Source organism: Rattus norvegicus, chromosome 9, assembly GCF_036323735.1.
Source record: "Rattus norvegicus strain BN/NHsdMcwi chromosome 9, GRCr8, whole genome shotgun sequence".
Taxonomy (NCBI): domain Eukaryota; kingdom Metazoa; phylum Chordata; class Mammalia; order Rodentia; family Muridae; genus Rattus; species Rattus norvegicus.
Genome location: NC_086027.1, coordinates 22,758,133 through 22,898,040, shown reverse-complemented (window position 1 = coordinate 22,898,040; position 139,908 = coordinate 22,758,133). Strand labels below are relative to the sequence as shown.

The following is a 139,908-nucleotide window of genomic DNA, read 5'->3' as shown; positions in this document are numbered from 1 at the left end:
AAACTCAGGTCCTCCCTGGGGAAGAGTAAAATCACTCTTAACCACTGAACCAATTCTCCAGTTACCTTACGTTCTGTTTCTTGAGACAGGATCTCACCCTGTCTCTCTGGCTGGCCTGGAATTCTCACACAGATCTGCCTGCCTCTACTTTAGGGGTGCTAAAAATCAAAGGCCTGTGCCACTGGCCTAGCCGGCCTGGTTTTGTAACATAGGAGTTCTAACTCTTTGTCCTCTCCCTTGCCTTGACAGTGCTAGGATTATAAGTGGAATCACAGCTTTGGGGAAAAAATATGTATATACATACATACATACATACATACATACATACATACATACATACATACATACATACACATACATACATACTACATAGGGTCTGAGAGAATTAAACCAACTGAGCAAGTCTTCCCCATGCCCAGTATGAAATTTCCATATAAAGACAGATGTGTACACAGGTGGATACTAGGTCAGGGTTCAAGAAGAACTGACTTTGTTCATTCCGTCTAAGCCTAGGCTTCTAGCCAAATTTCTCAGATGTGTCTCCTAACCCTCTGGTTGGCAGATGTCTCCTCTGATCCAGGAGATAATTTTAAGTGGCCCAGAGCTTAAACAACCATCTAATTGTGGGCCTACAAACTCTCAAAAAAAAAAAAAATCCATCCTCATGAAGTCGAAGATTTGTACTCTGCGAGTCGAGTCAAATCCTCCTTTTCAAAGGACCCGTTAGACACCATCAGAACCGTTCAGTCCCCATCGGCGCCCCACTGCACCAGTTGAGATTGGACCTGGGGTGGGGGTGGGGAGGCTGGACAGGGGAGAATAAAAATTCCCAGGCCTTGGGGACCCCAGCCATCTCCCGACCTCCTCACCTTGGGGTGGGGGCCGCTGCCAAGGCCGGAGCCGACCAGTCTCTGGCACAGGGCGAGCGAGAGTAGCCGCCACCGACGACAGCTCGCTAGCCTCTCGCTCGCAGCCGCTGCCTGCCCTGCCCGGCCCCGCCCCGCGCCGCCCAAAGAGTGGAGATCCGGGTGGCTCGAGGAGGCCCAGTGGGAGGGGCCATAGGGCTGAGAAGGGACGTAGTAGGAAAGGTGGGACTGCTTTTAATCCACCCGTCCACATAGGTCGCTGGACTATGAGGACTCTAGCTGGGTCATGGGAAGGAGGAAAAAGTTCTGCAAGGCCTGAGAGGCAGAGGGGGAGGGGGGAAGGGCAGCTCAGCTCAGATGTCCGGCTTTCCCAGATTCAAGTTTTGTAGGAACCTGCATGGGATCCCCAACTTGACTGGGGATCCCCTGACAGGGGCCTGTATTCCTTACTATGCTCTTCTTAACCTGCAGCCGAAATCACTCCTGAAAGGTTTATTGTGTGGGAATCATAAATTATACAGAGAATCGTAATACTCGATGCCCTCCCCCGCATGTGTACACAAAAGCGCTCCGCTCACTCTGCTGGGAAGTGAGAAATAAATTTAAAAAAAAAATTTTTTTAATGTGTATAGGTGTTTTGCTTGAGTGTGTATCCCTGTACCAGGTCACGCCTGGAGGCCTTGGAGACCAGCCGTGAGTGTGGAACTGGGCTTAGAGAGGGTTGTGAGCGGCCGTGTAGATGCTGGAAATTTAACTCAAGCCCTCTGGAAGAGCAGCTAGTGCTCTTAACTGCTGAGTCATCTCTCCAGCCCCAAGAGGTGAAATGTTGAGGTGATTTCTTATTTCTTCAAGGCTAGTAAGATGTCCCTAAAGGTCATGCATGACCCTACTTCCTGACCCACAGCCCTGCTGGCCAATCTTCTTTTCCCACTACCTCTAGCTGAGATGTCTCCAAAGCATGCCAGGGACCAATTTTCCTGCCCTTTCAGCCAGCTAGCCTTCCTGCAGCACAGATCTAAGCCACTGATCACTGGGCCACAGCAGGACATTCTAAATGAAATCACACAACTCCAAACAACGTAGAGCTTGTGAGGACCGAGGGACAGATGGAACAAGTTATCGGAAGGAAGTGTTGCCAATGTCTCCACCTCTCCTGCTCCTCCAGCTTCCCACAGATAACCCGGAGATAGGACAGAGTGGGGGTGGGGTGGCAAGACTTTCTGAGACACCCCAGTCATTCAACACAGAGCCTGAAATTAGCTCGGCTGGTAGAGAGCTAGCTTAGCGTGCATACAGTTCTGGGTTCAATCCTCAGTGCCACCCAAACAAGGCTTGGATGTGGTATAAACCTGTAACTCCAGCACCTTTGAGATAAAGTCAAAAGGATCAGGAGTTAGTTCAAGATCTTTCTCAGGAGGCTGAGGCCAGACTGGATACAGTAAACAGCTTCCAGAACAAACCGCCACCAGTAACAACAACACACAGTCATTTATTGACTAAGCTTTGAAAGTATTTAAGTCTCTTAAAGGGAGGCAAGGTCTTAGACTGGACAGTTTGGATCTAAATACCACCTCTTAGCTAAATTGTCTTTAGTCTTAAGTGAAACACCATCTCTTAACTGACCTGGATACCTCCTTCATTTGCAGATCCACCCTGGAGGCCAGAGATAAGGCAAAGGGAGCTGCGGGGAGCAAGGGCAACAACACAATCTGTAGACCTCTAGGTGCTAGGGGAGTGGGAGCTGTTCGGGTCAGAACCCTCTGACACTCAGCCCTGACCGTCTTCGCCCACCGGGCATGCTCCAGTTCAAGCGGGTGCCTGAACTAACCCGCTCCAAAAGGTACTTTGATGGACGTGGCTGCTTCAGGGACCCATGGCTTCACTTCCGGGGACCCAATCTCTCCTTCCTCTGGGAGTGGTCCACTCTAGAGGTCTCTCCAGAATCCGGTGGCTGTTGTTGGCTGAGGACAAACAGCAGACAGCTCAGCAAAGCCTCTCTCACGTCTTGGGAGCTCAGTCGGCGGGCCAGACGGCGCAGCAAGGGCAGGAGGTGCTGACGGGCCAGGCGGGCAACAGGCAGCAGCAGGCGTGATAGCAGCGATCGAAGCATCAACGGGAGCAGTGGAACGGGCATGGCAGGACCAGGACCTGCAAAGAGAACCCAGGTTCTCTAGACTGTACCTCTAGCACCCACCTCAGCTGGCAAAACTGGCAAAGTGGGGAGTCCTCCCTTTAGCATATACTTCTATACCCCAGCTTTCAACTTATGGGTTAGTTTGGAGCAGCTCTTTCCTGACATGAAAGCTAGCACAGGGGGGTTCACTCACTGTTAGCATGGATGGGAATGGAGCCCACAGCTGGAGGGTGGTGGGCACTGAGGCTAGGGCCTACCTGGTGCCATTTCCTGTATACCCACTTTCTTTAATCACTCTCTCTCCCTTTGAATACCTGAAGCCTGCACTCCTTGCCCTCCCTCTCACCAGCTCGAACCGGTCAGTAGCAGCTCTCACCAGTCAGAACTGCTCAGAATCAATTTCAGGATGCATTTGCCTGCGGTGGATACAGCATCACAGGACAGCACAAGGGAGCCCCACCCCCTCTGCCTCCACCCAGCTCAGCTCGCTTGGGTGTGGAGGCGACAAGGAGAGAACAGCTGCATTCTGGCACCTGGTATATTCAATAGGTCCAGCTGCTCCCTCTTGCCTTCTTAGGAGGAGAAGAAGGGAGGGGCCATGTGCAGGAATTCCCCATGGGGCGCAGTAGGGGCAGACCTCAGCGTTGGACTGTACTTTCTAGTCGTGTTACCTGAAGCATGTGGACTCTTCTGGGATCCAGGCACCTCAGGTGTTGCCTTTGGAAGTGGAGGAAGAGCTGGAGGAGTCACAGAGAGGATGGCATGTGTTTGATCCCTCAGATGAAGCTAAGCTATGCTCAGACATGTTTCCTAACCCTCACCCTGTACAACTCCCGTGGCCAAGCCAGCCAGGACCTGCGGAGTCTCTGCTGGATCCTTTTTGGGAAGAGGATGGGAGGCACAGTTTCTGTTGCAACTGAGTGCAGTTACATAGAACTGGATGGTATGTCTACTAAAGGATAGGCGGACATACAGTTCAAGACCTTCTCCAGTCATTTCCCTGCCTTAATCTAAAGGAGGTTTATGTATATATGTATATATGTATATATGTTTATAGTTACAACTATATGTGTATATATACATATACATAGTTATATACATGTACATATTTCCAACTGTATCTGGTTGGATATATGGCCTGGGTTTTTTTGTTTGTTTGTTTTTTGGTACAAGGTTGATCTGTGTAGCCCTGGCTGGCTTGAAACTCACAGACATCCTTCTGCCTCTGCCATCCAGTAGGCTTTGTTTTAAAATTTTCACTTCCCCCTCAGAAAGCAATTGTAACTCAAGGCTGGATTCAGTGCAGATGGCGGCTATTAGGGTTGGTTTCAATGTCAGCTTGCCACAAATTAAAATGATCCAAGTAGGGAGCCTTTCCTGCAGAGCTGCCCTGATTGCCTTAATTGATGATGAAGAGATCAAAAGGGCGTGGCCAAAGCAGATGATCCGATCCTTACTGGATTGGCCGTCCCTCCAGCTCCTAATGGATTTAATTAGATTCCTTAATTTTGATATATTCATTCCATCGGTTCTGTTCTTCTAGGGAACGAGTCGGGTATGCATGAGGTGTTTTGCAGACTTCAAAGCTGTGGGAATACGGTCACTTCCCATCTGTCATTAGCTGTCCCTGTCAGTATCAAAGACCCTGAAGGAAGAAAAGATTAAAGATTAAAAACAGAAGCCTGGAGAGAGGCAAGAATGTGGACGACAGGCAGCATGATTCTCTCTCTTACTTGCTTTGATGTGGTTCAGTAGTCACAAGCCTGTCCCACCGACCCTAACTGCCCCCCCGCCCCTCCCCCACACCTGGGCTGCTGCGTGGAGACCTAGGGAAAAACATGTGGGTCTTGAGCTCATGGTCTTGCTCAATTTCTTCCCTCCACCTTGCAGGGAAGCAGCAGTAGCACATCTGGCCTGCACCAGCACTGCACTCACCATCAGACACACACAATCAGTTTGTATAAAGGAAAGAGATCTATGTTAGCTTACAGGTGATGCTCTCGGGGGCCTAACAGCCGCTTACATCATCGTCTGCTCTGACGGGTGTGCAAGGTGGGTGCTACAGATAAAAGGCCCCCAGCCACCCCAGAGCTCCATCTCCGTGCTCTCAGTGTTCTCTGTCTGCCTGTCTGCCTGTCTCTGTGTCCCTGTCTGCGTGGAGATGTCTCTGGCCTCGTTCTCTCATTCTCTGAGACTGAGACAGGTAAACCCACTCGAGAGCTGTCTCCAATAAACCTGCCTTTATAAATTTTAAATTTGGCTCAATTTGGTTTATTACATCAGCCAAGAAACTTATTATCTGAAACAGAAACCTATTACTCTACATAGTCCTAGCTGTTCTGGAATTTACTATGTAGATCAGGTTGGCCCATAGGGATCCACCCCCACTCCTCACCACCCCCCCGACCCTGGCCTCCCAAATGCTGGGATTAAATGTATGTGCCACCATACATTCAGCCTAAAATAAATAAAATTAAAATTAGAAAAATGTAATCTGCTAGGCAGTGGAGGTACACACCTTTGACTCCTAAGGGAGTGGCAGGCAAATCTCTTTGAATTCAAAGCCAGCCTGGTCTACAGATGGAGTTCTAGGACAGCCAAGGCTACACAGAGAAACCCTGTCACACACACACACACACACACACACACACACACACACACACACAATAAATAAATAAATAAATAAATAAATAAATAAATAAATAAATAATAATAATAAAAAAGTTCAAATGTGAGCCAGGCATGGTGGCTTATACATACAATCCCAGCATTTGGGGGGTGGAGACAGGAGGATGAACATTTCCAGATGATTCTTGTCTCCATAGTGCTTGAGGTCAATCTGGACAGTAGGAAATAAAATACTGTCTAAAAAAAAAATCTGGGGCTGAGAGGATAGCTCTGTGGTAAAAAACTTGAGGGGGAATAAAAAGAAATTGTGGGTAACTGAGAAGAAAAGAGAAAGGAACCTCTCAATCTAGTTAAAGGCTCTCCAGCTGGAAAAAAATTGCAGCATAATTAAGAACACTCAGGGGCTGGAAATATTGCTCAGCGGTTAGGAACACTGGCTGCTCTTCCAGAGGTCCTGAGTTCAATTCCCAGCAACTACATGGTGGCTTACAACCATCTGTAATGGGATCTGATAACCTCTTCTGGTGTGTCTGAAGACAAGGACAATGTACTCTTATATAAATAGTAAATAAATAAATAATTCTTTTTTTTTTTTTTTGGTTCTTTTTTTCGGAGCTGGGGACCGAACCCAGGGCCTTGCGCTTCCTAGGTAAGCGCTCTACCACTGAGCTAAATCTTTTAATAATTCTTAAAACAATAAATAATTCTTAAAACAAACAAACAAACAAACGAAAAACCAAAGACTTCTGTAAAGACTGCTGATTCAGGGACAGACTTTCTTTTTTTCTTAAAAAGATTTTTATTTATGTATTATATATAGATACACTGTATCTGTCTTCAGACACAACAGAAGAGGGCATCAGATCCCATTACAGATGGTTGTGAGCCACCATGTGGTTGCTGGGACTTGAACTCAAGACCTCTGGAAGGACAGGTAATGCTCTTAACCCCTAAGCCAGCTCTCCAGCGGGACTTCGAACTTCTTTTCAATGTGTTGGGATTACAGAGGAGCACCAGCATTCCTGGCTTTCGGGTGCTAGGACTGCTGAAGTCAGACAAGCACTCTACCAGCTGAGCTATATCCTCAATCCTGATTACAGTTTATCAAGGGCACTCCTCCCTGCATGTTGTACGAACTGTCCTGTGAGCTCATTTAAGTTCTTGGTAAGGATTTAGCTATAATAGCGTTAAAATCCACTGAGAGAGAGAGAGTGAGAGAGAGAGAGAGAGAGAGAGAGAGAGAGAGAGAGAGAGAGACACTATGCTATCTCACTTTTTCTCTGAGACCTTTCTTTTAACCTCTGGTTTTCTTTTTCTTTTTTTTTTTTCTTTTGTTTTTTCTTTCTTTTTGGAGCTGAGGCCCGAACCCAGGGCCTTGCGCTTGCTAGGCAAGTGCTCCACCACTGAGCTAAATCCCCAACCCCCCAACCTCTGCTTTTCAATGGATAAAAATGTCCTTTAATACAGTTTAACTCTGCTTCATACTGATTTGTCCTGCAACTCTTTTCTACGTCAACGTCAAAGACCTGCCTTTCCCAGAGTGCAAGTCCCAAGATTCTAGGGCCTAGAGCATTAGGAGAACTCCTCTAGTGCCTTCAGACGAGGAAGCCTAGCTGTTGACAGCGTTTCAAGCCTGCCACAGTCCCTGGGCTCCTGTGACTACTCTCTGTAAGGGCTCCTGGAAGCTCTCTGTAGGATTGCTGTGGTAGCCATCAGGCTGATATCCCCATTTATCTTTTAGGAGTAGAGCAGCAGCCTTTATAAAGGCATGAACTGGAATCTGCCCTCCTTCTCTTCCAACTGCCCATGGCTCCCATCTCGTATTTATTTACTTACCTACTGATAGATTGATTTAATATACCTAAGTACACTGTCGCTGTCTTCAGACTCACCACTGAGGGCATCAGATCCCATTACAGATGGTTGTGAGCCACCATGTGGTTGCTGGGAATTAAACTCAAGACCTCTGGAAGAGCAACCGGTGCCCTTAACTGCTGAGCCATTTCTCCCTACTTCTTTCTTTTTCATTTACGTATATGAGCGTCTCCTCTGCGTGTACACTTATGCACCACATGCACGCAGTGCTTGCCAAGGCTAGAAGAAGGCGTCAGGTCCTCCAGAACCGGAGTTGCAGATGGCTGTGAACCACTGTGTGGATGCTGGAAACTAAATCTGCTTCCTCTGTGAGAACAGTTAAATACTCTGAACCACGGAGCCATCTCTCCAGCCCCTGGCCTCCCTTACTCTCTACTCCAGGCACCAATGGCCTCCTTACTGTTCCTCAACTGTGTCTCAGAGAACAGTAAGTTCCGCCCTAAGGCTTTGCATGGAGGAAAAAATATTGCTGTGTGCCCTGTCTTTTCTAGGTTCTTTGACCAGTATATGAATTAAATTGACCCGAAAACGGATTGATGGGTGACACTGATTTTAATTATATGTGGACTAATGTCACTTCTTAAACAAAGAAGTGAGGGTGTACCTGAGGCAAGCCCTGAGGTCTATCTACCACCCTGACGTCATATGATTCTCCAATTTCAGAACAGCAGCACGAGGCTTCCTGGGGTAACAGACAAACTAAGGGAGGCTGAGACAGAAAAAAAAAAAGTCATGGAGAATCGACTGTCTTGTTATGTAGATAAAAGTCTCTGGGATAGGACTGCTGACCTTGCAGTGGACTCCTCTCACTGCAGAAAAAGAAAGAAACCTTTGTGGTAAAGGTTACTTTAGCATCGCTGTCTTCCTGGTACAGAAGATTTTACAAGGGAACATTTCCTTTTCTTCACAAAAGGACAGCTTTACAGAGAGACCTCTGTGTCTACAGTTTCTCAAAATAGCCGGTTGAAGTAATCACCATGGGAAAGAAGTAAGTCTTGTGGTAGCGGAGTTTGGTCTCCTAAGTCGCAACTGAATCTTCCCCTCAAAGTTTCACAGCCCCATTTTTCCTTGCTCGTTAGCTTTCACGGTAACGGAAGACTATGCAGGCTGCTCAGGGAGGAAAGCCGTGTAGTCTTATTCAGAGGCGAACACTGTGAATTAACCCGCCAAAAAGGAGAGGCCCACTGGTGCAATACTGGTACGAGAGTTACAGGAACAACCAACCGCTTTCTCCTTGGACTTGAGGATTGCTTCCCTCCAGAGGTAATTCATGCTCGGTACTGCGAACTTGGTTAAATGCCCACGGTTCTGAAGGCCAAATGGACATGCTGTCAAGCCACCTTATAAATATTTGTGTTTATACCCACTGACAAGCACCCTGTCTTAGACACACCAGAAGAGGGCATCAGGTCCCATTACAGACGGTTGTGAGCCACCGAGTGGCTGCTGGGAATCGAACGCAGGATCTCTGGAAGAGCAGTCAGTGCCCTTAACCGCTGAGCCATCTCTCCAACCCGAAGCTTGCTTTCTTCAGTGGACAACAGTTAATGCAGAGACTCCTAACTCATCAAAAATTTGAGAATAAGTGACAGCTCGGTGTTCAGCCTTAAGTGGGACGTTTATATTTACTCCCTTCGAAACTCAGGGAATAGCACGGGGCAGGAGGTAGAAAGAATGCCAGAGCTGGAGGAGAAGGAGCGCTGCGCAACACTGTCTTCTAGACACAGCGCGGCTTTCTATGAAATTCACAAATTGCACAAGACCCGCACAGTCCAAGCCGATGAGGTCAGTCAACACTGCCGCAGGCAGCACTGTTCAGACTCAAGGGTTACTGAGGAAAAGAAGGGTGATGGGAAAAGCCTTGTTGAGGGGTGTCTGGGGAGGTAGGGGAGAGTTGTTAGAGATATTTATGATTGGGGCTGGAGAGATGGCTCAGCGGTTAAGGGCACTGACTGCTCTTCCAGAGGTCCTGAGTTCAATTCCCAGCAGCCACATGGTGGCTCACAACCATCTGTAATGAGATCTGATGCCCTCTTCTGGTGTGTCTGAAGACAACTACAGTGTGCTTATATAAATAAAATAAATAATTATTTAAAAAGAAGAAAAAGCATATTTACGACTAAGATGCAAGTGTGTACGTGTACGAATTTATAAAATAACAATTTTTTTTAAGTTTCACACTCCTGAAACTGGGTCTGGAGGCGACGCCATAATCCAAGACAAAGCATTTCTGGCTGTGGAAAGAAAAGCTAGAGCCATGTGGAGCAATGCATGCCAGCAATCTCAGCATTCCAGGGGTGAAGGCAAGGGGATCAGAGTTTAGGGCCTGCTGGTGTCATGTGGTGAGTTCGTGAGTTCAAGACCAGCCTGGGTAATAAAAAAAAAAAAAAAAAAAAAAAAAAACTTAAAAGGTCCCCAAACAACACCAATACAACAAACTGGAGTGAGTGTGGTGGTTGTGGGGCGTACCTTTTATCCCAGCAGTCAGGAAACAGAGACAGGAGGGTCCCTGTGAGTTCCAGTTCAGCCTGGTCTACAGAGCGAGTACCAGGACAGCCGGAGCCCCAGAGAGAAACCCTGTGTAGGAAAAAGCAAACCAAACTGGAGCTCGCTCTGAGCTAGTTCCTAAGTCTAGGAGGCACGACTAGCTGAGAGGATTCTCGATGTTGGGCTCAAAGCACGTTTCCCAAATTGTCTCTGGTCGAGCTTTGTGAGACACAAGACATCAAGGTCAATGCTTCGTGGTTTGTTATCTCTCCAGATTTGCACTGGGTCCTCGGCTTGCAGGGCTTCCGGAGAGAAGTTTGGGTGATGCAGGCCAAAAAGGCGGGACGACTGAAAGAGTCAAGTTGGGCATGGCGGCTCACAGACTGCCGGGAAATTTTCCTTTCTTTAGGCTCCATTGCGTTGGTAGTTGGTTAAATTGACAGACACGAGTGTCTCTTTAGAATATCTTCATTTTTCCTGGTCAGTTAATAACCGCAGCAGGACAAAGCTGACGAAAAGCAAGCTGGATGGCTCCCTCTGGGAACTCCCGAACTACAAAGAGCCCCGACGCTTAACGCCTATGGTTGCCGTGACACCGCGCCACCCCCACAACCACCCACACCGACACAGTATGTCTGTCCATCTTTTCCAGCCTCAGCTTCCACAGCTGGCTTCAGATACTTTCCTTCCCAATTCCTGTCTCAATAGATCAGGGAGTAGCTCAAGTCCTTGGGCTGGGGAGACACAGAGAGGAAACGGGTTATTGTGTCTGGTAACAATGAGGAATTCAGTCAAGCAAGGGGGTGGGGTGGGAGACAAGGAATTTGTTTAATCTTCATCCACTGTCTCTCCCTAGCCCATCCTGGCCTCAACTCCTCTGTCCTCCTCCTTCCCATCCTGTCCCGTAATAACCCACCCTACTGGATGCCTTCAGCCTGCCTCTAGCATTTTCATTGCTGATAAGAATGCTGCCTCGAAACCCTCCATGGGCAAGCACCAATCCCTAACACTACTAGTGATGCTGTGTTATGCTTGCCCACTGGACTCTGTTATGCTTGCAGACAGGAGCACGTTGTCCTTTGAGAGGCTCCACCCAGCAGCTGACACAGACAGATGCAGACACCCACAGCCAAACAGTGGATGGAGTTTGGAATGCTTATGGAAGAATAGAAGGAAAGACTGTGGGCGCTGAAGAGGATAGGAACTCCACGGGAAGACCAACAGAGTCAACTAACCTAGACCCTTGGGATTCTCAGGGAGTGAATCAACAACCTAGGCCTAGACCTAGGCCTCCCCGCACATATGTAGCAGATGTGCAGCTTGGTCTTGAGGTGGGTCCCAAACAACTGGAGCAGAGGCTATCCCAAAGCTGTTGCCTGTTTGTGGGACATGTTCTTCTAGCTGGGCTGCCTTGTCTGGGCTCAGTGGGAGAGGAAGCGCCTAGCCTCGAAGAGACTTCAAGTGTCAGGGTGAAGGACTACCCAGGTGCCCCCGCCCACTCAGAGGAGAAGGGGATGGGGGGAAAGGAGGATGGGGAGATGGGGGAAGGATTGTGGGAAGGGTTAGCCAGGAGGGGGGTAGTGAGCAGGATGCAAAGTGAGTAAACAAGAAGAAGTAAATTTTTTAAGAGAACTTTTTGTTGTTTTTATTTTATTTTATTTTATTTTATTTTATTTTATGTATATCAGTACACTGTCGCTGTTTTCAGACACACCAGAAGAGGGCATCGGATCCCATGACAGATGGGTGTGAGCCACCATGTGGTTGCTGGGAATTGAACTCAGGACCTCTGGAAGAGCAGTTGAGAACGGGCATTTGTGTGTTGGTTGCAGACTGGTTGCATGCAAGGTGCTGCAACAAACGGGAAAGAGGTTGCACCCACGAAGGGTCAGGCAGGGTCACGGGCACTGTACAGGCAACGTGAAGATGTCTTGGTGAGAGTTTAATAGAGCTAACGGGTTCTGGCCAGACTTGGGAGCACCGAGCCTCCTCCTCCTATGTCAGTCTGTATTTCTCTACCCAAGGGCTCCAGAGCACTCTATGGCCACTAGGACCCACAATTAAAACTATATCTAGGGACTGGGTTATAGCTCTGTTGATACAGCACATGCTCAAAGCTTTGGGGGTTGATCCCTTAGCACAGAGGTTCTCAACCTGTGGGTCTCGACCCCTTTGAGAGTCAAATGACTTTCATATGGGTCAAATTATCAGATATCATACATATCAGATATTTACATTACGGTTCACAACAGTAGCAAAATTACAGTCTCGTTCAATTATTTTATGCTTGGGGGAGGGGGGGTCACCCCAACATGAAGAGCTGTGTTAAAGGGCTGTTCTCCCAGCACTGGAGACAGAAGAACAAGAAATTCAGGTATTAGTTACTGCTATCACTGCAGTGCTAAAATACCTAGATCAAAGGCTACTTAGGGAAGAAAGTTTATTTTGGCTCATGGTTCAAAGGGGTAAGAGTCCATCCACCAGGGTAGGGATGTGAGGCAACAAGCCTCAGGCAGGCCAACAGGAAAGTGAACCTGAACTCACACCTTGAACTGCAGTAAACTGAAGGCAGGTAAATCTTTTACTCTCAGAGTCGACCCCTGTGTAAATACACTTCCTCCATCAGGGCCACGCCTCCTGAATGTCAGAACCAAGTATTAAAATATCCAAATCTGGGGGCTGGAGAGATGGCTCAGCGGTTAAGAGCACTCGACTACTTCTCCAGAGGTCCTGAGTTCAATTCCCAGCACCTACATGGTGGCTCACAACCATCTGTAATGGGATCCGATGCCCTCTTCTGGTGTGTCTGAAGACAGCGACAGTGTACTTATATATAATAAATGAATAAAAAAAAAATCCAAATCTGTAGGGGACATTCTCAAAGGTGAAAACACAAGGCTTGGCTTGGCTCTCAAAGGCATCCGTCTGCTTTTTCGGTTTTTTTAACTTCCAGAAAGTCCCTACTCCTCAGCTACCTGAATGGACCAGCATACAGAGAAAATTAAGGGCACTCGGGAAGGAAAGGAACCCTGCTGTCTGGAATCTTTTTGTTTAATTTATAGCTATTTTTATGCATATGGGCGTTTTGTCTGAATGCATATCCAGTATGTGGACATTTGGTGACAAAGGACAACTAGGCTACCCTAGAACTGGAGGTACAGGTGAGTCACCATGTGGGTGATGGGAATTGAGCGCAGGTCCTCTGGAAGAGCAACCAGTGCCCTTAACCACTGTTTCGTCACCCTAAACCCTGCCCTCCGGAATCTTGGTTAGGAGCCAGAAACTTAAAACACAACTGGTAAAGCCAAAATGGTCTCTAGAAATAATGGTCCAGCCAGGTGTGGTGGCATATGCCTTTGATCCTAGCACTCTAGAAGCAGGCAGAACTCTGTGAGTTCGAGTCCAGCTTGGTCTGTCTACAGACTGAGTTTCAGGATATTCAGGGCTGCATAGAGAAACCCTGTCAATCAATCAATCAATCAATCAATCAATCAATAACAATGCTCATTGCCCTGAAGATTTCTCAAAACAAGGACGTTTAAAACAACCAATAAGGGCTGGAGAGATGGCTCAGCAGTTAAGAGCACTGACTGCTCTTCCAGAGGTCCTGAGTTCAATTCCCAGCACCCACATGGTGGCTTACAACCATCTGTAATGGAATCTGATGCCCTCTTCTGGTGTGTCTGAAGACAGCTACAGTGTACTCATATATAATAAATAAATATTAAAAAAAAAAAACAACCAATAAGGGTAAGGGCCTGGAGGGAGGTGGCTTAGCTGTTAAGAGCACTGGCTGTTCTTCCAGAGAACTCAAGTTCGATTCCTAGCCCCAACATGGCGGCTCATAGCCATTTGTAACGCTAGGATCCAAAGAATCCAACCCCTTCTTCTGGCCTCCATAGGCGCTAAGTGTACACACACTGCACAGAAATGCAGGCAGGCAAAACACCCAAAACATAATAACAAAACCAAGAACCACGAATAAATTATGCTTACCTAAATTGTTTCTGGTCTTGAGTGTTGCTGTCTTAGCGCTCTCCTCTCATTTTCCAACCTGAACAATATACTCCAGAAAAGCCATCTTGCAGTTTTATGTGCAAAGAAGGAAATGCTCTAAGAGAAGGGAAAGAGGCTGGGGAGGGAGTACAGCTGGGAAAATGCTTGCTTGCATGAAGCTCTGGGTTTGTTCCTTAGCATCATATAAAACTGGTGTGGGACATGACGGCAATCCCAGCATCCCTGGTGCAGAAACAGGATGATCCAGTTGGAAGCCAGTCTGTGTTAGGAAACTTGTCTAAAGAGAGAGGGGGGAGGAAATGTGTTAAACTTAATCTTTAAATATTAATCTTTAAATCTACTTGATCACATCTCTCTCTCTCTCTGCTGCCCTCATATCTCATATTTTGGGTACATTATTTTCCTTTTTCTGCGTCTTTTTCTCTACATGACTGCACTTAAATCTCTACCTCATAAACTCATAGGCTACCGGGTGTGGTGGTATCCAGCATTAATCCTAGCACTTGGGAGGCAGAGGCGGGTGGATCTCTGTGATTTGAGACCAACCTGGTCTATCTAGTAAGTTCCATGACAACCAGGTCTATCAGAGAGAGTTCCTATCTCAAAAAACAAAAATAAAAAACAAGCTCACGGGCTTTGCTTCACTCTGACTTACCCTGAAAATCCTTCCCGCAATGAGATCAAGGGTCTGACTTCGCCTGAGCGGAAGTCCCACACTCAGCTCTGCTTTTCTTTCTGACAGGGTCTCGTGTAGCCTCAAACTCCACGTGTAGCTGACTTTCGATCCTCCTGTCTCTACCTCCTGAGCGCTAGATGACAAGTGTGTGCCACCTCTCTTGATTTATGTGGTACCCTGGGTCTTGTGTGTGGTAGGCAAGGACTCTACCCACTGAGCAATACCTCCATCCCTCACATAAGACATCTGAAAAACAGCCAGGGCTGCCTTACCAAGGGCCGGGTCCCCAAGGTCACTATTGGTGTGGGTTGCTCTGCTGTTGTTTGTATTTTGATGTTAATTCTGCTTCCTCAAGAGGGGCTGCCCTGGGCTGGAGAGATGGCTCAGTAGTTTAGAGCACTGACTGCTCTTCCAGAGGTCCGGAGTTCAATTTCCAGCAACCACATGGTGGCTCACAACCATCTGTAATGGGATCTGATGTCCTCTTCTGGTGTGTCTGAAGACAGCATAAATAAGTAAAAAAATAAAATAAAATAAGAGAATTAACAAAGAGGGGCTGCCCTGAGGAGTGGATCAGGTGATTTCTTGTGGACCGTCTCTTTGGGTTTTTTGTTGTTTTTGTTTTTTTTTCCCAGAGCTGGGGACCGAACCCAGGGCCTTGCGCATGCCTAGCTCTACCACTGAGCTAAATCCCCAACCCAAGCTGTGTGTTTTTTGTGTGGGTTTATTGGAGTTGGAGATTTACTGCCACACACTGTGACCCAGGAGGAGAGATGGAGACTTTTGTGCCAAATCTAGAGAGGCGGGCAGGCATAAGACAGGTAACTAGCCCTCTCCCTTAACATGGGTTAGTAGATAATAGTTTAATAGTTTAATAGTAGATAATAGTAATAATAGTTTAAAAACCATCGATCTGCCTGGAAAAAACCATCTACCTGAATGGAGCCTGTGTCTGAATATGACAGCTGAGCTGACACTCAGTAAACTGCTCCAAGGTGAGAGATGTCTCCCCTCCCACCAGTTAACTTCAGACCAGGACGAGCCCATGAGAGGCAGTCTGACAGGGCGTGCTAGAAGTGTGCTAAGACATGAGTACACCAGACCAGAGTGGGCAGAGATTGCTGGAAGGAATGGTTAGAGCAGACAGGTGGGGCCGGGCCGTCCTTGAAAACAGTTGCTCTGGTCAGGGAAAAGGATGAGGCCCAAGTAAGTCTGAGTACAGAATGTGGTCATTGTGCCCACAGAAACAGCTGTCACTCCCCTCATGCTCAGCTGACGGCCTGAGGATGAGGTGTGAGTCCCCTACATCAGCTGCTAAGTCTAGACAGTTGCTGCTAGGACAGTGGGAGGAAGGAGGTGGGAAGTCAGCCTCTGTAAGAGGAGATGGGGAAGACATACCTAACATATTCCATGAAGGGAGAGAAAACAGCATAAACCACAGGCCTCAGGGGGAAGGAAAAAAAATTTAAGAACGATTGGGCAAGACTGTAATGGGAATACATTTCAGAGACCAAAAAAGGGGGCTTAAATATCTGGATGGGTGTGCCTGGGAACGGTCAGGAAAGCACCAAGTCGCAAATGTTATAAAGATGTTTGTTCTCCATCGGATTCATCTAGACATTCAAGATGGTCTTTCAAATTCAAATCCCAAGAGGGAGAGAGAGAGAGAGAGAAAAAAAAACCACTGGCACATTTAAAAAGTTGGCACAATTCTAACCAAGTCCGGAACAGTGACTTGGAGTTTCTTTTCTTTCCAGACCTGAGTAAGCTGCTCATAAAAATGTGTTATGGAGACCTGGGTATAGTGTCGTAATGCTCGTAAAATCCCAGAATTTGGGAGGTAGAGGCAGGAGCATCCGGAGTTCAAGGTCAACCTCACTTACTCATCTCAGTCACAGGGTACCCTGTTTCCAGAATGCAGAAAACGTTCCTTGTTTGCTCTGTGACTCAGCAGGGCACTGGCCCCCAAGCCTCCTGAGGTGACCTGGCGGGGAGAATAAAGTGTCACAGCTTCTCCTCTGTCTTAGGTTTCTAATGGTGTGATCAATACCACCCAGCTTGGGGAGGGCACGGTTTATTACAGCTTACGGTTCTACAGTATAGCCCACCACTGCAGGATGTCAGGCAAGAATGCAAGGCAGGAACCGAAGGCAGGAGCTGAAGCAGAGGCCATGGGGAAGTGCTGCTTCCTGACTTGCTCCTCGAGGGGTCGTGTTCAGTTTGCTTGCTTTTTCCTTTCCCCCCTTTTTTTTTTGTCTTTGTTGTTGTATTTTGAGATAGTTTTTCTCTGTGTAACAGCCCTGGCTCTCCTGGAATTCACTATGCAGACCAGGCGGGTCTCAAACTCACAGAGACCAGCCTGCCTCTGCCTCTTCAGTGCTGGGATTAAAGGAGTGGTACCTGCTCTCTTACTACCCAGGGGCACCTGCCCAAGGATGGCACTGACCTCACCCTCCATGGGCTGGGCCCTCTCAAGTCAATCATTAATAAAGAATATGCCTCAAAGTCCTGGCTGTAGATGCTTCTGGTCTAGGTGTTTTCTCGATTGAGCTTCCCTTTTCGCAAATGACTGGAGCTTGCGTCCAGTCTGCTTAGAGCTAAACAGAAAACCTCCGCAAACACATACACATGTAGAGATATAAGTGAGTGAAGTGATAATAGTTTAGAAACAGGGAACGGGGTTGTAGCTTGGTTGGTAGAGTAGCTCACTTACTGTGCAGGAAGCCCTAGGTTCAATTCCCAACAGTCATAAACCCTAGCAGTGGGAGGTAGAAGCAGAAGGTCAGAAGTTCAAGGTCATGCCTCGATACCTTGGGAAGTCAATGCCAGACCTGGAGTGTCTAAGCAAACACAACAAAGAAGAAACGAATACAAACAACCAGCAAAACAGGCGTGATTAAGCTGGGGGAATCTAACTAACAGATTGAGCCCAGAATCTTCAGCAGAGCAGTCAGTAGCTCAGTTTACCTTTTTGTGAAATGTAGCTGACTTGTGAGGACAGATTGGCCAGGTCGGAACCTAATGTAGAAAACCTAACAGTGTGAACAGCTGGCAAATAGGACTCAATACAATGGACTCAATACAAGTGGTCAGGTGTGATGGAACATGGCTCCAATCCCAGCTCTTAGGACGTGCAGACAGGAGGATCAGGAGTTCAAGATCCTCTTCTGCTGCTTAGTGAGTTGGAGACCAGCCTGGGCTACATGAGAGCCTTCCTCAAATACAACAAACAGTAGCAACGCAAGAACAACAAAAGAAGACACATCTGGGCGGTCAAGATGCCACAGTAGGTAAAGACGCAAGCCTGCCAGCATGAGTTCACTGGAACCTGAATAAAGGTCCAACTCCACACAAGTTGTCCCACGACCTGCATAGATACACAGCCACGCAAGCACCATAGCACATTTCCAATGCTTTGTAATAATAAAATAAAAATAAGTTTTAAAAAGTACATTGAAGAAAAAGCAGTCCTTTGGTATTGTTTGTCACTTTAGTCTGCAGGTACACAGAGCTCTAGGCCTTTATAATTCTCACCTCAGTGTTGCTGCTGTTTTTTTTTTTTGTTTGTTTGTTTTGTTTTGTTTTGTTTTGTTTTTTGGTCTTCTTTGACAGATGAAGGAATGGAAGTTCACAGAGAACTTTGGTGACAAGAGGAGGTTGGGAGCCAGGCAGATGTGGTGCGGAGATCTGCACATCAACCTGGGTGGATTTGCGTGTGTGTGGGGGTGAGGGTGGCGCATCTGGAGAATTGAGTTGTGCAGAACATTTTAAAGCCATTCGTCCCTCTAGGCCCCAGACTGATTGAGTATTCTCTAGGCGCCGGTTCTGAAAGCCAGTGAGGTACAAATGTCAATGAAAAGCACAGTCAGGATGGGAGACACAACAGGAAACGGGAAGTTTCTGTCCACAGAGAACGGATGTAGTTACTATAAGCACGGGGTCAGAGAAGGGATGGGGAGCACGGAAACTGAGGCGGAAATAGGCGTGGCCAGAGAAGGAAGCGGGCCTTAGACAGGGTCTCAAGGAGGAAGTAGGTCAGGCTATACCTTTCGACCGGCGGCTGGGTGCTTTAGGAGGGGGTTTAAGGAAGAAAGAATCAGAACAAGGATGGGAAGCCAGGCAATGAACAGACCGCATTCAAGAACTGCCTAATGGCCTCAATACCTGGACCACAAGCAAAGCCCGAGGGAGTTTGGACATCCCTCGGATCCTTGGGGAGGTGGCACTGGGACTCAGACACCGGAAGGTGATTCCGAGGCTCCATGAGACCCAGAGTTTGAAGGCCAGACAGGAAGAGGTGTCAAGGAGAGACAATGAAGCTGCTGTGGGGATGAGCAGGCAGGAAACTCCTACGTTGTGGCCTGCCCTGGGAAGCAGAGTAAACACACAGAGAGGAAAGGGAACTATAAGCTCCCCAGAAAGTCTAGAAGTAAATACGACGCGGAGATCCACAGAAGCGCGGGAGGAAGATCGAGCAGGAAGTGGTTTCCGTGGGAGGCAGAATTAAAGGCAGTGTTCTGTGTTTTACTGACTATATGCTAATCGGTTTTTGTTTTGTGTTGGGCGGATGTGGGGGAGACACGCAACTACGAGGGAATCAAAACCCTGGGGAGACTAGATAAGCCTTCCATCCTTTAATTATAATACGCAACTACCAAAATCAGGACACAGGACACCAATAGGCCAAATGTCATGAGGAAGAGACAGGGCTTTGTGGTAGATGCCTGGGAGAAAACAGATCTACCAGAGAAGGAGCAAAGTCTATGTGACAGACATAAACAACCCCAGTGGAAAGACAGTGTCAAAAGAAAAGACATGCAACCCTTGTGGCTAGCACCACGTCTAATCTTCTAAAACGGAAATAATTTTTATGGGCAAGTGGCTCAGCCAGTCAAGCGCTGCACAAGCAAGTGTGTGTGTGTGTGTGTGTGTGTGTGTGTGTGTGTGTGTAGTGTTTGCCTGCAATCCCGGTGCTAAAGAGGTGGAGAGAGGACCCACTTTGTGTTTGTTATATATAAATATATCTCCTAGACAATTTCATACTGGTTTTCTGGGTTAGATGAAATACTACATGAAGTTGAAATTCTAATTTCTCTGGAAAGTTAGTTATGTCAAATGATCTTTTGCTGGGGCACAGAGGTGAAAGGATGTCTTGTTAAAGCAAACGCTTGAAAGATAGTTTTCCTGAAGCAGACACATGGTGAAAGGATGCTTTGATAGAGCAAATGTAGTTCCAAGGAAATGTTAGTGGTTCCCCCAAAAAACACAGGAGCCAATCTGATGGGGCTCACAGCAGGGTCTTTATTCAAGTCAGCTCTCCTCCCTCCCCGGCCCCCAAACGCACCACCATTGGTGGTAGGGGAGCCCAGAATGTCTATGGGGCGGGGGAGTACGTGTGCAAGCATCTAGTTGGAAAGCTATCGTGGCCTTTAACATGACTGGCTGGTGCTGGGAGTCCTATCATAAACTTAATTGCTGCTTCCCTTCCCATTGGTGGTTGTTAGGCAGGGGGTGGGGCTTGTAACCTGGAGGTGCAAGTTTGTTGGGAATAACCTGGAGATGCTGGTCTTGTTGAGGGTGTAACCTGGAGACGCTGGTCTTGTTGGGGATTAGCCTAGAGACTGGAGCTAGGCTCAGGTTTTGTTGGAGGGTCAACTTGAAATCTGTTGGGGTTTAAATCTCGGCCCACATCCAGACAAAGCACACCAAGCATGGTTCCACGTGGAAAGGTTTAATGAGAACAGAAGAGTAGAAGAGGGGAGAAGTAAAGGAGGCCAGCCATGAGCACGTGGAGAGGGAAGGGGTCGATGAGGAGAGCAGGGAAGAAGAAAGAGCAAGAGAAAGGAAGAGGACGGGGCAAGCAGCCCCCTTTATAGTCAGGCACAGCTGGCTGTTGCCAGGCAACTATGGGGCGGGGCATACCCGGCTGTTGCCAGGTAGCTGTTGGGGTGGAGCTTAGACAGAATACCAACAGAAATTGATGCTAGGTACCAGCCTGTTAGTTTACCTGAGTTCCAACTTAGGTCAGGTTCTCTAAAATGGAGTCTGAACTTAAAAGATTTGGCATCTCACAAACACGTGGAAGGACCTATGATGAAGGAGTATAAATATAACCCCACAGACAGTGAGGGATGAGCACTGAGCCTTGGCTTGGCTTGCTCCGTCTCATTCTTCTTTACTAACGACGATCATGTATTGGTTTGCCTTACGTGGCCTTGTTGAGTTCAACTTGTGGTAACGCCACCATTGGGAGAACTTGCCTAAGCACTGCTCACGAGGTTCCTGCAGCACCTTGCTGCTTCAGCAGCCTCACCTCAGGCTGGTTGGTGAGCCTGGCAGTTTCTATAGGATTGAACTACAGCTGCCTGGTGTCTGCCTGCCTAGAGGACCGGTCCGCAGCTGCTGAATGTACTTGGTGTTTGCTACAGGACTGAACAGCTGCCCAAGAAGATAGAACTCGCCCTCAAAGAACTGTTGCTAAACAGGTCCACTTCCCCCATATCCTAATAACTTTTCTCTCCCACCACCTATGCTGGGTGGTGAACTAGGGGTTGAACCCTTATTAAAAGTAGGTTGCCGGCTGGAGAGATGACTCAGTGGTTAAGAGCACCGGCTGCAGGGTTGGGGATTTAGCTCAGTGGTAGAGCGCTTGCCTAGTAAGTGCAAGGCCCTGGGTTCCGTCCCCAGCTCCTGGAAAAAAAAATTTTTAAAATTAAAAAAAGTAGGTTCCAAAAATATTTATGCCTGTAAACACATGGCTTTTCCAGGATAGGAGGCTTCATTATAAGAGCAGATGCCCAGATGTCTTTTTTTTTTTTTTTTTTTTTTTCAGAGCTGGGGGCCTAGCCCAGGGCCTTGCGCTTGCTAGGCAAGAGCTCTACCACTGAGCTAAATCCCCAACCCCGATGCCCAGATGTCTTAAGCCAGTCTTTTGTCTCCAAATGAGCGGCTGGAGACACAGGGGAGAACTGGTCCCTCAAAGCGGAACATTAGAAACAACTGCCTCTGCTTTCTCTAAACCCGAGTCCTAAAACGCCCTGCGTCTTTGCTTTCCTGCTGATCTCCCTCTTTTTGTTTTTATTTTATTTATTGTTTGTTTGACAGCCCTAGTTATCCTGGAACTCGTTCTGAAGACCAGACTCCACTCAAACTCAGATCTGCCTGCCTGAGTGCTGTGATTAATGGCCGAAACCGCCGCTTAGCAGAGGCGGCTTTGTTAGTTTTATATGCGTGAATGTTTTGCCTGAATGTAAGTCTGCGCATCATGTGCATGCGTGGTGCCCTTGGAGGCCAGAAGAGTAACTAGAGTTAAAGGTGACTGTGAGCCACCATATGGTTGCTGGGAATGAAGCCCCGCCCCCACGTGTCATCCACCCCACCAACTCCCCATCTGCCCCTACCCCTCCATAGGGATAATGTTATTGTGCACTTTGTAAATGTTATTCCTATGTTATTCAAACGTTGATTTCCGTGTCCCCATATCTGTTTGCAATCCTTATTCTGAAAATATCCTGCCTTGCTGAAGTGTAAACATTGTTCTCTAATTATTCCTTGATTGTTCAACAAAGAAGCTGATCAGCCAATGACTGGGGAAGGGAGGAGATTAGGGCTGGACTTCCTCCCAGCCAGGGGACTGGGGAAGAAAGAGGAAGGGGGATTTGCCCTAGGGCTAGATAGAGTCCAGGAAATATTTGAGAAGACACCTTGAGCCGAGAAAGCCATAAAATGCAAGTATCTTGGGAATTTTGTCTGGGAAGTAGCTTAGAGAATTAGAGTAATACTGCTCAGTTGTTGTGCCCTTAAAGCTCATAAAATAAATATAATAGTCCAGTCTTCATTATTTGAGAGCTAGCTGGGTTAAGAGGAAAACTGACACATTTATAAAAATGCAACTAATGTCCTCCCCCCAACTCACTCCACACCCAAGACAGGGTTTCTCTGTGTAGCCCTGACTGTCCTGGAACTCTGTAGACCTGGCCGGCTACTCTGCCTCCTAAGTGCTGGGATTTAAGGCCTGTGCCACTAATGTAAGGTTTTATTAAGGTTGGACATGTAAACTAATATCAGAGCTGGAGAGATGGCTCAGCAGTGAAGAGCACTGACCGCTCTTCCAGAGGTCCTGAGTTCAATTCCCAGCAACCACATGGTGGCTCACAACCATCTGTAATGGGATTTGATTTCTTCGTCCAGTGTGCATGAAGACAGAACACTCATATACTTTAAAAAGATAGATGAAAAACAATTGATATATGTGCTCTTTAAAGGTCTTTGTTGTGTTGTTTTCTTTTCACAGTGAGACTGATAGATAAAGACCCAACAAACACTGACATTCACAGCCTTGGATTTTACGGAGATCTCTTTGGGAGTATATGTATGTATACAATGTGGAGTGTGCTTATGTGTTTTGTGTCATTTACTGTATGCCAAATCAACTAGTAAGTGCTTGTGTAAGCTGAAGTTGTTACACTGGCCCAGTAACAAGACTAAACCTTTAAGAGGAAAGGTTCCAACTACAGTGGCCTCTACAGGTTAGGGTTGGTTTCCTGTCCATTCTGCCAGGGAAACAATAATGGCAAGAGTCTAAAGAGTATTTAATTAATGTGACAACTTTGGTAGAACGCATAGAGGCGGTGACATCCTGGATCTGCCTTTGGGGATTAACACAGATTTAACACAAGCATCTAAATTTATACTTAGAAAAAAAACTTAGTTTAAAAAACATGACTTTTATAATCGTACAGTTCTGGTCAAGATCTGGTTTCCTAGATCTTGGCTTCTAGTTCTGGGACACAGCCCAACTGCCTGAGGCTATAAATTAAGTTTAAGAGACAATGGCTCCTGCTTCAGCTAAGAGGGTTCCCTGTCAAATAACTGTTCTCTTCTGAGATGCTGAACTTCATTTCATGCGTTAAGAAAATGACTTATGGGGTTAGAGAGGTGGCTCAGTGGTTAAGAGCACTGACTGCTCTTCCAGAGGCCCTGAGTTCAATTCCTACCAACCACACGGTGGCTCACAACCATCTGTAATGGGATCTGATGCCCTCTTCTGGTGTGTCTGAAGACAGCTACAGTGTACTTACATATAATAAATAAATCTTTAAAATAAATATTTAACAAAAGAAAATTACTTACCTCTGTGTTTTTAGGGGTGTGTGTGTGTGTGTGTGTCTGTCTGTCTGTCTGTCTGTCTGTCTGTGTAAATATAAGTATTTTAAGATGTTATAGCTGAGTGATGGTAGTGCACACCTTTGATCCCAGCACTGGGGAAGTAGAGGCAGTTGGATCTATGTGAGTTCAAGGCCGGTATGGTCTACAGAGCTAGTTCTAGGACAGCCAGAGCTACACAAAGAAACCCCGTCTCAGGAAAAACAAAAACAGACAAACAAAAAAGAAAATTTAAAGATATTTTCCCTATTACTATTTATTTTATTTTAGTTATGTTGAGACAGGGATATCCTGGAACTCTGTATGTAGACCAGGCTGTGTAGGCTCTGTCTCTGTCTTCCAAGTGCCAGGGTTAAAGGTATGAGACACCATGCCAGACTCCTTCTACTAAGAAGCAAAGAATCTGGCAGCGGTGGTTTAAACGTGCTTGGCTGTTGGCAAGTGGCACTGTTAGGAGGTGTGCTCTTGTTGGAGGAAGGGCATCACTGTGGGGGTTGGCTTTGAAGTTCCACCCAGTGCCATAGAGTTCCCTCCTAGCTGCCCCAGAGACAGACGTCTCCTGATTGCCTTCAGTACAAGATGTAGAACCCTCAGCTCCTCCTGCACCATGCGTGCCTGGATGCTGCCATGCTTCCCGCCGTGATGATACTGGACTGAATCTCTGAAACTGTAAGCCAGCCCCAATTAAATGTCCTTTATAAGAGTTGCCTTGGTCATGGTGTCTGTTCACAGCAATGAAAACTTTAACTAAGACACCGGGGCTAGACAGATGGTTCAGCTGTGCTGGAGAGGTCCTCAGTGGTTGAGAACATCAGAGGCTCCTTAAGAGGACAGACAAACAAACAGCAGCCTTGAGTGGCTCACAACCTTCTGTAACTCCAGTTCCAGAGGACCCGACACTGTCTTCTGACTTGAACAAGCACTGCATGCATAGACAGATGGGTCTGTACATACTTTTAGACCCGTACACATAAAATAAAAACAGATGAGGTCTCGAAAGAAAAAAATAAAGAAAAGGAGAGAAAAAAAAGAAAATAGGGGGCTGGAGAGATTGCTCAGTGGTTAGGAGCACCAACTGCTCTTCCAGAGGTCCTGAGTTCAATTCCCAGCAACTACATGGTGGCTTACAACCGTCTGTATGGAATCTGATGCCTTCTTCTGGTGTGTCTGAAGACAGCTACAGTGCACTCACATAAAATAAATAAATTTTAAAAAAGAAAAGAAAAAAAAGAAATTTAAAAAAAAAGAAAAGAAAATAGGTCTTTCAAGGGCCATATCTTAGGCACATGAGTATTAAGATACATCAAACTAATGGTGGTAAAAGGTCCTATAACGTGCTCAGATATTTAACAGACTTTTAACTCCATTTACTCTAGCTATAGACACTCAAAAAGATTTGGGATAAATCTTATCCAAATCAGAAGATTTCAATCTCTTTTTTTTTTTTTTTTTGTGGTTCTTTTTTTTTTTTTTTTTTTTTTTTTTCGGAGCTGGGGACCGAACCCAGGGCCTTGCGCTTCCTAGGTAAGCGCTCTACCGCTGAGCTAAATCCCCAGCCCGATTTCAATCTCTTAACAACAGCATTCATGTTAAGTGTGTAACACCTTCAATGCTGGTGCTTCCTTATTGAGTGGGTATTTAAGGACTCTAACAGTATAATTAACCAGGATTTAAAAAATTAATTAAGGGCCAGGAAGACAGCTTGGGTTAAGGGCACTGGCTGCTCTTCCAAAGAACCAAGGTGATTTCCCAGCATTTACATGGTGGCTTACAAGCATCTCTAACTTTACTTGAAGGAGATCTGACATGGTCTTCTGTTGTTGTAAAATATAAAAAATAAAAAAAGTATGGTTGTCCGTGGTGGCCCAGACCAGCCGCCCCACACTCCATTACACTTAAATCTACACATGAAAGAACACACAACACAATAACCTTTGACCCAATTGATAAGATGTAATTGCCCATCTAAACATACAAAGCCCTGTACACATCCATCCCTTAAAAACATTTGTAACAACCTGTAAAGGTACAGTGTGGAATCTTAACGTCACCCGCCATATTGTCCTGCCAGGGCTTCTCTCCCTCTCCCTCCCGTCTCTCCCTCCTTTCCATTCCAGTCTCCTCCTCTTCCTTCAAACTTTTCTCCTGCCCATCCTTCCTTCCCATCCAATGACAGGCCTCCTTCTATCTTGTACCTGCCTCACTTGTGACATCATCCCACAGTCTTCTGACAGCCAAGGGCACCAACCAGGCTTGCATATGGTACACGTGCACATAAATGCAAAATAATAAAATTTAAACAAACGATATTTGTATTTTGCTTATATAAAAAGTAGATGACACCAAAGAGGGTCGAAGCTTTTGGGAACTCCTATAAAAGTAGATTCTGAAAAATCGAAGCCTACAGGACACTACACTGCCTCCTAGGGTCTCATTTCCATTTCTTTAAAACCTTTTAAAATGTATATTCTGCCAGGCAGTGGTGACACAAGCTTTTAATCCCAGCACTCTGGAGGCAGAGACAAGTGATCTCTGTGGGTTTGAGGCCAGCTGGTCTACAGAGTGAGTTTCACACAGAGAAACGCTGTCTTCAAACAAACGTCACCTTGACTTACAATTTTCTTTCTTCTGTTACTAGGAAAGCCCCATCCAACTGTTACCACGTTGGAGCATGGAATTTGGAGTGACCTAGACCTGTGTTCAAGGCCTGTGTTCCATGGTCAATCATATTTGGCTTTAGAATAATCTCTTCCATTCCCTTTGAGGTCAAAATTGTGGGATTTTGTTGTTGTTGTTGGGTTTTTTTGTTTTGTTTTTTTTTTTTTTTTTTTTTTGGTTTTGGTTTTTTGTTTTTCCCATCAGAGAAAGGAAGGAGGGAGAGGCAGGGTTAAATGCACATGCTACTATTGAAGAGGACCCTGGTGTGGGTCCTAGTATCCACAAGGCAGCTTACAACTGGTTGTAATTCCAGTTCCAGAGGATCTGAAGCCCCTCTCTTGCCTGTACGGGCACTTCATGCACAGGTGCACAGATATGCACGCAGACAAAGCACAAGCACACGTAAAACTTTAATAAATAAACCTTAAAAAAAAAAAGAAAGTGCTCCTAGAATTTCATAAAGGAAAGAAAAAAGAAAAAAAAAGGCCAAGAACAAGATGAGCTAAAAATCGAGACAGCTTATAGAAAATGAACCCAAAGCCACAGCCAAATATGTCTGCTCCTCTAGGCTGCAAGGAGACACTGGGTTCCTTCAGAAGACTGGAATCATGCAAAAAGTTTGCCACATGCTTTGCTGTCTGCTTATGAAGGTCCGAGAAGACAGGCAGCAGCAGGGGGAAGCACTACATACTACCTTAGGTGGGGAATTAATGCTCACATAACCGCAGGTGTGGCTCTTCAGCCACGGATAGGTATAGTTGCACCCGGCTGTCACTCTCAGACCCACCATCTTTGTCAAGCCATCCAGCTTGTCCGAGCAGCTCTACTTTTGCTTTCTTTCCCCATTTCTTTGGAATACTGGCCAAAGCTTACTCACTTTGGGAATTCCTTGCTCTTTCCCTGGAGTTTCCTCCACCCACCCTCTTGCAATATCTTGTGGGCTTCTCTCTTCCTCTTGGTCCTCTTCATTCTCCAAGTGACCTCCAGATTCAGTTTGCCTGCCCTGAGGCTCTATTTTATACTTTTTATAAGATTGTCCCAGAATTTCCTTCTGATTTGATTCTTAAATCCTTTTATGATTGAGACTACACTTTTCCAAGAGGGGAACCCAAGATGAGATTCCCCAAAGTTTGTGATGATGTGGCAACCACAAAGGGACCCTAAAGAAGCTACTCAGAGGGCAAAAGGGGTGACAATTCCAGGACCTTAGAAGCCATTCAGGCAGGACCTTACACAGCGACTTTAGCCACTCACTATAATAGCTTTCTTAAAGGAGATCCTAGATTTCTCACTTGAATCTGGCCTTGGAAACCATAGGGGAAAAGACTAAGGAGAAGCCAGATAAGTTAGACATGGTCTGGTGCCCCTGAGTGCCGACTGAGGGACTCTGGTGTTCTTCGTTCTTGGTATTCAGACTACGGTTTGCAATGCTCAGATGTTTGTATAAACTCATGGCTGTTCCCAGCTGGATGAAATCTTTCAAAGGAAAAAGAGACAGGGGAAAAAAATATTTGCACTGGGATGGCTTAACATGGGTATAGTGTTGTCTCATTGTTTAGAGTGTCGAAAGATTGGAAACACCTGTTCATATTGAGCTTCTAAGTGGCTAAGCATGGTTGCCAGGTTAAGTTTTTCCTCTTTCTTGCCCTGGCTGAGGACCAGCGTTCAGTTCCCAGCACCCAACTCAAGAAGCCTACAACTTCCAATAACTCCAACTCCTCAAGATCAGCCACGCTCTTCTGGACTCCATCGGCACCTGCAATACACGTGGCGCGCGCACGCACACACACACACACACACACACACACACACACACACACACACACACAGTGTGGTACATACACATAAATGAAAGTATTTCAAAATATATAAGCAAATATAAAGAGTATTGTCTTATAGACAATTGCACTAGGCTCCGCCCAACAGCTACCTAGCAACAGCTTGCGTCATCACCGCGTCTAGGCGTGAGCCAGGTGCAACAGCGTATAAAAGGACCGCTTGCTAGCCCAGCCCCACTTCCTCCTCTTTTCTCTTCCAGTGTGATCCCGGCCGGCCTCTCTTTCTCTTTTTCTCCCCTTCTGTCCTCTGTCCCCTTCCTCCCTTTCTCTGCCTCCCTCCCCTTTTCCAGGTCCCTGCTCCCCTTCCTTCCTACAATAAACCTCCTTTTATACTAGGCCTGTCGCATGCCATCATTTCTCAGAAGACACCTCAGGAGCAGAATAAGTAGAGATTCTGAGATCGAGTCGCAGCTGCTGAGTCCCCGCAGTACCGGGTGGCGGAAGGGAAAGGAAACGTCAGACAGGATCGTGAGAGAACTCTCTACCGCCGTCTAGAGGACTACGCGGGTATCATTTGCCTCTGCTGGGAAAGCTTCAGTCTTAGGATTCTGTTACAGTTGGTCCAACACTTAGGAAGTATTAAAATATTAAGTGGTCATCTGAGGAGATGGCTCGGGAGATAAAGGCGTTTGCTGCTAAGCCTCCTGACCTGAGTTCAATCCCTGGAATCCACGTACAGAACTGACTCCGGAAAATTGTCCTCTCTTGTTCTCTACACACACACACACACACACACACACACACACACACACACACTCACACACACACTACATAATGGTTTAGAGCTAAGATGGCAATTTTTTATAAGATGGCAGCCAAACAATTTTAGATTGCATTTCTTCCTTGTGTGTTTTTTATGTGTGGACCCAGTACTTTAATGCTTTGGTAGATATCGGAGGGCAACTTTTGGGCTTCAGTTCTCTCCTTCCACCATGAAGGGTTCTGGGGATCAAACTCAAATTGTCAAGGCTTGACAGCAACTGCCTTCCCCTGCTGCTGAGCCCATCTTGCTGGCTCATAAAATAATGAACTTTATGCCTTACATAGTTTACCATGTTGAAAAAGAAATAAAATTTCAGTTTAATGAGCTCATTCTCTTTGCTTCTTTAACCCTTGGTTTCCAGACTGGCTGATTGCTTCTAAGTACTACCTAGTATTGTGTTTTTTTTTTCCAGAACATTCCAGACCCCATTTTCTCAGAGACCCAAAGACTGAACAGCGGTGATACTTTGAGGGAGGCAAAAGAAACAGAGTAGAGTTGTGCTTCTGACATCAAAGGCTTTGCAGTCTGAGAGAAGGTGTGGGGGAGGGGCGGCGTCTGTGGAAAATGGCAGTTGGTCATCAAGAGATGAGATCTAGATCTCCGGGGACCCAAACGAAATCAGCTCACATGTGTGTAAACTGACATTTCTGTGTCCTAGACCAAGGGAGAAGAGCAGACATGCAGGCAAACAGCCAGTGGGGACACATCCTTGGGAAGCCACAGGGAGGACAAGCTCCCAGGGCAGTGAGGAGGGGCCCTTTGAAATCCACTGGGACACAGTCAGAGGAGCCAGGGGAATGGTGTGTCTTGTTTTCTGCATTTTAACACAAACCGTATACAGCTATAGCAGATGCAGTGCTGGTAAATACTGGTGGATGTCAAGGGTCAAGTACTCTGTTTGCTTGTTTGTTTATTTGAGACAGGGTTTCTCTGTGTCACCCTGGCTGTCCTGAAACTCACTCTGTAGACCAGGCTGGCCTTGAACTCGGAGATCCACCTGTCTCTATATTCTAAATTTATAAGTACAGACCTCATCCTGTTTGTGATGTTGGGTCCAAGGGGTTAATAGTTTAATATTTTTCATATAGAATTAACATATTTACAATTGAATGTTTTTTCTTTTTAAAAAGATCTCATTTTAAAAATTATGTATATATGTCTGTGTGGGTTTTTTCCTCTTTTTAAAAATTATTTTTTGGGGCTGGAGAGATGGCTCAGCGGTTAAGAGCACTGACTACTCTTCCAGAGGTCCTGAGTTCAAATCCCAGCAACCACATGGTGGCTCACAACCATCTGTAATGGGATCCGATGCCCTCTTCTGGTGTGTCTGAAGGCAGCTACAGTGTACTCATATACAATAAAATAAAATCTTAAAAAAATAAATTTATAAAAAAAATAATAAAAATTATTTACTTTATATACATCCATGTTTTGCCTGCTTGTATGTCTGTGTAAAGGTGTCTTGTTCCCTGGGGTCTCAGGCAGCTACGAATCAAACCCAGTCCTCTGAAAGAGCAACCAGTGCTCCCAACCACTGAGCCATCTCTCCAGCCCTTGGGTATTTTCATTTTCTCCCTTTTCCTTTATATTTTTGAGACAAGGTCACTCTATGTATCTCTGTCCTAGATCTCACTGTGTAAGTTAGGCTGGCCTTGAACTCACAGAGATCTGCCTGCCTCTGCCTTCCAAGTGCTGGGATAAGATTATATGTAGTTTTATACAGGTCTCTGGGACTGTAGTTATGGGTGGTTGTGTGAACTGCCCCGGATGGCGGTGGGGACCAAGCTCAGATCCTCTGCAAGAGCCGTGCATTCCTGACTGATGAGCTGTCTCTCAGCCGCAGTTTGTCTCCCTCTTTTTTTTTTTTCTTTTTTTTCGGAGCTGGGGACCGAACCCAGGGCCTTGCGCTTGCTAGGCAAGCGCTCTACCACTGAGCTAAATCCCCAACCCTTGTCTCCCTCTTTGTAAGATATTTTTCTAATTCTCTCTCTCTCCCTCCCTCCCCTATCCCCCTCTCTCTGGTGTGTGTGTGTTTGTGTGTGTGTGTGTGTGTGTGTGTGTGTGTGTGTGTGCAAGAACTCACAGAGCCCAGAAGAGGGTATTGGAGCTGGAGTTACACGTGGCCGTGACCCTCCCAAAGTGGATGCTGGGAACTGAACTCAGGTCCTCTGCAAGAGCAATATGACTCTTAGCTACCGTCTCACCTCTCCAGCCATCCCCTCTCTTTTCCACTGTTACAGATACACAGGTAATATTTACGTGAGGAAATAGTTCTGCACCTTTTTCTTTAAAACAAGGTCTCCTGGGCTGAAGAGATGGCTCAGTGGTTAAGAGCACTGACTGCTCTCCCAGAGGTCCTGAGTTCAAATCCCAGCAACCACATGGTGGCTCACAACCATCTGAAATGGGATCTGATGCTCTCTTCTGGTGTGTCTGAAGACAGCGACAGTGTACTCATATAAGTAAATTTAAAAACAAAACAACAACAACAACAACAAAACAGCCCAGGCTGGCCTCCAACTTACCATGTAGCCTAGGCTGGCCCTGACCCTGCTACCTCTACCTTTCTAGTACTGGGATGGCAGGTGTGCAGCATAACACCAGGCTCAAGATCTTTTCATTGCTTCGCCTGTTAACACTTTAAAGACAGGCACTGTGATCCTAAGTGAAAGGACACCCTATGAGAAGCGAAGCTCTGAGAGTACCTGGTGCTCACCCTGAGAACACCAGGAATGCACCCCGACAGCACCAGGGTCTCACCCCAGAGCACTGGTGTTGACCTCGAGAGCACGGGGGCTCACCCCAGGCACCTGTGACTCTGTCCCTATGGCCTGTGTTACTTTTTCGTTACTGCTGTGGCAAAATAAAGAATAACTTTTGGAAGTTATTCTTCTGGAGGGCAAATGGGTCATAATGGCAAGAGCAAGGTGAGTGAGATAGCCAATCACAGTGTTCACAGTCAGGTAGCACGAGAGAGTCCTGATTTGGGGGTGCTCTGCTTCCCTCTCTATCCTGACTTACAGCTAGCAGTTTCTCACCCACTCAGCATCTTCTGGGGTTCTAAGATAGATGGCATCTTTGATTTTTGTTTTTCTTTTTTTTTTTTTTTTTTGGTTCTTTTTTTCAGAGCTGGGGATCGAACCCAGGGCCTTGAGCTTCTTAGGCAAGCGCTCTACCACCGAGCTAAATCCCCAACCCCTGATTTTTGTTTTTCAAGAAAGGGTTTCTCTCTGTAGCCCTGGCTGTCTTGGAATTCGTTCTGTAGACTAGGCTGGCTTAGAACTCAGAGGTCTGCCTGCTTGGATGAAAGGCATGTACCACCAAGCCCTGCTTTGGTTGAGACCCTTTGAAAGTTCAAAGAACCTGTTTTAGAACCTCACTGGTCTGCCTGCTGGGATGTCCTGCCATCCCCAGGGAGAGGTGCTCTCAGGGAGAAAACGCTGTAGAGAATGGGCGGCGGCTGCCTGCCTCACTCAGCGACAAGACAGACAGGCACAGTGCTTTCAGAGGCTCCCTCGAGAGTGTGATTTATCACATCGGAAAGGACACAGAGAAAAAGACAAGGGGCTGGTGGGACAGGAACCCATTCTTCAAGAGACAGTCGGGTGTGGCCAAGATGGAGAGGCTGGCTTAATTGATCTTTGAGGTGACAGAGGAGCAGGGGTAGGGCTGGAGAACTAGGAAGGGATCTAAAAGGATGTCTGCACAATCAATCCCAGTAGGAAGTACGTGGTTCTGCTGTGGAAGGAAACTGTATATATAAAAAGGACGACATAACAGCTCCATGGTGTGGTTAAGGGGAAGATTTTTACTGTAGGGAAGAGAGAGAGAGAGAGAGAGAGAGAGAGAGAGAGAGAGAGAGAGAGAGAGAGAGGTGTCAGAGATTGGAGTTTAGAGCTGGGAAAGTAGTAAATTGAACATGGCCAGTAGAGGTGGGAGGAGGGAGACCACGAGAGCATGTGCAAAAAAGAGCAAAAGAGTGGAGGTCAAAAAGTTCTTGAGCGGGGCTGGGGATTTAGCTCAGTGGTAGAGCGCTTACCTAGGAAGCGCAAGGCCCTGGGTTCAATCCCCAGCTCCGAAAAAAAGAACCAAAAAAAAAAAAGAAAGAAAAAGAAAAAGGGGGCTGGAGAGATGGCTCAGCGGTTAAGAGCACCCGACTGCTCTTCCAGAGGTCATGAGTTCAATTCCCAGCAACCACATGGTGGCTCACAACCATCTGTAAAGAGATCCGATGCCCTCTTCTGGTGTGTCTGAAGACAGCTACAGTGTACTTATATAAATAAATGAATAAATCTTTAAAAAAAAAAAGTTCTTGAGCAATGGTGGCTTTTGTCTGCCAGAATTTGGAGAAATAGACTTTTCTTTGGATCTGACAGAAATGGCCCGTTCCTAGGAAGCTGTACACAGAGGACAAATGAGAGGAAGACAAGAACACACACAGAGAGAGAACCAAAATAGAAGGGTTATAAGGAGATTGGGGGGTGGGCTGGAGAGTGGTTAAGAGCACTGACTGCTGTTCGAGGTCCTGAGTTCAAATCCTAGCAACCACATGGTGGCTCACAACTATCTACCTGTAATGGGATCCAATGCCCTCTTCTGGTGTGTCTGAAGAGAGCGACAGTGGACTTCTATATAATAAACCTTTGGTTAAAAAAAAAAAAAAAACAAATCGGGAAGGGAAACGCATGAGTTGGAGGAATTTTGGGTGGAGGGAGAGGCAAAGAGTACTGACAAGAGTCAGGATGCCAAAATGGACTCTGAAATGTGTGACAGGCACTGGTGATACTCAGGGAACTCAGGGAGCTCGGAGACCAGCATGCACTGGTATACTAATAAACTCCACAGGGTGCTATTTGTCCCCTCTGCCAGAGATAAGGAAAAAGGCTCCTCTTGGCAGAGGGAATCTGGCTCTACGAGTTCCTGAGCAATGGTGGCTTTTGTCTAACTGCCAGAAGTTGAAGAAATAGAGTTTCCTTTGGATCTGACAGAAGCCTCGGGTCCTTAGGAAGCTGTACAGAGAGGCAGGAAGTATTCTGATTGCTCTGCGGTATGAAGGTTTAATCTAAGGGAAGCTGTTTAATCTAAGAGAAGCCTTATCTAGAGACTGAGGTCATGGGAGAAAAGTTCCGTGCTGGCATCGTTACCGACTCTATAAGAGGAGGGAGAGAGAAGAGAGGACCAGGAAGATGGCCAACGTTCAAGCCTGATGATCTGAGTTTGAACCCAGGGGCTCACTTTAAAAAGCCAGAGAAGGTGGTGCGCATCTGCAGTTCCAGTACTCCTGAGGTGTGATGGGAGACAGAGAAACACCACCTGAACACAGTCCGGCCAGTCCCGAGGTAGCTTGTGCAGCAGCAGGAAGAGAGACCTTCAATTTCCCTGGACCTCCTCATTGCGTAGCCTATTGACTGGCTCTTTGTTTTGTTTTGTTTTCCAAGACAGGGTTTCTCTGTGTAGCCCTGGCCTTCTAGGAACTTCCTTTTTAGACCAGGCTGGCCTGAACTCAGAGAGCTCCACCAGCCTCTGCCTCTCAAATCCGGGGATTAGAGGTGTGGTTCACTCCCCCGCACACCCCCCCAACGCACACAACGTGTCCTTTGATCTTTGAGACCCCCCCCCCCCGCAGTGCCATCTTCGGGGGAGGGGGCAATTTGAGGGAAGAAAGGACAAAGGCGTCTCAAGGCCTTGTGGCCTCTGGCCTTGTCAGACCCTGCTCAGGTTTCGCCGGCCATTGGCTCAGTGGCGCCCCTTCACCCCACGATGCTCAATCCACAGTTTGTAATGTTTTCATAGCTTGGGACTGAGAAACATCCTGGAAAGTTGCAGCGCCCCCTAGTAATTTGTAGACAAGCACATTTGCAGACGCTTCCGAGACATAATGGATCCCCGTCTTTGGTGTTTAAGAATTAGGTGGTTAACCATGTCCTATTTATTAGAATAATGTGTACGACGCTGGGTTGGGGGTGGTGGTGGTAGGCAATGGAATTTCTGACAAGAGGGCGGTTGTGAGTTGACAGCGTGCGGAAACACCAAACTGCAAGGCTGCCTTGGCCAGAGAAAAACTGGTGGGGAGGGGCGGTTATGGAGGGGAATCCACCTAATTTTTAGTCAAAATACGGTGTGAGAGTGCTCCGGGTGGTGTGAGGGTGGAGTGGGGGTTAGAGTTCCCGTCCAGCCCAGAGCAGGGGCACAAAGTAAACACTGCGCCTGGGGCACTGGAGAACGAGGGCGACAAGGAGCATTCACCGTCCCCGCCTGAGCACCGTTGGCGGAGGGAGAAGGGAGGGAGCCAGGCTCGGCATCTCCCTACCCCCACATGGTTATGTGCAGCCACTGCAAAGAGAGCAGAGAACAGGAGACTTTGCGCACCCGCTGGAGAGTGGGCGGGACTAGAGGGGAGGGGATCAGGGTGTGGCCCGACCACCCTTCCAACTTCCCTCCTACCTGGTTTATATTCAGGCAAATAGAACCAGTTTTCTTGGTGTCCATGGATAAGAAGAACGCTGTTTTAAGGATAAGGGCGCAGGGCGGGGGTAGAGGGTGGGGGCGGGGTTAGAGCTGAGACATGGTCTAAAAGACCGGCGCTCCAAAGAGGAGCCGCTCTGCCAGGTAATGGAAAGGTATTCCTTTTTCATCAGGAATGAATCACAACTACCCTGGTTAGGAGACAAGCCTGCTTCAGAGCGCTTGGCCAGGACCCATTTACTCTGACTAGAGAGTCCTGGGAAGACAAGGGGAGTACTGACTTATTATTTGTTTTACATTTATTTATTGTGTGGGAGAGTCAGAGGGGCATGCGGGTGCGCACATGCCACAGCTTGTACCTGTGGAGGTCAGAGACAACCTGTGGTTGTTGATTCTCTCCTTCCACCACGCAGGCCTGGGAATTGAACTCAGGTCTTCAGGCTTGGTAGCAAGCACTTTTACACACATATTGTTTTCCCTCAAAGTCTCACTAAATAGCCAAGGTTGCCCCAAACTTGTGATCCTCCTGTCTCAGCTTCCCAAGTTCAAGAATTATAAATATGGGGCTGGAGAGATGGCTCAGTGGTTAAGAGCACTGACTGCTCTTCCAGAGGTCCTGAGTTCAATTCCCAGCAACCACATGGTGGCTCACAACCATCTGTAATGAGATCTGGTGCCCTCTTCTGGCCTGCAGTCACATATGCAGGCAGAATGCTGTACATAAAAATAAAATAAATAAATCTTAAAAAAAATTATAAATATGGGCTTTTTAATCCTTGGGACAATCTTTTTATTTTTGTTTATTTAAATTTTGAGACCAGGTCTTTTGGCCAACCCAGGCTGACCTCAGACTCACTCTGTAGCTGATTGAACTCCTGATTTTTTTCTGCCCTCATCTCCAGAGTGTTGGGATTAAAATGTGTATCACCACATTGGGGCTTGCTGCAAGCTAGGTAAACACTGGACCAACTGGGTTCCATCCCTAGCCCCTGGAGAAGGAAATAGGGGGTACAGACAGAAGTCACAGCCCCAGCTCCTTGTGGATTTGAACTTGGGTCTGATGTGTGCTCTGGGTGGGAGGTTCTGTTAGCAACAGGCCTCAGGGTGAATGGGTGTGGGAGCAAGCCAGCTCTCCTGGCCTAACCAGGACAGGGCAGGTGCCTCACTCACCAAACATGGCCTTGAGCCTTAGGAAACAGTTGATGAAGTTGTCAAAATCCACGATCATGTTGGCATCTGCATATCTAGCAACGACCACCTCAGTCACCCTGTTGTTCATTCTGATGCCTAGGGAGCAGGCGGGAAGACAGTAAGGGTGGGACTCAGGCCCTCGAATAACCCCCCAGCTTCCCTGCCTCTTGGCCACCTGCTTTCTCTATTGCCAAGCGCATCTCGTAGGAGTTCAAGTTCCCTGAGCGGTCTTGATCACACTCTTTGAAGATTTCCTGAAGGCAAATAGGCGTCATCGGGTCCCAGTAGTTGAAAAACTGATTATTAAAGCATGATTGGCTTATAACACCTGCCCAAGACCCTGGAGCCCCGCCACTCTGATCGGCCACTTAAACCTCTAATGTTTCTGCTCTCTACAGGTTAAAGGGTTAATCCAAGCATAGCACAGGATGTTCATATCCTGCCCAGTGCTTTCTCCAGGCTCCCTTCATGACTATACCAGGCTATACTGGTTACTAACCAGTTTGACTGTGTGTATGTATGTCTCTCCACAGTTCTAATGACTTGTCAGTTCCCACAGCTCTTGGCTCTCCTTCCTTTCTTTCTTCCTTTCTCTCTCTTTTTCTTTCTTTTTTAAAGACTTATTTATTTATTATATGAGTACACTGTAGCTGTCTTCAGACACACTGGAAGAGGGCATCAGATCTCATTACAGATGGTTGTGAGCCACCATGTGGTTGCTGGGATTTGAACTCAGGACCTTTGGAAGAGCAGTTAGTGCTCTTAACCACTGAGCCATCTCTCCAGCCCCTCCTGGCTCTTTCTTGAAGGGTCATTTACCATCCATTTCTTGATCTTTTTCCATAGGATATGGAACTCATGAAGCCCCAGCTTTCCAGAATCGTCTTTCTAGGGAGATTAGTCAAGGATAAGATTAAAGAGGGCATTCTGGGGCCGAGGAAACAGAAGGCTTCCACACAGGCTAGGGGCAAGGCTTGAGGTTACTGAATGCTAACACAGAATTGGGATCTCGAGCTACCCCCCCCCCCCATTCCTTCCCTATGACCAGGAGGGTACTGAGGTTGGAGAAGAGATGGCCACTTCTGAGTCAGGCTTGGAGGGGTCAGGGGAGAAGATGGGAAACACCCCCGTTAGGCTTGCCACAGGGCACAAAGATACGTCCATGAGGTTGACCATACGGCGACAGACATCCAAGCTAAAGCCCTTCGACTTGAAGCTCTTGACTGTGAGGAAGGGAAGGGGTAGGAAGAAGAGGTGGATGAGTACAGCATCAAGGAGGCGGGGCGGGGACGGGGACCAGATGGGGTGGGAGGAGCCACGAGGGTGTGGTGGACCACTCACATTTACTTGACATCTTGTTGAGAAGTTTTTGTAGGTCATACATATCTACTTGGCTGTCCTAGGAGAAAACAGTTATAATCACCTGCTCTGCCCGTGCGCCCGGTGGCCCTTTAGCTTCTGCCCCTGGCCCTCTTACCCGGTTTGCCAACGTCTCAAACAACTCTACAGAATTCTGGTCCAAATCTGCATCAGTGATGGTCTCCTGGGGAGAAGGATGGAGGGAGCCAGTCTTAAAAACACCCTTCATACTTCCAATCCCTCCAGCCCAGAGCTTCCTGTTACCTCTTGGAGTTGCTCAAGCATGTTGACTTCATCCAGCAACCTGGGCATAAGAGAGTGAAAGCTTAGGGGTAACGAGGTCAGAGACTTAAGGTGATCTGGGGAGGGTCCTGTCATTGTATGTGGAGCAGTATCTAATAATACATTAAATCTGGGCCCTGGTTTCATTCCTATTTCTACTACTAATTTAGAGGGGCTGGAGAGATGTCTCAGTGGTTAAGACCACTGACTACTCTCCCAGAGGTCCAGAGTTCAATTCCCAGGAAACATATGGTAGCTCACATATTTAGACCTCATATCGTCATGCCTCAGTTTCCATGACATAACATAAGGTTGATGTGAAGGAGGACCAGAATCTGACACCCTGTATCCCCTTGGGAGCGCGGAACCTCGCCGGAGCGCGGAACCTCGCCGGAGCGAGGCTGGCCCCTCACCAGGTCTCACTGTGTTTCTCTGTGAAGACTCGAAGCAGGAAGTCAGCATCTTTATGAGGCTCAAAGGTGGAGGGGATAATGACGTACTCCCCGGGGGGCAGCCGAAGATGGCTGTTCACCTCCCTCGTGTTGGTGAAGATCTCTGAAAAGCCATGGTCCCGATATTTCATAAAGAAGTCTTTCTTCAGGTGGATGTCCTGGAGGTTCTGAAACTGTACGTACCCTGGAGGTGGGTACCGGACTAGCATAGGAGAGCAAGGAGAGTGGACCTCCCTAGGTGAGCCATCTTGTGGGCAGGTTTGATGGTGGGTACCAAGGACCACTGTTGTGGCCTGGACAAACGCCAGTATGGTCTCATCCTTCCCCGACTCCCGCCATTGGGTAATAGGAGTTACCATCCTAACTCAGGGTTCCCCAGAACTTTTCTCTGGATCCCTCCCCTTGCCAATTCATATGTAGCCAGGAGGGGGCTGGATGCCTGCCCGGGAGTAAGCCTGTTGTACCTCCTTTGGGACCTGAAAGAGAAAGAGAGAGAGAGTCAGATCTGCAATGAAGGGGTTCTGACCATCAGCGAGGTGAGTGTGCATTGTGTGTGTGATCCTCCTGTCTCCTCCTGCCTCCACCTCCCAAAAGTTGCCGTTACAAACCTGTGCCACCATGCCCAGTTTTTTTACTCATGGCTGGGGGTAGAACCCAGGGCTTCTTGCACATGAGTTACAATGCTAGCTCTTGTTTGGTTTGATTCTTTTGGAGACAGGTATCGTGTAGACCAGGCTGGCTAACTAGGTAGCTGAAGCCAGCCTTGAACTCCTGATCCCTCTGGCTTCTGCAGGTACCTTACCTTTGTTCATGTGTACACACCCACACACAGACACACAATTAAAAAAATTTTAATGTACATGTGTGGTGGTGCACACCTTTGATCCCCTTACATGAAAGGGAGACAGATGCAAATCTCTGCGAGTTCAAGGTCAGCTTGGTCTATGATCTATAGCAAGACCCAGGCTATCTAGGACTACATAGAGAGGCTCTGTAAATTAAATTAAAAACTAGTATTTTCTCCAGATGATGGTTGTGCATGTCTTTAATCCCAGCACCTGGGAGGCAGAGTCAGGCAATCTCTGAGTTCGAGGCCAGCTTGGTCTACAGAGGGAGTTCCAGGACAGCCAGGGCTACACAGAGAAACCCTGTCTCAAAAACCAAAACAAGCTAGATGTGCTTGTGCACATCTGCAGTCCTACCACTCCTGAGTGAGATGACCGTGAGGACAGCAGAAACACCAGCTGCTCACAGACCTACCCGTCTGGGGCAGCCATGACACGGCAGGAGCAAAGAGAGACTGCCACCCAACAAGGTATCGAGTGAGAACTGACTCAAACACACATGCATTGATGACAGAGAAAAAGGGGCAGAGGAGAGAAGACTCAGACGTGGTGTGCACACTTCCAACATTTGGCAGAAGCAGGAGGGTGGGGAGTTCAAAGCCAACCTTGGCAACATGGCAAGGACAAGGCTAGCCTAGGCTACATGAAGCCCTATCTCAAAAAAAAAAACAAAAAACAAAAACAAAAACAAAAAAACAAAAAAAAAAAACAATAGAGCCCTGGCTTTTCTCACCCTACTCTTCAGTAGGTCGTGACCCAGCAGGAAAGCCCACCACCAGACACCAAGCAGATGCCTTTGCTGTCTGCTGTGATGTCAGAGAGGTGGGGTTAGTGGACCTCTTCTGTGGATAAATTAGCCTGTCTGTGGTATTCAGTTATCCCAACAGGAACAGGGTAGGGTGGAGAACCCACAGCACAGGCTATCAACACCCTGGTTCATCTTATTTTGAGACAGGGTCTCACGGTCCAGACCAGGCTGGCATGCGACTCATGACAACCCTCCAGCCTCTGCCCCTTGAAATGCTAAGATTACAGACAGGCCACCACACAGCACATAGCACATTTATCCTGGCAGGTATGCTGGGGTACTGAGGCTGGGTATATCCTCCCTCAGCCTTAAAATTGTTTGTTTGTTTTTTTTTCCTTAAATCGAGCTTTCTATTACTTAAAAGGCTCCATGTGCATCTAGCTTTCTGACTCTCTGCTGTGTCTTCAGAACTTTTACAATATTTTCCTGCTCCTCAGTAAGGAAGGTCTCATGAGGTTGAGTGTCATCCTGGTGTAGGGGGCCAAAGTGAGCACTGGCCTCTTAAAAATTCTTTTCCTGGGGTTGGGGATTTAGCTCAGTGGTAGAGCGCTTGCCTAGCAAGTGCAAGGCCCTGGGTTCAGTCCCCAGCTCCGGAAAAAAAAATTCTTTTCCCATTTGCTTTATCTATATGAGTGTGTTGCCTGCGTGTTTGTATGTGGGTTCCTGAGGTTGTAAGTCACTCTGTCGGGGCTGGGAATTGAACTCCGGTCCTCGGAAGAGTAGCAAGTGCTCTGGTCCCTTAACCTTGACCTTTTTTTTTTTTTCATTTTATTTATTCTATGGATGTGTGTCTGTCTATGACATTCGTGTGGAGGTCAGAGGAGTAGGCTGTCTCCTGAGGGAGTAGGCTGTTTCCTTTCACTGTGAGGAACTGGGGGACTGAGGCCAGGTTGTCAGGCTTGGAGGCAAATGCCTTTACTCACTGAGCCCTTCTGGCCCCAACCCCTGGACTTCACTAGAAGTCTGTTAAGAAGGCTGTACTAACTGGATATCCTGACTCACTGCATAGGAGAAGCAGCCCCTTGCCCCACTTCCAGTTTTGTCCTCTTGGGATGGCGCCTAGGGTGTCCGTACCCTGGGCGAGCTGTTTACTACTGAGCTCCTGGAGAGCAGCCAGAGGCTCGGCATGCATTTGGATCTTGTCCAGTATTCCATACTTGTCCATTGTATAAGAGAGTGACTAAATGTGCGTTTTTCGGACCTTGCAAACCATGACTGGTCTTGGAAAATGCAGATTGGGGACTTCCTTTTGGCCTCACTGTAGTGAGCAGTTTTGATGGATTAGAGTTTTGACGGAGGCCACACTTGGGTGAGGGTGTTGCTGAAGTCTCTTGTGCTCAGGAATCAGGACACCCTTAGTCTCTACCTCTGCCCCTTCAGTGTGTGAGCTTGTGTGGTCCCCTTCCCTCCTCTGCTTTCAGTCTCCTCTTTTTTCCTATGGGCAGTAATAACTAGGATGTACCTAGTCTTTGGGATAATGCCTGCCACAAAGGAAGTGCTAGTTGGTGTGGTAGGTTTAAAATATAAAAAGAACAGAGTCAGGGGCTGACGCGATGACTCAATGGTTAAGAGCACTCTTTGCTCTTATAGGGGACCTCGGTCTGATTCCCAGCACCCACATGTGACTCAGAACTATCTGTAACTCCAGCTCCAGTGGATCTGACACTGTTTTCTGATCCCTGTGGGTATCATATCAGGCATATATCTGATACAGAGATGTCCTTGCAGGCAAAATATCTGAGAGAGAGAGAGAGAGAGAGAGAGAGAGAGAGAGAGAGAGAGTCAGAGAGACAGAGACCGAGAGGGAGAGGGAGAACAAACATACAGAGGCCCAGGAGAAGCACAAGATACCATCGCTTCAGCAGGGCTGTGCAGCCTTTGGGGTGCCTCACACTCACAGGGGTCTTAAGAAGTGAAGCATACATCTCTGAGTTCAAAGCTAGCCTGGTCTTTAGAGCAAGTTCCAGTTAAGGCTACACAGGGAAACAGTGTCTCAAAAACAACGACAGCAACAACAACAACACCCCCCAAAACTGAAAAAAAAACACCCCAAAACCAACCCCAAAACCAAAACCTAATAACAATAAAAGGAGAGAAAAAGAAAAAGAGGGAAAAAAGAAAAAGAAAAAGAGACACACCTTTAATCCTAGCACTGGGGAGGTAGAGGCAGGTGGATCTTTGAGTTTGGTGCCAGTCTGGTGTACATGGCAAAGAAGAGGAGGAGGAGGACAGAGAAGAGGAGAGGGAGGAGGAGGAGGAAGAAGAGGGAGAGGAGGGAGAAGAAGAGGACAGAGAAGAGGAGGGGGAGGAGGAGGGAGAAGAAGAGGACAGAGAAGAGGAGGGGGAGGAGGAGGGAGAGGAGGAGGGAAAAGAGGAGGAGAGGGTGGAGGAGGAGTGAAAAGAGGAGGAGGAGGAGGAGGGGGAGGAGTCAAAGGGGAAGCACATGGCGGGGGGGGGGTGTCCCCTCGGGAGGCACACCGAGAAGACGACGAAGCCTATGGTGAGCAGCTGGGGTCCCTCTCGAGCATGTCTCCAGTTCTTCTGCATCAGCGCCACCAGACACGTGCAAACCATTTCGCTTTTGTCAGAGCTATCCTCTGGATCATCCGTTTCTGGGAGAGAGATCCTAAACTGGGGGTTGCTCCAGAACGTCTCTGTGGAAGATGCAGGTCAAGGTGGCTGTGCCGGGTCAGAGCTTTCTGTCTTTAACTGGGCCCTTTTGGGGTGCACTGGGATTCCAACCATGTATCTGCCTGGGTTCCTGAGGGCTGTGGTACTTGACTGACTCTGTCCTCATCCACCCTGACTCTATGACCTCCTGCCCAGGCCTACTTTCCAGGTTGCCCTCACCCACCGGGGTAGTTTCTGCAGCCCCCTGCAGTGCTCCCCCTTCGCCAGCTGCCCTCAAAGAAGGTTGTGTGCCAGCAGCTCTTGTAATCCCAGGAGGAGAGCGCGTCCGGGGTGAGGTTGCAAATCTCCAGCAATGTAAAGTTGCTCATGAAGTCTTCATAGGACATCCTGGGGCGGGAGCACAGACAGCTGTAGGTACACTCCAAGTCACACCTACAGGCCCCTGACTGTGGAGGGACTGGAGGGACCCTAGGACCTCCTCATCCGAGGCACACAACAGAGGAGAAGATCATCTGAGGGTTGCCTGTGGGGAGGCTGAGGCCCCTCCAAGCCACACTGACCAGAACTCCCCGTCTTCCTTCTTGTGCAGCAGCTGCATCTGAACTTCCGGCATCACCTCTTCCCACTCCTTGGCTCTGCAGAGAGAAAACGGTGGGCGGGAAGGGCAGCCACCTCTCCCAGTTCTTATAAAACCTCGCACGCAGCACTGGGGACAAGGGTTGGCTCTGCTGTGACACTGGCTCCCTTGGGGACCCTACTTGTGTTTTTGTCCCCTTCTCTCTGGTCAAAGCCCTTACTTGTCACTCCAGGCTCCATTCCACTCAATCCTGCCCCAGGGGTTCTGGATTCGAATTAGGGTTTCCAACTTGTCTCTGTAGTAAACCTGGGGAGAGAGGCATGAATGCTCAGGACACCCGTCAGGGGTGGCTCTCACACACCCCTGACTCTCACGGGAGGCCATTTGCCTGTACTCACATCTTGTAGGCCGGTGATTGCATAAGCGTGACCTTTCACCAGCATATTATGGGCCATTTTTTCCACATCGTCACTGTTGGTGGCCTACAAGAAAGAAGGGAAAGTGAGATCAGGCCTGGAAATCCTAAGAGAGCCGTTGTTTTATGTGACTCATAACACATATCCTATATACGGGGAGGGGGCATGTGCATGTCTAATACAACATGAGGCTCCCAAATTCTCAAAATCTCTATCCAACGATTCTTTAAGTCCTGATTCTCCTGCCTCAGCCTCCTGAGGGTTTATAGACACGAGACAGTACAACATACACACACACACACACACAAACACACACGGCCGGGGTGGGTGCATAGAGGGGAGAGAGAAAGGGAGAGGGAGGGAGAGACTAACTATAGCGGTCACTTGTATGTGTGTGGTGAACGTGAACACGTGGGATGGCCAGAGAAAGCCGCCGGGTCTTTTCTCCTATCGCTCTCAGTGTTTTTTAAATAAATGTTTATTTTTATTTTATGTGTACCGGTGTTTTGCTTGCGTGTCTGTACTACACGTGAACCTGGGGCCCTAGGAGGCCAGAAGAAGGCATTGGATCCCCAGGAATTGGAGTTACAGGTGTTGTGAGCCGCCACATGGGTGCTGGGAACTGAACCCAAGTCCATGGCAAGAACAGCCAATGCTCTTACGCGCTGAGCCATCTCCCTGTCTTATATTTTGAAGCGTAATCTCTCACTGCACCTGAAGCTTATCGCTTTGGGATAGGCTTTAAAAAAAAAAAAAAAAAAAACATTGGTAGGGGCTGGAGAGATGGCTCAGTGGTTAAGAACACTGACTGCTCTTCCAGAGGTCCTGAGTTCAAATCCCAGCAACCACATGTTTGGGGGCTGGTTGGCTCAGTGGTTAAGAGCACTGACTGCTCTTCCAGATGGTCCTGAGTTCAATTCCCAGCAACCACATGGATGGCTCACAACCATCTGTGATGGAATCGGATGCCCTCTTCTGGTGGGTCTGAAGACAGCTACAGTGTACTCATATGTAAAATGAATAAAAATAAAATAAACCGTGGGTGAGAGGGATTTGAACTCAGATCTTATGTGGAGAGCAGACACCTACTGAGCCATCTCCCCAGCTCCTGTACTTTAGATCTGGAAGCTGGCTCACCCGCGGTAGTACAGGGAGAGCCTATGTGCTCCTAATGCCGATTCCCTCTGTCCATTTCGCAATACTATACTACGAGCTGGGTGTGGCGGGGTAAGCCTACAGCCCCAGTACTTGGGAGGTGAAGGCAGGCAAGTTTCTGTGAGTTTGAGGCCAGCCTTGTCTACACAGTGACAGAACAAAAACGTCCCGCAGAACGTGCCAGTTTGGATGTAAACTGTACATCTCCCTCTAGCGTTAGAGTTTTGTGTGCGTGTGAGTGTTTTTCCCTGTGTGTGTCTGTCCACTGCGTGTTTACACTGTCCGTGGAGGCCAGAATGCAGCTTTGGATCCCCTGAGACTGGAGTTACAGATGGCCATGTGCCATGTGGGTGCTGGGAATTGAACCCTGGTCCTCTGGAAAAGCAGCCAGTGCTCTTAACCACGGAGCCACCTCTCCAGCTCCTTCTTCTGGGTTTTATCACTGGTCACCTGGGGGTGGCTGTGCAGTTTTATCACACATGTGGTTTCATGGATCCGTCACCAAAGTGAGGGTATGGGTCACACATCTCTAAAGGGCCAGGCTCCCTCATCCTCTCCTCCCTCCCCTGACCATCACTAATACTCCAGGGTGATGCTGTCAACACGAGAAAGTCACACAGAGGCAGATAACGCCCCACCTATAGGGGGCATTGTTGTATCCCATGGTATGTAACAATCAGTTGGTTTAACTTAATTGATTCCCCTGCGGAAAGACAACTAGATTGCTGTTTTCTTTATGATTATGAGTACACCTTGCCCGACATTTGCGTACAGGTTCTGTGGGGAGGAAGTTCTCCTCTGCCTTTTCAACCAATGCCCTGCCCCCACAACTGCTGTTATATGGAAGCACTCTGGGTACATTTATTTATTTGAACAAATATTTGTTGAGTGCCTATTGCATGCTGGGAATCGTCTAAAGTCCCAGGGTCCAGCGGTGAATGCATCAAACAAAGGTCACCACCCTTCTGGAATATTCTCCCTCCTCCCTGGAAATGGTTGAAAACTAAGAAAACTTGCATTATGAGTTACACAGCGTCCCAGAAAATACCACAGAGAAAGGGGAGACAACTCGGAGGCTATGCCTGCTGGGAACGGCCGTTCTGCGCTACAGGCTGACAAGACTTGTTCAAGAAAGGGGCAGCGAGGTGACAAAGTGTTTGGGGAAAGAACCTTGGAGTCAGGGTGGGGAGCAACATTAGGCTCAGAGGCCCAGCATCAAGAGCCAGCTTGGCTTACTTCGATGGAGCAACCCATGAGGGAAGACTTCTCCAAGGCTTTCCTGAGGAGCCTTAGCAGGTTGTGAGGGGGATTCTGGAGCCGAATGCACTGTGCCATGCCGCCTGTGAAGTCTTCCAAACCCTCCATGGTGCTGCCTCCAGTCAGTGCTTCGTAGGATCCATTCAGCCTGCAGGCAGATAGGGTGCTGTTAGGAGATGCAAGTTGGAGCGAGCAGTCGGGCAGGATGGTGGAGGAAGTGAGGCGTGCCTTATCATGGTCTGTCTCCTCCCCTGGTTCAGTTAATGGCCTGGCCCACTTTCCTTGGCAGCCCAGGCCATGCGGCTCAAGGCCAGCCTGGTTCCTGGCCTGGGCAACTTACTTGGCGTAGGCCTTCTCCAGCAGGGCGCCCCAGAACTCCTGCCGATGGGAGGCGTGCACGAACACCAATTTGTTGTTCTTAGTGGGCAGCCGGTCGTCCACCACCACGTTCAACCAATGCCCGAACTGCCAAAGCTGTGGGTGGCAAGGGGACATTTGTCTGCATACAGGTGAACTTTGTCCTTAGAGCGCCCTCTCATGGCCAAGACAAAATATACCAGTGACAATTTCACTGAAACTTTAGCAATAAATAAATAAATAAATAAATAAATAAATAAATAAATAAATAAAAAAGTATATGTGTGTATAAGTATAGGTATATTGTGTGTGTGTGTGTCTAACTGTCTGTCTGTTCGTCAGTCATTTTTCTCCTTCCACCATGCAAGTTTCAAGGATCAAGAAAACCCCATCCACATTCAGACTGACACCCTATCCTGAAAATCAAAGGCAGCTGGAGGTTGGAATTTCAGAGATCTTAAAATCCTCTCCCCATTTTATGACAGTTAAAATAGTTCCTTTATGGGTTAAAGGACCAGGTCATACAAATTATATGGTGGAGATTTTCAGTATCATGGTACCTAATGTGCATTTGTGGATGCAGGCACGTGTGTGCACACACTAACACACACACACACACACACACACACACACACACACACACACACACACAAAGAACAGGAAGAGAGCCACAAACAGCTCATCGTTTTCTTTGGAGCTTTAAAAAAAATAACTTTCGTGATTTCTTTCATAAGTAGATATTTCTTTGAAAATTAGTTGAAAAGTGTCCCCAAACAGTGTCACGTGTGAAAAACAAAGTAAGTACATACATGAGCTCTCTCTACCTCCCTCCCTCCCTCCCTTCTTCTCTCCTTCTATCTTTCCCTCCCCCACTTTCTGGTTTTCCCTTTACCTGAAAATGGAAGATGCCAGCATAGTTTTTCTTGAAGCTCTGACTTCTAGGCACCACACGGAACAGCAGTTTGGGGCTCGTGGTAAGGGAGCCAATGGCGGCCAGCAGCCAGCAGTCTCCTTAAAGGCAGGGAGGTAGGGGTTGCTCACATGTGTGGAGGCCCCAGATGCCCGACCAGAGAGGCAGACCCAAGGATCTCTTTCTACCTTTTCACTGAGAAGTGTTAGAAAAGGGGCCAAATGGGGAAACTGAGGGAACTTGGGCTCTGGGACAATGAGCTCATATCCTTGTTCAGTCAAGGGAGTCACAGATCATGCTAACATGCTTTGGTTTGGGGGAATTTGGGTTTGGCTGCATAGCATTCTGCTTGCTCTCAAGGCGGGCTTCTATCTGTTGAACGTATCCACTAACTTTTCTCTGCGCCCCCCCCCCCAATTCCCACTCTATGCACAGGGTGCAGTAGTAGCCAAAGGCCCACGATGACTCCTGAAACACTTGTGTAATCTTGGCGTCTGGGTGGTGGAGGCTAAAAGGGTTGTAAGTTCATGTGTCACCAACCTGTTCTACAGAGTGAGACCTTGTCTCAAACCACTCAAGAGCTGGAGGGATGCTCAGCCATTAAGAGTACACCTTCTCTCCTACAGGACTGGGAGTTCAGTTCCCAGTAGCCATGGCAGGTAATTTGCCACCACAGGTAACTCTAGGACTAGGGCAATCTGACAGACAGCGCCCTCTTCTGGTCTCCACAGGCACTGCATTCATATGCACATACACACAAAATTAAAAAGGAAAATCGTGCCTGGTAGTAGTGGTGCACGCCTTTAATCTCAGCATGCAGGAGGCAGAAGCAGGTGGGTTTTTTAGTTCAAGGCCAACTTGGACTATAGATCGAGTTCTAGGAAAAGCAGGGCTACCGAGAAACCCTGTCTCAAAAAAAACCAAAAGAAAAAAAGGTGGGGGAGGGGTGTAGAGAGGTCTTGTTGCTCTATCATAAGGACCAGAGTTCAGCTCCAGGCACCCAAGTCAGATACCTCACAAACACCTGTAATTCGAGCTCTAAGGGACTGGATGCCCTCTTCTGGCCTCTGAGGGCACCAGCATTCTCATTCTCTCTCTCTCTCTCTCTCTCTCTCTCTCTCTCTCTCTCTCACACACACACACACACACACACACACACACACACTTTAAAGAAAAAATTTAATGTAAAAAAAGAAATATGCCTCCCCCATCACCCACATTGTACTAGAGATGCTGTTCTGTGTCTATCCCACTGCGAGTCAGTCCTGGAGCACAGGGCCATACATCAGACATCTACTGCTATCTGTCTCCTGGGATCAGTCCTCAATGACAGGCCAGGTACGAGGTGTGAATTCTGGGGCCTGGCCAAGCTTTTGGGCCCTGACAAGTTTGTGATGGCTAGAGACCTCTGGGTATTGGAGGGAGGCTGAAGGCAGGAGGCAAGATTAAAGACTGCAGTCATCACCAACACAAGGGCACTCGGGGGTCACTGATTTCTTGGCCTCCTTTACCCAGCATCCCTCTGGCCCACTGAGCCACAGAGGCAACTGTGTTTCTAGGGCTCCTTGGTCTCTTGCTGTACTTATTTCTGCCCCTTTTCCTGCCACAAAGAGAAAATAAAGTGGTTGTGGTGTCTACCCTGGTGATGAAGGGAGACTGTGAGGCAAGATTAGCTCAGGAAGGAGAAGGTAACCCACTCCCCAGAGCAATGTCAGGAGGCTCTGCTGACCCATTGTTTGAGGACCTGTGCTAAAGTTTTAGTGCTTATGTCAGACAATCCTTTGACTTCTTTCTCCTCAAAAGATCTGATCAACTCTTCTTCTTCTTCTTCCTTTTTTAAAAGTCAGGGTCTCCTATAGCCCAGGCTAGCTTTAAACTCACTGTTTAGCCTGAGGATGACCTTAAATTTCCCCACCTCTTCCCCCACCCCCATCCCAGGCTCCTGGCTAGCCTGGAACTCACTGTGTAGACCGAACTGGCCTTGAATTCATGAGTAATCCTCTGACCTCATCTAGCTCTTGGGATTACAGGTACACAGCACCATACCCAGTTTTCCACAATGCCGAGGATGGAACCCAGGACTTCCTGCATGCTAGCCAAGTACTCTGCCCACTGAGCTACACCCTAGCCCCATAATCCTTTGCATCCTGAGTATGGGCCACGTTCAGGGCTGGCTCCTAACAAAACATTGTAGAGGTGTGTGTGTGTGTGTGTGTGTGTGTGTGTGTGTGTGTGTGTGTGTGACATTTTTATGTGCATGGAGGCCAGTATGGGAGGGGGGGGGACACTGGATTCCTTGGAGCTAGAGCTTCAGGCGTTTTGGATAACGTGGATAACGGACTTGTTACTTAGGTGCTAGGACCTGAACTCTGGTCTTCATCTTTTTTTTTTTTTTTAAAAAGAGCTCTTAACTGCTGCCTTGGGTGATTTATCCATACATCAACCTCACTACCTCAGCTTCCTTCCACTCCAGATGGCAGGAGGGACAGAGGTCACATGTGGCACTTCTGCTGACTGTCATCTCTTGGAAGGGGAGGAAGAGGGAAACGGAGTCCTACTCTTCCAGGTTAGAGAGCCATCCGGTTGCCCCCAGTCTTTCTTCCCACTTTCCTCGTAGATGGAGGCTAGCTCCCTTTCCCCTACTTACCCAGGATGCCTTGGCAGATGTCCGTGGGAGAGAAATCATTCGTAATGAATTGGGGGTTATGTATGATATCCTGTGGCGAAGGAAAAAGAATGTCAAGAGGTGACGAGGGTTCCCTTCCCCAGCTCCCTTTACCTCTGATTTCTAGGTGAACAGTAGGGGTGCCAAACCCAGAGCACAGCCTGGGTGCAGCGGCCCCTGGTTAAACTAGGAGGCTCGACAGCAGCATATTCACAGCTGCTCCCAGCTCTGACGGCGCGTCAGAGCTTAGTGCCGGGGCCCTCCCTCTTTCCCAGTGCCCACCTTGGGCCGCTGCCAGTAGACGTTATGCACTTCTTGAGACTTGGGGCCCAGCTCCTTGAAGCCTATAGACTGGGGTTCAGCAGGAAAAAAGGGGTCTTCGAACAGTTCCCCCATCTTGAGACATGATGCTCGTAGGTCCTCAAAGTTCTGATTCTTATAGTTGTAGGCATTTTGGTATTGGCCCACGCCCTTGTCCTTGAGCCTGTTGCTGTTTATGGTTGCCACCATTCCCCTTTCAGCATAAGAGATGTCTATTCAATAAAAGAGACAGATAAATCACTTTGGAATGGTACTGTCGTCGGACAGGTGGGCACACCTGGAATCACAGCTATTTGCAAGGTGGACGCAGGAGGTCAGGGGCAGACCATCTTCAGGAGGTCAGGGGCAGAACATCTTCAGCCACAGAGATTTTTGTTTTGTAATATTTACTTAGTTTTATATGCACTTGCTTGTGTGCCTGAGTGAATGCCTGTGTACCCTATGCTTGCAGGAGCTCACAGAGGTCAGAAGAGGTATCAAATCCTCTGGAATTGGAGTTACAGATGGCTGTGAGCCATCATGTTGGAGCTGGGAATCAAACCAGGTCTTCTGCAAGAGCAGCTAGTGCTCTTAACCACTGAGCCATCTCCAAGCCCATTTTTTAAAATAAAGATTTATTCTATGTATCTATGTATCTATGTGTCTATGTATCTATGTCTCTATGTCTCTATGTCTCTATGTATGTATGTATGTATGTATGTATGTATGTATGTATGTATGTATCTATGTATCTATCTATCTATGTATCTATCTATCTATCTATCTATCTATGTATCTATCTATGTATCTATGTATGTATCTATGTATCTATGTATCTATGTATCTATGTATCTATCTATCTATCTATCTATCTATCTATCCATCCATCCATCCATCTAGTCTTACTATGTAGTAGTTCTGGCTAGTACTCATGGTCGTGAGCTATCATGTGGGTACCGGGACTTGAACCTGAATTCTCTGGAAGAGCAGTCAATGCTCTTAGTCATGGAGTCATATCCCTAGCCCATGAATTTTTTTTCAAGTTATGTGTCTATGTGTGGGAGTGTGCACACGAGTGCAGGTGCTCAAGGATCCCAGAAGAAAGCATTAGATTCTTTGGAACCGGAGTTACAGGGTATTTTGTAAACCCCATGTGGTTGCTCGGTACTCATGTACATCAAACTGATCTCAAACTCACAGAAAACAGTTTGCCTCTGTCTCCCAAGTTCTAGAATTAAAGGTTAGTCCCACCATACTTAACCCCATTTAATTAAAAAAAATGTGTGTAAGTATCTTGCCTGTAGATATGTCTGGACAGGTACATGCAGTGCCCACAGAGGCCTGAAGGGCACTAGATCCTCTGGGACTGGAGTTAGAGATGGTTGTAAGCTACCTTCTGTGGGTGCTGGGAACTGAACTGGAGTCCTGTGGAAGTATAGCCAGTGTCATCAACTGCAGCGCCACCTCTCCAGAAACATAAACCTAAAAGATGTCTGTTTGTATGAGTGTATGTGTAACTGTGTTGTGGGAGGTCATTGGGGGAGCAAAAGGTGTCAGATCCCTGGGAACTGGAGTTAAAAACATTTGCAGGAGGCCCAGCTTCTTATACGGGTGCTGGGTTTCAAATTCTGGTCCTCAATTCTTATGTACCAAGTGCTCTTGATTGTGGAATGGTCTCCCCAGGGCCATAGCACAAATATCATATTTGTAGAAAGCTTAGATTAAATGATACCCTGCCTCCAAAAACAAACAAAGAATGGTATAGATAGTTTTAGGAAGACCAAGGCCACCAAGGGATGTCCCTTCCATGGTCATAGATGGGACACATGACAAGGTGAGGAGGTAAAGACATTGGAGACCTTGAGCATGGCCAGGAAGACTGGAAATAATGAAGTCCCTTTGGAGAGCATCCTCTGGCAGTGTCTCAGTTAATGAAACACAGGGACTGGAGAGATGGCTTAGTAGTCAACAGTGCTGGCTGTTCTTCCAGAGGACCCAGGCTGGGCTTCCAGCAATCACATGGGGCTTACAAAATACCCTGTAACTCCGGTTCCAAAGAATCTAATGCCTTCTTCTGGGATCCTTGAGCACCTGCACTCGTGTGCACACTCCCACACATAGACACATAACTTGAAAAAAAATTCATGGGCTAGAGATATGACTCCATGACTAAGAGCATTGGCTGCTCTTCCAGAGAATTCAGGTTCAAGTCCCGGTACCCACATGATAGCTCACGACCATCTGCAACTTTAGTTCCAGGGGATCTGATTCTCTCTTCTGGCTTTTGAGGGCACCAGAGACTTACTTGAAGCCCAGATGTACATGCAAACAAAGCGCCCATGTACATTTAATAACAAAACGACAACAAAAGATACTGATAGCACTTGGGAGGCAGAGGCAGGAGAAGAATTTCTATGAGTTCAAATGTGGTCTATATAGCAAGTTCCAGGCCAGCTAGGGCTACAGAGTGAGAACTTGTCTGGAAGAGAGAGAGAGAGAGAGAGAGAGACTGACTATTTCACCAAGCCTAAGGACCATTGGCCATGTCTAGAGGCGCTTTTGGTTGGCACGACTGGAGGGTGGTTGCTATTGGCATCTAGCAGAGACGAGCTAACAGCTTTGCCTCCATGAGGACAAAGGGTCACCTGACTGAGATGTCAGAGTCTCTGCAGAGGCTGTGAAATCTGGGGCAGAACCCAAGTCATTTACAGAGATGTGAGCTTCTTGGTGCCTTCCATTCAGGGCAATCATGGGAGCTTCTGCCATGTCTACAGCGTGGCTGAAGGTGCTCAGCTCAGATCACAGAAGCTGCTGGCAACCAAGGGAACTGGTCCTCACTGAGGGCAGACCAGCACAGTGAAGGTACACCCTTCCCTCCCTTACTTCCCGGGAAGCTCCATCCATGGTTATTGTCCAGTGCAGGGAATCATTTCATACGGACCGCAGACCCTGCTTAGAATCCCCATTCAAGTCCCCAGTGTCTGAGCTCTTGACCTGGCAAAGACAGCGGGGAGCCACACGCCCCACCTCACCCGCCACTGCCGTTGCCATGGCAAGCATCTCTAGAGAATACAGCTACCATAAGACTAGCCACATGGTCTAGCAAGGCACTCTGCTGTAAGCCTGGCCACCATTGTCGTCTTCATCAGAGTGGCTGTGATTACTTGCAATGGACTCCCGAGATGGGGGGGGGGCTGTTGATATTGCCTCGTAGAAGAAAGAGTCGTGGAGGGTCACCGGATCCTTACCTGGGTCTCAGCCACCATCTCTTGACCTTCCTAGTTCGTTGGCTGTATTTCTGCCGATTGCATGCGGTTTTGGGAAGTACCAAAGACAAAGTGTACAAAGTGCGGAAGGCTAGTTGAAGGGGAGGGGCTCATCTGTGTGGCTTCCAGGAAGCCGTCATCCATGCTAGGGTGAGACCTTTCAGCGATGCATTTGTTATGGGGTCACCCACCGTGTTGACTGGTCTTAGGTCAACTTGACACAAGCTAGAGTTATGTGAAAGGAGGGCGCCTCGGTTGAGAAAAATGCCTCCATGAGATCCAGCTGTAAGGCATTTTCTTTAATTAGTGATTGACGGCGGAGGGTTCAGACCATGATGGGTGGTACCATCCCTGGGCTGATGGTCCTGGGTTCTATAAGAAAGCAGGCTGAGCAAGCCGGTAAGCAGCACCCCTCCATGGCCTTTGAGTCAGCTCCTGGATCCTGCCCTGTTTAAGTTCCTGTCCTGACTTCCTTCAGGGGTGAACAGCAATGTGGAAGGGTTAGCTGCACTTCGCTTTCCACTCATGGTGTTTCGTCACAGCAATGATAACCCTAACCAAGTCACCCATGCTCCTACGAGCAACTCCTCACATGCAGATAAGCCCAATAAACCCATCAGTTCACCCATGGTGGAATCCTACCTCGGTCTCTTGTTGGGGGTCTCTTTTAACCTGGGATGTGTACATGTTTGTTGATGTCATCGAGTTGAAAAGTTCATGCAACACATGGGCTGGCAGGAGGGAGGCAAGCTAAGACAGACAGACAGCCGAGGCTGGCAGAAGCTCAAGCAGACGGCCATGGGAGTGTGTTTGTTGAGGGACATGACTACATATCAAACTGCCTCCTCCATCAGACTAACAGCCAACCCCAAAGGTGGGGCGCAGCCTTAGTCAGATTCGGAGCCTGTAGAGTTTAGAAAACTTCAATCGAAGGAGAATCTGGAAGTACATTACTGTAACCTAGCATTTCGGAGGCAGATGTAGGAGGATCTCGTCTATCCCATCCGTTTACTTATTTGTTTAATTTGTATGTCTGGAGGTCAGAGGACAACCTGCAGGGGGGCTCCCTCCTTTCACCTGGCCGGTCTTGGGCATCGAACTCGGGTCATCAGTCAAGTGCCTTGCCGGCAAGGATCCTGTTTCTGAGGCCTAAGCCACATAGTGAAACCAAGTCTCTAGCACAGAGCACTGCCTCCTCATCCCCTATTCGTTAACAGTGATCCTTCGTCTCAAACACCTCACACACTGTCTGTGGGGTGCAACGCTGAGTATGAAATCTAAGGGTTTCTGTTTCTGTTTTAAGACAGGGTCTCACGTAGAGCCAGGCTGGCTTCAAACTCCCTATGTAGCTGAGGACACCTTGAACTCCAGACGTTTCTGCTTCTACTTCCCGTGTGCTCAGATGACAGGTCTGTCTTTACGCTGGTTTTATATGGTCCTGGGGCTAGAACTCAGGTTTTTATGCATGCAGATACTCTCCCTCTGCCAACTCAATTATACCCCAATCCCTACGTCTGGTGATTAAAAAGAAGATGTATTTTTTAATGATGTCTCTGTGTACCTGAGTGCAAATGCCCACAGAGGGTAGCGGTATTGCATCTCCTGGGAGCTGGAGTTAGAGGTAGTGGTTCGCCACCCAACACAGGTGCTGGGAACCCTTGAGTCCTCTGCCAGTGTGGGTTCCTAACGGCTGAGCCATCTCTCCAGCCCCCAGTGTGATTCTTAAAACCATTATTTCATTATAATCAGGGAACCAATGGCTTTTTGGATAGCTGGATCTCCAGAGCTTGGAGGAAACCAAGACACTGTTTCAGAAAACTTTAGAGGTTTAGGGTCTCCTTCAAGCCTAAACATGCAGGGGTCAAGTTTCTAGCCTGTCACAGAAGCTAGGAGGCAGAGTCCTCCTTCGTCCTCAGAGCGGAGCTGAGCCCCACTCCTCTGTTGCTGAAGCTCGATGCCCCCCACCCTGCCTCCCAGACTCTCAGCTGTTCCTTCCTGCACCATCCACCCTAGACGTGAGGCCAGCTAGACTCTAACCAAGTGGTTTGCTCTTGTCTTAGGACCTGATATTTCAGGACCAAGGCGAGAGAGATTTTCTCTGTTTCCTAAGGTTTACCATATCTTTAATGGCTGACGGGCTTTTATACAAACCCTGTCCCAACAGCTATGATGGAGGAGTGTGGGCCCACCCAACCCTCGCCAAGCTTCAGTGAGATAAAGGAGGAAAGCCCTCTGCCTAGTCTTTCCCTAAAAGTCTGAAAAAGAAATCACTTTTTTACTCTCTGAGCATCCAGCCTGGTAAGAGAGGTCCCAGTCTGAGGTCTCAGGGGGACAAGGTGTCATTTCTGCAGGGGAGTCTATGGGGAGGGGCGGGCCCCACGAGCAAGCGCCTACCTGAGAAGTTCAGCATGCTGAAAGCTATCAGGTGGACACCTAGAACAGCTAACACCTAGCACAGTACTTGACAGTTGAAGGTTCTTGGTGGAAGCAGGGGGTGGGGAGGGGGGGAGCAGAGACCACCCCTCCCCCACCCAGAACTCTGCAACGCAGGGAAGTCTTCAGTCAGGAGCAATGGTTTAACTGCTGCCTGTCTCTCCTCATCTGCTCTTTTGCCCTGGCCCATCTGATTTGCCAGGACTGAGGCCTGTCCTTACTGGGTCAGGGAAACAAGCACCCAACTGGGGCTGCCACTTGGGGCAAGTTCCTCCCCTTCAATCTACAGAGATCGTAATCTCTGGAATCGGTTACTCCTATACGCTCAGACTGCACTTTTTTTTTTTAAAGATTTTAAAAATTTATTGTATATAAGTACACTGTAGCTGTCTTCAGACACACCAGAAGAGGGCATCGGATCCCATTACAGATGGCTGTGAGCCACCATGTGGTTACTGGGATTTGAACTCAGGACCTCTGGAAGAGCAGTCAGTGCTCTTAACCTCTGAGCCATCTCTCCGGCCCTCAGCCTGCACTTTTATCCCGAAGCTTCTTACTTACAAAAAAGCCACGATCCCACATCTTCCTGGGTTATGTCTTCATGTCTTTTACCCCCTCACACCATTTTAAAAAAACAAACAAACATGTAGCCCAGGCTAGCTTCAAACTTGTTACATAGCTAAGGCCTTGAGCTCCTGGCCCTCCTTGTCTCTACCTTCCAAGTACTGAGATCATGGGTATATGTTACCTCTTCCTCCTCCTCCTCCTGTGTGAGTAGAACCCCATTTGCCAGGGTGCATGTGAGAATCAGAAGAAAACTTTAGAAAGCCTGTTCTCTTCTTCCACCATGGATCCCAGGGCTTGAACTCAGATCATTATGACAAATGCTTTTTACCTGATGGGCTCTCTCCAGAACCCCTAACCTTCCAGATTTGGGTACTGGGATCACGGGTGTGCACCACCACACCAAGTTTGTGCCTTCCTGGGGATCAGATCCACGTCTCTGCGTGTGCTACAAGCTCCATTCTCAGCTCCATTCCCATTTCATAGGTGAGGATCAGGGGTGTGGTGTCATTTTATCTTTCGGGTTTTTGAGAAAGGGCTTCTCTGGCTGTCCTGGAACTCACTTTGTAGACCTGGCTGGCTGTGAACTCAAGAGATCCTCCTGCCTCTGCCTCCCAAGTGTCTTTACTCCTGGCAGATGTGATGCTTTTTGCTCAGGGTCACTCCACAAGTAAGAAGCTGAGCCAGAATTTGAACCTAAAGTCAGAGCTCTTGCCTATTATCCTATAGAGGAAGGGAGGGAAGGAAGGGGAGGGGGGAGGTGGCTCTAAAGCACTTCCCTTCTCCCCCCTCCTTCCCTTCCTTCCTTCCTTCCTTCCTTCCTTCCTTCCTTCCTTCCTTCCTTCCCTCCTTCCTTCCTTCCCCTCTTCTTCCTCCTCCTTCTGAGACAGGGTTCCTCTGAGTAGCCCTGGCTGTCCAAGAACTCCGTCTGTAGACCAGGCTAGCCTCAAACTCAGAGATGCACCTTCCTCTGCCTCCCAGACACGCATCACTACCATCCGGCTTTCCTCTTTTCTAGACCTGCAGACCCCAGAAGGATAATAGGTCATGGAGACTCCTGGGTTCCTTGAAGGACCCGGCCCAGTGCTAAGCACTGTTGGCTAAATGATACTGATTCTTCCCTGCTGACCTGAAAGTTGTTTGATCCCAGGAGCAAGGAGTAGGTTGGCTTGGGCCTTCTCCACTGCAGCCTTCTGTCCTGGGGAGGGGCTCCCCTCAGCACCCTTGCTGTGTGGGCTGTTTGAGTTGTACCTCATTCCCCATCCCAAAGCATTAGAACGTGAGGTCCACCAGGAGACTCCCCATGACACAGCCAGGAGAACCCCACCCCACCTTAGTGCATGGAGACAGAGTATAGGTGGCTAAGGTGGGGACTAAGGTCAGTACAGATCACACCGGGCAGACAATAGAATTCTCCAGGTAAGGCCTGCTCACCCATACAGAGAATATGCTTAGGAATACTGAAGAAAAGGCTTGCTCCTGGCTCCTCAGTTTCTGCCCATCTGGGAGCTGGCACCCTGCCCCCAACCCTTGGCTTGGCGGTTGTCCTAGTTCCAATACTTGGAGGGGCTCCACCTAGGAGTTTAGCTTCACGAAGGCTTCAGATCTAAGTTTTATGTGAAGAGTAGACTGAGGTCACTCTTCCCATCAGGGCTATGTACTTGTGGTGCAGAGGCCATCACCATTGCTGGGGGGGGACCTCGCTCCTGTCCCTGGTGACCTTTTCACTGGAGTCTCTGCTCTCTACTGCCAACTCTCTTGCTGTCTCTCCAGGCTTTTTTGGTGCCTGTATTTTTTTTTTTTCTTTTTTCTATTTTTTGGAGCTGGGGACCGAACCCAGGGCCTTGCGTTTGCTAGGCAAGTGCTCTACCACTGAGCTAAATTCCCAGCCCGGTGCCTGTATTTTTTTTTTTCCTTTTTTCTTTTTTTCAGGGCTGGGGACCGAACCCAGGTAGGCAAGCGCTCTACCACTGAGCTAAATCCCCAACCCCTGTATTTTTTTAAAAAAGAATTATTTTATTTATGAGTCCACTGTAGCCGTCTTCAGACACACCGAAAGAGGGCATCAGATCCCAGTACAGATGGTTGGGAGCCACCATGTGGTTGCTGGGAATTGAACTCAGAACCTATTGAAAGAGCAGCCAGTGCTCTTAACCACTGAGCAGCCCTGCCTGTATTTTTTTTTTTTTTTCTTCTCCTCCATCTCCTGGACTCTTCTCTCTGGGCAGCTACATCTTATTTTCTCATTTTCTGTTGAAGGACTGAAAACTCGCCAGGCGGTGGTGGCACATGCCTTTAATCCCAGCACTTGGAAGGCAGATCATCTTTGAGGCTAGCCTGGTCTACAGAGTGAGAACTGGTATATGGAGGCTAGGGAACGGTATGTGGGGCTGGCTTTAAAAGTTACCTGGCCTCGCAATCCTGATGCGACTGAGGAAACAAGTCCAGGGGTCTTCTGGCTCCTGCTGCGCGCAATGCATTGTGGGTATATACATGGTTGTGCCCTTGCTGAGTGGCCTATAGAAAAGCCCTTAGAGGTAAGTCGGGCGTCTGGAGAAGAGCTGGGATGGCTGGACAATGTGGAGCCCTGGAAATGTATGGGGCGGAGGAAGGCCACCCTGAGGTGCTAGGGAGGGCCTTCCTCCTAAGCCCACGTGGAGCAATGATTTTCCAGATGTTCGCTCTTGACCCACAGGGCTGGTGTGAGGTGATGCGAGCATAGAGGCTCTTCCTAATGACATTTTAATAAAGCAGAAGCTCACTCCGGGACTCCAGTTGGGTGCTCCTGGGAGGACAGAGGATGAGGTTCCAGGGAGGACCTCCAATCAGACACAAACTCACAGCTTTTGTTTTTATTTTAAAGGAAAACAAAAACAAAAACAAAAAAAAACAACAAACCCAGTGCAAAACCCCATTTTCCAGTGTCAGCCATGCCCCCCTCCCCCTGGGGTCAACCCCTGGCTCGGGCCTGACTTTTTCCCCCTACTGTGCACCCCTCCCATCTCCTGCATCCCAGAGGGCAGCAGGTTCCACGTCCCTGGAGGCCCAGATCCAGGGGCAGTGAAGGAGAGGAAAAAGACTGGGTGGCAGCTCCTGATCTTGCTTTCCCCAGGCCTCCAGCCATGGCTCCGGGTACCCACCTTGGCTCTCATTAACCCTTTCCTGGCCACACTACTGGGTGGTGAGGCTGATCTGGGGGAATTCACTCCACACCCCTCTTTGCCCCGGGGCCTGCTCGGGGCTGTCCTCACTGAGGTTGGGGGGCTCCCTCTCTCCCTCCATGGTGGGGGGAGAGTGGTGAAATCCCCAGGTTTAAATACCTTAATGAAAGCAGGGGATGGGGTAGGAGGAGGGGGCTTTAGTTCTAATAAATTATTAGCGTTTTGTTTTTTAGTGTCCGTGGGGGTGGGGGAGGGGCAGGGCGTGGCCTCCAGGGCCCCTCCCTCCCCTTACTGGTGAATTTCATTCTCTATGAGGCTGTCCTCGCATGACTGGAAGTCTGTGTCCGTGAGGCCATCAGGCGGCATCAGCAACTCCTCGTCTTGGGAGGAGGACGATGGGGGCTCATCACCTGAGCTCCCAGGAGCCCCATCCCCGTCCCCGTCCCCCTCTGAGTCCTGCAGCACCTGAGCGATGTATTTCTGAAGGGGAAAGGAATAGGGGTTGGGTGATTAGCTGTCCATTATGGGTAGGTAGGTGGGGGCCGGCAGCATAGTGGGCAGCCCCAGAGGACATAGTGGGGAGGAGGAAACCAAGTCTTTCCCATTCTGGGATCCACCGCCACGAGATCTGGTACAGGCTGGCTTTTGTGGAGGACTACAGGATTGAGTCTCTTCAAGTCAAAGCTTCCCCCCAACCCCTCCACCCCACCCCAGGCTGTGGTGTGAGGCACTCACTGCAGATTTGGGGACAGCGCCAGCAGTGGGGGGCCGTCCATTACTTCTGGAGCTCACCGCATCTGTCTCTGTGTGTTCAATCTTAAGGGGTCCAGGGAGAGGGGAGGAAACATTCTTGTCTTTAGCCCCAATCATGCCCAACACCTTTGCCCCGCCCTGGCCCTGTATACTACCCCCACAGAAAAAGTTTGACCCCAGCCATACTCCACCACCTCTTCTCCTGCCCTATACCTTATAGTTGTGGGCACTGAGGTATTTGAAGTGTCCGAAACAGACGTGGCAGAGACAGATGACGATGGTGATTACCAGAACGACGAAGGTGAACATAGACGTGGGGGCTAGGAATCCTGGGGTGGAGAGGACAAAAAGGGGCTACCGCCTCCACCTCCGAGGGGCTCACTACCTCCGACTCCTTCATCCCATCCATAGGACCTCACCAAGACCCTTCTTGGCACTCTCTACCATGTGGCCCTTCTGTGGCAATTCTATATTCAAAAGTCCCTTCCGTCCCTGCCACCCGATCCCAGTGGGATGGTGGCCCTCACCCGTGCGCATGGTGGAGAAGAAGAGCAGCCAGAAGAGGCAGAGGATGGGCGCGGCCACCACTTGGTTCACAGCCCCCGAGTGGATCTTCTTGTCCAGCTTGGCCGGCAAGTAGGCGTAGTAGATATTGTACCTGTCTACCAGGTGCTTCAGCAGCATGTACATGAGCCCTGAGGAAAGCCAATGGCCCTGACCTCGGAACCAGCGCCCACAGGCCTTGGGTGTCTACCACAGGCTGGAAACTGCAGTTCTCCTCATCAGTTCCTGCACCCCACAGCCCTCCTTGCGGAACGACCGCCAGAGAGCCATTTATGTAGATGTACAAGAAGCCTTTGAAACCCATCTTACGTTTTTCTACCCCGTCCCTAAATAGTTAGGTGTAAACTAAAGGGCAGGTTCTACTTCCTGAAGCTGAGGGAGCTTAAAACAAGGGCGAGGTTAGTGTGAGAGTCTGGAACCTTCGGCAGCCGCAGAGGGTGGGTGGGGAGTTGGGATGCTATTAGGGAAGGTAGAGGCTATCAAGGGGTCATGGTCAATGAGAAACTTAGCTGCACACCTTCTAAGAGGGAGAGAGACCTGCTCAAGGTACATGGCTGGTCTGCACTGGGACATGTCCATGAGGTACAATGACCTAGCTCACTCTGGACTCCAAGGGTTTTTCCTGATTTTTGTAATCTGTGCACAGTGTAGATGTTAGTGTGTGTATATGTGTTTAACAACTCAGAGGGAGGGATGTTCACGTATACCCAGAGAAAGGCCTCAATGCCAGTAAATATTGCTGAGGTGGGTGGCTTGACCCAGAGACCAAGCATGTCAGGTGGGCTGAATCTTGATAGGACTGCTCTCCCCCTCTCCCCCAAGGCCTGGCCCAAGACTGAGCCAGGAACCAGGCGGGAGGCCCGAGGGGCCGGTCTCCCAGCCCGGGCCCTGTCCAATCAGGGTGGCCTGCCTTACTAGAGTGGAGCGGGTGAGGCCCTGGGTTCCCCCGAGCAGGGCCCAGGTCCCGGCGCGGCGGTGCCTACCGAAGGGCACGATGATGGGGCAGGTGATACTGTAGGTCATGACCACCGTGAAGACGCACATCATCCAAGCGTAGGCTGCGCCAAACTGGAACTCGTAGGCCTGATGCTGGGGGGGACATGGGCAGGAGGGTGGCTCAGGGTGGAGGGGGACAGGCTGCAGGGATGCAGGGCAGGCAGGAGGTGGCCAGGAACTCTAGGGCTGGGGATGAGGCCATCGGGAGTGAGGGACCTAGTGTGGGGGTGGTGCAGGGGACAGCAAAGCAGGTGGGAGGAGGGAGCTGTGGCTGAGAGGGAGGCCAGGCAGGGCAGTGATGGGACATGGGCAGGTGGGGGCAAAAGTTGAATGGAATAGGGGACAGGTTCTCCAGTGCCCTCTTGTGGAATGAGGGCAGAGGGACCCTAGATCAAGGGAGCTCCGCCTCTCCCAACTCCAAGCACATAACACTATGCTCTCAGAACTCAAGGATCTCCTAATGACCTATGTCCACCCATAGCTCTATGTGTGGGAAAACTGAGGCTTCAGATGGGAACTAAACTCCCTAAGTCCCAAGCATCCTTGTGCCCACCACCAGAGCCTGACTGCTGCTGTTTCTGGTTAGGCCACCAGAGGGCGCTGTGCGTGTTGCCGCTGCCCTAGGCGGCCATACCCGCTTCACGTTGCGTCTTTCGGCGGCGGAGCGCGCCAGGCAGAGCCGGATCATGTACATGAGTAGGCCTGGGATGCGCAGCAGGTCCATGGCGTTACCGATAAAGGCTGAGGCAATGACGTAGTTCACGAAGAAAGCGCCGTTGTCGGGCAGGAACACACACCTGCGGGCAGCAGGTGCTCCAGCACTGCACCCTTGGGGTGATCTGGTGGCTGTCTGCCTACCGCTAGCGTGACAGCACCCCATACTCTCACCCTCTGTTGCCTCCTCTACATGTACACCCCCAGCTTAGACCTCCCCCCCGCAATATCTGTGTTCTAATCTTTCCACAGTGTGAACCCCAGAATATCAAAATAACAAAGCCAGTCTAGATGCATACCCTGAAAACCAGCCCAAAGACCTACCTAGATGGCATGCCCTGAAAACACCCAAGGAGAGTTCAAGGCCACAAAAGGCCACCAGCCTGTGCAGCAAATAACTGCTGAGACTGCCACAGAAAATCTCAATGGCACCTCAGAAACCTCCAGGGATGTAAGCCCCAGGAAACTGGGTAAGTTTTCCAACTCAATATCTCCCACAATAGAGCCTCAGACTCCTTCCCTACCAGTTTCAGAAACCCTCAAGTATCTTTGGTGTGTGTGGGATGACAAGAACCAGAGAGTTCCTAAGTCCAAGACGGTCACAGACAACTCCATCAAGAGCCTGGAGCTTGAGCCCGTGAAAGTCACAGTATACACCAGAACTAGTCCCTAACAGGGGTCCTCATCTGCTACATCCCCAGCTCTGAGCCCCAGAGTTTTCAATTGGAGAGAACTCAGTAGATGAAGGCATGGCTTCTAGTGACCCTCAGGGATACTCTGGGAGTCCCCAAGATAATGACCAAGTTTCCACTACAAATAACTCCCCCATCTCCTTGGAGAAATTCAAGACCCCTACAGCAGTCCTAGAATAAGAGCCCAAGTCCTTACAGAACCCCCAATTGTGGGCTCTGAAGACTTAACTCTACCTTGAGCATGCACTCATCTGTTCAGTGCACTCCTGATCCTAAACCCCAACACATTTCGTCCAAATACATACCCAACACCCTGAGGGCTGTCTTTTGGATAACCCAGGAGACTCATGTTAATCCCACCCCTTACAGCTTGGAAGCTTGGTGACATCCACCCTTGTTAGTTTTCTTTCCCCAGGTGTCCTGGTCACTCACTCAAACCGAATAGCTGCTTCGGCCAGGAATTTCTTGTCAAAAAGCCAGCGGAAGAAGAGGTCTAGGCTGTAGGAAGAAGGATGGGAGATGGCATGGGGCAGGCACCCATGCAGAGGGTCTGCCAGGAGCCTCTGGGGAAGCCTGGGACAGGTAGGCCTCTGGTCCAATGGCTCTCTTCCTGTCATGCGCACCCACCCCAGCTCCCCCTGGGTCCTTTGATGCTCACCTGCTCAGCCCCAGTGAGGGCAGAAGCAGTACCATGAAGATGAGGAAGGTGTAGCACTTGTGCATGGTGGTCCTGTTCTCCCCGGAGCTAGGAGGGCAGTGGCAGAGCACAGGCAGAGGTCACAGCAGGCCAGCGCACACTGGGACCATGCCCTGGGAGGCTCCTCTGGGTGGTGGAGGCCTCTCTAGGTGAGGGGACAGGGCCCAGGGCTGCGAACCTTCAGAGCAAAGGGCTGCCCGGGAACATGGTGGGTGGAATACGGGCAGCTTACCGTGTCCAGTGTGCTTCAAAGAAGGCAGAGTAGTAGACAATGGTGGGGAGCAGGGCCGAGAAGCACCACAGCAGTAGTGTAGGGAAGAACTGGGTGATGATGGGGTTCTGCGGGGGACAGGGAGTGTCAAGCACAGATGGACAGGTGGGTGGGGGTGGAGGCTAGGGTTAGGGGAACGACTTCTGGGTGAGTGACTGTGATACCGTGGAACACCTACTGTGTGACGAACACTTGTGCATGTTCTACACACTAAACCTCATGACCACGAAACTGGCTCAATGTCCCAATGCGTCAACTGAGAAGACAGAGACTTGATGGTGTGGCCAGCTAGAGAGCAGTGGGGGTTGGGTTTAGACCGGGGTCTGCTTCTTATCTCCTGTGCTTTTCTGAGTGCTGACTTTCTTTTTTTTTTTTTTTTGGTTCTTTTTTTCCGGAGCTGGGGACTGAACCCAGGGCCTTGCGCTTCCTAGGTAAGCGCTCTACCACTGAGCTAAATCCCCAGCCCCAAGGGACCAGTTTAAACCTTCCACTTTTCAGAGAGGAGAAAAGGGGGTTTGTGTGTGTGTGTGTGTGTGTGTGTGTGTGTGTGTGTGTGTGTGTCCAGGAAATGTAAACCCAAGGTTGGTCTTTCCTGAGGGCAGGACATGGTGGATTGGGGTAGCCTCTCTTGTCCTAAGGAAACATCCTGGAAGGGCTGGTCTGGAGCACCCAGAATCAGAGAACTACCCTAGGGAGAGGGAGGTACTGCCTGGCACTGATAACTCATGGCTCATCACGGAGGGCTGGGTGGGCATGGGCCTCACGTTGAGGTACTCCACAGGCTTGGTGACGTTGAACTTGTCCATGGTGGTGATGATGATGGCCGGGGTGGTGAGGAAGAAGAGCAGGATGAAGAGGACCACGTTGATGACCAGGCAACGCAGCCACCAGATGAAGCCTCGGATGGAGAGGTGCTCCCTGGGAAAGCAGGGGAGGGGTCACTCTAAAGGTTTTGAACTGATCGGTCTCTGGTGACATCCACCCTCTCCCCATCCTCCAGGAGACAGTCCCTAAGTCTGTCAGGGGCCCCATCCCACCCGCTGTGGCTCACCAGTAGATGTTCTGAGGGTCAGGAGCATAGGTCACTGTCCAGTTGGAGATGTGCAGCGCCTCACTGCAGGAGGAGGCGCGCGGCTCCCCACGGCAGGCACAGCCCTGGCATTTGCACACGTTGAAGTCCTTTAGGATGCTGCGGGTGGGGGGGGGGTAATAGGTACTTGTTACTTCAGCCCCAACTGCGGTCCCCAGTGGGGAGTACAGGGCCCTGAGAGAGGGAGGGGGAGGGGGTGTGTGTGACAGGAGGAGATGGGGCGGGGAGCTCACATTGCTGTGATGGTCTCATTGTGGAAGGTGACAAAGGCCATGCCCAGGGGCTTCTCATTCACTTTCTCCTTCTCCCGCCTGTAGTCTTCCTTCAGCCTCTGCTCCAACTTTGTGTAGTACTCAATGGCCTCCACCTGCAGGGGGCAGGGCCAGGGGCTCTGCTCAGAGCTGGGAGGCATCCACAGCATCAGTAGGGATCAGCCCAAGCTCCCCAAAACTTTCTCATAGGCACGAGTCACTCTGTCCCTCTAACCTCACGAGGTGGGCACAATGGGGAAGCCAAGGAGCAGGGTAACTAATGGATGTATTAAAAGTGGAAGGGGCGGGGCTGGGGATTTAGCTCAGTGGTAGAGCGCTTGCCTAGCAAGCACAAGGCCTTGAGTTCGGTCCCCAGCTCCGGGGGTGGGGGGTGGGGTGGGGGGGGGCTGGAGCCATGGCTCAGCGGTTAAGAGTACTGACTGCTCTTCCAGAGGTCCTGAGTTCAATTCCCAGCAACCACAAGGTGGCTCACAACCATCTGTAGTGGGATCTGATGCCCTCTTCTGGTGTGTCTGAAGACAGCTACAGTGTACTCATATAAATAAAATGAACAAGTAAATTTTTTTTTTTTTTTAAAAAGCAGAGTATGACCCTGAATTTCCAGTCCTCCTGCCTGTGCTTCCTAATGTTGGGATTTACAGACATGTGACATGGCTGATTTTACGTGGCACTGGGGATCAAACCCATGGCCTTGAATCTGCTAAGCCAGCACTGAAGGACATCCTAGCCCCCTGCTATGCTCGCCTAACCTACAGTTTTAAAAGTTATCACAAACCGGGCAAACCGAATAGTGAGAACAGGGCTTCAAGGGCTGACAAGATGGCTCAGTGACTAAAAGGAGCTTGCCACCAAGCCCAATGACTAGAGTTTGAGCTACGGAATCCACATGATGGAGAGAACTATCACAAGTTGTTCTCCGACTTCCACACATGCCCCATGGTATGCCCTCCCCACATAAAAGAAAGATTTGGGGTTTCACGGACTCTGAGGCAGTTGGAGGCTTGCTGGGGTGTGACCCATGTCTTCTTTCTGAGAGAGTCTCTTTACCTGTGGGTCTTACTGTCTACCACACTTGTTTGTCCTTGGGTAGGGGTTGTGACTACCCTGGGGCCTGCCCAGACCTCCCCAGCCTTGCCAGGGACTCTGGCCACCCAGCAGCCGGCCCACACGGTACCTGCTCGCAGCCTCGAACCACACAACAGCAGAGGTGGCCGCACGGTTTGGGGTTGATCATGGCGGGTACATTTTCCTTGCTCTGCAGGTTCGTGAAGTAGAGTTTTCCCCGCTCAGCCTTCTTCCTGTGGGATCCGGGGGCCAGTCACCTACTGCTTAGTGTCTGGGGCTGGCTGGGAGGTGGGGGGAGGGAACCAGGCTTGGGGGTGGGGGTGTGTGGGGGTCACAAAGAAACCCAAAGCTTCTTAAACTGTGGGGCCACGACGTGGGATGGCATAACAGGATGTGAGGGGTTAGGAAAGAATCAGGCAATAGTCAAATGTTTCTGAAAGTGCAAACAGCACAGATTAATTAAAAACAAACACATTGTGAGTCTGAGGTGTTTCTGGCAGGGCTGGTCTGTATTGCAGCAAGCAAGTCCACGGCAGCCTTGGTTCTCAACCCGCAGCCGGCATGGTCTGTGTGGCCTATGCCACCATGCCAGCCTGAAACATCCTGGTTCAGGGTCGGGACTGGACTAATGAGTTGCAGTGATTTTGCCGTACATACAAAGCCTTTTGCTCTTGTAGAAAACGATGGTTTAATCATGGAAAACAAAGAGTTAATGTTTTCCCACTGTCCTTTCTTTTTGGTGTTGTGCACGACATATGCACTCAAGTTGGGAGTGTGTTTTCCTCTTCTGTGTGCTACGGGGGTGCCTGGGTGAATGCATGCTTGTGTATATGTGTAATTGTACACGCACGTGCACATGTATACACGGAAACAAGGTTCACACAGGATGTGTTCCCTTCTACAAGTTAGACCTGGTTTGTTTGGCTTTGTTTCATTTTCAGAACGGTCTTTCTGCACAGCCCTGGCTGTCTTGGAACTCACTATGTAAACCAGGCTGGCCTCAAGTCTGACCACCGCATCCGCCTCCCAGTGGGCCACCAGAGGGCAACCATGTCACTGTGTCTTAGTTTTTGAGGCAAGGTCTCTCAGTGAATCTGAAGCTCATAAATCTGGCCAGGACAAAAGAGTCTCAGGGGCTGACTGTCTTTGCCCCAACATACCAGGTTCTAGGTGTACATGGAGACTGCCATTCGTATGACATTCATTCGCATGAACGGTGGGGAGTCCAGCACAGGTCCTTACCCTTATATGACAAATGCTGCAGCAACTGACCCATTTTCCCCAGCCTGGTCTTTTCATTAAATAATAAAAATATATGCGGACTCCGGAGTGTTTATAAAATGGGTGTGTGCACGTGCACACACTTACGGAGACCAGATGATTAACTCAAGTACCACCCTCATTCTGGTCGCCCACCTCCTTGAGGTAGGGTCTCCTATCTGTGCCTCACCAACACTGTGGTCACAAGCGTGTGCTATGACACATGACATTTTTATGTGGGTGCAGGGGACTGACCACAGGTCCTTGTTCCTCAAGGCAAGCTCCTTGCCAACTCAGCCTGCCCTCCAGCCCCAGGAATTTTTTTTTTTAATAAATTTTTCTTTTTTTCTGGGGGATGGGGGTGGAACAGGGTTTCTCCATGTAGCCTTAGCTGCCCTGGAACTCAATCTGTAGACCAGGCTGGCCTCAAACTCATGAGATCTGCCTGCCTCTGCCTCCTGAGTGCTGGGACTAAAGATGTGCGCCACCACCCGGCTAAAAGAAATCTTATGATGTATTCTCATTAATATTTGGCTTGTATTCCTATTTATATGCCTCGAGCTTGAGGTCATGTAAAATTCTCTCAGGCGCAAAGGGCTTGGAGTGGACAAGACTTTAGAAGGTTTGCTTCAGCTCAGTCCCTAAGGGCAGGGGCCATCCTCTTAGGCTTGTTCAGCCCCTATGGCTCTGCTACAGGTCCAGCCAAGGGTCTCCTTGCCCATTTCTGGAGAGCCAATTCTTACAGTCTGCCATAAATCTCTTATACTGTAGCCACCAGATGTGAACTGTAGACCACTCCCTCTTGCAACATACGCTAAGCTCCAGGCCTCAGAAGCAACAGAGACTCCCAAGGTATAGTCACATTCAAAATGCCCCCGAAACCGCCCGAAAGGAGAGCCCCGTTCCCACAAGGAGGCCAAGATCCCCTTCATGATGAGTAGAGGGCCTCTTGGCGGCACCCTCCCCATCCCCGACCCGGTACCTCTCCGCGTCAAGGAACATAAGTCGAGCCACGTTGTAACAGGGCCGGGCTTCCAGAACTGTGCAGTTGGGGTAGGCCTCCCTGAAACACAGGCAGCTGTCATGCCCTGCAGGGCCCCATCCACATACCTGCCCTCACTTCCATTCAGGGCACCAGCACTTCAACACTCCCAGCTTACTGGCTTCTTGGTCTGCAGTGCTCCTCAAGGGCAGAACTTTGGAGTCCTTACACTGTGTGAGTGGGGACTGGGTGCAGGTGTGCATGAGGACTGTGTGGAGGCAGCAGGTGATGAGAGACCGGGTGTGTGCATACTCCTGTGTGCGAGGAGCTGGGGAGGCTGAGGCTGTGCTCTGATTCTTGTCCAGAGCTGTAAACTTGAGGTTCGCAGAAACTGTTCCTAGTTGCAGGCTGAAGTTCTCTTAGCCCTGTTCCCGGAAGACCTGGTCCCGAGCCAACACTTGGCCTTGACTTTGGATTTACTCCAACCAATCTTGGCCCAAGACCAACAAGAAACTGATCCTGAATTTGATCTCTAACCCTGGCCATGACCCAGGCCCAGGGCTGACCTTCACCCCCAAAAGATGGACTGACGGGGGCTTCCTGCTCTGCCTTACGGGCACATGGCTCCAGAGAGCATTCACAAAAGGTTTGCTGATTCGCCCAGCAGGGTCCTTCCCAGCTGACTGCAAACTCATCCAGTCCTTAATCTTGACTGGGTTTCCATCTTTTGGATGTCATATTAAAATTTAATGAGGGGCCACCAAGTATTCCAGACGTTCCTTAACAGAAAGATGAACTTCATAAACACATGAGAATTTAGACACTCAGAGCTGGCACAGGGTTCCTGAAAATGAACGGCCACAGGGCTTTCCTTCACAGCTCTCTGAGCTTCCTCTTTGGGAGGGCAGGCTCTCCCCCTCATGGGACTAAGCGCAAATCCTTAAAAGCTAACTCTCCTTCTTCCGGGTCGGTGGTCCTCTACTCCACAAAGTCTCCAGACCTGGACCATGAGCCTCAGTGAGCCCTGATGACTGCTCCAGAGCGCAGTGAGGACAAGGCCTGGCTGCTAATCCTCACGTGGGGAGTCCTCTGTAACAGCCTGCCCACAGCCAGTGCTCAGCCAGGTCAGCTGCATGGACAGTCGGATGAAAGGCTGACTTCATTACACTCATCTCACTCAAAGCCCCAGAGTCTAAGGAAGACCAGAGCCTCTGGACACCTGCTTTTAGAGTGAGTGAGTGAGAGTTTTAATCGCAGGCTGTTTTCCTCAACAAAATTAGAACTAGCCCTGAAGCACCCAGCCAGAGCATGTCCCTCTCGCCTGGCCTTTTGCGTCCCGCAGCACATAGTAAGCCCATCACAGAGTGGACCAGGAGGGTGCACTCCTCTGCTGTGCTCGCATCTCTGTTCAGACGGGAGGGTCCCTGTCTTGCACACTCCTTCCTCGCTCAGGAGAGCACCTTAGCACCCACACGATGTGACATCCTCAGACTAGGACTAGTGAAAGAAAAAAATTCTGGTTTTGTTTACTGCTGTATACTGCGCCTTCGCCCAGGGCACGCCATTTGAGGTCTGCATCAGGACATGTCAATGGAAGCTGATAACTGTCCAACTGGACAAGATGTCACTCGACCCTGAGCACACGCTAGTCCCCATCTCGACCTAGTGTGCCCTTACGCTAATGTAAGCTCGAACGTCAAATCATTCTCTCGCCTGTTTTGTAAGCCGTATGAGGCCAGGGCTTGCATGCAGAAGAGGTTCGATATGTGCATGTCAACCAGCCCATAATAGTACCCACCCATCGTTTAGCTACAGAGCCCTGTAACACAGCTCTGGAATGTGACCTGACCAGATACTGCCTCTGATCCTGCTGAGACACTGCTGCCGAAGGGGTGACAAACTGACCTGCTCCAGGACAATGACTGAACTCTGGTTTGGACCAATAACAGCAGACCTGGACCTCAAGAATAAGCCTCCGGCTGGAGGGATGGCTAGGGTTTAAGACTTCCTTCCAGAAGACCTGAGTTGATCACCAATACCTACCCAGCCACTCACAGCCAGGGGATCTGTCTCCCTCTTCTGGCTTCCACAGGTACCACACCCATGTGGTACACAGGCATACATAGTCAAATACCCATCCATACACATAAAATGAAAATAAGTAAAACTTAAAAAAGAAAAGAATAAGCCCTGAATCCACCTAAATCTTGAGCTGAGATCCAGACCAGTAATGTCCCTTGTCATGGCCACTAGCTGGCTCCTAATCTGGGTCACAGATTGACTTGTCCCTTGTCATGGCCACTGAGCGGCTCCTAGTCTGGGTCACAGATTGACTTGTTCCTTGTCATGGCCACTGACCGGCTTCTAATCTGGTCACAGGTTGACTTGTCCCTTGTCACGGCCACTGAGCGGCTTCTAATCTGGGTCACAGGTTGACTTGTCCCTTGTCATGGCCACTGGCTGGCTCCTAATCTGGGTCACAGGTTGACTTGTCCCTTGTCATGGCCACTGAGCGGCTTCTAATCTGGGTCACAGGTTGACTTGTCCCTTGTCATGGCCTCTGAGTGGCTCCTAGTCTGGGTCACAGGTTGACTTGTCCCTTGTCATGACCACTGGCTGGCTCCTAGTCTGGGTCACAGATTGACTTGTCCCTTGTCATGGCCACTGGCCGGCTCCTAATCTGGGTCACAGGTTGACATGGACCAATCTCCACTGAGACTGTAGACCAGTCCCTACAGTTGCTCTCCACCTTGAGCCTGGGTGACTTTTCACTCAGCTTCTGCTATGGTGACTGATGAGACTCTGGCACTAAGTGAGTCAACATGTGACAGGACCTCTAATGCTGTGTGCAGACGGTCTCTCTATGTCCCTACAGCTGGCCCTTAACCTTTTTAGTTTGTTGTTTGAGACAGGGTCTCTCTCTGTTGCCAGGGTGACCTCTTTCACAGGCCAGGCTGGCCTTGAACTCACAGAGATCCACCGGCCTTTGACTCCCAAGTGTTGAGATTCAAGGTGTGAGCGACCTCGGCTGGCAGCCCTTGACTCTCTACCCCATGGGCTCAGCACCAAGGGGCTGTCCATACCTGAATTACAGAGCCAGAGAGGCAGAAGAACAAGACTCCTCAGACTCCTTCAGATGCCACCATAGCCCACATGCTTTCCCACAACATCTGCATATGCACCAAGTAAGTGCTGCTGATAGATTTGAGGAAGCGTCCACCTCGGGGCCCTGGGCCAACCACCCAGGACCCAGTCCAAGCCAGAGGATGAAACAAATGTCACAGGCTGCACTCTAATGTCACAGGCTGCACCCTGATGTCACAGGCTGTACCCTAGTGTCACAGGCTGCACCCTAATGTCACAGGCTGCACCCTAATGTCACAGGCTGCACTCTTCAGGAGTCCCTCCCATTTCTCCAATTTTCTAATTTTTTTTTTCTTTAAGTAAGTGCTAGGGGTCAAACCCAAGGCCCGGTGCATGCTAAACATGGCTGTATCCCAAGTGACCCCCTCAGCCCTCTCCAGTTGTCACTCAGTGAAAGTGGGAGACCAGCCCAGCTTGGCATGTGAGGTCTTCCTAGATCTGCCCCGCTCGGTCTGTGTCTTGGACTGCTGAGTATGACTCCAGGGGTGCAAAGATGTTCTTGGGGCTCAGGGACAGGCAAGGGTCTGCAGGCCTGAGGTGGGGTGGGCCAATTACTCACTCGAAATGTTTCTTGATTTTTTCTGACTCTGCGTATTTGGAGATTCCATTGATGAAAAGAGTCCGCTTGACCTGGGGAGAGGGTAGCAGGCTTGACTTCCTGAGGGTGGGCTCCAGAAGAGCCAGAGGTACAGGGAGGGGCTGGGGGTAGGAGCGGCCTGTAGGTGGCTGTTCTTTGAGCAGGTCTCAGGGGTCACCAGGTGGGTGGACACTTAGAACCTTGAGGACCTAGCACAGTGACTAGCATTTGGTCCAGGCTAATTAAATAAATGGTTGTAGATGCTGAGGGAGTATTTCTATAATCCTTATCAAGGAAGACGACATTACAACCATCTGACACTACTACCAGCCATGGCCATTCCCCAGGGCTGTACTTAGCATGGCAGGGCACAGGCATTGCCTTCCCAGGACCTCTAGAGAGGCACCCTTATCCCATGTGTAGGAGGGAACCCAGGTAGCCTAACTCTATAGCGGCCACCCTGAAGGCTGATGGGGAAGCCAAGCCGGGCTGCCCTTCCTCACCAGATCATCTTCCTTGTAGCGCATTTTAGAGGTGTGTCTCCGCATGCTGTAGACCGTGAGCAGCAAGTACAGGAAGGCGAAGGAGGTATGCAGCCAGAGGAGGTTATTCCTACGGGAGCACAGGACACAGGGGTCACCATGTCAGCAGGGTCTACCTCTGCTGTCCGCCTGTCCCTGCAGCCTCCTGTCTCTTGCTTCTCCTCTGGACTCCCCCACCCCACCCCACCCCACCCCACCCCACCGCAGAGCTGCCCAGCCTCACCCTGATTTCAAGTTGGCAATGGTGGTTCTCCCGAAGCTGTAGGCATTGTTCTCTGGAAGGCGGGAAGGAAGAGGGGAGGGTGCTGGGGTCAGAATGGACACCTTCTGCCCCCTTCTACTCCAGCCACCTGGCCGTCACTGACCTAGCAGGTCCCCTGAGAAGTTGACAGGCAGCACGATGCCTACGGAGAGGACGCCCACGACAACCAGCAACCCAATGATGTGTCTTTGGAAGGACAGGTAGTGCACAGCGTCACCCCCACACTTGTCCCGGATCTCATCGTCCCTGCAGGTCATGGGAGGCAGACAGAAGATGCTGGTTAAGAACAGTAGAGACAAGGCTGGAACCAGCCTGTCCCACCCCCCGGCCATCCCTGCTGATGGAACAGCAATAAATGGGGTTGAGACAGAATTTCCCATCCTGATTTCCTGGGAGGGAGGAAGGAGAGAGGGGAAAAGAAGGAGAAGGAGAAGAGGAGGAGGAAGAAAAGGAGGAGGAAGAAGAGGAGGAGGAAAAGGAGGAAGAGGAGGAGGAAAAGGAGGAGGAGGAGGAGGAGGAGGAGTGGGAGAAAACAGGAAAAGGAAGAGGAAGAAGAAATGGAGGAGGAGGAAGAGGATGAGGAAGAGGAAGACAAGGAAAAGGGGGAGGAGGAAGAGGAGGAGTGGGAGGAACAGGAAAAGGAGGAAGAGGAAGAGTGGGAGGAGCAGGAAAAGGAGGAAGAGGAGGAGTGGAGGAGCAGGAAAAGGAGGAAGAGGAAGAGTGGGAGGAGCAGGAAAAGGAGGAAGAGGAGGAGTGGGAGGGGGGAAGAGCAGGAAAAGGAGGAGGAAGAAGAAATGGAGGAAGAAGATGAGGAAGAGGAGGAGGAAAAGGAGGATAAGTAAGAGGAGGAATAAGAGGAGGAGGAGGAAGAGGAGAAGGAGGAAGAGGAAAAATAGGAGGAAGAGGAAGAAGAGGAATAGGAGGAGGAGGAAGAGGAGGAGGAGGAGAAGGAGGAAGAGGAGGAGGAAGAGGAGGAGGAGGAAGAGGAGGAGGAGGAAGAGGAATGGGAGAAAACAGGAAAAGGAAGAGGAAGAAGAAATGGAGGATGAAGAAGAGGAAGACAAGGAAAGGAGGAGCAGGAAAAGGAGGAAGAAGAGGAGTGAGAGGGGGGAAGAGCAGGAAAAGGAGGAGGAAGAAGAAATGGAGGAGGAAGATGAGGAAGAGGAGGAAGAGGAAGAGGAAGAGAAGGAAGAGGAGGAGGAAGAGGAGGAAGAGGAGGAGGAGGAATAGGAGAGGGAGGAAGAGGAGGATGAGGAGGAATCCGCAGAGGCTGAAAGTGGCAGCAAAAAGAAGAGCAAGAGAAGAAAGAGAAAGCAAGATTGGGAATGGAGAAGAAAAGACAGGAAGATGGAAGACAGAAATGGGAAGGGACAAGAAGGAGGGATGTTATGGGAGGAGGTTGGGAAGTGGGCAACAGCAGCTCCTTCTAGGGCCTTAAGGCTACCAGGTCAAGGGCCCAGAGCATGGTTAGGGGCCCAGTGCTGACCTGTCCCAGTTCCTGCCTTTCTCAGCGCTCACTGCCTGCCCATGGACTCTGGCTGGATCTCCTGAGTTCTGCCTCCTGGCTGCTGGCTCTGCCTGCGGATGGCTGGCTGCTTCCAGCCTGCCTGCTGCCCCTACCCACCGGCTGCACAGAGGCTGAGGTGGGGGCTCCAGCCCCTGCTCTCAATCAAGCTGTGGTCAGGGCTGGCATGGCTGACCTTGTGCAGGGTGTCACAGAGGAGATGGTGGGTCAGAATAGGCATTGGCCGGCAGGGAGGACAGCAGAGGCCTCTCTGCACCCTCTGCTTGGCCTCTTGCAGTAGGGTGCAGGGCACTGTGATGGTTAGGAGGCCTAAGGCCCTCAAAGCTCTAGCCTTGGTTTTGGAGGGAGGTGACAGGTGCTGAGGTTTCTGTCTCTTTCTCTTTAGAGTGCCCAGGCCATTAACTTACTTTATCCTGAAGATGGCTGTCAGCCAGGAACAGAAGCCCTGGGGAAACAGAGTGAACACAACTGGAGATCCCAGCCTGCCAACCTGACCCCACTTCCCTTTAGCTCCACCCACTAGGTTCTCAGAATTATCTCCAGCCTGTGATCACGAGGACACAGCTCCTATATCCACCCCTGCACCTGAAGAAAAACCCCACGACCACTACGGTGTACCATCCACGGATGTAGGAGCATCTGCCTAGCATGCGTGAGACCCTGGTTTCTATCTCTAGTACTGAAAAACATGAACGTGTATGAGTGGGGAAGAGGGAGCTGGCTCAGTTAGTAAAGTGCTTGCCTCGCAAGCAAAAGGGTCTTAGAGAAAAAAAGCAGGGTGTGGTGGTACACACTCCCTACCCAGGGGAGGCATAGACAGATGGATCTCTGGGGTTCACCGGACAGACGGGCTAGCTAGCCTACTAGGAAGCCTAGGTCCCAGTTAAAGACCCTGTCTCAGAAAGACCAAGTGGCCTGTCAAGATGGCTCATAAAGGTCCCAGCTGTCAAGTCTGATAGCTGGAGCTTGATCCCTGGAACCTAACACAGTGCAAGAAGAGAACTGACTTCCCCAAGCTGTCTTCTGTCCTTCATACACACAGCTTAGTGTGTACGTCAGTGCATATGTGCATCATGGTGGGTAAATGAACAAAAACAACCCAAAATCCCAAGGTTGATAGTACCTCAGAAACAACAGTCAAGTCCCCATGTATCTGTATACATATGTACACACACGCACACACACACACACACACACACACATAAACCACACACACTCCTCACACACACACTCACACACGTGTACACACACATGCATGCATGCACACACATGCACACACACATGCACACACACGCACACACACTCACACACACACACATCTGGAGATGCAAGTAACTGCAAAACCCTGAGGTTCTATGAGCCAGATGGAATCCTAATCTCTGGCTATTAAGAAGAGTTTGCAGGCTCTGAAGGTAAAGGTGTGGCGGCAAAACCTGACATCCCAAGTTCAATCCTAGGGACCCATGTGGTGGAAGGAGAGAGAGTCAAGTTTCTGAAAGTATTCCTCTGACCTCCACATATACAATGTACACATATCCACATACATGTGTACACATATGGTAAATATATCCACAAACTTAATAAGTAAATTAATTAAATTTAAAAAATAGGGCTAGGGCTGGAGAAATGGCTCAGAGGTTAAGAGCACTGCCTGTTCTTCCAGAAATCCTGAGTTCAAATCCCAGCAACCACATGGTGGCTCACAACCATCTGTAGTGGGGATCTGATGCCCTCTTCTGGTGTGTACAGTGTACTTATATATAATACACAAATAAATCTTTAAAAGAAATAAAAAATAGGGCTAAAAAGATGGCTCCCTCAGCAAAGCAAAGGTACTTGCTTCCAAGGCTGACAACTTAAGATCCCATAAGTTGTCCTCTGGTCTCACATATGAGCTGTGTTTTATCCTCCTGCTTCTCATATATGGGTGAGTGGGAGTGCACAGCGCATGAACACACACACACACACACACACACACACACACACACAATGTAAACATCTATACAAACAATCACGGCTAACAAAAACAGAGGGGTCTGCCTAAGCTTCTGCCTCTGTCTCCCAGTCCACCTTGGAGGGAAAAAAATCAAAGGTGCCTGGGCTGCAGGTCTCTCCCTGTCCTCCTTTCAGTCCTGTCTGCAGAGAATGGATGCTTAGAAAGAGGGCCTATCTTCTACCAAGAGAAGGTCCACATCTAGTACAGGATGGGAGAGTGTGCCTTCCATCCAAGGCTGGTTGCTTGAACTCTATTCAAGTCTGGGGGCCATCTGGACACCTATGTCTGGCGGGGACAAGCCCTGTAGCTTGCCATGTACCCTGTGAGTCTGAGGAAGCGGATAGGCACCTCTGCTAAGACTGATGCAGGAGCTCCAGCCCAAATGGGACTGACTAGGTCCACCCCAGAGTGTCAGGATTAGCATTCTGCCTGGGACTAGGCAGGAAACTCCTGTGGCCTGACTGGAGGAAGGGCGGTTCAGTCAGCATTAACCCCCAGCAAGACAGCAGGTTCCTCTGTGCATGGACACCAGCTGGTAACTCTGTGTAACGTGATGGTGTCTAAGTCTTACTGCACAGACCCTCACGGCTTATTATAGTTTCTAAAACCACGATCGGAGAAAAAAGGAGGTTTAACCAATAGTGGAGGTGGGCATCAAACTCTATTGTGGAGGACAAAGTTTGGAACTGACAAATGTTAGAGGCTCCGAGCCTGTGCCAGAGGGGCTCTGGGCCTGAGAAGTCCACACTAATATCCCTGATCTTACAGCAGTGTACCCAAGGAAATTGGGGGGAAGACACTCACATTGTCCCTTTGGTCAAAGTCGACAGAGCTGGAGACGGAGGTGAGTCGCTCGTACCGGTCATGACTGTCCCCATGCATAGCAGATGCCACACTGGGGGTGGGGAAACAGAGCAGAGGAAGGTGTGACGGGGGGAGTGTGGGCCTCAGAGGACCAGCTATGAGCACCCAGAGGAACTAAAGAAGGCACAGAAAGCGCAGAGGCTGAAGCAAGAGTGAACTCCCCCTACTTTAGGCATCACTGGTGAGTGGGCCTTATTCGAAAGGGTGTCTTCATCATTGCCCAGGATAGAGGCTGAAGCAAGAATGTTAGCAGTCCCTGCAGTTCCAAAGTTGACCAGCAGGGGGAGTGGGAGGTGGGCAACAGAAACCGTATTACCCCAAAAGCAAAAGGGAAGTGAATGAAAGGGGGTACCAGAAGAACCCATGGAGGTAGCAAGACTGGAAGATGTCTCTTGGGCAGGACCCTCCCCTCCCGATTCCCTGAGCCATTAGCTGCCACAGCTCCAATTCCAGGCCTACGGACAGAGAGCATAAGGAGTCAAAAAGGCCACAATGGGGGCTCCTTGGGGCAAGGCCCAGCCCAGACCTCCAGACGGAGCATGGAACCCTGAAATATGAAGAACTAGCTGTTGGGGGATGGGAAGCTGTTGGTGACACCTGATCTTGTCTCTGCATCATTGTGCTGGGGATTGTCTAGGGAGTTCCCAGAGGACAGTCCCTTGCCCCTGCCAGTGAAGGCTAAAAAGGCAGGGATACACAGAGGGGATTTTCTTAGGCAGGGAGCCTAAGAGGAGCAACTGAACCAGGAAGGGCAGAGACAAGCTGAGGAGCCCCCTGCTCTGCAAAGCGCACCGCCTGCGTTAATCTGAACCATGAGCCTGCAGAGGAGAAAACTGCAAAAGAGAAAACCAGCGGCTGGCGTGAAGAGAAGAAGTGTGAAAAAGAAGAAAAAAGGAAAGAAGGTTTAGTGTGGATGAGGGGGCTGGTGCCCCACATACTATTCCTGTTCCACTCGCTCTCGCTCCTGCCGGCGAAGCCTGGAAACAGAGAACAGAAAGGGTTAGGTGGGGCAGATGTGAGTCCCTGGAGACCGGTGTGGGACAGAAGCCCAACTAAAGGTCCTCACACCTTCCCATGTTGGCCTAAGGTCTACTAGTCCCTCTCCATCCCCCAACGGAGGGGATGGGAGAAGGCTGGCATTCCCCGAAGGCACTGTGAAACATGATGTTTGTGTGCATAGTGGAGGGAGAAGGCCTCAGCTCTTTCTTACCTGTCTGCATCTGTCACCAAGGCCAGCCGCCCATAGTCCCAGGCCACCTTCCGGAGGATGGAGAATAAGAAGAGCAGGGCCTGAGGGCAGAGAGGAGGAAAGTGGAACAACCGTCTACAGCCAGGGGTCAGAACCTTAACTTGGAAGGAAGGACCGTGGCTTGGATGAACGGACAGCAGTTGGGAAATCCAATCCCTCTTTCTTGGTTGGGTCTGGGAAGGTGGACACGGATCAGAGGTAGAGGGTATTTGCAGGGGATGTCCTGGGCCCAAATGTCAAGGGTAGGCACGGTATGAGGTCACTCACGAGGAAGCACATGAAGTCCAAGGCCAGCACGGTGGGGACGCCCCCAAAGGGCAGGCCCTGTAGGACGGTGCTGCGGATCCGGGCACTGTAGCAATAGTCCTTCGGGTTGCTGCTATTGAGGGCGGCGGTGCCCAGCGTGGCCAGCAAGAACGGCAGCATGGCTGCTACTGCCGCATGGTCCTCCTGGGCAGAGGGCAAGTCAGTCAGCTGGGTTCATCTCCTACCCACCCTGGCCTTGCAAGGTGGGTACAGGGAGGGTTGACCAGCTGCCTCAGTGAGTGGAAACCCTACTCGTAAGAAACAAGAACCCGGAGAAGAGAAGAATGAATGAATCATGTGGATTTATTTCCTGGCCCCCTCTGGCTACTGCTCTACAATAGGTTAGGGCAGCATACCCTGATCCTACTGGGGAGACCGGGTTCACCTCCAATGTATAGAGAATCTCTCTTAGCAGGAGAAATGAGGAGGTGTGGACACTGGAGCGATGATTCAGCTGTTAGAGCTTTGCAGCTTTCCTAGACGGCTTGGCTTGGGTTCCTAGCACCCGCATGGAGGCTCCTGGTCATCATAATTTCATTGTATCAGAGGATACAAAGCCTTCTTCTGACCTCTGCAGGCATCAGGCATGCATGTGGTGCACACACGTATGTGCGCATGCAGACAAAACACTCACATATAAAGCAACAGAAGTACATTTTAAAATGATGGGTAGAGGCCTGTGTCTATGCCAGGGAATAAGAGTCCAGAACCAACATTATGATCTTCTCAGAAGAGGCCCTAAATTCAATCTCTGGGACCACAATAAATAAATGAAGAATTAAAGGCGGGGGGACTTCTCTGTCTTTTGGCTAAGTTTGTGTGAAAAATATGAAAAGAAAGTCAGAATGAACAAATGTGCTTAGAGTTTTTAATTCTGTTAACCTCCTCCACACAACCACCTTCTAAACAGATGTTGAACATCAGAACTGCTCCTGTATCTTCGGAGCAGAGCACTGGGTTGGAACGCAGGTAAAAGAGCCAAACGTCAGGGTCGGTGTCACCATGCTGGCCCCTGCCACACCTGCTTTTCTCCACCATATTTCCAACCCAACTTTCCTCCCTTCTCTCCAACTAGCTGTACAGGGGAAAAGAGGGGTGTAAGGACTACAACTCCCAGAATGCTGTGCTTCTGTCTATGGAGCAGAGCAGGCTGGGAATGCTGTGCCCTCCAGCCAGCTTTTCCATTGGCAAAAGAGAGGGAAGAGTGGGCGAGGCCTCTAAAGGCCCCCAGCAACCACTGTACTACTGTCTTGCCTGGTGCCTGCCTGGTACCCTGCCACAGCCTTTGTGCTCTGAGTGGATGAAGGGCAGGAGAGAAGGGAAAGGGAAACCAGTTGGAGCCCTGGGCTCTGGAACTGCTTGGGAACAAAGCTGAGCAGGGCCCTGGGGAGGTTCACCGGCTGAAGAAGTGTGGCTACAGCAGAGACAGCTACCACGGCAGCACAGCTCTCCACTCCCCCTCCCGCCTTCACCCTACTCAGGGGCCCCTGGGGGCCCCTTCTGCTGACAACATGGACTGTCTGCCTCGGGGAGGGTCCCTAGGGAAGAAAGGCAACCAAACAGAAAGAACAACAAATCTAGATGAGGTGACTAGTAAGTTGGAAGCAACTGTCTGTCCCTCAGCCCCCTAGGGCAACCTAGCAGTCCTGGGGTCCCCTCTTTCCATTCAAACATCCAATCACACAGGGGAGGAGCCAGGAGCTCTCTAGGAGGATGTGGGCATTGTTTGTGTGTTTCTCTTGGTCCAGAGGAGTCTTTCCAAAGCCTGCTTCGGCACAGAGCAGGGAATAACGCCTTGCATGTGTTATTCAGGCTCCTTTTTCTGGCCCAAAGCTGCCTTTAAAACCACACCAGTTTAATCACTGTAGCAAGTACCAGCTATCCAGTGTCCATTGTTTGAAGAATAACAATATATGGGGCTCCGGCTGTAGCTCAGCTGATGACAACACTGACTTCTCTTGAAGACAACAAGGATTCAATTCCCAGGGCCCACATGCTGGCTACCAATTCCAGCCCCAGATCTGACACCCTCTTCTGGCCCCTGCTGGTACTGCACCCACATGGTACACAGACGCTTGCAGGCAAAACACTCCTACACATAAATACCAAATCTTTTTTTTTTTTTTTTTTTTTTTTGGTTCTTTTTTTCGGAGCTGGGGACCGAACCCAGGGCCTTGCGCTTCCTAGGTAAGCGCTCTACCACTGAGCTAAATCCCCAGCCCCCCAAATCTTTTTTAAACAAAAGACTAACACACACGACTGCATTTAATCCTCAAACATCCTGTGCATTGTATCACTGTCATTTGAAGATGTGAGTACAGGGCTCAGAAAGGTTAAGGACTTTCCCACAAGGTCTCCAATAAAATGATGGCGCTGAATTCAAACCTAAGTCAACTTCTACCCCGAGGCGGAACCCTTCGCAGGCGCTTTGCAGATTGGCCTAGAACAGAGGAAGGTGTAGCGGGGCCTCACTCTTCCAATCTGTAACAAAGAAACACCAATGTGGCTTTCACAGAGAGGTAAAAATGTATCCAGAGTGGGGGAAGCAGGCACTGTCTCTGTCTCTCACCAAGAGACACTGCTTTCACAGAGAGGTAAAAATGTATCCAGACTGGGGGAAGGAGGCACTGTCTCGGTCTCTTTATGTAGCCTAGGCTGATCTCCAACTTCCGATCTTCTGCATATATGGAAGTTTCATAAATAAAATACTTATTTTGTTCTTGGGCCAGTGAATACAAGGAGTCCAGACATATGTTCAGATATATCAGTGTGCTCATACGTGTGTCTGTCTGCATAGTGTGCTAGATAATTACATGATAGTGTGCAGAAATAAAGGGACCGGTGGCCTCTGATTGAAGGAATGTGTGTACACATGTGCATGTGCGCCTGCGTGTGCGTCTGTGTTGGTGTATATATTAAGATAACATAGATGCTGAAATGCCAGGATAGGTTAAAGGTGGGTATAGGTATTTTGGGGAGGGAGGCTCTCATTAGTCCTTTCCCCCACACAACCACCCCCTTTTTTTCTTTGAGACAAGGTCTCATGTATTGCAGACTGACTTTAACTCTTGCTCTGAAGCGGTGGATGATCTTAAATTCCTGTCTCTGCTTCCCAAGTGCTGGAGCTCCAACCTAGGGCTTCACAGCTACATCCCCAGTCCTAACGTCTCTGAACTCCAGGAACTTCAGTGCCTGTTCCCACCCTTGTCCATACTCTTTTAATGACCCCCCCCCCGTTCCTGTCTTCTCTACTCTGAAGAAAGATGGAACGTTCCCAGAGCTTCTACAAGATGTGGCTCTGTTAGGGTGGGTGAGAGTTTCCCAGGATCCAACTATACAGATCCTCTCCTGCACCCAAGGCAAGCAAGGCACACCCAGATCACCCAGCCACAGGAAGGAAATAGGGACCAGGGAGTGGAGCAGGCAAGGTCATGAGGTAGGTAAGAGGTGGAGTTGGGCTGGTAGCTTTGCTACTTGACAGGGTGACTTCGAGCTCTTTAACTATAGGGGTGGGGTTGCTGGGTTGTGTCATCCACGGTGGCAACTGCCTTCAAATCCAGCCTAGCACTGGGGAGCCGAGCAGAGGACAGGAGTAGCAGGCAAAGGTTCTCCCAATCTAGACAAACCTAGCCAGCTGTGAGCCCATTTCTCTAGTTGGATACTGAAGTTGGTATTGTATAGGGATGGGGATTTTAGCTTAACCAAGTCAAGGTTGTCATTTCACTAATAAAAGCTGTGTTATAGATAAGAAGTTAATTTTTCTTGGTTTGTTTGTTTTCCTTCTAGAGTTTAGAGCTTCTTCAGGTTCTTAACAACAGCAGTGAATAAGAAATTAACTCTTAGAATGCTATCCCAGCCTCAGTCTTCCAATCTGTAACAAATACGGCCAGTTTTGTTTGGCTTTGGTGGAACTCAGAGAAAGGCAAAGGTGTATCCATTGTATCCACCGGGAGGGGAAGGTCCTCCCCCAACTCTTCAGAATCTCACTATGTAGCCTAAATGGAGCGTATGCTCCACCACACCTGGCCTGTCTTACTTTTAATCTGTCCCAGGCAGGATTTCATGAAGCATTTTGTGAATGTTACTACTTGCCACCCCTTACAACCCCAGTAGGCCACTGAGGCACAGAGATGGCAAATAACTTGGGGAAGGTCACACAGCAGTCTCTGATAGAGCCAGAGATCCGCCCAGACAGTTTGCTGCTCCTGCCAATAGGAGAAGCCACTGGCAGGGCTCTGAGGGCTATCAGTACCAGCTCCGAAGAAGAACGCCATGCCTGATAGCTACAGGTTTGCCTTTTGTGGCTGATCCTTGACTCTGGTGTGGGGTTTGTGGGTTCAAGTTCTGAGGCAGGGGGAGAAGACCAAGGGCACTATGATGAAACACACTTGACTTTTTATTCAGGAAAGGGTACTTAACCAGCTCAAGTCCTTCCCCTATAAAATGGAGACAACTCAGCCCTGTGGCTGCTTGAAAGATTAAATAAAATTAAAAACAAAACAACACAAACCACCAAAACTCTCAGGTCACAGCTCGTAAAACAAGCAAGCAAACAAACAAAAACCACCACCACCACCACCACACACACACACACACACACACACACACACACACACACACACACACATGCACGCACACAGACCAGCTGTTTAAGGCAAACATGCTGGTATACACCTGGAAGATGGAGGCAGGAAGATTAGGAGTTCAAGGCCAGCCTGGGCTAAACGGCATCCCGTGTCAAACAAAATAAAACACAAAACAGCTGTTATTAATAAGATATAGACTCCAAGAGGTTGCTTTAGTGGAGGAAGGCTGGTTAAGACCGAAATAAAACATATAATTTCATGATAGGAATAGAATAGAACTCCTCAGTGCAGGGAGGGTACTTCCTCTACATTAGGGACTCTCTCACCAAGTCCCGGATGTACCTCCATCCACCTGCAGTAGGTGGGATGGGACTCCAGGGGAGACTGATAGGTCAGGAAGTTCAGAGATCTGAACCCATTATAATCGATCAACTGTCAGGCCAAGTGCCAGGCTATTTCTCTGCTTTTAAACTATTGGATCCCAAAGACGCACCTCGGAAGGAGGTGGTAATAACTAATCAGACTTTTAGATAGAAACAGAGGTTCAGATGAGTTAAGTAACTTGCCAAGGTCGCACAGCTCAAGAACAGCAGCGCTAGGATTTGAACCCAGTTTCCTGTTACTCTGCTGTACTTGGAAGGAATTTGTACCGATGCCAAAAAGGGGTTCTTAGCTACTTATCACCCATCTTCTGCCTCAAAACATCCCCACCCTCCTACTCGCTCACTCACTGGCCAAGACTTCAACAGCAGGCCCCAGCATGTGCTACCTGGGACATGCCAGGACGTAGACCCTCTGGTACCCGGGAGGACAAAGGTACTGCCAGCATACCCACCACCTGAGCCTGGCAGCCACTCCCCTTCCCCTCCTCTCTTATATCTGGAAAGCAGAGGGCTGTGGGCCCCTGTTCAGGAGGTGTTGGGTACAATCTTATCCACCCCGGACTACTGCAGGCCGCGAGGAGGTTCAGGGTCAGGGAGTGGTACTAGGTAGGGAGCAGAGCCCCAAGCCCCTTTGGGCAATGGGCTGACAGACTTCCGATCAGGGGACCAGGGCGGGTAGCACACAAAGCTCCAAGGGCAGCCAGCCCCTCTGACCTCTCTTCCCCACTTCCCGGGCATCCTTGTTTTTTCTGAGCAACACAACGACTAGCTTTGGGACAGTCCGCACCAGGCGGTCAAGACGGCCGGGAGGGACAAAGCGCGCCCCCTCCCCCTCAATAGGGCCTTTGCCTACTCCGGATTCGCATCTGAATCTTCTCCCCACCTCACCCTCCAACGCAGGCCCGGGCGGCTCATGAATGAACTGCTCTGTGTGGGGCGCAGGAGAGGACATGCTCCCCGGGCCGGCCGCCCTCTCCAGCCGGCAAACCAGTCCCCACCAGGGCTAGGACAGCCACCGGTCTGGTGCTAGCACCCTTGAGCCCTGCCCTTTGCCCAAGCCTGCACCCCTTGTTTGAGGCCAGCTTCGTCCCCAGCAACAAGAGAAAGAATAAAAAAAGAGACTGAGGGCATCGGACTTGGCGACCCTAGAATGCAAAACTCGGGGGCGGAGGCGGGTGGTTCCCTTCAGCGGCGCCGGCGGCTGGGGAGCAGCTGGGACCCGAGGAGGGCCGCGCACCTGGACGGAGCAGGTGGAACTAGAGTGGCACTCGAGGGCCGGGACAGAGGGGTCCCACCCCTTGGGATATTCCGGCGGGGCGGGGGCAGAGGAAAGCGCACATCTGGAGCCCCGACAGGGGTGGGAGGACTCACATCTGGCCAGGGACGGTGCGGGTTTGGGGACAAAGCGTGCCTCCGTTGGGTCCTGTGGGGCCCGGGCACCTCTGGGTCCCGCAGGAGGTGGAAGGGAGGGGACGCGCAGCTGAGTCCGGGTGCTTTTTTTTTTTTTTTTCTCTTCCTTGGGGTGGTGGTGAGATCCTATGAGCCAAGTAAGGGGTGCTGGGGAGGGGTCCGCGTACTCACCCCTAGGCGCAGACTCGGCTCCGACTCGGGAGCCCCGGCTCCGGGCGGGGCGGGGCTGGGGAGGGGGAGGGGGAGTCGCTGGGCGGCTAGAGCTCTGGGCTCCTGCGGCGGCCGCGGCAGCGCGTGGGGGAGGGGGAGCAGAAGGAGGGAGGGGCGAGGGCGGGGGCTCCCGCAGGACACGCCCCCACGCCGTACACGTAGAAAGTGCGCGCGCACTCACGGAGCACCACTGGCGCGCAGGCGCAGCGTGCAGGGCGGGGCCTTGCAAGCGGGGTCCTTGGCGGGAGATTCCCAGGCTGTCAACGCGGTACGATGGGGGATCAGGGGGCACCTCGCTCTCCTCGCGCTACTTCTTCCGGTTTCTTCTCTGCAGTGGGGGAGGCGCTGTCGGGGATGGGGGGAGACAAGCCATACTGGGCCCCTTGGAAACCCGGGGTTAAGTGAGAAGGGTTCTCACCCTTCGCGAGGCCTCAGATCTAGACCCTCTTGCCTCTCTCGCGTCCCCGATGCGCTCACCTGCTTACCCAGGTCCTGGATTTAGAGAGAGTCTCGGGGAATGGTGGCTGCGGCCTAGCCTGGGCTAAGTGGCTTAGACCGCTTTCTCTGACGCGTCTCCTACAGTTTTATCTGCTTCTCTCTCCTGCTAGGTCTGGAGATGAGTTTGCTGGAAGCTTCTGTGGTGTAAAGAGGGAGGGAGTCCTTGCTTTCGCTCTGTCAGACTGAATGACTCCTTTGGCCCAGGGGATTCCCAGACCTCACCTAGCGGGGAGGGAGTGTTTAAGACTGGAGAGATGGAGAGGCGGAACGCCCCTTTTCTGTATGTCACCACACATCACAAGCACAAAGACAGGACAAACACCACCTGTTTAATTTCGAAGTCTTAAAGGGTACAGAGGAAATACTGCTTCCCACTGTACGCAGTCAGTGAGCTTTACACGCTGAGACGTTAAGGGACTAATCGTGTAGCGGTCAGTCACCTTGTTGTTACTTGGGAAATGGTGGCACCCAGGGTCTTGCATCACGGCTGGACACTACCTTCCTGGTCAGTGTGTGAAGTATGTGGATATTCAGCTGTAAGATTTTGTCTGTTGGGGGCTGGGGATTTAGCTCAGTGGTAGAGCGCTTACCTAGGAAGCGCAAGGCCCTGGGTTCGGTCCCCAGCTCCGGAAAAAAAAAAAAAAGAACAAAAAAAAAAAAAAAAAGATTTTGTCTGTTGAAGTGTCTTTCAGACATGAGCGACTTGGAAATCAGTTTAGTAGATCATGGCCGTGTGTGTGTGTGTGTGTGTGTGTGTGTGTGTGTGTGTGTACGCGCGCGTTGTGCTTACAGTAAGTGTTTTGTCTTGGGACACAAGGGCATGGGAGTGTATTAGGTGTCTTATACTGTTTCTGTGTGTTGTAGAAAAGTTTGGAAAAGTATTGATCTCTTGTATACCTCATGCTTTCCTCAGCTTGAGTGGGGCTTGCCAACCATAATGCCAGATGTAGGCATGTATTCAAGGTCATCCTTAGCTGCTTTGGGTGTGCAAGGCCAGCTTGAGATTGCCTGAGACCATGTCTCAACCAAACCAAACCAAACATACAAATTCCCTAACCTGGAGCATTTTGTCGGTGATAAGAAAAAAATGGAGGAGTGGTTGTCACTGTAGACTAACTAGTGTCAGGAGACTGTAGGTCTGGGTTCTGAGAAGCTGTATTGAGTAAACAGTTTTTGATGGTCTGGGTGGTAGTGGTGGCACAAACCCCCCAAAAACAAAATTAAGGACTTTTGCATCATCCAAGATTCTGGGCATATAATAGCATGCCACTTGAGAGATGAACTCAGGAACCCAGAGCTCAAATTCCACTTTATTATTTTTTTAAAGTAGTAGAATTTTAGAAACATCTTCCAGTGATCTCCAGAAGTCCCCAAATCAGCTTCCCAGACCCTCCACCTCCAACTCTGAGATACCCCTCATCAGAACTATTTGGGCTCAAAGTGAATTTTATTGTTCCAGGGAGTGAGCCTTGCTAGTTTTCCACAAATGCACACCCAAATCAATACAATTATGCAAAAAGTCCCACAGGAAAGACAAATCCAAGAACCCCTGTGGGTAAAATGGATAACCTGTTTTATATTTTTTAAAAAATCCTTTTTTCATTAAAAACTACTTTTATTTATTTAGTTTTTCTATGTATTTTTTGTTTTGTTGTTTTTGGTTTTTGGGTGTTTTGTTTTGTTTTGTTTTTTTACAGGGTTTCTCTGTGTAGCCCTGGCTGTCCTGGAACTCATTCTGTAGACCAAATTGGCCTCAAACTCAGTGATCTGCCTGCCTCTGCCTCCCCAGTGCTGGGATTAATGCAAAAAAAGCCCTTTAAAGATTGCCTTGATCTGCTCCTCTGTTGTGGACAGTGATGTCCACTGTCCCACATGGTCCTGCCTAAATGTATTTTTCCATTGTTTATGTTACTTGGTTCTATGGTAGCTTGGGAAGGCCTCAAGAAGCCACAGTATAGGTTTTTATTTTATTGGTTTGCCTGTTTTTGTGAGACTTATGACCCTTCTGCCTCTGCCTCCAAAGAGCTGGGATAAAATGTGTGTACCACCCCACCCTACTTCAGTCTTCAATCTTAGAGGTTGAAGGTTTATTTAGTATAATTTTATAGGTATGTTAACAATTATAGTCAGTGTTCAAGAAAGGGCTGTGATTCAGGGCTCATATATTGTTCTGGATTATAAAATGTGAGGTCCCAGAGGAGGTGTCAGTAGGGAAATAGAGTAGGAGGACCCCTGTCAAAACACTTAAAAATCATGTATGTTCTCAGAAGGTCAGGAAGCACTTTCTTGTGTCTCCTTTAAGCTGAGAAGACTTGGAGGACTGTGTGGTTTTCGAGGGAGAAGGGGGAGCCTTGTGATAGAGGAGTGAGGCCACTCTTCCTGGGCCTAGCACAGGACACCAGCTGTTTTACTCTGTAAACCAGAAGGATTCCCCAACTGGAGTGGTCTCTCCCCTAAATGAAGCTAAATCACTTTGATATTGAAGCGGCTTTACTGTTCCCAGTGACCCCTGTTCACTGAGACCTGGAGAAGTGATTTCAAGGTCACAGACTTCTCAGAGAGGAGTGGCTGGTGCTGAGAGATGAGTCCTGCCAGTAGCATTTCCTCTTTGGTTCTGACTTTGCTGTCCTGCATTCCTCTGGCTACCTGACTTCTTATTCCTGGCTCCTTGCCACTGCCTTAGTTAAGTCCTCAGAGAAAGTTAAACATAAGATAAAAACTGTACACCAAGTTGAGAAAAGTTCAGTGGCAGCTGTTGTAGAAATTGATCTTTGTTAAAGGGAGTTATTAAAGGGAGCTCTGCTCATTGGTAGTGATGCCGGGAGAGCTCACACCTGGGCAGGTGAGTCAGATCGGCCTCTGCTTTGCTGTGGTTAATAATAATAATAATGATGATAATAATAATAATAATTTAATTAATAATGTAATTATAATTAGTAATTTTTAAATAATAAAAAGAATAATAATTATTATTATTATTGACAGGATCTTACTGTGTAGCCCTGGCTAGCCTGGAATTCAATATGTGGACCAGGCTGGTCTTGAACTCAGAACAGCCACTTGCCTCTGCCTCCCAAATGCTGTGATTATGGGATGAGTCACCACGCCTGGCCTTGGTTGTTTTGCTGTTTGTTTTCTTTTCTTTTTGACACAGTATCATGTAGCCCAGGCTGACTTTGAACTTGTATTTGGTTTTGGTGACGTTTTTAGTGGGTAGAACTACATTTGAAGCATTCCCCTGCCTTACAGAGTATACTGGGGTAGGATCAAGTTTGAGCTCTAGTCTGGACTGGGTTGCCTTATAACCTGGGTGGAGTGGCAAGCAGTGGTGCCATTTCTGATTTCATTCCTCCACCTGCAAAATGATGCAAGCCCTCACTGGGCCAGCCTCCTTCAGCAGGTGCCTGTTCTTATTTGTTTTCCCGTTTCCAATGGATCCAAAGGGATGAAATCATCAAAGACGGTGTTCTGGCGGGGATACTTTGAGAGTTGCAACATGTTAGACTTGTATGAGATTAAATTATACACACAAAATAAACTCCTGAAAGAGAAAGAAAGTGGGCCAGTAGGGAGACAATAACAAGTGTTTAAGCAACAAATACAAGTATTTGTTGGGTCAAAATGAAGAGAAGGATTTGTATGGGAGCATGGTGGTCTTTTATGACTCTTCAGAGTGGCCAGGCCTTTGCCTTTTCCTGTTTAACATGATTTATTTGTTTATTTTTGGAGACAGGGTCTCTGTAAAGTAAAGCTGGTTTAGAATTCCCAGGCTAAAGGTGATTCCCCTCTGCTTCTGTCCTCCAGAGTGCTGGGATAGAAGGTGCGAGCGGCAGGCTTGGCTTGGAAACAATGTATGCCCGTTGTACTGCATAATTGTATAGGGAGACACTTTGCTGGTTACTTTGTAACTGAAATTCAAAACCCAAGTAATACCTGCAAAAGATGGCTCCGCTAAGCAACAACATTCTTATGCACAAGTCTGAGAACCTGAGTCTGCTTCCCAGAACCTGTAAAAGGGGAAGGAGAGATCTGACTCCACAGTTGCCCTCTGCATGAACTCGCACACCGGCAGGCACACAGGCAGGCACACAGTAATAAATAAACATCCTCAAGTAACCGTGCTCCCCGCCCCCTACAAAGCATTCCAAGTTTAGGTGCTTCCTTGGTTGTTCTTCTAGCCCTAAGTATGAAAAGTAGCAAAAATCCACCAGACCCAACTAACTGAAAATAAGCCCTCTAAAGCAGTGGTTCTCAACCTTCCTAATGCTGTGACCCTCTAATACAGTTCCTTATGTTGTGGTGACCCCCAAGCATAAAATTATTTTCATTGCTACTTCATAGCTGTAGTTTTGCGACTGTTATGAATTATAATGTAAATATCTGTGTTTTCTAATGGTCTTAGGCAAACCCTCTGAAAAAAATCATTTGACCCCAGAGGGGTCATGACCCAGGTTGAAAACTACTGCTCTAAGACATCAGAAGCCTGGATACATAAAAAAGTCAAGCCAGGCATAGTGGTGCATGCCTTTAATCCCAGCACACAGGAGGCAGAGGCAGGTGGATCTCTGAGTTCAAGACCAGCCTAGTCTAAAGAGCGAGTTCCAGGACAGTTGAGGCTACACAGAGAAACCCTGTCTTGAAAAAACAAAAAAGAAAAAAGAAAGAAGTCAAGCCACACAAACACACATGGACAGTCTAGGCTCTGTTTGACAGTCCCTTAGCTGTAGCCATGTGCCGATAGCTGCTGTCCACCCTAGAGTACTAAGCAGGGCAGGTACTGGTCTCTGCCCCCAGGGAGCATGCATTCCAGTGGGAGGTGCGTGGGTGAGCCTAGTGCACGCCTCGCCACTCTGCATCGTGATGGCGAGTTTGACAACATAGGAAAGGGGCTTACATCTCGAGTGGAGAAAATCATCTCTGCCCTCCTGCCCTTTGAAGGAGAGGTGGGGATCACAGCCTGAAATGGGAAGATAATGCTTTGAGTTGTCCAGAAAGTCACATGAAAGGCCACCTCTGGCATTGGAATCTTCCCAGGAACCTGGCTCCATGTAAAGGAGTGTCATAGAAGAAATACTGAAGACCATCTGGGCAAACACAAGGCTTAGAAACAGACACACAGCATTCTTCGTGCCAGAGTCTACCAAGCCTCAGAGCCTGTCTACAGGATGGGCTCATGCTAGCAGGTAACACAAGGGCCTGTTAAGAGTTCTTTTTTTTTTTTTAAGATTTATTTATTTTATATATGAATACACTGTCACTTTCTTCAGACACACCAGAAGAGGGCATCAGATCCCATTACAGATGGTTGTGAGCCACCATGTGGTTGCTGGGAATTGAACTCAGGACCTCTGGAAGAGCAGTCAGTGCTCTTAACCGCTGAGCCATCCTCTAGCCCCTGTTAAGAGTTCTTTGAGGGGGTTGGGGATTTAGCTCAGTGGTAGAGCGCTTGCCTAGGAAGCGCAAGGCCCTGGGTTCGGTCCCCAGCTCTGGAAAATAAAGAAAAGAAAAAGAAAAAGAAAAAAAAGAATTCTTTGAAGTCCCTTGCTGCCCATGGCAACTCCCAACCCCCATCCAAAGCAGTTATTTAGTGATGGATGGACAGTGTTCACACTAGACTGGGATGTACTTCCCGAGCCTTGCAGACAAAGCATGGGCTTCCCCAACCACTAGCACCATCTTGGCACCAGGGGGCCCTTAGAGGGATTGGTTCCCTATGAAGTCCCCATGTCTCATCAATGTGTGGGGGGGGGGGGGCACCTATCTTATTACTGCTCTCCTACTGTTTTTCCGGACCTGAGATCTTTTCCCAGCGTGTGAGAAGCAGGTGAGTGTCTGCGACTGTGCCTTCTGGCCACAGCAGTGCTTTTCACCGCTAAGTCAATTGCAGTTGAGGTCAGATGTCACAGTCGGTACCTTAGAAACTGAAAGTAGTCAGTTAAGAGAGTTGAGGCTGAGCAGTGGTGACACACACCTTTACTCCCAGTGCTTGGAGGCAGAGACAGGTGGATCTCTGTGAGTTCCAGGACAGCCACGGCTACAGAGAGAAACACTGTCACAGGAAAAATGTTGAAGCTTTCTCTGTAGGCCTTGTGCCTGGTGGTAGGGCACAGAGCTCCTGCCTTCCCAGTACCTGTGGCCATTTGAGGTGTCCTAAGTGTCTGAACTTGGGGTAGTAAGCAGCAAGGGGTCTAACGTTCTAAGAGCCCAGTGCAGAGGCGAGGTTCGTGTGACCTCAGGATCGACAGTGTGGGCTGTGTTCAGTTTATCTGGAGTAGCCAGGGGCTCATCTCTGGGAGTGAGCCTGAGGGCCTGCTGGCATTGGCGGGCACAGCTTAGCTGGGGTTTGACGCCACAGGCTGGCTTCCCATCAGAGATGTGGGTTTGTACACGTTTTTAGTTATACACAGAGCATGAGCTTTTCTTGCTACCTACACCACAGATTTTCTTTAGAAAATCTTAGGGGTGGGAAGTCACTAAGTGCTCTCCAGACACAGTCAAGGGCCTGGGTGCAGTCCTAGTGCAGGGCACAGCTGAACCTTAGGTCAGACTGAAGGGAGTCCTCCTCACCTGGTATTTCAGGTCCTTCAGCAGCAGTGAGGAGCCTAGGGTCAACGTGGACGTATGTCAGTGTTTTGGTTTTTGAGATGGAGGTCTATCTGTAGTCCCCTGGCTGTCCTGGAACTTGCTTTGTAGACCAGGCTGGCCCCAAACTCTACCCAGGGTTCCTGAGTGCAAGGATTGAGGACATGTACCACACCTGGCAAATGTCAGTATTCCTGATGGAACCTGAGTTTGTTAACAGTTGGAGAAATACTAATATTTACTGTTGCCATGCTTACTCTGGCCTGAGTAAGTGTGAGAGTTCAGGAAGCTGGTTACTGTGGTTCAGATTGTCACTCAGCCATATCACCGTGGCCGACTTAAATTCTCTGGCCTCGTGGGGAGGGGGGAGGGAGAGGTCAGTAGTGTGTGCTGTAGTGCCGTGAGTTAATGAGGCGACAGTGCCATTTAGCCTAGAATGTGGCGTGATATAACTGCCTCAACAATAGTTCAAGAGAACAGAGGGACCCGGCAACTCAGAGTCTAGGGGTGCAGAGGGCCTGAGGCTCTATGTAGATTTCTAAAAGTCTCTGTGCCTGACTCCTCGTCTTTGAAGTGAGATGGGAATTAGAGAGCTAGGGGCAGGTACGCAGCCTGGGCTGGGCCCACCGAATGGCTCTTGCCTGGGCTCACAGTTGCCCAGGAGCTACTAAGCTGGGCTCATGTGTCCAGTGCTCGGGTTCCTGGGTTAGCTGCTACCTGCTTCAGGTTGTCTTCAAGTTGTGGGGTAGCCCAGCACTTCACGGGTGTCCCCAGGAGAACACTGAGGTGCTGGGATTTGCGGTAAGGCACCAAGTGCCTGGCATTTGTGGAATGCTGGCCCATGGAAGCGAGCGGTGAATTCTCCCCACCACCTTTATTAAATAGTCTTCTCTGTGGCGCCTTGAAGCCTCATGAAGAAAGCTGTGTGTAAATACTCCAGTGCACAGGCATGGCTCTGTGGGGCTCTCCAGCGGTGCCCTCTGCAGCTGGGCGTCTGGATGGAAGAGCTGGCCCGCACACAGCTGGGGTGCCCGCCCGCCCGGTGGGATCTCTTACCATGCTGCAGTGATGCTCCTGCCCTTCAGGACCTTTCAGCGTGTGCATGTGTGCGTGTGCGCATGTGTGTGTGTGTGCGTGTGTGTGTGCGTGTGTGCGCATGTGTGTGTGTGTGCGCATGTGTGTGTGTGCGTGTGTGTGTGCGTGTGTGTGCACGGGCACCTGTGCGTGTGCACGGGCACGGGTGTGTGTGTGCGTGTGTGTGTGTGCGTGCGTGTGTTTGTGTGTGTGTGCACGGGCACCTGTGTGTGTGTGTGCTTGCGCATGTGTGGGAACTGGACTCCCGACTCCTAGATGCTGTAGTGCTGTTTCCTGTTTGGGGATGTTTTTCCATGCTGTGGGGGAGACTCACCCAAATATAGACTTTGGTCAGTGCTTTGGCAAGGGTGGCTTTGGCCCTACTTCGCCGACCTTGGGCTCTACAGGTGTCCTGGCATTCGAATTTGGGGGAAGGGTGATCCGTGACCAGCGGCTTAGGAAGCTGCTCAGATGATCAACGTTTTCACCCCACTTCAGCACTAGGCACTGAACCCAGGGCGTGTGCAAGCACCCTACCACTGAGCTATATTCTCAACCCTTTAAAAAAAGTATTTATTTTTGTTTCACGTATACTAGTGTTTGCCTACGTATGTGCCTGGTGCCCAAGGAGGCCAGAAGATCCTCTGCAAGTACAGCTGGTGCCCTTAACCATCGAGCCATCTCTCCAGCTCCATGCTCTGTTTTGTCTTCTTTGAGTCAGGGTCTCATGTAGCCCAGGCTGGCCTGGAACTCACCAGGTAGCTCACAGGTCTTGAACTTTTCATTCTCCAGCCTAGGCCCTCCACAGGCTGGGATTTCGGGTATAAGCCATCATACCTGACTTAGTAGTTTTTAATATGGGAGCTCACTCTGTTGTCCGGCCAGGTGTGGAATGTGGATCCTCCAACCCAGAATAGTTGGGATTACAGACCTGTGCCTCCAGGCGTGGCTAATCCACTTTCTTCCTGGGTGCTGAAGTGGCACTTTCAGAAGGCACGCTGGTGTCAGGAGAGAAATGGCATTCACTTTCTCGACCCCCTTGGGAAGTCGTGGCTAGCTCGGGTATGCAGAAAGACTACGTTTTCCTGGGGAAGCTGAGGGCGGTGGGCATTCTCTATGCTGGTCTGTTAGAGCTGACCTGCGGGGAGTGTGACTCAGCAGAACTGGGAGCTGGAGTTCTGTCTGATCATCCGTGTATCTCTCAAACACCAAGATTCTTGTTTAGTGACTGATGACCTTGTGCTCCTGTGTCCTTCCACACAGGTCCCCAGAGAAAACAGCCTCTGTCCCTTTTCTCGCAGGTTTGCCGTCTTGGGACCCCATGGCCGTCCTTACTGGGCTCTTTGGCTTCTTTGCCTATGTCAGAGGAGCCGTCAGCCAGCGCTGCTTCAGGTAATTCTTAACATCTGGTTCTCAAGACATGTCCCTGGGTAAGCCTGCCACTCTGGCTGGATCCTGTGGCGACTAGAATGGGAGAGGAAACTCAGAGCTGTCAGGGTCAGCACCGGGAGAGTGAGGGCAGATGTGAGGGAAGAATGGCCTGTGGAGAAGCTGTCCACCTGCAGTCCCTGCCAGTTCCTCAGAGTGCTGCTCTGAGCCAGTCAGTCCTGGGGCTTGTAAATCCCTCGAATTTTGAAAAATTCACTCTGTGTGGTGTGTAGGAGATGGAACTCCCAAGGGGGCAAGACCGGATCTACCCCTAATACTTTTCTGTCCCTGAAAAGGAGCGGGTTGGGAGGGTGGCCGTGCTGGAAGACGTGCTCTTATTTCCCATGTTCGAAGGCTAAGGCAGGAGGCTCACTTGGTCTCAGGAATGGGGCAATGTGGAAGACCCATCTCTATTAAAAAGCTGCTACCTTGACACTTTCTAGTTTCTGCCATATTGTGTCAGGGCTCCCCCAGAATAGACTCTCCAGGTTCCCAGACTCTGTGAGAACAGGGAAGCAGGACCTGGGGAAGCAGGTTCTGCAGGACCGGCGGGGTGAGGCAGCCTATGGCCCTCCTTGACTTTCAGAAAGCGAAGGCTGGAGATGAAGTTTGCCTGAGGTTTCCTATCACAGAAAATTTGGAATCTTGGCACCCAATAGAGGCTCTTAGTTTCATGAGAGAGTAAACAGATTGGCCTCAAGCCTGTGATCCTCCTGCCTCAGCTTCTCAAGTGCTAGGATTACAGGTCTTTGCCAGCAAATCGTCTCAGAAGCTGTCCATTATAATAAGGAATTGGGTAGTTAAGACTTCACAACCCCTGACTTTTTGTCTTGGTTCCTGGGTCACTCTGCTCAGTGTGTACATGTGTGTATATGCATGTAGCTGACACGTACCCTCCTGCCCTCCGAGAGGCCCAGAGAGATCTCTGTCACAGACTGACTTTTTCCCTCCCTTCAGCACCTCTGGGAGCCTCAGCGCAATCCAGAAGATGACTCGGGTCCGAGTAGTGGACAACAGTGCCCTGGGCAACACCCCCTACCACCGACCACCCCGATGCATCCACGTCTATAACAAGAGCGGGGTGGGCAAGGTGGGTGACCAGATCCTGCTGGCCATCAGGGGGCAGAAGAAGAAAGCACTCATCGTGGGCCACCGCATGCCTGGCTCCCGAATGACTCCAAAGTTTGACTCCAACAACGTGGTCCTCATCGAGGACAATGGCAACCCTGTGGGGACTCGAATTAAGATACCTATCCCCACCAGCCTCCGCCGGAGGGAAGGAGAGTATTCCAAGGTGCTGGCCATCGCTCAGAACTTTGTGTGAGCAGAGCGGCTCTGAGCTGAGCAGCCATTCCCTCCACACTGGTGACAGTGTCCTGGAACTGAATAAATGTTTTGATGTCTGTTTTCTTCCTATGCTGTCCGAGCTGTGGTTGTGAGGTGGGTGACTAAAGCAGTTGAATGCTGGAGTCCTCCCTATATTCCAGGAATGGCCTGGGCTTCTCTTACATCTGACAGCCTTGGGCCTATGCAGACACAACTGCTTCTTGTCTCTTTTTTTCGGAGCTGAGGACCAAACCCAGGGCCTTGTGCTTGCTAGGCAAGCGCTCTACCACTGAGCTAAATCCCCAACCCCGCTTCTTGTCTCTTTGTCGATCTCCTTATAGGGAGAAAGTGCTCCATTATTTCTTTTATAGACTCTTATTAACTCACAAAGCCATTTGTTTAAGATACTATGAGGTTAGAGAGATGCTTGGTGGTTAAGAGCAAAGACTGCTCTTCTAGAGGACCCAGTTCCATCGCCATCAGCCATATGGTGGCTCACAACCTTCTCTGGCACCAGTTCTGATGGATTGATGCCCCCTTCTGCCCTCTGTGGAAACTGCATGCTGGCAGAACATGTCTACACATAAAATAAAAAACGATAAATTAAGAAATACTATAGCCACTTATTAAAGCATCTTCTTGGCCTCTGACAGGTTCATGAGGGTGATGGTCACAGGGTCTGGGATCAGGCTGCCTGGGTTTGAGTCACAGCTCCTCCTGTTACCACCTTATGACGTTGGGCAAGTTGGTTTACTCTTCTGAGCCTCAGTGTCTCCACATGATATTTGATGATGATGATGCCCACTTGGTACCACGGATACGAAGATTAAAAGAGCCAGTGCCTGGTGAATGCCCAAAGTAGTTTCCAGCACCAGGAAGCCTTGGTATAAGCTGTTTCTTGTATTGTAACTGTGCATATTGTGAGCTCTAGGAGAGCAAAGGTGAGAGAAAGCAGGTGTGGCTCTCTTCCTCCTGGCACTTAGAGTATGACAAAGGAACCCAATAAATTCCTCTAACCAGGGCTTATAATGAAGGGTTAGACCTTCAGGTTGGTGCTGTCCCAGAGAAAGCATTGCCTCAGCTGTAGTCTAAATAGGCAATGTGACAGAAACCCAGATGAGGGGCTGGGTGTGGCGTGAACTGGGAAGGAGCAAGAGGGAGCCTTCTGGCCCTTGGGAATGTGCTAGACTTAGCAGTTGCATGATTATTTATATCTGTGAATAATTGATAAACTGTAACTCATGTCCTTAAAAGAGTGGGGATTTGCTAGGGAGAAAGGAACATGTGTACAGTCCTTGGAGCGAGTACCAGGACCTTTTACCTGTCAGCCTTTGGGGCCACTTCAGATCCTGCTAGACTGAGTCAGGAGAGGAGTGGGCCTCCATTTACTCCTGGCTGCAAGGCCGGGGGAAGGAAGCTTATCTTATCTGAAGGCATTAAGATGCATATGATGGGTATTTAGGGACAAGGTGGAGAGGTGGGTTGGCTCTTCCTTGAGGAAGGTTTGAAGAGGACTGCACTACTGCACGATGCCACCATGGGCTGTGGCACACTCGGAAGTAGGTGCTTGAAGAGGTGGGATTGGCAGTAGGCTGATGTGGAAGAGGCTGAAGATGAATCTGGGGTTCCTGGAATCACCCATGCAGAACATAGAGCTTGGCTGTTAGTGGAGAAGCCTGGGGATCTGAGAGAAGGGGTTGTCGGTGGGTAAGTGGCTGTTCCTCTGAGGTGCCAAACAGGTAGCTGGGAGTAGTGTGCTGGGGAGAGGTCCAGGTATGTGCATATTCTTGGTGCTTCTCACAGTCCTTGGGTTTAAGTACTGGTCCCATTGCCTTTGAGGACAGTTTCAGAGGTCATGTGGGAATTCTGGGTCTCAGGCCAGGTCTCTGTCTTCCCCCTAGCATCCCCATTTCCCATTTTGCCTGTTCCTCTCCTTTGACTCCTACCACTTATGATCCTACAGGCTGCCATTTTGATTATCTGGAATACCTCAGGTTAGACCTTAGGCAGTGGAGGTGGGGTTGTCAGCCTGAATACTAGGAGGCAGAAATTTAGCTTATGTGTCCAGCCCAAGTGGGTCCAGCTGCCTGAGTTTGCTTCAAGGGACCCTGGGTATTGTGGGATCATAGCCATATCCCTCCTGATCTGGCCCTCCATAATGCCTGGCGCAGTGTGGCTGCCATAGTGGGCCCTAGGGGTGGGCCAGCTGTGGCAGAGTTCTCACCAGCACATGGCTGTTTTGCTAGGGTGTTTACAGCTTTGGTGCTGCGGCTTAGTGGACTCTTAATACCCTGCTGTCTTTGCAGCTTCTGGAAGGTGGACTGGTGGGGGTGGGTGGGGGTGGGGGAGGATGAGGCCTCCGTCTTGGGGCAAAGGAAAGCACCGATTGTCCTCAGCCTGACACAACCTGCTTTCCCCTGGACCTTTGCCCTTCACGGGGCAGCTTGGCCCGTGCTATCTCCGCTTCTCTGGCCATTTGCTTAACTGGAGTTGGGCCCTCCCCTCCCTCTGCCCTGCTGTGTGCTTTCAAGGTGCCGACTGCGCTGCTGTGCTCCCTCAGCCCCCTCACCTGCCTCCCAGCTGTTGAAGCTCACCACTGTCCTCTGAGTGACTCTATCCTTGCTGTCCCCTCTGGTCTCTTATGGACTGAAGCGCTCCTCCCAAGGTGTTCTGTGCTGACCACTAGAAGCCTGTGGTTTCAACACAGGCTAGAGGCTGTGACGCAGGCCCTGGGAACACACTGCCCAGAATAACCCCGGGCTGGTTGCCCTTCCAGCTGTCCTATCACTTTGCAAAGGGAGATCTAATTTGTAGCCCTACTCCCTCCCGCTCCCCCCATACCCACAGCCGGTACTTTCTTTGCCCATGAAATATTTATAATCACAGATTATGTTTCCTCGGGAGTATAAGCTTGCTTTTGTTTGTTCCCCTTCTGTGCCCTTAAGAAAGCCACCCCTGTTGGGTTGCAGGCCTCACTCATCTTCCAGAGTTACCACGACTTCCTTGCAGTGTCTTTGCTGGTGTCCTGCCCACCCACAGTGTGACTCTGCCACACTGCTACTGTGGTGGGAAAGGCTCCTACATGGACATCTGCGGTTGGAAGCTGGTCACCGACCGGCTTGCTGTGTGTCTCTGGGCAGGCCGCAGACTCAGGCTGAAGGGAGAGGCAGCTTTTCCTTTGATGGCTTGGTGCTCAGGATGCCTGGTTGATGGCTTCACTTTGCAGATCCAGCCTGACACTAAAATATAAGTCCTCGCCCCATCCACCCGGAAGAATGCCCAGGACTGCAGATAGGGACCTGGCATCGCAGCATCCATGGAGGCTGTCAGTCTCTGGCAGGACTGTCAGCTGGTCTTCCCTGACATCCCCAGTGCCATCAGCCCCACCCCCAGCGTGGTCTTGGTTTTCTTCACCTCTTACGTTCCTTCATGGTGCTTGGTTAGAGAACTCTAGAGCATCTCCTGCTGAAGTGCAAGCTGGCCTGGTGCTTTCTGTGTAGACTAGGCTGAAATTGCTCATACTTGTACAACCGACTTGTTATGGGTGTGTGCTGCTAGGCCTGGCTCGGGCTGACAGAAGATTTTTGCATTACATTGGAGTTCAGTGCACGGCTGGAGTTATTCTCTCATCTTTACGTCTATACATCCCATCCCGTCCCGTCTATACGTCTATCCACCACGTCTTTCCTTTCCCTCATTTTGTAATTCACTCTTCAGCAAAGAAAGAACACTGGTGTTTTGTCTCCTTCTTTCCCACCTGTTTGGCTGTGGGCCATTGGTTGGTTCTCAGCCATTGGGACATATTTTTGCTAAACGGTTTTACCAATTTTGAGTCGCTTCCTCTGCCTTTCCTGAGATGAAAGGAATTTTCGTCGTGCTTAACGCATTCAGGGTAGAGATGACCTCTTGCCATTTGCTCAACAGTATGACGGGCCATCTGTCTTCTTGGATGGCATTTTGAAGAGGAAACCTGACTTTGAGAATTTAAAAAGAGTTCTTGCATAATTGGGATACCCCCTGGGTATTATGAAACCTGGAGGAGTTGAGTGCTTGAGGCCCAATATTTACACGCCAAACAGAGAGAGGCAACCCTTGCTCCCCCAGGATGGAGGGGCCAGCTGGCCATTTGTTACCTGTGTCCTGCCCACCCCGGCTGCCAGATTCCTATTGAATTGACCTTGCTTCCCCAGAGCTGCCTGGCCTAGGAAGAAAAGGCTGGCCCTTCTCTCCCAGATGCTAGCCTTGGCAATGGCTGCCACACCTAGCCTCTGGTGGATTTTCAGAGCTGGGAGTGACTGTCCTGCCCTTTCTGGGTTAATTCAGTGCCTTCCTGGCTAACCACAGTTGATGGTGGCCTATTGGAGACAAGAAATGAGCTCTGTATGTCCATAAATCTTCCCAGTGTTCTGTTTATAAGAAACATTAACTGAATTGCTGCCAGCCCCGGTTTGAGGGTGTGGTGAAAGAAGAAGAATGCTTAAATTGAGGTTTTAGGGTTCTTTGTAGAACCTCTTTTTCCGGGACAGGTCCCTGTAATTATAGATAGTCTTGTGGTTTCCCAATTATCCCAAACAACCTTTGCTGCAGACCTCCCAGCCCATAGACACCCTTTGTGTTTAGTCTTTTGCAGAGACATGTGTTCATTTTGTCACACCTATAAACTAATTTTACTTTATGTTTATTAGAGGCCAGAAGAGGTGTCTGATCCCCTGGAGCCAGACTTACAAGTGTTGTCAACCATGGGTCCTTGGGGAGATCCCTTCCCGGACAAACCACCCGAGAGAAGCAACTTTAAAGCAGGGAAGACCTCATCTGGTTTGTGGTTTCAGGCCATGGTCAGATGCTCTACTGTTTTGAGGCCTGTGATGAGGTACAACGTGGAGTGCATGGAGAAGGCTCCTCCCGTCACAGGGGCTGCAGAGCAGAGAGGAAAGGCTTAGCCTCCCAGTATCTCCTTCAAGCACGAGCCCCCATGGCCGGACTTCCTTACACTAGACTGTCCCAAACAGTGCCAACAGCTGGGACCAAGCTTTTACACATGAGCCTATGGGGACATTTAAGGTCTTAGACATGGTGTTGCTGTTAGTCTGTGAGGATTTGGAGGTCTCCATTTCAAGATTCCCTGCTCAGGATGGCGATCAGTTGGCAGAGTACTTGCACAGCATCCGTGAAGGCCTGAGCTTGATTCCCCAGCGCTGTTCCAAACAAGTGTGGTGATGCACGCCTCTAATCCCTGTGCTCAGGAGGTAGAGGTAAGAGGATCACGAGTTTGAGGTCATCCTTGTCTGAGTTTGAAGTCAGCCTGGGCTACATGAAACCCTGCCCTTTTTTTTTTTTTTTTTTTTTTTTTTCGTTTTCTTTTAAATCTAATGCTCAGAGATTGGAAGGGGGTCTTTCTCCAAGGTCAAGGCTTCGTTGTAGTCAGCTGACCTATGGCTTAAGGATAGAGCTGAAGTAAACTTACTACCCTTCACTATGAACATGGAGATGTGGGGGCTAAAGAATTCCCTGAGGGATTGGAGAGATGGCTCAATGATTAAGCACGGGGTGTGCAAGCCTGAGACCAAATACCCATGGAGATGCTGGGAGGGTGTGGTAGCCTGCCTGTTACTCCAGCATAGGGAGGGTAGACACAGACTGGCCATATTGTATAGCTCCGTGTACACACTAAATGAATAAATAAATGCAAAAGAGAATTAAAGAGATGGCTCATCAGTTAAGAGCTCTTGTTGCTTTTCTAGAAGATCTGAGTTCAGCTTCCAGCACCCAGGTTGCGTGGCTAACAACCACCTAGATCTCTGTCTCCGAGAGATCCAGTGGCCCCCCTGCCTTCCTTCACAGTGCTCCTTATATCCCTGTGGAATTTGCCAAGCCCCCCTGAGTGCAAGTTCAGCTTCTGTCCCTTTCACTACTGCTCTGTCTCCAAGAGTTCCATGTTAAGATTGGGGCTCCACTTCTCTTGCGGCTGAAGAGACGCTCAGTGCCTAAGAGCACTGGCTGGGGGGTTGGGGATTTAGCTCAGTGGTAGAGCGCTTGCCTAGGAAGCGCAAGGCCCTGGGTTTGGTCCCCAGCTCTGGAAAAAAAAAAGAAAAGAAAAGAAAAGAAAAGAAAAAAGAAGCAAAAGACAAGGGTTCAATTCCCAGCACTCACATGCGACTCACAACCACTGGTAACCCCAGTTCCAGGGCATCCAATGTCCTCTTTTAGACTCAGAGTACCAGGTGATATGCACACGTGCAAGTGAAGCACTCATACGCACAACGTAAAATAAATAAATCCTTTAAAAGGAGAAAAGGCCAGGGCTCTTAACTTGTTTAGATTATTTATCTTCTTTTAATGACTTATTTATTTTATGTATGTGAGTACACTGTCACCATCTTCAGACACAGCAGAAGACGGCATCATGGTCCAATTTAGATGGTTGTGAGCCACCATGTGGTTGCTGGGAATTGAACTCAGGACCTCTGGGAGAGCAGTCAGTGCTCCTAACCACTGAGCCATCTCTCCAGCCTGCCTGCCTTCTTTCCTTCTTTCCTTCTTTCCTTCTTTCCTTCTTTCCTTCTTTCCTTCCTCCCTCCCTCCCCTCCCTTCTTTCTAATTATTGGTTGGTTGGTTGGTTGAGGTAGAGTCTTGTGTAGCCCAGACTAGGCCCTGTGCAGCCCAGGCTGACCTTGAACTTCTGATCCTCCTACCTCTAATCCCCAAGGGCTGGGAATACAGCCTTGTGTCATCACACCTGACTCTTGTACTTTGAATTTAGTCATAAAAGGAGTCGTAATACAAGGGTCTAGCATAAAGTTGGCATATCAACATTTGCAAGTTTGGAACAAGCACCCCATGCTGGGCATGGCTGCCCATTTCCCAATAGATTCTTACCCCCACAGACTTTGCCCATACTGGCTGGGTGTCTCGAGCTTCCTACTTGTGAGGCGTCTTCCTGTGCCAAGTCTAGACAGATAACCCAGTTAAACTGGAGTCTGCATTTCTGTGCAGAGAATCGATGTGTTTCTTGGAGAGAACCTTTGCTGATGTGACATTTGGCTCTACCTTTGGTGTCTATTCCAGGACTAGGTATGAAAAAGGGGTTTAACTGAAATCTACTCTCCTTTCTCCCTCTCCCTTCCTGGAGATAGTGTCTTACCATGTAGCCCCAGCTGGCCTGGAACTCATTTAGTAGACCAGGCTGGCCTGGAATCTACAGATTTGCCTGAGTCTGTATTCTGAGTCCTGGGAATACCCTGACATACCCTGCCCCGCCCTGCCTTACTTTGTCTTTAAAAAATTCTATCTATGTACATGTACATACAATATTATATGTATATATTATATGTGTATAATAATATATGTATAATTATGATATGTATGTATGTATGTATGTATGTATGTATGTATGTATACCCTTGAAACAGTGTTTCATGTAGCCCATGCCAGCAAATGATATGTAACCAGTGATGAACTTGAACTCCTGATCCTCTGGGTCTGCCTCCTACGTGCTGAATCACAGGACACAGAACTACACCTTACTATAACTGGTTACTTTCTTCTCCAAATTTAAATACTGTTTCCTGTCTGCCACTGCCTCCATTGCACAGAAGTGACTATGATCTAGCAGTTCACAGTGTTGGGGGAGAGGGTTACAAAGTGGCCAATGGAGCCCTTGCTTCTGGGAGAGTGGAGAGTGGAGCCATCACCTCAGTCTGGGTGAGGGTCTGTGTCTCAGATGGATGGGAAAGGGGAGGGGCTCAGGCAGGGGGCAGACAGGAAACAGAAATAAAGAGGAGTTACATCTAAGGGAAATGACATCCTGCTACCACAAATTGGACTCAGTGTTCTTCAGTTTGCTGAAAGATAGATGTATGTATGTGTGTATGTGTACATGTATGTATGTATGTATGTATGTATGTATGTATGTATGTATGTATGTATACATGTTTTCACAGGTGACAGGGTCTCAACAAATAGCTCTGGCTGGCCTGGGACTCCCATTTGTAGAGCAAGCTGGTCTTGAAAACTTGCTATAGAGTCCTGTGCCACCATGCCTGGCTGTCGGATGTTGCATATGAACAAGGCCTCTCACCTCCTGGTTTTCCCTCTTGTCTCCACCCAGAAGACTGTGGAATAAACACGTTTATTGACAGATTAATGTTGACTTTTTAATCTTTTTTTTTTCTGGAGCTGAGAACCGCACCCAGGGCCTTGCACTTGCTAGGCAATCGTTCTACCACTGAGCTAAATCCTCAACCGACTTTTTAATCTTAAAAACAAACAAATAAACAACTTGTTTTATTTGTGTGTGTGTGTGTGTGTGTGTGTGTGTGTGTGTGCCTGAGTATGTATGCATGTATGTGCACCTGGGGTGAGGGTGGGTCAGAGGAATCGTCAGTGAATACTGTCAGAGGACCGGGGCCAGTCAACTCCCAGAACAAGGTGGGGGTCCTTGTTTCATGTGAGTGCAAGCACAAATCTCAGCCAAGGCTTAACCTTGGTTGCACCTGCTGGATGGCATGGAGGGTCACCTGCCTGGTCACAGCCAGGACCATGTTTTCTGCTCAGACCTGGTTTTCCTTGACCCAGCAGTAGTGGCTTTAGCCATCTTCCTCCCTCATAGGCTGACTGACAACTTATATTCTGTTTTTAGTTTCACAAGTTGCTTTCCCCCTCTTCCCCTTTAAAATTGAGAGGAGCAGAGAGCAGGCAATGGTGGCACACAGCTTCAATCCCAGCACTTGGGAGGCAGAGGCAGGTCGATCTCCTGAGTTCAAGGCCAGCCTGATCTACAGAGCAAGTTCTAGGAGATCCAGGGCTACACAGAGAAACCATGTATCAAAAAACAGAAACCGGGTTGGGGATTTAGCTCAGTGGTAGAGCGCTTGCCTAGGAAGCGCAAGGCCCTGGGTTCGGTCCCCAGCTCCGAAAAAAAGAACCAAAAAACAAACAAACAAACAAACAAAAAAACAGAAACCAATAAATAAATAAAGAAGCAAATTAATTAATTAAAAAATAAAATTGAGGGTTAGAGAGATGGCTCAGAGGTTAAGAGCACTAACTGTTCTTCCAGAGGTCCTGAGTTCGATTCCCAGCAACCACACAGTGGCTCGCAACCATCTGTAATGGGATCCGAAGCCCTCTTCTGGTGTGTCTGAAGACAGCTACAGTGTACTCATATAATAAATAAAGTAAATAAATCTTACGAAAATAAATAAATAAAATTGGGACAACGTCTTATGTATACCAGGCTAGCCTCAGATTTGACTGTGTAGTCCCTAATAACTTTTTGATCACCTTGCCCTACCTGCCAAGTTCTGGGATTACAGGTGTGTATCCCATGCCTGGTTTATGTGGTGCTGGGAATGGAACCCAAGGCTTCAAACCTGCTAGGCAAGCGCTCTTGGAATCATGTTCAGCCCCAAATTCTGCCCTCTATGGAAGCCTCTACTCCTCCTTCTAGAACTCCACACACCTGTTTTTCCATCCCAGGGCCCCCCCCCCCCATTCTTGCCTGCTGTAAGAGTTTGTGTAAGAATCTTAGCGGCATCCTGCACTACCGGTTCCTGGGAACAGAAGCCACGCCAATTCCGCCTTGAGATATATACTAAGCGTATAGGAGACATACGAAACAGGAGCAGGGAGGAGAGAGCATTTTTTTTTCCGGAGCTGGGGACCGAACCCAGGGTCTTGCGCTTGCTAGGCAAGCGCCCTACCACTGAGCTAAATCCCCAACCCCAAGAGAGCGTTTTTACATCTTGTCGTCCATGTAGTTCTCTCATTAGGGTTCCGATCGTTATATGCCTGTCTTAGGAGAGCTGACCAGACCTCAGGAACTGCCCGGCTAGTGGCAGGCTGGGATTCCAAATCAGGACCATCTGACCTCATGACTTCTGCTCTTTCAGCTCCCCTGACCTGTTTTGAAACTATTTCTTGCTAAGGTGCCCTCCCCAGCAATTAAAACTGAAACTGTCTTCCGGAAGCAGCCTTTGGATAACCACCAAGATATTTGGAGTTGCTTCCAGTTACCTCTTGGATTATCTTCTCCTTGCCTGAACCGAAGGCCGTGTTTTCCACTGGAGGATGCCTGTCTGCTTCACCAGTTCCGCCTCTTGTCGTCTCACAGTTGCATTCACTGTGGCCAAGGAAACGGGCCCGTTGCCTCCATGGAGCCTGTGCCCTGTGCCGCGCACCACAGTGCACTCAGGACCCAGCAAGGAATGGTTTCTCCATGTTTGCTTAATAAATAACTAAATGAAGAGTGTTAGCCCACACCAGGGATAGTTCTCTCTGGCTCTCCTTCTCTCTTCCATCCCGGACTGTGGAAGCCCATTAGGTGCTAGGTGAGCGGTTCTGTTCAGTTGGTTCCTGCAGTAGTGAGGTGGAGTTTAATCCCACTCAGGGGGTCTCTCATTTGGTCCTTCTTTCTTCTGCTCTAACCCTAGGATTTCTGCCTTGAGTTCCCAGCATAAGCCTTCAAGAGCTCCTGGGTGACCCTGTGGCCAGGGGTGTCCTTTCTTTCTTTTGTTAAAAAAGATTTATTTACTTCGTGTGATTACACTGTTGCTGTCTTCAGACACACCAGAAGAGGTCATGGGATCCCCATTACAGGTGGTTGTTGGGATTTGAACTCAGGGCCTCTGAAAGAGCAATCAGTGCTCTTAACGGCTGAGCCATCTCTCCAGCCCCAAGAGTGTCCTTTCTTGTCTGGAGACATCTTATGGAGTCTTGACTGATCATCTTATAGAGTCCTGCTCATATTTCTCATCAATGACGTTTGGATCAACAGACACTTATAAAATCCAGGCTGGGTGTGGTAAGTGGCCCCTCAGGACCTGACCTGTCTCTTTCCACACTGCTCTGCTTGGAGGACAAGAAGAGAAAGGGATGGAATGTCTGCCACTGGTGCCTTTTCCCTTATTCAGGCCTGCCACAGCCCACTTCACAGCTACGCCATAGACTAATGTCTACATTGCCCAGGGCCATGCAGCACCCACACGGGCCCACACCTTTAAAAGCACTCCCTTTGGGTCCTACCTGTTGCCTACTCTACTCTCGGCCTTATGCAAGCTTTCAGTATGAGCTTCTGAAGACACTCCTGGGAGGAGCCCTCCAGAACATTCTATTCTGGGATGGTGTTAAGACACCAACACTAGCAGCCGTCAACTTGGGACAATGAGGACTTCCAGAGAGATGGCCAGAGCTAGGGAGACTAGTAAGAGTTAGCCAAGAGACAGGGTTAAGTGAGAATACCCTTGGTCTTGGCCAAAGCCACAGATGTGACAGTGAGTGGACTGTACGAGATGGGCCCACAGCTGTGGTTCAGAGCGGTGATGGTAACTGGCCCAGGAAGGCCTGTGTGTGGGCTACTGGAGGGCTGCAGCTTAACCCATTGTCACCCTGTTTTATGCTTATGGCTCCTTGTCCCAGTGTTCTCAAGACACTGGTCCTAGCAGCGCCTGCACTCACATGTGCACACTCGCATGTTTGCACTCACACACATAAAGGAGACAGATTGACAGGTTTGGTGGCACACACCTGTGAATCCAATCTTAACTTGACTGGAGGTGGAGGCAGGAGGACCAGGAGTTCAAGGTCATTGTCAGTCACATAGGATGTTCAAGAACAGCCTGGATCACAGAAGACCTTATCCCAGAGGGATGGGGGTGGGGGTTGGGGAGATGGGGTGGGAATAGGTATTTAGCAGTCTAAGGAAACTTGGCATTGAGGAGTTACACTAGGCATCCGAACACTGAAGGCTAGTGAAGAGCTGAGTCTATCTGGAGTCACTTCATAGGACTGGCGACCTCTGGGGGACAACACAGGGGGAGAGCTGAGGTAGGGCAGGCCTATAGGGGAAGTGTGGCCAGCTTAGTGAGTGACTTGTAAAGTTTGGCCTGAGGTAGATAGATTGCCTTTGCCATCTCTTCTGTCCTCTATGGAGAAGTCTGGGCTGCTGCTGTGTGACATGGGCCATAGAGCTGGCTGCTGACTGTGACCCTTTCACTGAGGAGCGGCCCCTCATTGGCCTCTAAATCAAGCACATCCATGCCTGTCCACATTTCAGCCTTCAACTCACAGGGCTGCTTATGTCTGCAAAACTGGGCAGGACTTCAAGAATGGCAGGAGGTGGGCAGTAGAGAGAGCTCAATGGTTGAGAGCGCTGGTTGCCCTTGTAGAAGACCAGGTTTGATTCCCAGCACCCACATCATGATTCACAACCATTTGCAACTCCAGTTCCAGGGAGTTATCATATAAATCTCATTTTAAAAATACTAAAAAAAACCCAGGCATGGTGGCCCCAGCTCTCAGGAAACAGCAGCAGGAAGATCTTTGTTAGTTCGAGGCCAGCTAGGGTAGGCTACACAGAGAAACCCTGTCTCAAAACAAACAAAAACAAACAAACTAAACAAATAAATAAATAAATACTGGGGGTAGGAGTGCCTGACGATCCACTTTAGGTCTTGCCTGGGGTTCAGGATAGACGGAGTCTGGAATCCTGGGAGTGGAGATGGAGGAAGGGAGTCTGATATCAGTAGGAGAATGTTCAGAGGCAGTGAGATCTACTTGGTTCAAGGCCTGGCAGATCTAAGTGAGAGATTTCGGCAGTGTCTGAGAAAGAGAAGGAGAGAGGTGCAGTGGGCCAAGAGCAGACATGAGTGGCAGAGAAGGAAGCTGGGTGAGCACCAGGACCGACCAGTGAGGAAGGAGGATGGGGATGAGGAAGTGGAGTCCTGGAGGTGGGAGGTGAATCTAAGGGGAAGTGGGCAGGAGCTGGAAAGATGGCTTAAAGGTTAAGGGCATTGTTTGCTCCCTAAGAGGAACTGGGTTCAATTCCCAGCATCCACATGGCAGCTCACAACTGTCTGTAACTCCAGTTTCAGGGGATCTGACACCCTCACACACATAGACATACGTGAGGTCAAAACACACGTAATAAAAATAAATCATTAAAAAACAAAAAAACAAAAAAAGGGGAAGTGGGCCGCCTCACTCCTGCAGAAGGACAGAGAAGGGACCACAGAAGTCACAGGTGAGAGTGCTGGGGTCAAGGTCTCCTGAGGCATTGTGGGAAGGAGATGGGGTCAGGGATGTTTTCCACAGCGGTCTGAGAAGGGCTGAGGTGAGAAGGCAGACTCAAGGGCTTATCTGACTCAGACTGGGGGATGCTTTAAAATTATTATCATTCTAATTATTGTTACTTCGTGTACCCTGGTGCATGAGTGGAGGTCAGAGGAGAACTTTCTAGATTCTGTTCTCCCCTCCCACTGTGGGTTCAGGGGTCAAGCTCAAGCTATCAGGCTTGCTTGGCATGTCCTTTAACTGAGTTACCCTGCCAGCTCAGGAGGATGCTTTGATGAGGACCACACACTGCCCAATGCTGTCCTTGGACTCTGTGTCACTGTTATCTCTGTTCGCTGATAGTGGTTCTACGTTCTTTGAGACCCTGGTGTGGCGGAAGGTCGCAGCCAGTCTTCACATTTGGCGAAGGTCCCTCCTTCTCTGGGTCCCCTGTAAACATGTATTCCATCCACATCCTTCCGTTTTCCCAGGAGCTCTCTAAGGCAGGCTCTGTCCACATCACTGGGGTTTGCCCTGTGCTCCAGACATCAAAGTCAAAGCTCTGGAGGTGGGGCATACATATAAGAAGCTAGGCTGAGACGTGGTTGGGCTGGGCTGCTTAGCACTGTGCAGTGTGGACATACAGCAGTGGAGGGAGAAGCTGGAGGAAGGGAGATGGTAGAGACTGGTGGAGGAAGACACAGCAGAGATGGAGATCAGGAACATGAGAAGGTGAAAGGGTGTCCTCTTCTGAGCCGGGGAGGCAGGTGGATTGGCAGGGATAGATGGAGGGTTGGGAGCATAGCGGACTTTGTCAGGGAACTAAGCTTGTGTGCTGGGTGTCTTAGGGTTTCCATTACTGTGAAGAGACGCCATGACCACAACAACTCTTAGAAAGGGCAACATTTAATTGGGGCTGGCTTACAGTTTCAGAGGTTCAGTCCATTATCCATCACAGTGGGAAGCATGGCAGCATGCAGGCAGACAGGGAGCTGAGAGTTCTGCAGCTCTTGTGAATAGAAGACCTTAACCCCCAGCCCAAACCCCACCCTCCAATGACATACAAGGCCACACCCACTCCAAAAAGCCCAGTTATTCAAACACATTGAGTCTATGGGAGCCATTCTTTTTTTTTTTTTTTTTTTTTTGGTTCTTTTTTTCGGAGCTGGGGACCGAACCCAGGGCCTTGCGCTTCCTAGGTAAGCGCTCTACCACTGAGCTAAATCCCCAGCCCTATGGGAGCCATTCTTATTCAAACCACCCCACTGGGTATGTCTGTGGTTCATGTGCACAGGAGGCTGAGGCAGGAGGATTGAAATAAATTTGAGGCCAACCTGGACTGCATTGTAAACTCAAGGCTAGCCTGGGCTGCAGGGCAAGACTTTATCTTAAAAAAACAAAACAAGGGGTTGGGGATTTAGCTCAGTGGTAGAGCACTTGCCTAGCAAGCGCAAGGCCCTGGGTTCGGTCCCTAGCTCCGGAAAAAAAAAAAAAAAAGAAAGAAAAAAACAAAACGAAACAAAACAAAAAAGCAGGGGCCTAGAGAGATGGCTCAGCTGTCAAGAGCACTGGCTGCTCCTCCAGAGGACCCAGGTTTGATTCTCAGTGATAACAGTGGCTCACAACTGTCAAACTCCAGTTCTAGGGGGATCCAGCGCCCATTTCTGGCCTCCCATGGACACCAGTGGTACGCAGACATACATGCATGTGAATACCCATTCACGCCTAGAGAAGCAGGGGAGGGGGAGGAGGATGCGGAAGCTGTATACGTGGGATATGGCATGGGAGAGACGAGGACCAGCTGCCACAGGGAAGGAGAGGCGGGAGCGGGCTCCTGTGAATTTTCTACCACTAGAGGAAGATTTTATTCAGCTGGACTCTGTGGCCTCGTGTGCAGAGACAGAATAGAAAAGGAGGAGGCCTTTCTGTAGTACGCACCTTAAGTGTGTACTACAGGGTACTCTGAGACTATCCAATGCCTGGGACAGAATCACATCCCAGGCTGGCCTTGAGCTCACTGTATGTAGGAGGATGCTCTTGAACGCCCCATCCCCCCCCACACACCATTTCTACCTCTTCCGTGGTGTTCCTGCCATGTTTGGGTTTTGCAATGCTGGGGCTCTGATCCCTGGTTTTGTGTATTCTGAGCGAGCTCTCTACTAACTGAGCTCCAGGGTTTTTTGGGTCTTAAACATACTCTGTCCTGGGTGCACTGAACTGCATGCCTGGCTCAAAAGAGCGAGGAAAATGTCTTTTGATGTCTTTGGGGCTTAGCACGAACGCCAGTGTTTGAGTCTCCTCCTTGAGTGCAGATATCTCGTTTTTGTGCCCCTGTGGGTTCCCCCAGGGTGCACATGTAGCCCTGACCCCCTGACCAAGCATTTGCCCGTCAGCCTGGAAATGCTCCATGGGAGGAGGCGTTGCTGCTTCTCTGCCACTCTGCTCTCCTTTATGTCTGCCTTTGGTGTACACACACATACACACACGTGCATACATACACATACACACACACATGCATATACACACATACACACACACACCAGCAAATACACACACATGCACACACACATACACACACACATGCACACACACACATACACACCAGCAAACACACTAACACACCAGCACACACATGCACACACACACATGCACACACACACTAGCAAATACACACACACACAGACACACATGCGCACACACACCAGCACACACAGTTGTAGGGTAGACTCTGACCATCCATGTTCATATATGTGGTACCCACACACACTGCTTCTGTCCTGGGCTGTTCCTGAAGGCCTTTCCAGGCCCAGGCTGGACCCTGCAGCCACACATTGTTGAGGCTCCACCAGACCCAATTGTTCCTAAGTCTTTTTTTCTTTTCTATTCTTTTATTAAAAATTTATTTATCGCTGTTGTTTGTTTTCAAGACAAGATTTCTCTGTGTAGCCCTGGCTGTCCTGGAACTTGCTTTGTAGACCAGGCTGGCCTCAATCTCAAAGATCCACCTGTCTCTGCTCCCCCAGCCCTCTACCGAATGCTGAGATTAAAGGCGTGGGCCATCATCACCTGTCCCTAAATCTTTCTGTCTGATCTCTCTGTCTCTCTGTCTCTCCCTTTTTTATTTTTTAGGCAGAGACTCATGTAGTGCAGGCTGGCCTGGAACTCACTTTATAGCCAAAGATGAAACCCTGACTTTTCTGCTTCTACTTCCTAAATGCCAGGATTACAGATGTGCACCAGCACTCCAGATGTGCACAGTGCAAACCCTGGGCTTCCTGTGTGCTAGCTAAGGGCTCTACCCAACTGGGCTACATCCCTACCTTGAACTTCTGATTCTCCTGCGTCACCTCCCAAGTGCTGGGGTTATAGGTGTGTGTCAGCAATACTTGGCCTCACTGCTGCTAATTTGTCCAAGACAGATTTGGGTTCCGATCTCAAGGGAGCTGCAGACCTTGGGCAAGCCTCGGTTCCTGCCCTTGACACAGTTGCTTTCAAGCACTTGAGTGGAGGTCATGCAGACAGTCCATGCAGGAGTCAGCACCAAGTCTGACAGCTCTCTACACAGCCCCATGTCATTTCATGGAAACTAAGGCCCCAGTGTTAACTGGCTGCCCAAAGGCTTCCCTGGAGGAGTGGAGTCAGGCTTTGGCCCAGGACTGGCTCCCTTGGGTCCCCTCCGTACTGCACTGCAAAGCTGGAGACAGGAGTGCCATGCTTTTGCTGTCTCCTTGAGCATGTACCATGGGCTAGCTGGAACATGAAGGAATGAAAGCCAGTACAGGTCCTGTCTCTTGGCTCCCACAAGGCCACCAAGAGCTTGAAACCTGGGATGGTTATAGGCACTCTCTGTAGCACAGTTAATGCATACAGAGCGCACATATGCAATTTTAGGTGTGAGGTCAGGGGTTGGACTCCCACCCTAGGCCTCCTGCGACTCCCAGATGGTAAACAACTGTGAGAGTGTCCGTCAGCATCAAAGGCTGATGGGAGGAGACAGTACACTTGGAGCACACATCACTGCACGAAGGAGCCTGCATGGGTGTTTGTCTCGGCCGCCATGTTTTGCTTTTTTTTTTTTTTTTTTTTTTTTGGTTCTTTTTTTCGGAGCTGGGGACCGAACCCAGGGCCTTGCGCTTCCTAGGCAAGCGCTCTACCACTGAGCTAAATCCCCAGCCCCATGTTTTGCTTTTTTAAAGTAGGCTCTTGGCATGTAGCCAGGCTGGCCTGGAGCTCAGGAGTCTCCTGCATTAAACATTTAAAACATCCCCATTTAAAACAAGGTATTTATTTTATTAAGAAAATTTTCTTTTGAGACAAAGTTTCTCTGTGTAGCCCTGGCTGTCCTGGGACTTGCTTTGTAGACCAGGCTGGCCTCAAACTCATAGACATTTACCTGCCTTCCAAGTGCAGAAGTTAAAGGTGTACATAGCCACTGCCCATCCTAAAGTTATTTCATACAATATATTTTGATAATACTCCCCATATCTCCCTCATGTGTTCTCTCTCTCTCTCTCTCTCTCTCTCTCTCTCTCTCTCTCTCTCTCTCTCTCCCTCTCTCCCCAGTGCGAGTTTTTAATAGTGAGAATTAGGAATGAGCTCCATGGCCATCAATATGAGACAAGTAAATAGGTCAGATCCTCTTGTCCCATGGAATATTACATGGTAGTTCTGAGAAAGGTTGGTAGCTAAACAGACATAAGTTCCAAGACATTCGACCGAGGAGAATTACTTACATAGAATGAACATATTACTTACACAATACTTGCATAGAATGAACACATTACTTACATAGAATGAACCATTACATATTACTTACATAGAATGAACACATTACTTACACAATACTTGCATAGAATGAACACATTACTTACACACTCCTTACATAGAATAAACATATCACTTACACATCGCTTATATAGAATGAACACATTACTTACATAGAATGAACACATTACATATTACTTACATAGAATGAACACATTACTTACACATTATTTCCATCGAATAAACACATTACTTACACACTAGCTACATAGAAGAACACATTACTTACACATTACTTACATAGAATAAACACCTCACTTACACTTAGCTACATAGAATGAACACTTTACATATTACTTACATAAAATGAACACATTACTTACACATTATTTCCATCGAATGAACACATTACTTACACACTAGCTACATAGAAGAACACATTACTTACACATTACTTACATAGAATAAACATATCACTTACACATTAGCTACATAGAATGAACACATTACTTGCACACTAGCTACAGAGAATGAACATATTACTTACACATTAGCTATATAGAATAAACATACCACTTACACACAAGCCACATAGAATGAACACATCACTTACATGTTAGCTACATAGAATGAAGCAAAGTAACTTCAAGCAGCAGTGTCACTTACCTCTTGGAGCTATATAAACGCTCGTGCATATGTACATCAAAAGCACAGCACTGAGACTCCCAAACTGCTAGCAGAAATTCCGCAGGGAGAGGAGGGCCTGCTCTTAGGTAAGACGGTGCTATCAATGGCATCATCTGTGTTGGTCTTTGTGTGGTTCTAGCGACAAGACACACAGGGTCCTGCACATGCTACACGTGTACTCTGCTGAGCCACACCCCTAGCCCTTTTAAAAAAATTTTAATTAAAAATTTTAATTAATTAATTAATTAATTAATTATTGTCGATATGTGAAGTGCTAAGCCCCTGGAACTCCACAGAGATGTGAGTTGCTTTTTGGGAGCTAGGAATGGAACCCAGGACCTCTGGAAGAGCAGCCAGTGCTCTTAACCACTGAGCCATCTCTCCAACCCTTATTTATTTTACATTTTTAATTTTAAAAGACAGGGTCTTACTATATAGCCCTGACTGACTTAGAACTCACCATCTAGACCAATCTGACCTCTAGTGCACAGAGATGTGCCTGCCTCTGCTTCCCGAGTGTGGGGAGAGCACCACCGTGCTTTAGTAAATCTTGTGGGGTTTTTTGTTTGTTTTTTGAGACAGGGTCTTATTATGTGGCTCTGACTGTCCTAGAACTCACTCTGTAGACCAGGTTGGCCTTATAGAAATCTGCCTGCCTTTGCCTTCTGAGTGCTGGGATCAAAGGTATACACCACCATGCCTGGCCTTTTGTTTTATTCTATTTTTTCCTGTCTATGTATGTATCTATGTATCAATGTATCTATCTACATATCTATCTATATATCTATCTATCTACATATGTATGTATGTATCTATATATCTATGTACTTATGTATGTATGTATGTATGCATGCATCTGTCTGTCTGTCTATCTTGTTTCTCCAGACAGGGTTTCCATCTGTAGTTTTGGCTGTCCCGGAACTCACTCTGTAGACAAGTCTGACCTTGAACACACAGAAATCTGCCTGCCTCTGCCTCTGCCTCTGCCTCTGCCTCTGCCTCTGCCTCGGCCTCTCTCTGCCTCTGCCTCTGCCTCTGCCTCTGCCTCTGCCTCTGCCTCTCTCTGCCTCTGCCTCTGCCTCTGCCTCTGCCTCTGCCTCTGCCTCTGCCTCTGCCTCTGCCTCTGCCTCTGCCTCTGCCTCTGCCTCTCTCTGCCTCTGCCTCTCTCTGCCTCTCTGCCTCTGCCTCTGCCTCTGCCTCTGCCTCTGCCTCTGCCTCTGCCTCTGCCTCTGCCTCGGCCTCTCTCTGCCTCTGCCTCTGCCTCTGCCTCTGCCTCTGCCTCTCTGCCTCTGCCTCTGCCTCTGCCTCTGCCTCTGCCTCTGCCTCTGCCTCTGCCTCTGCCTCTGCCTCTGCCTCTCTCTGCCTCTCTCTGCCTCTGCCTCTCTCTGCCTCTGCCTCTCTCTGCCTCTGCCTCTGCCTCTGCCTCTGCCTCTCTCTGCCTCTGCCTCTGCCTCTCTGCCTCTGCCTCTGCCTCTTCTGCCCTCTGCCTCTGCCTCTGCCTCTGCCTCTCTCTGCCTCTGCCTCTGCCTCTGCCTCTGCCTCTCTCTGCCTCTGCCTCTGCCTCTGCCTCTGCCTCTCTGCCTCTGCTAATGCTTCCCAAGTGCTGGAACTAAAGGTATAAGCCACTACCACCCGGCAAGATTAATTTCTTATCTCTCACGTGTATCTGTGAGCGCCTTTATGTGTGTCTGTGCACCATGGTCATGCCTGTTGGTCCTGGAGGCCAGAAGAGGACCTAGACTCCTTGGAATTAGAACTATAAGCAGCTCGGAGCTTCCATGTGGGTGCTGGGAACTGAACATGGGTCCACTGTAAGGGCAGTAAGTGCTCTTAACTGCTGAGTCATCTTTCAGGCCCCTGAGTACTTTAATTTTTTAAGAAGGAGAATGTATCCCTGTATTATTTATGAACTTATGACCAATTTTTTAAAATGCAATGTTTACTCGGGGGTGTGGGGTGTGTGTGTGAGAGAGAGAGAGAGAGAGAGAGAGAGAGAGAGAGAGGAGAGAGAGAAGAGAGAGAGAGAGAGAGAGAGAGAGAGAGAGAGAGAGAGAGAGAGGACAGGATTCTGTAGGGAATGGTGCACTGCATCATGGAATACTGCTTTCCTCCCAAACAAGCCTGTGTTCCAGTCCTGACCTTGACAATGACCTGCCAGCAACTCCAGGCCTGTCCTTTAACTCCCTGAGCTGATACCCACTTATTTGTGAAGTGGAGACGGCAAGGATGATCTTCAGGGGCCCTGGTGACAGCCAGGTCAGAGCAAAGACCTAGGTGTTTAATCTACCATACCCATGGTTTCTCCTTCAGCCTTTACTCCTAAAAGGTTGGGTTAAAAGCTATGAGACTGTCTGGTTCCAGCCAATGACTTCTTCAAGAAGCTAAGCCAGGTAAGTCAGAGATGGACGCTGTTGGCAGAAGCCAGGAGCGAATACTGCTTACTTCCACTGTGGGATTCAGAGTCTGTTTAATCTGTCTCCAGACAGAACTGAGAAGCACAGATCCTTGAAAAAAGAGTTGTGTAAGGAAGAGCTGTGGGGAATTCAGAAAACTGGGATAGCCCTGGAGAAGAGAAAGGCTCGACTGGGTTTTGCAGTGGGACTAGCCTCTTTCTGAGACTTGCGGTGTTCACTGGTCTGCGTTGCTTTGGTTAGTACTCAACTCTGGGTAAGCCCGACAGAGAGCAGGAGTGTGCTTTATATATGTAAGACAGTCTTCATAGAGGATGCAGGGCCAGTGGCATCTCCCTGGCAGACATCTCCCTGAGTTAAGCCAAGAGGAGTGCCAGCAAGGGCCACCCGGGGAGGCCAGGGAACCCTTCAAGAATCAGGTAAGAAATCTGCCTGCCTTTGCCTTCTGAGTGCTGGGATCAAAGGTATACACCACCATGCCTGGCCTTTTGTTTTATTTTTTTCTGTCTATGTATGTATCTATGTATCAATGTATCCATCAATGTATCTATCTATCTATGTATCTATCTACATATCTATCTATGTATCTATCAATGTATCTATCTATCTATCTATCTATCTATCTATCTATCTATCTATCTATCTATGTTTTATCTATGTATCTATCAATGTATATATATTTATATCATGTATGTATGTATGTTGGGCATCCTCTGTAGTTAACATTAACGAATGTTCTGCAACCCAGGAGTTCTTTGTCTTATTCACACTGGGAGATGGGGAGGGGTGCGTGCATGAGGATGCTCAGGGTAGGCTGTTAGTTGGTGCTGGAGGGTGCCCGGGTATCTGTTAGAGACCGTGTGTAAATGTGAGGTGCCCACCAGGGACTAAGTATACTCTTAGCCATATGAATAAATCTTAAAAATAAGAGGGGGAAAAGTAAGAACCATGCACATCCTGGCTTAGTTTCTTTTCCTGTTGATATGATAAAATACTCTGACAAAAACAAATAAAGGAAAAAGTTTATTTTAGCTTTTTGTTCAAGGCGCACACAGTAAAGAAGCTGAGCGTGATGAATGTGAACTGCTTCTCTGCTCGTTTCCCTACATTATACACGTCATAATCCTCTGCCTAGGGGATGACTCTGCCCACAGTTGAGATAGGTCTGCCTGCTACAGTTAACTTAATCAAGAGTCTGGAATCCCAGGTGGTTCTAGATTTTGTCCAGTGTGAACACACACCATCAAAATACTAAGAATGAGGAACAGGTATAGTAGCCCATGATTTTAGTCCAGCAGCACCAAGGGGGGTGAGGCACAGGCCAAGGCAGGTCAGTCTCTGAGTTTATGTTTAGCCTGGTCTGAATAGTGAGTTCCAGGCTAGCCAGGGATACATAGTGAAACCCTGTCTTTACAAACAAAGTAGTAAGAATTTTTAAAAATGCATTCACTTGGTTTATAGGAACATATATGTGGTTGTTGTGGGTGGAGGTGAGGAACTGGGATAAAATAATGATGAATGAATTGGGGTAGTAAACTCAGTCCTCTCCCGGGTGGGAGGGGAGGACCAGCCGGTAGCCAAATTTCTGTGCACTTTGCGCCCTCTGTTGGACATGAGGGCTACCAGCAAGTGGGTCCTGGAACTGAAGTAAGACCTCGACACCCTGAACACCTATAGTGGCTGTGTGTCTATCCCCAATCCCAACCCCATCCCCCAACCCCGTCCTGTTTTCCAGTAGAGATGTAAAGTGAGAGCCAGAAAGCCAGAATTGGCTGCGGGGGTCGGCTGGGAACAGGGCAGTCTGAGGTAAGTTGGCCATTACATCAGCGCTGTGCCTGCTTCTAGTGCAGTTTCTGGGATCTCAGCCTATTTGAGCGGAAGTCCACTTTGGGATCTGCCCCGGGGTGGGGGAGGAGCGGAGACTCAGATACCGCATCTCCTCAAGCATCTCTCCATTCTGCTAGGGAAACAAAACATCTGGCAGGATCTTCGAAGGAGAAAGGGAGAAAAAGGAGGGAGAAGGCACTGGAGTGTAACCCTGGATGTAACCCGGACCAGAGGAGACCAAGGATTCGGATACCAGACCACCAGGGACCAAAGTGGGTAAGCCGGTCATGCCTCAGTTTCCCCCCTTGGAACATTACAGTATCTATCTTATAGAGATGGTGTAAAAGTAGTGCACTTTTTTTCTAAAGATTTATTTAGGGGTTGGGGATTTAGCTCAGTGGTAGAGTGCTTGCCTAGCAAGCGCAAGGCCCTGGGTTCGGTCCCCAGCTCCGAAAAAAAGAAAAGAAAAAAAAAAGATTTATTTATTTATTATATGTGAGTACACTGTAGTTGTCTTCAGACACACCAGAAGAGGGCATCAGATCCCATGACAGATGGTTGTGAGCCACCATGTGGCTGCTGGGATTCGAGGACCTCTGGAATAGCAGTCAGTGCTCTTAACCACTGAGCCACCTCTCCAGCCCCAGTAGTGCACTTTTGATGTTGCCCACGGGCAGAGTGTTTGCCCAGCATGCATGAGGCCCTGGGTTAGAGGCCCTCTACCACATAAACCCAACACAGTAGAGCATGCCTGGAATTCCAGAAGCTAAGAGAGAGAGACAGGAGATTCTGAGGTTCAAAGTCATCCTTGGCAGTGACTTTAAAGCCAGCCTGAACCATAGGAAACCCTTTCTAAGAAACATAAAAGATTCTGGGTGGCCATGGTGCATGCCTTTACTCCCAGCACTCAGGAGGCAGAGGAAAGAGAATCTCTGAGTTCAAGACCAGTCTGCTGGTCTACAGAGTGAGTTCCAGGCAGCCAGGGTTACACACAGTGAGAGAGAGAGAGAGAGAGAGACACACACACACACACACACACACACACACACACACACACACACACACAGAGAGAGAGAGAGAGAGAGAGAGAGAGAGAGAGAGAGAGAGAGCGAGCGTGAGTCACCACCCCTTGTGTTCCTCCAGAGTATGGGCCTTGTAGGCACTGAAGAGGAGTGGTTATGGGTGTATGGGTGCCGTGGTCACCATCAGGAAGTCATAGGCTGCTGTGCTTCCTGACAAAGGCTGGCTAGGAATGGTCTCAGGTGAGTCTGGGAGGAAGTGGGTGGGATGCAGAACGGTGTGTCCGATGTTGGCCACCCCCTCATAGGGCATGTGTATATTTCTTACTTATGGCCTGCCAGTCACTGGGTGGACAGCACAGTGTGATCTAATGGGAGAGACTCATCACAGAAAATGGCATGCAGGGTCTTGGGTACTTTAGTGACTGATGTGGGGGGGGGGGCCCAACCCATTGTGGATGATGCCATCCCTGGGTTGGTGGTCCTGGCTTCTATAAGAAAGCAGGCTGAGGAATCCTTGAGGAGCAAGCCAGTAAGCAGCACCCTCTAAGACCTCTGCTTCAGTTCCTGCCTCCTGGATCCTGCCCTGCTTGAGTTCCTGTCCTGACTTCCTTCAGTGATGGACTGTGGGGTGGAAGTGTGAACCAAATAAACGCTTTTGTCTTCAACTTGCTTTTGGTCCTGGTGTTTCATTGCAGCAATGGTAATCTTAGCAGGAATCCTAAGACATCTCCTTGCCCCCAAATCTGTCCCCTCACCTGCTATAGCCTCTTTTTCTGGCTCTCAACTCAGACTCCTGCAACTGGGTCTTCTTTCCAAAAAATAAAACAAAACCAAAAAAAAAAATCAACAACACTCTGTGTGTGTGTGTGGGTGTGGGTGGTGGTGGTGGTGGTCAGAGGACAATTTTCTTTCAGAGTGAGTTCCTGGGCTTAACCAGGTCATGAGGTTTAGAGGCAAGTGCTTTTACAAGCTGTGCCAGCTCATTGGCCCTGGCTCTTATCTGTCTGTCTGTCTGTCCATCTATTCGTCTATCCGCCTGTCTATCTGTCTGTCTGTCTATCCGTCTGTCTGTCTGTCTATCTATCTATCTACCTACCTACTTACTTACTTACATTCAATCGAGCCCTTCCCTCTTCTCCTCCCAGTCCCACCTCACAAATCCTTTCCCCCATGACCTCCTCCCCTTCTCCAGCACAGCCTCCCTTAACTTGTTTAGGACCTTCCTTGGCTTCCTGCTGCTCTTAGAGGTAAGTCAGATGCCAGAGCCTCTGGTCAGAGTTCCTGAAACCTGTGTCTTTCCGACATCTACTCTTGGCAGCTTCACCATCCCCCAGCTCCCACCAGACTATGTATTTTCCCTGCTGATCTTTGCTCCCAAGGGGTGGACGGTCCTGCTCACTTCCCAGGCTTTTCCTCCCTCTCTCTTCCCCACCCAGCAAGGCTCCAGTTCTTCAGGCCTTGTTCTCGTTGGCTCCTATACAAATGAGCCTTCCCTGTAAAGCAGCAAAGCCCCCCCCCCCCTCCTATCACTGTGTCGGTTGTTAGGGGCTGAGGATTCAGTGCCGTCAGGGGAGGACTTATTCGTCGTCCACAAAGCTCTGGGTTCCATCGTCAGCACTTCATAAACCACACCTGGAATTCCAGCACCCAGGAGATGGAGGCAGAAAGATGACAAGTTCAGGGTCATCCTTGGCTATCTAGCAACTTTGAGGCCAGCTTGAGACAAATGAAGATGCTCGGCCCTGAGTAATTCACAGGGTCAGGGAGATGGCTCAGTGCGTGTCTTTAGTTGGGGTTTTACTGCTCTGAAGAGAGGCCATGCCCGAGGCGACTCTTTTAAAGGCTGGCTTTTGGGAGGAGGATGGGGAGGGGAGGGGGAGGAGTTAGGGGGGATGTTGGCCCGGAAACCAGGAAAGGGAATAACAATTGAAATGTAAATAAGAAATACCCAAGGTAATAAAGATGGAGAAAAACAAAGCAAAGGAAACTCACAAAAAAAAATAAATAAATAAAAAATAAAGGCTGGTTGGGGTTGGGGATTTAGCTCAGTGGTAGAGCGCTTACCTAGCAAGCACAAGGCCCTGGGTTCGGTCCCCAGCTACGAAAAAAAAGAAAAAGGCTGGCTTTGAAATGGGGCTGGCTTACAGGTTCAGAGGTTCAGTCCATTATTGTCACGGTGAGAAGCATGGCAGTGTCCGGACCGCCATGGTGCTGGAGGAGCTGGAGTCAGAAGGCAACCAGAAGGAGAACGTCTCAAACTAGGTGGAGCTTGAGCACTAGGAGACCTCAAGGCCCTCCCACACGGCTACTCCAACAAGGCCACACCCACTCCAAGGCCACACCTCCTAATACTGCTACTCCCATGAGCCAAGCATTCAAACGCACGAGTCTACGAGTCTACGGCAGTCAAACCTATTCACACAGTGGGTAAAGGCGCCAAAGCTGATGACTTGACTTCCATCCTCTACCATCCACGTGGCGGAAGGTGAGATCTGACTCCCAGAAGATCCCTCTGACCTCTTCATGCGTGCTACGGCACGCATTCCCCAATACCTACACACAAATAGAGAAAAGCAGTTGTCATAGTAGCTTCACTGGCTTATTTCGTGTTGGAGCAGCCAGCCCAGCTCTTGATCTGTACGTGGAGCTGCAAAAACCTGTCCTAGACCTGGAAAGATTCTTGGCTTGGTCACTTGAGTGACTTGATACCTGTATCATATGAGCCTCCTTTTTTCCTCTCCCGCTAACTGGGATAAAGCCCACAATGCACACCTGAATCCCTCCCGTAGCCTGCAGGGCCAACCCAGTCTCTTTCCCCAGTCCTCCTGCTCCTATGCTCCAGCCTCATGGCTGCCTGACTTTTTTTTTTAATTTAGAATTTATGTATTTATTTTATGAGTACACTGTAGCCATCTCAGACACACCAGAAGAGGGCATCAGATCTCATTACAGATGGTCGTGAGCCACCATGTAGTTTCTGGGATTTGAACTCAGGACCTCTGGAAGAGCAGCCAGTGCTCTCTTAACCTCTGAGCCATCTTGGCTTTTATACAGCTATTTTCTACTTGAGATCCTCCAGCTCTTTTTCAGGGTTCCTTCTGAGAGGCCCTCTGCCCACGCTAAATCTGACTGGCTCTGCTTGGTCCCTAGTTCTGTTTACTCTGTTCCTCTAAGACTTCTCCTCATGGCAGCTGCTCTACCTTTCAGGTCGGTTGCTGTTCATAAAGCAAGGAGGGGCTCTTGGGAGGTGAACAGATTTGGTGTCAGGACTGACCTTTCTCTCTCCCGTGGGATGGCCTGTTTCTATAAGCTCCATCGCACAGGGGCTTCTGTTCCGAATATAAACAGGTTTATACTCTTGTCATTAAGCCCTGGCCTGGCCCACTGTGGCTTGAAGCCTCCATCCATGAATCCACAAGCATGGTTGATGTTGAGAATCAGCCTCTGTCACCCTTCTTCTTTGAGGCAGGCTCTCTCAATCAAATCCAGAGCTCTCTGACAATGGCTAGTCTTGCTAGACAGCTCTGGGGATCAATTCCCTTCTCCTGCCTCCCAGGACTGGGGTTACACACAGGCGGCCAAACTCATCTGTCCTTCACATCAGTTTCTGGGAGATTTGAACTCTGGTTCTCATGTTTATGTGGCAAACTTTAACCACTGAGTCGCCTGTCTCTAACCCCACAAAGACAGGACTTTAAGGGGAGCCTGAGGCCTCATTCATGCTTTCAATGTCTCCTGATCTAAAATGATCTTGCTAAACCCTAGAGTCTGGAAAGGGCCAGGAGGGCAGAGTGGAATCCAGTCTCTTGAAGGGGCTATGTCCTAGTTAGGGCTTTCCTGCTGTGAACAGACTCCATGACCAAGGCAACTGTTATAAAAACAACATTTAATTGGGGCTGCTTTACAGGTTCAGAGGTTCAGTTCCTTATCATTAAGGCAGGAACATGGCAGCGTCCAGGCAGGCATGGTGCAGCAGGAGCTGAGAGTTCTACATCTTCATCCAAAGGCAAACAGGAAAAGATTGGCTTCCAGGCAGTTAGGACTAGGGTCCTAAAGCCCATACCCACAGTGACACTTCTACTCCAACAAGGCCTCACCTTCTAACAGTGCCATTCCCTGAGCCAAGCATATTCAAACCCTCACATTCTACTCCCTGCCCCCCATAGGCTTGTTCAAACACATGAGTCTCTTAGTCCAATCCAAAGCCCCCATAGTCTATAGTGGCATCGACAATGTTAAAAGTCTAAAATCCGGGGTTGGGGATTTGGCTCAGTGGTAGAGTGCTTGCCTAGCAAGCGCAAGGCCCTGGGTTCGGTCCCCAGCTCCGAAAAAAGGAAAAAAAGAAAAAGTCTAAAATTCAAGGTCTCTTCTGAGATTCATCCAATCATTTAACATCCCCAAAGCAAGACAGGAAACCAGCTGGACAAAGTCCAAACTCTGCATCTCCATGGCTGATGTCAAAGCCGTCTTCAGACCTCCACCTCCTTTTTCATCTTTGTTACCTCCAACAAACTTCTTTCTTTTGGGCTGGTTCTACTCCCTGTTAGCAGCTTTCCTCAGCAGATAAACCAAGGCCCTGGCATCTCAAACATCTTGGGGTCCCCAAGGCATCTTCAATGTTACAGCTTCTTGTTCCACTGTCTGGGATCCACACATGATCTTCTGGGCTCCTCCAAAGGACTGTGGAACTTCTCCAGCTCTGCCCTCTGTAGCACTCTACTTGACTCCACTCCACTGTCACTGCTGTTGTTGGTGATCATCCCATGGTGCTGGCATGTCCAATACACTGGGGTCTTCTGCTGCAACTAGGCTTCACCGATAGCCTCTCCTAGGCTCTCTTCATGGTGCCAAGCCTCAACTCCTTTGCATGACCCCTTCAGTCCTAGGCTATCAACTGCAACTGAGGCTGTGCCTCCACCAATGGCCTTCCCTGGCCTCTCACAGTGCCCAGCCTCAGCTGCTCTCCATGACCCCTTCATATGTTCAAAACCAGTACCACTTGGGTGACTCTTACACATTACCAAGTTCAGCGGCAGCACGAGGTACAACCTTGTCTACCTCTGGAACATAGCTTCTTTGTGCTCTCAGAAAACACTTTCCAGATTTCACCTCAGTGTTGCTGGTCTCTTCTTAATCACCACTACTTTCTTAGCTCCAGTTAACCAGCACCAATTGTCCCAGTTGTCCCTTCTCCTCTTGACTATAAAGCCAGCCATGCATGGCCAAAGTTGTTGAGTTCTGCTGCTTGCTGGGGCTGGAACACGGCCCCCTTGTTCTATTACATCATCACCAGCTTTCTGTTTTCAATGAATTTATTCTGTCTAAACTTGATTATCCTGGAACTTGCTCTGTAGCTAACTTTGAACTCAGAGCTCCCATTGGCTGTCTCCTAAGTGCTGGGAGTATAGGTGTGGTCCAGAGATACTAAGAGTAACAAGTCAGCCAAATATCTGCCCCCAACATTGTAGAAATGCTTGTATTCTGGATCACCTAAGTCATTGCCAGTTAAAATTGCTGGATCAAGAGAATCAAAGGCATTAGCTTCTCTAAGTTTGAAATATAGTTTTCACCACGGTCCTTCAGTATTCCAAGCTCCCAGGAGAGAGTATCTGGAGAGGTTTCAGTGGTTGAAGGTGCTGGCACATTATTAAGCCAACTCCAGATTATTACAAGATTCACCTTTATGCTTCTGCTCCTCTAGAACCCTAGCTCTGGTGCCAACTTCTGTGTTAGTCAGAGCTCTCTAGAGTCACAGAACTTATAGAATGCCTCTATATGTTAAGGGAATTGATTGTGATGACTTTAAGTCTTTGCTGTCCAACTAACCCAGCAATGGTCATCTGTGGATGGGAAATTCAAAAATCTAGCAGTTGATCGGTCCTGTGAGGCTGGTTGCTTGAGCTGGTCTTCTGTACAAATAGATTCCAACAGATGTGCCAGCAAGTAAGTGCAAGCAGTTGAAGAAGAGTGAATCTTCCTTCTTCCAATGTCTTTATTTACGACAGCAGAAGTTATGGCTCAGATAAAAGGTGTGCACCACCATCCCTATCTGGGACTTGCTTTGTCCTAGGCTGACCTTGAACTCAGAGTCTCCTGGCATTAAAGGCGAGTACTACCTTGCCTGGCTCTAAGCTTTTCATGGCCACTGTGCCTCAAGATCTCCATGCCAAGATCTAGGTCAAAAAGTCGTGTCTTTCAGCCTCAGGATCTGCATCACAGGTGAGCCCTCCAGTTCTGGATTGTGGTCCATTCCAGATGTAGTCAAGCTGACAACAGGAATAGCTATTACAGGCTACATGGGCCGAAGGGACCCAGGTTGAGTGGGATCCACAATCTAGTGAAGCCTCAGGGGTTCAGAAAGAAATGGGCAGGGATTAGACCTCAGCTCTTTGGGCTTGCACAGCTCTGAGCCATCTCCCCAGCTCTTAGGAAATGGATTTTTCAGTTCCTTACTAAAGAAGACTCTCGACTAGGTACCGGTCGCCAAGCTTGCCCTGAATCCTGTGGTAGGAGAGAACCCACTCCTGCAAGCCATCCTCTGACCGCCTCCACATGTAGAGTGTGGTGCTGGGATGTGTGTGTGTGTGTGTGTGTGTGTGTGTGTGTGTGTGTGCGTGTGTTTTCCAGGGCTGGAACTATGGCTTCCACACTCACTCAGCATTGATGTAATCCAGCCCTCATGATTGTAGGCAAGTTCTTTACCCACTGAGTCATGAGCCATAAACACACACACACACACACACACACACACACACACACACACACACAGATACTCACATACTCACACATACAGACACTCATACACACACTCACAATACACACACTTATAATACATACTCATAACACACACACTCATAACATATACTCATAACACACACACACACACACACAAAACTTGTGGTCTTGGATTAACACTAGGATTTCAAGGCTCAGGATCACTAAGCCGTAACCTGGCCCCCTTTTGCTATTTATTTATGTATATATTTATGTATATATTTATTTATTTGTTTATTTTTGAAATAGAGTCTCTCTACATAGCTCTGGCTGTCACAGAACTCACTATGTAGACGAGGCTGGCCTTGAACTCACAGAAATCTGCCTCCTTCTGCCTTCTGAGTGCTGGGATTAGAGGCAAGGGCCAGCAGACCTGGCACTTTTTGCTTTTTGCTTTGAGACAGCATCTTGGATAGATTTCCAAAGCTGATCTTGAACTTAAGATTTTCTTGTCTCAGTTTCCTGAGAAGCTGGGATTATAGGCCTGTCCTATCAGGCTTGGCTAAAGTCATCACTATTTAAATATCAATGCTTATAATATATAATATATATGTATGTATACACATAATATGTATGCGATAATCCTTAGAGAGACCTGCTAGCATTCTTCACTGATATTTTGGGCTTGGGATGGGTGAGGGCAGGGTCAGGGGCCAGCCCTGAGCTATTGGATGTATGCTCTGGGATGTTTGTACGCACACAGTATAGGAAAGAAAACGGTGTTGACATGCAGGAGAAAATGCTGGGAGATGGCTGGATGGCTCAGTGGGTAAAGAACTTGCCTACAATCATGAGGGCTGGGCCACATCAATGCTGAGTGAGTATAGAAGCCATAGTTCCAGCCCTGGAAGGCAGAGCCAGCCGGTCCCGGAAGGAAACTGGCTTCATCTTTTGAAGTTCTGAGTTTAGTTGTGTGACTTTGCCTCAGCGAATAAGGGGAAAGCAGTCGAGGGAGATTTCTCACATCAGCCTCGGGCACACACATGCACATACAAGTGACTATGATTACCCGGGTACATCACACACATGGACATACAAATAAAGAAAAGATGGCACTGAAGTCGATGTGGTGCTGAGAAAGGGGTGCTGCTCACCCTGAGTATTTCCCGCCTGGGTCTGGAGGTGTGGAGTCCCTGGGTACCGTAGCCTCTGGGAGTCAGTTGGTTTTCTCTCATCTCTGCCATGGACGGACACGACGTCTGTGAAACAGGATGGGTGCAGCTTGTGCCCACAGCCTCTTCTGAGGGCTCGCACAGGTGAGATCTGATTCCCCCTCCTTCTCTTCTTCTTCCTCCTCCTCTTCTTCCTCTTCCATTTCTTCTTCTAGGCAGGGCTTCTCCATGTAATCCTGGCTGTCCTGGAACTCATTCTGTAGACCTGGTTGGCCTAGGACTCACAGAGATCTACCTGCCTTTGCCTCCCAAGTGCTGGGATTAAAGCTGTGTGCCACCACACCTGGCTGCACTCCCTTAAATTTACATTTTATTACAGTCATCCTAGTCGAGAAATGGCACCTCACTCTCTGCCTGTGCATTCACTTAGAGCTGTAGTTATGTATCCGTGTGTGGGTAAATGCACACATGTGCAGGTGCCCTGGGAGGCCAGAAGGGGGCGCCAGATCCTCTGGCAGTTGTGAGCCACCTGATAGGGTCCTGGGAATCAAACTCCTTTGCAAGAGGCAGGACATGCTTCTAACCACTGAGCCATTTTTCTCACCCCTCACAGAGGCTTTATTTTATTTTATGTTTGTTTATTTTTGAGACAGGGTTTAACCATGTACCCCTGGCTGGCCTTGAAGTCAAAGATCCACCGGGCGTTGCCTCCCAAGTACTGGGATTAAAGGCATTCTCATGCCCAGCCTCCTCAGTGTGGTTTTAATTTACATCTGAGGGCTAATCTTCCCTTGTCTTTGCCCATAAGAAAAGCAGATACCCCACTCATACGTCAATTTGCACTTCTCTAAATTGGCACTCCAGCGGGTGGGAGAGTTAAGTGAAGGATTTAGCTTCATGTTAGACACACAGCAGGGCTCAGTCGCCCCCAGCACTCATGAAATCCTGGCAGAGACTGGCTGCTTCATGGACCCCTGGCTCTGACCAGAAGGCATTCTTCAGCCTAAGTTACAGGAGCTCCTCTTTACTTAGCGTCCTCATCCTCTTTCCCAGCACACGGGGCGCCACACTGAGCTTCTGCTTTCAGGGGTAGAGCATCTGATATACGTGAGGGGAGCCGCCTCCGCCTCTCTCTTTGTGTTTCTATTCGTTCTTGATAGTCCTTTGCCTTCTTAGCAGACTGCCCTTCAGACAACTCAGCTACTGCCACCTAGTGGAACGTCTTGGAAGTGCATCTCTCCCAGGATGGGCTTCAGGAAGTCTTCTGGGGTTGCTTGGAGTGGGGACAACCGTGAGACATAACTTACACCCTAACGTCGTCACGGGACCAGTCAGAATCATCCTTTACAACTTCCTTTCTTCCTTCTCTGCTGTCCCACAGTCCTTGCAGTTTTCCCAAGAGCGCCTCTAAAATCGCAAAGCCAAGCATGCTCAGTTCAGGATCTGCTTCAGGGCTCTGGCATAAGACGCAGAGCACCCACTGTGTTACACCTTGTGCAAAAACGCTGAGGTAGACAGAAGAAAACCAGCTGCCATTCCTCCTGCATCGGTGCTGAGTCCTGGGTTGGGCTAATCCAAAGCAGCAGTAATACCAGTCGGCTGCGTCGCCGTCACCACGGGCAAGCTCAGGGTTGCTCACTTGCTGCACCTTCTTTGAACCACGTAATAGCTCTGTAACAGAAAACGAAGGCCCAGCGAGGTCAACCGTTTCTTGTGGGTTGCACAGCCCGGAAGTGGAGGCACCCACTGTGAGAGACCAGTGCTCCTTTATAATGTCTCCTCTTGGTAGGGAACCCCACGCAGGTGCGCCATGCATACAGAGCAAGGGTCGCTCTCCAGGCCACTAGTAGAAGGTAGCAGTGTTTTGCTACTGGTCTTGGCAAACTTCCTTGGGACTAGAGAGATGGCCCAGTAGTTAAAAACACTGATGCCCTCTCTTCCGAAGGACCTAAGGTTTTTTTCCCCCAGTGTCCTTGTCAGGTGGCTCACAACTGCCTGTAACCTGAGCTGTAGGGGACCTAACAACCTTCTCTGGCCTCTGGACACCCTGCCCTCCAGAGGGGGTTGTGACAGATTGCCTGGGTGTTTTCAAAGGGCAGGTCCCTTTGAAGACTGTCTGGAGGTTGTCTCAGTTAAAAGGGCTTCAGGAGCTGCTGCAGCTGAGGTCCCCAGGATAGACAAGGTGAGGATGTCCCAGTTACCACCATTAGTTGGACCCTTGGGGCAGAGCCCCTCCACAACATCTCCATTCAGACTCTAGGAATCAAAAGCATCAAGTCAGGCTGTCGAGCAGGACTGGAGAACTGAGTGCAGTCTGACAGAAACTTCTGGAAACGTCTCTGCTCTTCTCAAGCAGAGTTACTTTGGGGAAGCTGTGTATCCTCTCGGCTCTGGGGAGATCACCTGCTGAATGGGAAACATGGCTGTCACCAGCCTCTGGACTTGAGAGCTAAGTGAGAGTTTCAGAGCAGGTAGAACACAACCTTGTGTGTCACAGATTGCCAACAGTATTATTTTTCTTGTTATTGTGGAAGGCCAGGCCAGGCAAGGGTAAGACTCCCAACTTACAGGCTGGAGAGATGGCTCAGTGGTTAAGAGCACTGACTGTTCTTCCAGAGGTCCTGAGTTCAAATCCCACCAACCACATGGTGACTCACAACCATCTGTAATGGGATCTGATGCCCTCTTCTGGTGTGTCTGAAGACAGCTACACTGTAATCATATAAATAAAATAAATATATCTAAAAAAAAAAGACTTCCAACTTACTTGGGGTGGTTCCTTGTCGATCTCTTCCTAATGTCCCCTCATTGGGATCAAGATTTAATGGGGGTTGACAGACAGACCACTCAATGGTTAAAGTGACGTTCAGTTTAGACTTGAGTTCCAGCCCCAGGACCCCTCCCAATTGCCCTCTATAAACACCCCATTCCCACAGGCAGACAAAATAAGTACAAATGTAATAAAGTTAAAAGAAAAAGAGATAAAAGTCCCTGCCTCCCTGTGTCCCCGCTCTCCCTTTCTGGCTACATCTGCCCCACGCAGGGCCCCTGTGTTTCCTGACTCCAGCTTGGGCAGCAGCGGGACCTAGGAAAGCTGAGGGGAAGGGGCTGTCCCAGGGATACCCCACCTTAGAAAGTGAGTGAGAACACTGGTCACCAGCCTTGCGTTGTGGAGCTGGGTAATTGTTGGTCTGGTGCCCCACGCCTGTGCTGAGCCCAGCTTCTGTGTTTTGTGCCTGCTCGACCTTACAGGCCCTTCCCCTGGTCCTGGTGACTTTTATGGGCTCTTAGTAAACAAACGTTGCTTTATTTGTTCCACAGCTCACCTGGTTCTGCTTAGCCTGTGGAGGCGGAGGCAGCAACCAGAGGAGCCAGGAGCTGGTAGGGCGGCTGGGGCAGTGGCTTTCTCTGAAGGATCATGACTGGGGCACTTCCTGTTTCAGGCAGGTGCTGTTGTTTGAGAAGCCAGGGCCACGTGCAGGGTGAGGCCCGGAACAAGGGCCACACCTATTGGAGGCCTGTTCCAACCCAGAGCTTCACTCTGCTGTGACAGGGCCAGGTCTCAGGCGCTACTGTCCCCGGCTTCAAGGACTCTTTTGAAAAGAAACAGAAACTTTAGCCATACGGTTGCCCAGTTCTGAGGTTAGACTCTCCTTTCCTAGCCCCGGGCCCTAGATTGTTGTGAAGTGTGCCTGAAACAGCTTACTATCCCACAGACATTTCAGAGTTTTATCTATAGTAAGGACTCCTCTGAAAGGGAGAAACAGGTCAGCTTATAACTACAGGAGCTTGTGACAAGGGACGGGCTGGCTTCCCGTTTTCACAGCATTTGCTCTTGGTCAGAGGTTCCTTCCTTTTCCATTTCCGGTCATAAATGGGCCTCTGAATTGAATAACTCCACTCTGCCCAAGATGGTCCCTTCTTCCCCGAGCTCTGGAGGGGCAGAGGGATCGGTGACCTCTGTGGGCAGCTTAAGTCGTGTCCCTTGTGATTGACTGTAGCTCTTGTCTCTGCCTGAACCTGTGCTGAGGACCAGGGGGCTGTTTTTTCCCTGGTCGGTCTGAGATGCAGGATTGATTCAGGTGATGGATGGCACCTGCTACCTTGCTGGTTTTGTTTATTCTGTACACACACACACACACACACACACACACACACACACACTCATACACAGATACTCACACACACTCACACATACACTCAGACTCAAGCACACACACACACATTCATACACAGATACTCACACACACTCACACATACACTCAGACTCAAGCACACACGCGCACGTGCGCACACACACACACACACACTCAGGGAGGGGTACATTCCTGGGTGGGGCCTCTTTTCTTGACCATTCTTCACCTTCTTTTAAAAAAAGATTTATTTATCTTTATTTTATGTGTATGGGTGTTTTGCCTCCCTGTATGTCTGTGCAGTGTTTGTATAGTGTCTGTAGATGCCAGAGGAGGGTGTCAGAGCCCAGGGCTGCAGTTACAGACAGCTGTGAGCTGCCTTGTGGTTGCTGGGAATGGAACCCGGGTCCTTTGCAAGAGCAGCCAGTGCTCTAACCACTGAGCCATCTGCCATCTCTCCAGCTCTGCCCACCCCTTATCTTTTTTTTTTTTTTTTTTTTTTTGATTTTGTTTCCTTTTTCAGAGACGAGTCTCTTACTGAACCTGGAACTTGCTAGACTGGCCAGCGAGCCCTCAGATCTTTAATTTTTAATTTAATATCTCTCTCTCTCTCTCTCTCTCTCTCTCTCTGCCTGACGTGGGTGTGGGGAACTCAGCTTGGATCTTCTGGAAGAGCAGCAAGTGTTCTTAACCACTGAGCTCTTCCCTGCCCCCCTGTGCCTGGTTTATCTTTATTGCTAAGGATCTGAACTCAGGACTTCTTGCTTCTGCCCCAAATGTTTACCCACGGACCCCTCTCCCTAGCCCAGTGTATTTGTCTGTTTCTACCCCTTCCTTCCTCACATTCTTCCTGCTCCCTCATGGTGGCTTCTAAAAGTGAGGCTGGCTATTTCCCGAACATCTTTTACTATTTCTTATACTTTGGTAAATATCGTTGTTAGGTACCCACAACCACCCTTGTTGCTTCAGATCACTGCCTGTACCCCAGATGGGCAGGTATACTGTGTAGCCCAGGCTGGCCTTAAACTCTTGACAATTCTGCCTTAATGAGTGCTGGGATTATCCCCTCAGGCTGGCACTCCTCCCTGTGCTTATGAGTTTCGGAGGTTTTCTTTCTGTCACTCTCCTGTCTGTCTCTCTTCCCTTTTGGGATAGGATCTCTGTCCTCTTGCTACTTTGCAGAGCCTCCTTAGTGGTCTAGTCTGGACACTATCCAAGATCCATTTGACCCCGGGAGCATCCGCTGTCATTCTGTCCTCTTCGGGCACTTTGAAATCCGACTCTGCTCCCGCCTGCAGGCTCCTCAGGAGTGGATGGCGCAGAGAGGCCCTTCTCACTGTCTCTGCCCTTTTGCTAAATGCCAGGTGTCAGAGACAAGGTACAGCCTGCACCGGGAACTGCTCTTGACATAGACCCAGGTCCAGGGGAGGGACAGGCCAGGGGAGCATGACAGTGCTCAGTGCCCTGGATCTTTGCCTGGGGGGGTCCTTGGCTAGCAAGGACAGAGCTGACTCATACATACTCATCATAGGTTAGACCGTGATGTCAGATCTGGGGTCTCCAACTTGATGGGGACCCTGTATCTAGCAGCAAAAGCTTCGGAAGAGGTGTGTCCTTAGCTCAGCTGGGCCACATAGCGGGACTGCAATGGCCGCAGAGTGGGCTTCCCCGGGGAGGAGACTTCCGCCCTAAAACAGGACAGTTCCTCAGGCCTCAGCAAGGACTTAGTGGGTGGCAATGGGGCCCAAGCTCTCCCCATCATGTCTGCAGCTGTGGCTTCAAGACCCTTGTCCTCTTGGGCTTAAGGGAACTTTGTTCCTGTCTTGCCTTTTTAAATGGGGCAGACAGTGAGGAGAAGCCAGGGCCAGGTGACCTCCCACCTCTGCCTTCGCTCTGAGTGAGCTGGGGTAAGTCCTTCCTCTCGGGGACCTTGCCCCAATGCCCTATTCTGAACACTGTGGGCTTGGCTTGGAGAGATCTGCAAAGGCCCTCTCGAAGTCTTTGGGAAGATGTCAGCACATAGTAGGTGGTCAAGGAAAATGAATAGGACAGGGCTCCATGGTCCCCTGGCTCCAGGTCCGCTGTGCTTCCTCAAATGGCCCAAGCCCTCCATTTTCCCTTGCTCCCCCAACCTCTGTTCCAGCCCTGCTGACCCTTTCAGAGCTTCTGTTTCCCCCCATCTTTCTGTGTTCCCAGTGTGCCTGGGATGCCAGCAGTCCTTACTGCTACACAAAGCCAGCGACACTCTTCTGCAGGCTCTACCCTGCAGTGGAGCAATCTCAGAGACACCCTGTTCCCGAGACTCAGCAGGGTAGAACTCGTGAAGCAAGACACCCTCTAATGGCTCAGAAAGTCTGGAGAACTGGGCTCTGGCAGCTGTCCTGGAGCGTGCCTAGCGCGGCCAGTCTGAAGGTGACGTGCTTGCCCTGCCGGAAACTTCTAAGTTATCAGAGGGGAGTGAAGAGGCTGGGACTCTCAGCTCCCGGGACGTGCAGGGACTCATGCCCCGGAGTGTGTGCACGTGCCTCTGTGTGTGTCTGTCTGCACGTGCCATTGTGTGGGTTTCAGGCCACTGCAATCCTGCCCCAGAGGAGGGGTGGGAGGTCTGCATTCCCAGCTCTCCCAGCTTCTCATTCTAGAGGTTCTCCCGCACACGGCCCGAGATATTTCCACGTTAGACCTGCCTCCTCTAGTGGGTGACGATGCAGCCTGGCTGTCTGTGTGATGGCTCCCAGTGGGGATCTTCTGGGGACACCTGACCAAGCCACCCTGAGACTTTAGCCTGGGTTGTACCCTGGCCACGGACTCAGATGCAATTGGGGAAGAAACGGCGTTTTCCCCCTTCCAGTGGCAGAGTCTTTGGGGGAGTTAAGGAGTGCCCCCATGAAGGTTCTTGTCCTGCTCTGCCCCCCTTCTTCTCCTGGGTGTTACATTCCACAGTGGAAAGTGATGCCTTCCTAAGACACAAACAGGGCTGGCCTGGGCTGCCCTGGGATTGCAGGGGCCAGTCTTTCCCACATGGCTCCCTCCCTGCCAAAGGCACTGGTAGGGGCTGATACTGGCGCACCCCAGCCTGAGGAAGCATCGGGACCTCAAGTGGGAACGGGACAGTCTGTGTCACCCTTCTTCCACGGGGGTTGACACTTGGAGAGGGAGGGAACTATGTGCAGGTGTCCCTAATGGGCTCCTTTAGGGGCTGGCTGGGGCCTAAGCCCTTGGATCTCTGCATGCCTGGCCTCTTCTGCCCCTTTACTTCTGCTCTTACCCCCGCCCCCAGGCTGAGCCCCCCATTCATACTAAGCTGGAGATTTCCGCAGGCTGAGCCAACCGCCTGACCCTAATTATGGCGCCTCCATCCTGTTGGGGTTAAGCTCCTTGTGGCCTTCCCTCCCCTACCCCAGGGGCCGGGTCTGAGGTCAGAGACTAAGGAGGCCCAAGCCTGCTATGGAACCTCAGTAAGGGTTGTCTGGTATCCTTCTGGGGGGGGGCCCTGGAGGAGAGGAGACCACGATGGATCTGGGTCAAAAGGTTAAATGGTTTCTCTGGAGAAGCCTAGGGATAGGGAGCTGCTCTGAGGGCACTGGCATCTGAAGTGGTCTGAGGAGAGTTGTACCAAGAAGAGTCTGAAAGATAAGCCTGCCTCAGCCCTATCCTGGCTGGTTTTCGTTTCCCTATTACTCAGAGCTGGGCAGAAACTCTGCACAGAGATGGCCATAGTCAGCCAACTTGAGAATCGTCCTGTGGCACAGTTAAAGTTGGAGGCTCAGTGAATTGCGGGCCCTGAATGCAGTTCACCCCACAAGCTGGGACTTGAAGTCTCTAAGCCCGGGCCAGGTCATTTCCTTTTGCTCTTCTCTGTCCCCTGGAAACTTCTTGTCTGGGGTCCTCTTTGTTGAGTATCATCTCTACTACCTGTGTGTGGCGGAGCTATGTGACAGGTATGGGTCACCTCTCTGTGCCTTGCCTTCCCCTCTGTGATACCAGCGAGCATGAGAAGTAAGCGCGAGGGAGGGCTCACTCGTTCTGCTTCTGTCTGGGGTGGGGGCTATAACGGCAGGGGCAGGAGTGCAGAGGCTTCTAGATCAAGCCCTTATCCAAAGGAGCTGGAGTTTTGGAGCCAGCTGGTGGCTCTGCAGAGGCTAACCTGATTTGCTTAAGGGCCTTGCAGTTACAGAAATGGCCACTAGGTGTCAGCCTCAGCTCATTCTTGAAGTGAGGCTATGCCTCGTGGTTACAAACTTAGGAGCTCTCCCTCTGGGGAGATGGTGGGCTTAGAGAAGTGGCACAATTGGCTGGGCTGGGCAGGTAGTTGCTGCGGGAAGGGGTCTGTGGTGACACACCATCCCAGGATCTGAATGACATAGGTAAGAGGCTCACTTCAGACCTTGATGTTGAACAGTTTGCAATCAATGTATACAGTTTCTTTATGTGGTACCTGCTGCACAGAGGCAAGACTCTTACAGGATGACATACCCCCCCCCCACGTCCCCAAATTCCTGCAAGCCAAATCCTGAAAACACAGTAGACCAGCCAGTATCCACAGCAATAGAGTGACTAACCAGTTCCACATTACAATGAGGAAGCTCGTGCACACACCTGTTGCCCACTTCAAGGAAGACGGAGTCCTCTAAAGCCAGATTCTTTTTCCCACAACAGGTGGATTTCTGGAAACTTCTAGAATGTCAAGCCGAGGCAGGCTTCCTGTAAGGTTAGGAGTGGCATGGTTGGTTGGTGATACCCCCTGTTGTTTTTTGTCAGCTATGCTCTTGGGACACTCATAATGAGCCCAGCAGATGGAAGAGGGGGGTTGTGCTTCCTGGAGTAGGTTTTGGGGTGCCTGGTGTCATGCACAGGCAGGCTGTAGACACAGGGCACGTGAGAGACGTGTCCCATGTCTTCTTCTGAGTAATCTCCCACCCGAGGCTTATTTCTGTTTCTTTATCTGTGAAGTATCTACAGGTGGATCTGTTTCCTCTCCACTCTGTCCCTGACATTCCTTTCCAGGCCAGATACTAAGGTGGACTGGACAAGCCAGCTCCACATAGTGCCACGTCACATGTAGACCAATGACTTCTCGAGGTGTTTTTGATTTTGTGTCTTAGCAATTAAAAAAAAAAAAAAAAAGGAAAGGCTTCGCACATGCACACTTGCGACTTATAAGTTTTTGTTTGTTTGCTTTTTGAGACAGCCCTGTCTGTCCTGGAACTCACTCTGTAGATCAGGCTGGCCTTGGACTCAGAGAACCGACTGCCTCTACCTCCTGAGTGTTGGGATAGAAGATGAGCATGACCATGCTCAAAAACTTGAGCATTTTTACACATTTTTGTATTGTCTCCTCCTTTGGTGACATACACTCATGCTAACTGAAAGAAGGGATGAAATACAGTTAGAAAATGCATAGGCATTCTAGCCATTTCTTGCAGCATGCCTGCATGATGCATACATCTCTCTACAGCCGCAGCACGTGGGAGGAAGGGGAACTTAAGCCCCACTCAGGATGGCCTTTTATGTCCTGGCAAAGGGAGGGAGAAACCTCAGGCCACAGGTGCGAAGTGGGAGCTGGGCTTCGTCTTGGGATGGGGAGTGGGGGCTGAGGGTGCGGTGGGACCAGGATGACCTAGACAAGAGCTGATTCTTACATTCTAAATGCTCACCGGGTGAGCTCATCTCTGCTACTGCAGGTGACACAGAACCGGGACGCCGTGTCCTAGATGAAATCAGACTTTAACAGTTCTATTTCATTTTAAACAGTTGGGTATACCCCTTCTCCTCACAGGGAACCCGCTGGAACCCCCCTCTCAACTACCATACATGAAGGACTGGGACAGAGACCGGCTCTGATACAGTCTAGGAGTACTATCCTTGTCGGTTTCATTTTCCTCCTGAGTATGGTGAGGTCACTGAGTTCCCACTGTCTGGGCAGGGCAGGTCCTTCTGCAGAGCCAATACTTGAAGACTTCCAAAAGGAGTTGTAGGAAAAAAGGGGTTGGAGGTCACATGTGCAGATCATAAGAGAGCACCCCCTCTTTGGGCCCACTTCCGCAGGACAAGACTCTCCCCCAACCCAGGACAAATGGCTTGTGAAGGATCTGTCTGCCATTGAGAGTGGCTGCCAGGATGGTGGCTATGACGGCTGGCCCAGTTGTGGGTGCCTTTGTGCGCTGTGACTGGGTGTCTGTGTCTGGAGTCACTGAGCGCTTGTTCTGTGGGGTAAGGGGTGTGGGGGTGGGGGCACGGCCTGTAGCAGGGAGGTACGTGAGGCTGGGCACGAACAGCCTCACCCACCAGTCCTACTCTTGCCAGGTACAACCAGCTGCTTCGGACCAATGCCTACCGCCTCCTCCCTTCCCTGGGCACGGCCAGGCCGGGGGGCAAATGACTTGGCGGGCACCTCCCTCACTTGGACCCACTGGGGCAGAGCCAGCTCACCTGGGGCGCAGGCAGGGTTCCTTGCTGGTGGGTGCTCTGCCAACCGCCCCCTTTTCCTGGACTCCCAATGGGTATAATGGGGAGGGGGCGCTGGCCTTGAGACAGGCCCCCTTCTGTCCCACTCCCGTAGATGGGTCGAACTGGGCACAGTATGCTTGATGGATAGAGAGGACAGTTCTCTGT

The 139,908-nt window shown here is 49.4% G+C and overlaps 5 protein-coding genes and 1 long non-coding RNA gene across 23 annotated transcripts in view; 2 read left to right on the top strand and 4 right to left on the bottom strand.

Moving 5' to 3' along the window:
- Nucleotides 1-942, bottom strand: part of Slc29a1 (solute carrier family 29 member 1) — a 14,542-nt gene extending 13,600 nt beyond the window's left edge. Inside the window, exon 1 of the mRNA NM_031684.2 lies at nt 870-942. The gene's annotated coding sequence lies outside the window, so the exon portion shown is untranslated. The remainder of the gene's footprint in view (nt 1-869) is intronic.
- Nucleotides 943-2,339: 1,397 nt separating this feature from the next.
- Mymx (myomixer, myoblast fusion factor) lies at nt 2,340-3,517 on the bottom strand. 3 transcript variants are annotated; one of them, NM_001399467.1, is made up of 2 exons: nt 3,377-3,517; nt 2,340-3,014 (listed from the first exon to the last, which is right to left on the bottom strand). In NM_001399467.1, the coding sequence occupies exon 2, from the start codon at nt 2,998-3,000 to the stop codon at nt 2,746-2,748; it is 255 nt and encodes an 84-aa protein (NP_001386396.1). In that variant the 5' UTR covers nt 3,001-3,014; nt 3,377-3,517; the 3' UTR covers nt 2,340-2,745. The 3 variants fall into 3 exon arrangements, with proteins under 3 accessions (NP_001386396.1, NP_001386395.1, NP_001386394.1); NM_001399466.1 differs by having other exon boundaries at nt 3,347-3,417; NM_001399465.1 differs by having other exon boundaries at nt 3,315-3,386.
- Nucleotides 3,518-34,998: 31,481 nt separating this feature from the next.
- On the bottom strand, nt 34,999-56,541 carry Capn11 (calpain 11). 6 transcript variants are annotated; one of them, NM_001002806.2, is made up of 22 exons: nt 56,438-56,511; nt 50,760-51,010; nt 50,460-50,529; nt 47,795-47,913; nt 46,886-47,019; nt 46,525-46,693; nt 44,116-44,199; nt 43,938-44,023; nt 43,701-43,775; nt 43,364-43,527; nt 42,988-43,163; nt 39,321-39,332; nt 38,818-39,029; nt 38,387-38,426; nt 38,241-38,306; nt 38,105-38,162; nt 37,922-37,986; nt 37,583-37,651; nt 36,939-37,017; nt 36,743-36,859; nt 35,552-35,610; nt 34,999-35,440 (listed from the first exon to the last, which is right to left on the bottom strand). In NM_001002806.2, exons 1-22 carry the CDS (start codon nt 56,451-56,453, stop codon nt 35,414-35,416), a joined length of 2,148 nt encoding a protein of 715 aa, NP_001002806.2. In that variant the 5' UTR covers nt 56,454-56,511; the 3' UTR covers nt 34,999-35,413. The 6 variants fall into 6 exon arrangements, with proteins under 6 accessions (NP_001002806.2, XP_038939957.1, XP_063123632.1 ...); XM_039084029.2 differs by lacking the exon at nt 39,321-39,332 and having other exon boundaries at nt 56,438-56,541; XM_063267562.1 differs by lacking the exon at nt 39,321-39,332 and having other exon boundaries at nt 42,988-43,121; nt 56,438-56,541.
- A 3,336-nt stretch (nt 56,542-59,877) lies between these two features.
- Tmem63b (transmembrane protein 63B) lies at nt 59,878-87,288 on the bottom strand. Of its 5 annotated transcripts, XM_063267361.1 has the most exons (25): nt 87,089-87,288; nt 86,573-86,956; nt 79,984-80,166; nt 79,678-79,757; nt 79,406-79,444; nt 78,408-78,498; nt 76,015-76,052; nt 74,186-74,328; nt 74,044-74,095; nt 73,782-73,890; nt 73,261-73,331; nt 69,558-69,638; nt 67,425-67,548; nt 66,212-66,345; nt 65,940-66,077; nt 65,653-65,806; nt 64,850-64,956; nt 64,579-64,665; nt 64,353-64,418; nt 63,149-63,311; nt 62,502-62,607; nt 61,482-61,649; nt 61,168-61,283; nt 60,937-61,017; nt 59,878-60,681 (listed from the first exon to the last, which is right to left on the bottom strand). In XM_063267361.1, exons 3-25 carry the CDS (start codon nt 80,140-80,142, stop codon nt 60,490-60,492), a joined length of 2,499 nt encoding a protein of 832 aa, XP_063123431.1. In that variant the 5' UTR covers nt 80,143-80,166; nt 86,573-86,956; nt 87,089-87,288; the 3' UTR covers nt 59,878-60,489. The 5 variants fall into 5 exon arrangements, with proteins under 5 accessions (XP_063123431.1, NP_001414642.1, XP_038940752.1 ...); NM_001427713.1 differs by lacking the exon at nt 87,089-87,288 and having other exon boundaries at nt 86,573-86,704; XM_039084824.2 differs by lacking the exons at nt 86,573-86,956; nt 87,089-87,288 and adding an exon at nt 86,363-86,514.
- Nucleotides 85,330-97,755, top strand: Mrpl14 (mitochondrial ribosomal protein L14). 6 transcript variants are annotated; one of them, XM_039083182.2, is made up of 3 exons: nt 85,330-85,424; nt 96,067-96,157; nt 97,151-97,609. In XM_039083182.2, exons 1-3 carry the CDS (start codon nt 85,385-85,387, stop codon nt 97,515-97,517), a joined length of 498 nt encoding a protein of 165 aa, XP_038939110.2. In that variant the 5' UTR covers nt 85,330-85,384; the 3' UTR covers nt 97,518-97,609. The 6 variants fall into 6 exon arrangements, with proteins under 6 accessions (XP_038939110.2, XP_038939109.1, XP_008765072.1 ...); XM_039083181.2 differs by lacking the exon at nt 85,330-85,424 and adding an exon at nt 86,187-86,241; XM_008766850.4 differs by lacking the exon at nt 85,330-85,424 and adding an exon at nt 86,791-86,879 and having other exon boundaries at nt 96,029-96,157.
- A 20,448-nt stretch (nt 97,756-118,203) lies between these two features.
- Nucleotides 118,204-121,942, top strand: LOC103690501 (uncharacterized). 2 transcript variants are annotated; one of them, XR_010054720.1, is made up of 4 exons: nt 118,204-118,407; nt 118,500-120,234; nt 120,393-120,531; nt 121,399-121,942. It is a non-coding gene; the product is annotated as an uncharacterized LOC103690501 (long non-coding RNA). The 2 variants fall into 2 exon arrangements; XR_594304.4 differs by having other exon boundaries at nt 118,204-120,234.
- The last annotated feature ends 17,966 nt before the right edge of the window (nt 121,943-139,908 follow it).

Coding starts and splice junctions, on each gene's coding strand:
- Mymx (NM_001399467.1), bottom strand. CDS start 3,000: ATGCCCGTTCCACTGCTCCCGTTGATGCTTCGATCGCTGCTATCACGC.
- Capn11 (NM_001002806.2), bottom strand. Junction 38,427..38,817: donor GAGAAACACAGTGAGACCTG/GTGAGGGGCCAG, acceptor TCTTATGCCCAG/GTTGCTGGATGAAGTCAACA. Junction 37,018..37,582: donor AAAAGATCAAGAAATGGATG/GTAAATGACCCT, acceptor ATTTGCCTTCAG/GAAATCTTCAAAGAGTGTGA.
- Tmem63b (XM_063267361.1), bottom strand. CDS start 80,142: ATGCTGCCGTTCTTGCTGGCCACGCTGGGCACCGCCGCCCTCAATAGC. Junction 64,419..64,578: donor CCCTCACTGGGGCTGAGCAG/GTGAGCATCAAA, acceptor TTCTTCCTACAG/CCTAGACCTCTTCTTCCGCT. Junction 61,650..62,501: donor CCCCATCATCGTGCCCTTCG/GTAGGCACCGCC, acceptor GGCTTTCCTCAG/GGCTCATGTACATGCTGCTG.
- Mrpl14 (XM_039083182.2), top strand. CDS start 85,385: ATGCCAGGACGTAGACCCTCTGGTACCCGGGAGGACAAAG. Junction 85,425..96,066: donor TGGTACCCGGGAGGACAAAG/GTACTGCCAGCA, acceptor CTTTTCTCGCAG/GTTTGCCGTCTTGGGACCCC. Junction 96,158..97,150: donor GTCAGCCAGCGCTGCTTCAG/GTAATTCTTAAC, acceptor CCCTCCCTTCAG/CACCTCTGGGAGCCTCAGCG.